The 141914-nt window shown below is 42.1% G+C and overlaps 6 protein-coding genes, 1 long non-coding RNA gene and 1 other non-coding gene across 12 annotated transcripts; 2 read left to right on the forward strand and 6 right to left on the reverse strand.

The window, feature by feature from the left end:
• Positions 1 to 505: 505 nt before the first annotated feature.
• Positions 506 to 9989, reverse strand: hp1bp3 (heterochromatin protein 1, binding protein 3). 2 transcript variants are annotated; one of them, XM_061069114.1, is made up of 13 exons: positions 9909 to 9989; positions 9395 to 9479; positions 7707 to 7917; positions 6923 to 6985; positions 6653 to 6809; positions 6422 to 6565; positions 6246 to 6305; positions 5065 to 5204; positions 4539 to 4629; positions 3730 to 3889; positions 3115 to 3226; positions 2633 to 2806; positions 506 to 1891 (listed from the first exon to the last, which is right to left on the reverse strand). In XM_061069114.1, the coding sequence occupies exons 2-13, from the start codon at positions 9459 to 9461 to the stop codon at positions 1363 to 1365; spliced, it is 1908 nt and encodes a 635-aa protein (XP_060925097.1). In that variant the 5' UTR covers positions 9462 to 9479; positions 9909 to 9989; the 3' UTR covers positions 506 to 1362. The 2 variants fall into 2 exon arrangements, with proteins under 2 accessions (XP_060925097.1, XP_060925098.1); XM_061069115.1 differs by lacking the exon at positions 6923 to 6985.
• Positions 9990 to 12483: 2494 nt separating this feature from the next.
• eif4g3a (eukaryotic translation initiation factor 4 gamma, 3a) lies at positions 12484 to 58775 on the reverse strand. The gene is given in 34 exon segments (XM_061069426.1): positions 12484 to 13501; positions 14005 to 14148; positions 14242 to 14323; positions 15274 to 15420; positions 15556 to 15654; positions 15987 to 16068; positions 16185 to 16313; positions 16858 to 17030; positions 17149 to 17261; positions 17375 to 17598; positions 17921 to 18038; positions 18432 to 18522; positions 19982 to 20103; positions 20443 to 20581; positions 21179 to 21283; positions 22345 to 22578; positions 22666 to 22812; positions 23530 to 23727; positions 24116 to 24274; positions 24859 to 24978; positions 26897 to 27021; positions 27141 to 27423; positions 29375 to 29463; positions 30302 to 31072; positions 31848 to 31970; positions 32187 to 32271; positions 34164 to 34322; positions 34848 to 35008; positions 35180 to 35294; positions 36525 to 36701; positions 42222 to 42269; positions 42986 to 43078; positions 44791 to 44958; positions 58147 to 58775. Coding segments are annotated over 34 exon segments (5424 nt in total). The 5' UTR covers positions 58366 to 58775; the 3' UTR covers positions 12484 to 13319.
• A 1394-nt stretch (positions 58776 to 60169) lies between these two features.
• On the reverse strand, positions 60170 to 84548 carry ece1 (endothelin converting enzyme 1). 4 transcript variants are annotated; one of them, XM_061069425.1, is made up of 19 exons: positions 84413 to 84548; positions 76282 to 76368; positions 74058 to 74196; positions 71556 to 71768; positions 71289 to 71413; positions 71027 to 71173; positions 70832 to 70897; positions 70338 to 70526; positions 69695 to 69837; positions 69365 to 69479; positions 66110 to 66220; positions 65925 to 66023; positions 64602 to 64679; positions 64412 to 64515; positions 64008 to 64118; positions 62902 to 62969; positions 62621 to 62811; positions 61935 to 62030; positions 60170 to 61094 (listed from the first exon to the last, which is right to left on the reverse strand). In XM_061069425.1, the coding sequence occupies exons 2-19, from the start codon at positions 76366 to 76368 to the stop codon at positions 60918 to 60920; spliced, it is 2259 nt and encodes a 752-aa protein (XP_060925408.1). In that variant the 5' UTR covers positions 84413 to 84548; the 3' UTR covers positions 60170 to 60917. The 4 variants fall into 4 exon arrangements, with proteins under 4 accessions (XP_060925408.1, XP_060925406.1, XP_060925407.1 ...); XM_061069423.1 differs by lacking the exon at positions 84413 to 84548 and adding an exon at positions 81067 to 81105; XM_061069424.1 differs by lacking the exon at positions 84413 to 84548 and having other exon boundaries at positions 71556 to 71744; positions 76282 to 76425.
• Positions 76492 to 84510, forward strand: LOC132999686 (uncharacterized). The gene is made up of 3 exons (XR_009678159.1): positions 76492 to 76637; positions 82542 to 82697; positions 84299 to 84510. It is a non-coding gene; the product is annotated as an uncharacterized LOC132999686 (long non-coding RNA).
• Positions 84549 to 86298: 1750 nt separating the features above from the next.
• Positions 86299 to 104286, forward strand: alpl (alkaline phosphatase, biomineralization associated). Its single transcript, XM_061069430.1, has 12 exons — positions 86299 to 86422; positions 90092 to 90259; positions 92918 to 93037; positions 94129 to 94244; positions 96593 to 96767; positions 98764 to 98939; positions 99961 to 100101; positions 100248 to 100317; positions 100454 to 100588; positions 102708 to 102899; positions 103022 to 103141; positions 103804 to 104286. Exons 2-12 carry the CDS (start codon positions 90139 to 90141, stop codon positions 104070 to 104072), a joined length of 1635 nt encoding a protein of 544 aa, XP_060925413.1. The 5' UTR covers positions 86299 to 86422; positions 90092 to 90138; the 3' UTR covers positions 104073 to 104286.
• An 18859-nt stretch (positions 104287 to 123145) lies between these two features.
• On the reverse strand, positions 123146 to 123217 carry trnap-agg (transfer RNA proline (anticodon AGG)). The gene has a single exon. It is a non-coding gene; the product is annotated as a tRNA-Pro (tRNA).
• Positions 123218 to 125208: 1991 nt separating this feature from the next.
• Positions 125209 to 127337, reverse strand: LOC133000696 (guanylin-like). Its single transcript, XM_061070652.1, has 3 exons — positions 127260 to 127337; positions 126954 to 127140; positions 125209 to 125279 (listed from the first exon to the last, which is right to left on the reverse strand). The coding sequence occupies exons 1-3, from the start codon at positions 127335 to 127337 to the stop codon at positions 125209 to 125211; spliced, it is 336 nt and encodes a 111-aa protein (XP_060926635.1).
• A 3806-nt stretch (positions 127338 to 131143) lies between these two features.
• Positions 131144 to 131808, reverse strand: LOC133000707 (guanylate cyclase activator 2B-like). Its single transcript, XM_061070664.1, has 3 exons — positions 131725 to 131808; positions 131344 to 131536; positions 131144 to 131202 (listed from the first exon to the last, which is right to left on the reverse strand). Exons 1-3 carry the CDS (start codon positions 131806 to 131808, stop codon positions 131144 to 131146), a joined length of 336 nt encoding a protein of 111 aa, XP_060926647.1.
• Positions 131809 to 141914: the final 10106 nt, after the last annotated feature.

Raw genomic sequence — 141914 nt, forward strand, 5'->3', positions numbered from 1 at the left:
AGGTCACACATACCACCTCCCCTGTGTTAATGGATGGGACAGGAACCAAACTGAAAGGTCAAAGTCTGCGATAAATACAGCTTTTGGAAAGTTTCTAATCATGTTCAGATTAGCTTTGATTTTAATTAGTTATTTGATGCTATAAAAATAATGTGAAACAAAATGATTCACAGTGGAGACTCATGATTGGTGCAATTCAACATTTCTGCACAACTCCAGTTCAATCCCCCCCGCTCATAGGGACAAAGCATATTTCGCTAACTTAAGTCCAACATATAAATTTGAAGTTTTTAACTAAAAATGATCTGAACATTATCAGACATTGATTGGTTGATCCTTCAGGAAGTAAAATGCTTTAAATCTTTCAGTTTAATTTTAAAATCCCTCTAACACCTGCTTGTCCCAGCATCACAGATGGTTAGCACAGTTTGGAGCAGAAAAATATACTAATTAAAAGAGTGAATATATTTCCCCCAGTCGATGAAATGACGATATTCACAGCAAGTTTACAAATATAGCCATTTTATTAATGACTTGGAAAAAAAAGCTTATCAACACAAGGAATACATGCATGCAGGGTATGTACTGTATGAGCTATTATCCTCCTTATTCACAACACACATTTCTTACAATTTGTACTGAATTACAGCTGTGAAGCAATGGAATCACATTGTGTATATGCTCGATTACACACACACACACACAGATATATAAAAAGACTTATTACCCGGTGTGACTTGTTTTGAAATTAACACTTATCATGTGTCTTATTCTTTTGTCAAATCATCAGCCTGGCACCAGCAGGCCTCATCTTTTTTTTTTTTAAACAAATAATTATACAAAGGACAAGTATGGAGAACAGTTCAGATTCTGGTGCAGTGGCCAAAGAAAAGTGTGTTCAGGACACAGGCTTAAAATCCGAGATTTATAAAATATTAAGATTTTAACCCACATGGTTGACTTAAAAAGGAAAATTATTTTCAACGCTCCGAAATACCCAAGTCATTTGATATTAGGAATGTGTGCTGCCAACACCTACAGAGTGGATGAGAGGGAGATATAAAAACAGAAGTCACTACGTGGCTCTAGTTTACAGAACGTGGGATCCTGCTGGCAGCCGGACACATATCTGCAATGCTAGTTGAGCTTCTACACGTGAGGATTACAAAAAGGAACTTGGGAAACCCTCCATGAACAGTTAACTTAACGTTAGGGGGACGTAACATTCTTATTCTACAATAGAAATAAAAATAAAAATAAACTACTGCCTCGTTAAAAAGAGGAGAAAACAAGGATAACAAGAGAGCGAGCGCTGAAACAGAACTGCAAACTGAGACCAGTTCGTGGAAGTGGCTCCTGGGCTCAGTTCCTCCCTCTCTTTGACTTACGAGTCGTCTTCTTCACGACCTTCGCCCCTTTCTTCGCTGCGGGCGCCTTGGGGGAGGGCTCTTCTGGCTCAGGGCGCTTCGATCCACCTTTGGTCGCTGCCTTTTTAGCCGCGGGCTTCACAGGGGTGGGCTTCGCGGGGGTGGGCTTCACAGGGGTGGACTCTTCGGCCTTAGATCGCCTGGACACCCTCGTGGTCTCCTTTGGGACGACAGCTTCCTCGGGGGACGACTCTCTGGACACCGGCAGCTTGGTCGCTCGTTTGCTCAGCTTTTTGACGACTGGCGTTTTGGGCTTTCTCGCAGGAGCGCCTCTCTTGACGGGCGTGGCGGCTTTAGACGGCGTCGTGGTTTCTTTCTTTGCCAACGTCTTCACCACTTTCTTGGCCGGAGACTTCTTAGCGAGGGATCGTCCTCTGCCTTTAGCTTTTGACTGACTGGAGCTCTGTGATTTTTTGGCCGGTGGAGGACGGCGGACCTTGGGGGGGGGCCTCTTCTGAGACTTCCTAAGAGTGACGAGAACAGACAAAAGTCACACAACAAGTCGCAACTATACAAACATCACATGTTGGTGTCAGGCTCCTGAAAGACAACACTGATGAACCCATTTAGACTTTATGCAACATATGCATGTACCTTTAAGACTTATGCACGCTTCTCGCATAGAACCACATGAGATGTGTGCATTTCATCCTCAATGTCATCTTTCAAAAGACGCGTGACTGATGCATCGTGATTTGCTAAAATACTCCTGGGAAAGGCGACACACGTTATGGTAAATGTGGATTGTTTATTAGCGCTCTTAGTCGGCTAAAAGTTTTTTCAAAGTAGCGTTTCAGACAATGGCTGACTATCTTAATGAGCGATATTAAAAAGGGGAGTACAGGAGTGTTTCATTGGCAAGAGAAACAGTGAAGAAGACTCAGACCCAGACGATGCGGAACAAGACTCATTCTGTAAGAGATGCGTTTGAGGAAGTTTGGATCGTTTTTCTTTTCAATGTTCATGAAGTTTAGGGAGAAGTTTGATCTATTGAATGTTTTGTTTAATTTCTTTATCTGCTTCAGAAGTATTTCATTAACGATGGGAATTCTGTCAGCTCATCAGAAAACCTTGTGATTGTTTTCAAACGGCTCTCAGGTTTTAGAGTGAGTTTTTATTCTGTGCATTAGGTCTTAATGAGGAATGATTACAAGCCTGCTCACATTTACGATCAATGTTTGTTAATTAAAAAAGTTAACACCTACCTTTTACGGGGAGGAGGTTCATCATCCTCATCGTCGTCTTCCTCCTCCTCTTCTTCTTCTGACGACTCCTCTTCCTCATCAGAAGAATCAGCCGTGCGCCGCCGCTTTGTTGGAGTAGCAGCGATTTTCTTCTCAGGTTCTTGGAGGAACTTGTCTGGATACAGGATGGTGGGACTGAGGAGAGAAATCTCAGTTAGAAACATGACAAAATATCTCAAAATAAAAGGGAACGTTAATTTATTATTTAAAATGTTTAACTATGGATGAGACAAACTGTCTTAGAATCTCAGAATAATAAGTTTCCTATATCAGGAGAAGATGATTTAATAATGTCTCATAAATAGAAGATCATCTGTGCATTGATAATTGCCGCAGGTAAGCAAAATCAGATTCATGTACATAGAGTCGAAGCGTGATAAAGAAAAACTAAATGTATTGTGAACATGAACTGATCTCCTTTACTTCCACTGCAGTGTATTTACCTTGGGTAGAACGGGAACGAGAGCTGGTAGGTTCCCATCAAGCCTTGACCAGTGATCTGCTCCATCCAGCCCAGGACTTTACACTTTGTCAGGGTCCTCCTCAGAGTGGACACTGAAGAGAAGAAGATGCGCCTTTACTTCAATTCGATTCGGACGCACAAACTTTGCTCTCTAAAATCGAATTAACAGAGAATGTCTAAACTGTGCAGGATTCAAACCTAAAAAAACATTTGTGTAAACAAACAGTTTCATCTTCTGCAGAGAACAAAAGCTGTGTGTGTTACAGCAGATCTCTCCAATAACAGAAGCAACAAAACATGAATTATCTTGCACCATAATGCACTTCTGTTTACGATTGACTCCTGATGTCTTCCTGCTTGTTCACTGATTATCTAATGTTTCATTTAAAGAGGAAACAACTGTGTAACTGCTTCACAACGTCAGGGACACAATCAACAGGACTAATGAACCAGGTGCTGAATGATCTGCTGAGACAACTGGTGTTTACATAAATCCAATGTCACCAACATGGAGAACAGAACTTTAACCACGAGCGATGGTTTTCCAGCTGTGAACCTTTGATTCAAGCTGTGTATGCAAGCGAGTGCTTCTCACCGAGTACGTGCTCTTTCTTGTCCTTGTAGGTGTCTACTAGGAATTTGCGTAGAGTGAAGGTGCTGCAGGTTTTAGGTTCGTTCATGGCTGTGATGGCGGCTGTGATGGCGTCTTCCAAGGTGCTGCCCTTCAGCAGGACCTGGTTCCCGGTGCGCTTCAACTGGGACGGGCAGATATGAACACGTTTAGGATGGAAGGTCGGTTCAAACCACAGCTCAGAGAACTGGTCCGCTCATCAATTACAGACAAAATATTTGGAAAACAAAATGGGTTTCTGTTGCTCAAATGTGAATTGGTCTGGTTTCATTAGTCTTGATAAACAAGATTTTTCTTGGATTTGGGGAACATGAGATTTGACAGTATTTACAATTATTCTTCTGACATCGTATTTACCAAGAGATTAACAACAAGAACACTTGTTTGTATCCTTAATTCAAACATGCAAATCGACAGCCTGTCATCTCAATCTCACTGAGTCTAACTTTTAGCAGCAGCATCATTTTTTTTTTTTTTTTTTTTACAGCTGGCAGTATAAAAAAAGAGAGAAGTTGAACTTGAAAACACTTGCTTCCTCAGGAAATATCTAATATCACAGAAACTGTATAATAAAACCGTGAAGCTCGAGTGGGCAGAGGGAAGCAAACAGGTCCTTTAGTGGTGAAAACCAAACGTATCTTATAAGATAAAAACTTAGGAGCAGAATCTGTGATAGCAACTAGTGATGCACATTGTCCGTCAAATAGGATTTCATTTCATCAGTCATTGTTTAGAACATCTATCACTGAAGTAAAAAATAATTGGAGTTTCACCTGGAAAGTTCCACTGGCTCCTTTCCCAGTGATCTGCTCCAGTTGTCCTTTCTCCACCGCCTTTAGTAAAGCCGTCTTTAGGACGTCTGGCCTGAGGACGAATCAAATCATTCATATTATCAATAATCACAGCGAATGAAACTTTAATATGCACATCATTTGTAAAACTTAGAGACCCATTGAAATCCAGGCCACTGGTAAAACTACAGAGCCGTCGGTTTAAACTAAATTCACATTTTTATTTTGGTAGATTACGTCTTTCTAAATTCTGTTCCCCTGTTTTTAATTCATGTCTGAAGCTCAACTATGTTCAGAAGACAAAATTTGAGTCTGTGATAAAGTTAGTTTGAATTCGAACTCTGATTCATTTCACTTCAAATCAAGGAAAAATTTACGTTAGCAGGTTACACCATTTTGAATTCTACGACATTTCATATCCTTAAATCTTTGGAGAATTTTCTTTCACTTTCATAAAAGCAGGTCAGACTGTACTTGTCCTGTTCGTGACGCATGTGTGAGACTGTACCTCTTCTCAATGTTGAAGTTGGGGAAGTGCCGCTCCAGGTATTTCCTGATCAGAATGTAGGAGGCTTCTTTGGGCTCACAGAGCCGAGTGATGATGAGAGGAAGAGCATCTCCCAGAGACTCCAGCTTCTGAACCGATTTCTAAAAACAATCAAACATTGTACTAAGATCTCTTGCTGAAGGTTTAAAATCCATTTTCTTTACAATAACAAAACGTTTTTTAGACCTGCACCTAAAACCCAAATCTACAGGAGATTAAAAAAAAACCTTGAAGACAGTTTGTTAAAACTAGGGATGGGCATAATTAATCGACGATTGTTTAATTGATCATTAAGAATTTCGTCAATGACATTATTTTGTCATCGACAAAATTCTTTTGCGTTCACTGCCAAGCTATACGTCTCCATGAGCGCATGAGGAGTTCACTGCTCTTCTTCAAGTAGGAGGTCGGAATATTAGAGTTGCCTGAACGCAGCACAGTGAGGATGTTAGCAGCTGTAGGAAGCAGCCTGGAGTTATACTCTACAAGCCCCGCTGAAAGACCAGCAGCTAGCCGCTGAGAGTTAGATGGATTTGACGGTTCTCGACCTCTCAGTCCGGTTGTTTTCACGTCATCAACCCCGGAACCCCTCACCCAGACCCGGGTCTGTACGGGTTCCCTTCCCCGTAGACTGAGGGTCCGTGTGCGGACATGAAGCCGAGCTCCGCAGCTAGCCTCCAGAGCTAGCGGAGGCTAGCTCCAAAGCTAGCCCCTTCGGACCCGGACAAAGCCGGGTCTGGGTGAGGCGTTCCAGGATTGAGGACGCGACAACCACCGGACTGAGAGGTCGAGAACCGTCAGATCGAGCTAGCTCTCAGCTCTCTCAGCGGGGCTGAAGAGTACAGCAGCGCTTATTTACAAGTGTAACCATTGAACGGATCCCGTCTAACTGCCACAAGAGTTGTTCATCTTGTAATAAAGACCTCAATGAGGAAACACGCTGTGTTTTTTCTATTTTCACTGCATTTTAACAGCCTATAAATAGTGAATTTTAATATAAAAATATTAACGATTAATCGAAAATGTGTCATTAACTCTCCCGACGATTGATTAAGACAATTTAATCGAATGCCCATCCCTAGTTAAAACTAATATATAATTGAAACATCACTACTCCCCCCCCCCCCCCTGCTGTAACGTACCTTAGACGAGGCCGTCTGCTTCCCCATAGCGAAGGTTCCTGAAAGGCCATTACCTTTCAGCTGCGTTGGAGAAAGAAACAAAGGTGTCTTTGTTATAAATGTTGTTTCCTCCAGATTCGAGACAACTCTTCTATTTAACCCCACATAGTGAAAACATAAAGACTTTCATTCCCTACCTGCTTGATTGTTCCCTTCTCCAGATGCTTCTTCATTGCCTTCTTGATAAGAAACTTCTTCCTGTCGAGCTCCATGTCTGGGTATTTTTTCCCGATGAATTTCATGACGGACTGATACGAAACCCCGGTCTTGTCGTTACAAGACTGAAAAGAAAGGAAAGTAGAAATCATTCAAGAGAGGAAAGAATGGAACTTGTCCGACTGTGCTTGTTTGACAGACTTCGTACACACCGCGATCGCTTCAATGAGGATATTATCCACTTTGTTCTGAGTTCCTGCAAAGTTGGTAACCGGAAGTTTCTTGCTGGAGGCGACACTCGCCCACGCAGGAATCTTCCGTTTCACCTTCTTGACTTTGGCTTTCTCGTACTTGTAGCCGTCCTTTAACCTGTCGCCACAAAAAAAAAGGGAGCAAGACACAAGTTGAGTGAAGCGGCCCGATTCTTTGGAAGCGATATTTCACTGTGATCGTTTTCACCCTTATCTTTATCCCATCCTCACCTTGGTAGGAGAACATAGCAGTGTGTAGCGCACTGTCCAGCCGCGCAGTCCTTGCATTTCTCACTTTGTCCATTTGTCACCGTCGGGAAAGACACAATTAAGTTTGAGAACATCTGGCTTGATGACCACCATGATAGTTTGACCCTGACTGGACTTTTCTAATCTACTGAGCTGTGTGAAGAAAAGTGAATCTTTTCTTTGTCCAGCTCTGGGAAAAGAGAGGGAGGAGAAGTAACCAAGACTGAGCTGATAAGTTTGAAGGGAAAGTTTAAGTCCCCGATGGTACAACTGAAGCTAAGTGGAAACATTAACAGTTTCCTTACATATTTTCTGGGTTTGTATAAAGATCTTTGGGATTTAAAATGCCCCAAAATTTAATCTACTACAGGTAAACAAATTTTTCTGGAATTCAGACGATTTTTATACGGAAGCCAAAATATAATCTGAGCCTTATTCTGAAATGTGCAGAACAAAGCCTCACAGCCAATGCTGCTCTTTGGGTTTTCCGATGGGGACTGAACTGAACAGTTTGTTGATGCCATCGTGGTCTCCTCCTCCTGGTCTCCTGCAAGAGACTGGCACATCTGTCTGACAGCTACGTAAAGAGGGGGATGAGTGAGGCGGTGACAGGTCACATCTCGTGGAAATGCAACACTGCGACCATGAGGAGCAGGCTGCGGTTATCCAGCAGAGGTAAGGATCATATAAACAGATAAAAGTGATATCAAAGTGAAATATCGCAGTGTTCAGAGTTTGACAAACTCGTTCTCTGGTTGGGACTCACTCTTTCTTCTCTGGGCTCTTTCCTTCCTTCTCCTCCTCCGCGGCTGCGTCATCGGACTTCTGCTCTCCGTTCTCTGTGGGCTCGGCTTCGCCCGCCGCTGTCGTCTCCGCCGCCGCCTCCTCGCTCTCGCCCTCCTTAGTCTCGGCCGCTGCGGCTGAAGATGCCGCCGGCTCCTCCTCAGGAGAGGGCGACTCCTCCGAGGCTTCGGGCTCTGAGGGGGGGGGGGGGGGGGGGACAAGGATCAGCATTCAAAAAAGTGCCCTGGCTTTTACATTACATTTCATTTAGCTGTTATCCAAAGCGACTTACAATAAGTGCATTCAACCCCGAGGGTACAAACCAAGAACAACAAGAATCAAGAAAGTACCATTCCTTCAAAAATAAAGCAAAACTTCAAAGTACTATAAGTAAGTGCCATTTAAGTGCTACTAAATTGTTAGTTTCAAAAATTTTCGTATTTTTTTTATTCAAGGTATTTTAAAAACAGAGATACCCACTTTTTAAAACTTTCAACCGTCTGTTCATTATGCAAATTACCAAAGAACAACTGGAAAGGTAGAGACGAGGTGGAAAGAGGCAGGAGAAGAACCGGTTAGATTAAGCTGCAGATCTGGATCGGGGCCAGAATTATCTTTTAAATTGAACAACAACAATGGAAAGAACAGAGTTATGATAATTTTCTGTATCTTTAAAGTTGTTTTCTAGTCTTGATGACCTCTCAAAGTGCTTCAGTACAATTCATACATCATCATGAAGCACTTTCAAGATGACAAGGTGCAAATTTGGGGATTTAGCACTTTGCCCAAGGACACTTAGGCAGGCAAATTAGAGAGACTGGGATTGTACGGGGAACCTTCTGGTCAGAGGACGACCGCTCTAACCTGAGATATTCGTTTTTTTGACATTCTTAATGTTTTCTCAGGGGATAATTCCTGGAAGTTGATGAAAGGACAGAGTGTGTACAACTTAATGGACTCGATTGTGACACATTTATCAGGTTTATTTAAACTTCTAAGTAAGTTCTATGCATATGTGCAGTGCTCAAAGTGCTACACACACATTAAAGGTATTATTATGGTTATGAAATTAGAAAAGTGACGAGCACACCTCCACCTCCAGACTCATGGAGGTGGAGGTGTGTGTGAGGGACTGGGACCTGGAGGGACCTGGAGGTAGGTGTGTGTGTGTGAGGGACTGGGACCTGGAGGGACCTGGAGGTAGGTGTGTGTGTGAGGGACTGGGACCTGGAGGGACCTGGAGGTAGGTGTGCGTGTGAGGGACTGGTGCCGGACTGGGACCTGGAGGGACCTGGAGGTAGGTGTGTGTGTGAGGGACTGGGACCTGGAGGGAGGTGTGTGTGTGAGGGACTGGGACCTGGAGGTAGGTGTGCGTGTGTGAGGGACTGGGACCTGGAGGTAGGTGTGTGTGTGTGTGAGGGACTGGTGCCGGACTGGGACCTGGAGGGACCTGAAGGGACCTGGAGGTAGGTGTGCGTGTGTGAGGGACTGGGACCTGGAGGTAGAGGTGTGTGAGGGACTGGTGCCGGACTGGGACCTGGAGGTAGAGGTGTGTGTGAGGGACTGGGACCTGGAGGTAGAGGTGCGTGTGAGGGACTGGTGCCGGACTGGGACCTGAAGGGACCTGGAGGTTCCTGGAGCTCAGGTACTGCTCGACCCCGGGGGCCTCACCTTTCTCTGCGGCCGCGGCGGGGGCCTTCTCCTGGGTCGGGGTCGCTGCTGCTCGGCGGATCGGCATCACGCTCTCGGGATGGATCTGCATGGAGGAGGAGAACAGACCAGCCGGTGAAAGGAGGCGGAAACCCGGACCCGCTGCTGCCCGGACCCGGGTTCCATTCATTGAGGCCCGGTGCAGCGAAAACACGACAATAACACGAATAAAGAGGTGCGTTTGATTCCGGTGGAACCCGGAGCGGCCGGGCGGTGCTCGGACTCCCGGGTTAACTCGAACCAAGCGGCCGCGGTCACTCGGAACTGCAGAGGAGATTTTTTTTTTTTTAGCTATTTCGCCATTTTGTCCGCTGCTGTGTTCGCGCAGTGATGGCGTCGCACACGGCGGATTGAATTTATTTCACTTCGCCCGGGGAGAGCAGCGGAGCCCGGCGGCCCCTGCTGGTTCTCCGGGGCCGGCTCCGTGCACCTGAGCCCCCGGGGAACCACGAACCACACCGCGGGAAGAACTCACCTCGAAAGCCGGAGCAAAAGTGAAGAGTTTGTAGTTTGAATCCTGCACGATCCTTTATTTAGATTCCTGCTCTGCGGCCACGCCCCATTACGACCGTTGGTGACGTCGCTGCGTCGCACGTCACGTCGCAGGATTTCCGACCTGTCGTGGCACCGGCCGGCCGCGGGGAGGCGCTGTTTCCCCCTCCAGAGTTTCAAATATATTCAAAAACACACGTTGTGAGTGTGAGGAGCCATTTTCAATATTATACTGATATTAATGCGTTTTTTACTCAACTCAAAGTGTGTGTGTCATTTAACAGAAGCGTATTTACACCACTTGATTAAATATATATATATATATATGGGGAATTTTATTTTGCGTACAAATTTGTGTCGATTAACTGATTCGACAAATGTCATCTTGGTTTTAAGTTATTCCTCATTTCTGGAACAAATGTGTCTAAACAATAATCTGATGATCTTGGATTTGTGGGCTGCTATGATTGTATTTATGTTTGTTTATATTTTAATTCATTTATAGATATTGACACTTTAAAGGATTAAAAAAATGAGAATCTAATGATAATAAAATTGAATCTAATAAAAAAATAGAACCATCTAATTAAAAGAAATATATGCATATATTTTGAAAGAGAAAAAACAATCTAAAAATGTGACATTTTATAAAAATATATACATTTAATTAAAACCTATATACTTAAAAATAATTCAATCAAATCTAATGAAAAATAGCCATATAATTACAAAATATGTATAAATATGAAAAAAAATAATTATTAATTTCTTGATGTAGATATTTGCTGATGCTACCATTTGTTTATCATATTATTTCTATACATCTTTACATGTATATGTAGATATCTTGGAGAGAAGCCTCCTTCGGTTCATTGTAATCCAATATGAAGATAATGAAGATCTTTGAATCCTGAAACTATCTACCGGTGATACATTTTGATAGGATGTCTGTCTGCTATGACTCATGGGAGCTGCAGTTCTTCACCAGAAACTATACAAACTAATTTAACCTTGGTGAAATCTCAGAGGCCTCATCTGTTACAATAGAAGAATCATTAACTTCCTCAGACACACAGAAACCAACCAGCTTCCTGATTAAATGATTAATCAATTCATAGACATTGATCAGTGATCAAAGGCCTTTGTTAAAAGAAAAGAATCTGTTGTTTCTTCAATCTGATTATTTGCTGGTTTCTCAGTTTTCTTGGAGTTTAAACACGTTTGTTTACTTGACAGCTGGTTGACAAGTTTAAATTATTTAACTATCTAACTATAACTAACTCAAACTGAAACTGGTTGGTTACTAATACCACTGTGCCTGAGGTTCGGTGAGTGTTTAGCTTCTTGTCACAGAGAAACAATCGAAGAAATTTGATCAAATTAAATCAACACAAACATTAACTGAAACAATATTAGTCTTAAAACTAGTTTAAAAATACTTCACCATTAAATGTTTTATGGAAGATCCAACAGAGATGATATTCCACTTCACTGGTGCAAACTGGGAAGAAACCTTCAACGAATTAAATGATGTAGTGATGACATGGAGGGAAACCTCTGGCTTTTGGGATCCTAGTGGCAGTTGCCCACTTTGCTCAGTTGGTAGTCTAGCCATGGGTGGACCAGCATATTCAACTTAATAAACTGTGAATATAGACAAACAACTCCAGTAAAAAACGATAAAAGAAAAACCTTCATGGGAAATAAAGTGGAACAAACATCTGATTACCTCTGTCTAATGATGACACAACAAAACAACTTATTCTGATCAGCAGTGGTAGACAACCGTTTTGTATCTGTAAACATAAGTCACTTGTTTCAAGAGTAAAAAAAACAAAACCCCTTAAGAACACACACACACACTGAACAGAGAACTCATATCCTGAAACATGAGCATTTAACCTTCACTGAGAAGCAACAGTGATAATAAAAAAACATTTGTACAATATTTGCATATTTCAGCCTTTTGCCTGTTTTCTGTCGTATTTAATTGTAGAGTGAATATTTCAGGGTTTTGGGTCTAATCTTCAGTTCTGGAAAATACCTGTCAAACAAATATATACAGTCATATTTAACAGTGCAAGATTATTGCTTGGATATAACCTTAATAATTGCCAATAAATTGAATCATCAGCTAACCAATACGTCTCCGGTATCCATGTTCACAGTGGGTGTGTTCTGGTAGTCACGTGACCACGTTATGGCGTACAACACTCAAACATGTCATAGCTTCATAAACACACAATCTAGATACACACATACAAAAGATGGTACAAATAAGAAATATGTGGGGCGACAAGCTTCTGTTTGATGGTTTGGGTTTCGACGACTAAACAGACCAAACGAGTGGAACCTGTGTCGTTGATCCTGAGGCGACGGCAGCTCAACCTCTCAGCTGCTCCTCCTGGTCTGATCACACAGGTCTTCTGACGATGCTAAGGCAACTTCCAACACAGCGCAACTGTCCCAGTTCATCACACACAGACAGCCACACACACACTGAGTCGTTTCCCCTATAAGCACCAAACCATGGAAAGAACAAATCATGAGAACGAGCATTTTTAAATACCTTTTTTTGTCTTTAATGTTTATACAAGCGTTGAACCTGCTCTGTAGGTCTGGAGTATTACAAGCATGTCTTGTTTCTTGCTCAGCGAACCTGGCCATTTGTTTTTTGAAGTTGCATTTTTTCGTTTGAATGTATCTGGTTTGATCGTCTGCGTTTGTTTTTCGACAGTTCTGTGGACTGACCTGCATCGCTTCATGAATGCATACCTCGACCTCTGGTGAGGTGTATGTACATATCAACGCAGAATAGGCCGAGGCTCTGTGGTTATCAGGAGGATGACCTTTGACCCCCGGCCGTCACACACGGACAACGGTGACAGTTTCTGTGCATCCATTTGATTTTTATTTCTGCTTCCCCTTCATCCCAAATAACTTTGCTTTACCCTGTTTTAAACCAAACAGTGTGGAGTCCGGGGAGGCCATTTCATTTCATTATTATTTTTGTTATTATAATTAATTATATTGTTATTTCTGTTCTGTTGTCGTGAGCATCTGCAAATGTTAAATAACTTTCATATTTGCAGTCCTTAAAAAAATAATAAATTAAAGAGTCCGGAACCTATGTATCTTTTAAGTCTCTTCTTATAAAGTAACAAAAGAAAAGTAAGTTAAAATTTAAAACAAAAATATTTTCTATGTATAATACAGGTATTTAGTGCTTCCGCCGTTGGAATCCAAACTCAAAATGGCGGCATGTTTCAGAACCGTACCGCAGAAAAAAATTCCAGCCGTAAACATGTCGTCCTGCTCACGCACCCATTTTGAACGTTTGTTCTGCTGTAAGGATGTAGTTCTACTACGTCATGTCCCCGGGGGTCTCCCCTCGTCAATTATCTTCCGACTCCTCCTCCGCCTCCCGCAGCCAGGTGAAGAAGGCCGTGACGGACTTTAGGGCCACGCCCTTACCCAGCTGCTCGGCCGGGTCTTTGCTCGTCTCCCACTTGTAGAACGCGTCCTCGGAGATGACGTCCTCGTCGTACAGACAGTCGAAGAACATCCGGAGGAGGTCTGGAGAACAAAAACATGTCAGTCGTCGTTTCAGCTGTGACGAAACGGAAATAAATCACGTTTTTCTGTGAAGTGAGATCAATTCCTAATGTTATCAATTCAATAAATGTGATCTAGATAAGAAACAAATTGATGGATTATAAATTACTGAAGACGGCATGTGTTTTGCTAAAGTGATTTGGAGTCGGAGTGATGTTCCTCAAATGAAAGAATCAAGTGAATGTCCGTTGAGAACAAATTTGAGATTCAAAGTTTGAATCCAAATTGTTCCAAATGTCCTTAAGGTGCTTAAAGAAATAAACGGAAATATGAAAATCTACAATTCCATATAACAAGGCGAAGTTCCTCTACTGATGAGAATCATGTGACAAGAAGCACAGCTCCAGAAAAGCTACTAAATGGACCTTGTTGTGAGATTGAACTGCTACACTGGTTGATAAAAACTGAGAACTTAAGGATCATGTGTGAGTTTGATTTGGAGTGAACTCTGATGCAGAACTTACTTGGAGGCTGATCGAGGGTGACGATCAGCGCCTGAAGTGCATAAAGTGCTTGCAGCTGTCGCTCAGTGTCTGAGTTAAGGTACTTGAGTAATACAGGCAATCTCTTCTGAATGAGGGCCGTGTCCACTCGACAGTTGGTGTTATCTGCAACGTGAAGCAGGAGGCAGAGTAAATTCATTCGCTCGGCAGAGAGTAAATATTGTAATCAGTCTCTGCTCCGGCTGGCGGAGAACTTACCTTTCACTGCTGCCTTACACACAGCCGTCATCAGCGCCCTCAGGAAGGGGGACGAGCTCATCTGAGATTCATCCAGGTTCTCCTGAGAACAGAGGAGGGGGAGGAGGAGGAGTAAAAACACAGGGTCTATCAAATACACAAGAATCAGCTCAGAAGTGATGACACTGAAGAGCAGTAGACACGAAGCCCTTTTCAGACCGGACCTGAACGTGAATGGCCTTTCCCACATGCACAACCCTGCCAGAGGTTCTCTGCATTATTCAGGCGAGAGGTGGAGCAGCCGGGTGCAGAGGCAGGAAGTGACGAATTAACTCCGCTGCAGAAATCACATGATCGTGTACCGACACTGTCATTGGCTCTCATCACCACAAACTCTAGATATCTCCGTTTGCGTCTTCTACATGTGTGACGCCGCTTTTTCAGAGAGAGAGATATTCGTTGGTAAAACATATATTGTGAAAAACTGAAAATGTATTGAAATTTGAAGGGTTACGGCCCAATGAAGAACCCGTGGAGAGAATTTGATAAAGAAATAACCAAACATATTAAGAGTACTGATTTGAGTGTAATTGGGTGGAGCTCTATTGAATTTAGGGAGACTGTTGGGCCTCGGAGAAGGTACTTGCTCTAATGGGTGCTTCTGGTTTTATTTATTATTTATACTTGCCTGATATTGGTGCAAGTTCAAAGTATGTAGATGTGTAATAAATGTATTTCTGGTCTTAAACTGGAGCTTATATCTTCATTTGTTTAGTTAGTTTGTCAACAGTATTCATCAAAAACTACTGAAGTGATTTCCATCAACGTCTGTGGACCCAGGGAGGAAACCGTTAACATTTTCTGAGCACAGGTGGATCCAGGAATTGTATTAATGAGATCTTTCAAACAGTCGTGGACCAACAGTAGCTTCAAGGTTCGAAATATAAGTATATTCTGTTACTTTACAACGAGGTGTAACTCAGTCCCACTCCATCTGCCCTTCAGGATTTGTACCACTAACTCGCAGAGACTGGTTGATGTCACTTGTCGTACCTCCACCCAGTCGAAGATCTGCTCGTCACTGGCCATGTCCTCCAGCAGGAGTCTCTCCAGCTGTTCTCTCAGCTCCTCGGGAGACCAGATTCTTTCGGACAGAGTCGCGTCAGAGCTGGAGGCGTCCGACTGAAGAAACTGGAGTTTCTGTTCGAGTGGAGACAACATAGAAAGTTCTTATTTATCTCAAAAAGTCTTCAAACAGCTGATAGATGGTAACAGAAGGTTTCCCCTCCATTGATATTTCTTGGGCCTTGATGAGCGTTGACCTTCACCACTGACCTGTTGTGAGATGAAAGCCTGGACGTCCTCTTCCTCCGGCAGAAGGTCAGTCCAGTTGAGGCCTGCTTCCCCCCACAAAGAAGCCACAGTACGATGGCTCTGTGGAGAAGACACCGGACAACGTCACAAACCTGTGCTCTGAAATGTCTTTTCTATTACAAGAAATATTTCAGTCATAAACTTACCCAATGAATGAGAAAATACTTGCTTCAAATCAAAACAGCAAATCAGCCTAGTTGATTTCGTTGAGATTTTTCATTTTACTGGTTTATAATAATTATAATAATAACACTGAATGAATAATACAAACCAAGTCTACAGTGAACTCCAGTGCAGTGCAACAGTAAAAAGTCATAATGTAATGAGGTAAGTTAACAGATAAATAAGGTAACAGGAAAAAAGAGTGAAGAACAGACTGAAGTGTTTCTTACCATTTGTTTGCATAGTATGAGCAGTATTTCAGAGATTAAGATCCCAGCTCTTCCCACAGGAAGCAAGGGTTTGCTTAATTCACTGGGAACAAACAGAACATGACAGAAATTAAAATAAAATCTGAGCAGATCTTTACTTCATACACAGCTTAGTTTAGAGCAGAGTTCATCACAGTCAACATGTTTGTGGTCTGGTACCTAAAGAGCTCTCTCATAGAGAAGCCCCCCCCCTCCTTCAGCACAGGGCTGAGCAGCTCGGCCAGGTACAGCCAGATGTGGGGAACGTCGATGGCCATGTCGTCCGCTTGCTCCAGCATATCTGCAAACCTGGGAAAAGAAACAAGGACGTTGTGGTTAGGAACAAGAGCCGCTCCGAAACACGGACCAGCATCGAATTATTGCGCACAAACAAAATGAGTTCTTATACTCAATTTAAATACAGTAAGTTTAGAACAAGAAAATGTTCCCGATGACAATTTACTTCTTAATAATACCTGATGTTATTTAAAGTTTGAGAGTTGTTGATTAATTTGTAAGAACATAATAAGGAAAAAACAAAAATACACTGGAAATTGGCCACAGTAAAGAAAACGTTTTGGGTCTTTTAAAGTTAATAAAAAATTAGATGAAAGCAGTCCTTTCTAGAAAAGTATTCCAATCCAAAGAGATATTTCTCCATTTCGAACAACAACATGGTCTTTTAGAAAACCAAGTCATTCTTTCTTTCCTCGTATCAACATATTTATAGGTTTTGAAAATAACGAACATGAAGATAAATGGCTGGACAACATCAACTAAATCTATTAGCTATTATCTTCTCCACACAGGGTTTCAAAGGTTCTCTCAAGTAGAACTGAGCAGGGGAACTGACCCTTTGTAGAACTGGGGTTTGGGCAGGATTCCCTTCTGCGCCAGCTGGAAGAGGAGCTGGCCCAAGTGGTCCCGTGTGATCTGACTGCGCTCCAGAGTCGACTCCACCCCCACGCGTATGAAGATGTGCAACTGGGAGCCCAGATCAAGTTCCACCACACACTGGACGGCCTCCTGCAAGAAAACAAAGACGCATGTTCAAGACTAACACTTTGATTCTTCTCTTTAAGAAGGTTTATTCTATGAAATTGAAATGAAAAAAATCAGGTATCAGTTGACTGGATCTCAGCACCTTGAAATCTTTAATGTGCAGGAACTCGTCGATGATGGACTTGGACTTCCTCTCGATCTCCTCCTCAGACCGAGCAGGTTTCTCTATCGTCTGGACAACAGGCTCAGGTTTCACTGTCGATGCAAATAAACAACCACAGTCACAACAGTGTGATTAACGGCAGAGAGTGAATGTGTCAGTATGATGGTCCTGTCGGTCCGGTGCTGGGCAGCGGCATGCGTCTCACCCGGCTCTGGGACTCTGCTGCGCTCGGGCTCAGGTTTGTCCTCGGTGACACTCGGTCTCCGGGGCTCGGCTCCCTCTCGCTCCCTGTCTCTTCGCGGCTCCTCCTGGGTTGGACTCTCCAGCAGCTCCTTTGAACTGCTTCCCCTGGTGAACGAGCCCGGCCGAGACGATGGCGGCGCAGAGATCAGCGGCTTGTCGCTGCGCTCTCTGCCTGTACTGCTACGACTGGTGGAGGACGAATAAACAAAGAGTGAGGAAGGATGTCAGTGTAAATGAGTAACTCTGAGTATCAAGCTTTTCAACCAATTTGGAAACTAAAGTAAACGTATTACTACAAATTATTATCACTGACTTAAACAGAAGCAAAACAAAACCATAATAACAAAACTAATTTCTTTCAAATTCAATGAAAACTAGTAAATCAGAGTTATAAATATAATAAACCAGGAGAGATGAATATCAGAATCACAGAGACAATCTCCTCATGTTTCAGAGAAACCTAACACCAACAGGATCCTTCATATCAGACAGCGTTGTCATCTCATACCTTCCCAGAGTTCTCCTGGCGTCGAAGTCTGGGTTCTGTGGAGGAGTGGTGGAGGGTTGAGGTGGGGGGGTGGACTGCAGCGCTGAGAAGCGGTTGACGCCCGCTGTGCGTGATAGTTCTGTTACAGAGATGAAACATTACCAGAGAGATAAGTGAAAAATAACCAGTGTGGATGATCAGAGTCAAGGTCCAGTCATTTAGAGGACGACCTGTATACGGGATATTCTGTAAGTTACTGTTTTATATCAGGGTTTCACCAAGTTAAGATTAAAACCTTTCTTAGAACATAATGAAGGAAATTTTCACAAAATGTAATAGATATGAAAGACTATCAGACTTCCAGATTTCTGCAGCTAAACAGAGCAGAACAGTCGAAACATTGTGAAGTGTGTGACCCCCTGTCATCGCAAACTCTAAACAGCTACAACACTCCCGATCACAAGACAGCAGGTCATGTAGTGTGAGCTGCACAGTGATCCGACAGCTTTAAAGTCATGTGGTGTGACCTCACCTGAGTCACTGGCCTTGGCTCCTCCACTGCTGCCCTTCACCCATGTGACTTGAGCCCGGGGGCCCAGCTGGATCTTCTCGTCCATTTGAGGCTGCGGAAAGAGAAGCGATTATGATGACTCGTCACATTTCCAGCAAGGAAAACTACAGATGACAATTGTAGAAATCTGAAAGGAAAAGTCGAAAGGTTTAGACTGAAATCTACAGGTAAAGATTTCCACTCTTCCCTGTTCTCAAAATGTCCAGCAGAGGGAGAACTAAGCTTCTTTCCAAGGCACTGTCTGAATTCTGCAATGCCCAATGTTAATCAAGGACAAGTCCCAGCCACATCACTGCATCCAAACCATACGTTGTATTTTGTAAACACGAGGTGAACCAACGGCTGAGTGAACAAGTGTGCTCCTCCCTGTTCTACACTGAAACATGTCAGAGTGCATCCAGCAGGTGGAGATCCCACAAAGTCTGTTTTCCTTCTACTCTGCAGTACCTCATGGATCCTTTGTGCCATCTTTGCACTGCCTGACATGTAAACTACAGTAATGCAGATCAGATGGGAGCAGGGAGAGTTTGTACAAACATCCCGGTTGTGACGATTCCAAGGATTAATCATAAACAGTTATGGGACCTGAGTTATCTAACCCTTCGTACGGTTTCCCAGCCAGAGAACAGAAACCAAGGACGAGGAAGTCTATGACTAAAATGGAAAAAGATTTAATGAACACGAGACGAACTTGTCACAACAAGTAGAACCAACTCACAACTTCATCTTAATTACAAAGCTGGCGATGTTCGACTGAGACAGAGTTTTCAAAACAGCCTCCAGATTCAACACAGACCATCAGGCACAAACACAACCTATCACGTTATCTGTGATCAGTTTCTACTCAGGTCGCTGCTGATGTCACAAAATCTACTATATTCAACTTCTCTTGTTTTGCTATTTTTTTTTACTATATTAAACGCATTATAAATATCATTATGTATATCGTTAAATTGATTTACTCTGAGTTAAGGGCGTGAAATCGTGGGCGTGAGGAGGAAGCATGAAGACATCTAGTGCAGTTCTGAGGAAATTTAAGTATCGACACAAATGCCCCTGTTATGAGTCTTTTATCAGTAAAAACAATATCTTTATAAATCATAAAATATTACACGTTTCTGATTGTACAGCAGCATCTTAACAAGTCCTGACTCTACTTTAGGTTCCAACTTTAATTCAAATTAACATTTCAAATCTCTCAGATTAAACTATCATTAATCAAAATTGAAATGTTTGAAGTCTGTAGCCAATTCTCCAGATTGTATCCGGAGGTCAAGTCTGACAACGGCTTAAGTTTCCATGGAACACGACCAGTTACCAATAGGTTGTTGTTTGTCATGGTCTTTGTGTTTCCAATGTAGAAATATGAGCAAATCAACAATGAGGGACATATAGTAAATAGCAGCTTCATCTCTCCTGTATGCAGTGCATTTGTACAATCCTCACAGTAGAAGATAAGAAAAATGTAGAATGGTAAGATCTGCGTCGAAGCCTTGGAAAGCTCGTCTCACCTTGGAGATCTTTGGGATCTTGTTGGGGTCGATGGTCCTGCTGTTCTTCGTCATGGGCACAGTGTTCCAGGTCTCCTCTCTCTGTACGCGCTGATCTCTCTGCTCTCTCTGCTCCCTCGGATCTGTCGAGACACACCAACACAAAAAACAAAAAAACAAACACACAGGGAAATACAGGTTTAAGATTAGTTCACAGGAAATACAGTAGAGTCAAACGGCTGTGAAAGTGAAAGACAGAGGGACATTTCTGACTGTTTCTGTGGCATGCTGCGTTACAAGATGAAATATTATAGGTCAGCTAGCAGATGGGAGGGAGTGAGGGGGCTTCCTGTCTGCTGTTGGGCACAATAGCATCTCTGCAGGCTATAGGGACAGGAAGTCTACAGCCTGGCTTCCTGAGTCACTATAGCTGTGCCGATGTGATTCTAAGCCTTAAAGAGGATTTAGAATGCAGGCCTGACCTGGCCGTCTCTTGGTGTCCTTGTTGAGCAGTGCCTGCTGCACTTTTCTCTGCTCCTCCTGCTCTTCAATCTTTGCCTCCTTGTGGATCTGCTCGATGGTTTTCGGACCCTGGTCGGCTCTTCTGGACACCCAGTTGTGCTGAAGAAAAAAAAATGTACAGAACCACAATGACTTCAAACCTGAATCAGACAGATTCTGTAGTGTTAAACAGATTTCTTTGCTCTTTATCTTTGACAGTTCAGAGAATTTAGGAACATGTGTGGGTTTTATCACACAGTACATCTGAGCATAAACAGAGGAATCAGTCAATCACAGAGGAATATTCTAATGACTGGGGACACACTGATGAATTCGTTAAAGTTCAATAGTTATCACGTCTTCCTCAGGTTTCTTGCATTTTTCCCTTTTCAATGTTTCTATGGAATTTTTCCCTTTCCATACTGAGGGCCTAAAGATAGAGGCTGTCGTGTGATGTACAGACATTGTGCTTCCAGGCAAATTTTGGGCAATAGAAATTAAAGTTAAAAGCCGCCTAATTTTGCAGTAGTTATGTTCAGTACATCGATGTGAGGAAAAGACTGCACATTCATCCGAGTTTGCTGTGTTTGATATTGTATCAAGAGGAAAATCCATCAGAAAGGATCATATCAAGCTTGCAAGTACTTAATTGTGATTTTTCTTCCTTTGCGAGGAAGAAAAAGTAAAAGTGAGATGGCAAAAAAAAGACCCACTTACCAATCTCAGGTCTATAATATCCTGTAACATGAACCGTATCCGAGACGACGTCTTCCTCTCTTTGACGATTTTTTCCATCTGGTTAAAATACTGATCCATCCGAGGCTGGTGAGGCACAGAGGGAGAGAGACGGTTAATTTGAGACGTGAAGGTCATGTTCAGCATGTCTCCTTTCAAAGTACCAGACAGAAGGCTGCAGATATTATTATTCTACAGACTTGACCAATTGTCCAGTTTATCACTTGGAACAGTCCTGACCGCCCGAGATGAAACCGGAACATTTCATCAACAGCAGCATGAAAACCATAATAGCCAGAAACGAACGGATGCAATTCACTGTAACCGTCCAACATTAAAGCTTCCGTGCTCAGGAAACGACCACATTAAACAGGATGAAACTCCTCTGAAGGACAAGTTGGATGATTCATTAGCACATTCTGTCAGATTTAATTCACAGAAGAATATAGGAAATGTGAAAATGGAACAGAAATATATTTCAGTAGGAAGCCAAATAGGGAAAACGCAGCAGAAAGAAGTTATGGAGTTTATTTTCTGTTTGCAGGGTGACTGGTATAAGATGAGGATCAAATCACAGATCACAGTGCAGCAGAGAGAGAGAGAGAGAGAGAGAGAGAGAGAGAGAGAGAGAGCAGAAAGGCCAGCGGATCATTCATGTCTCTCCAAGTATCTGAGGACTCCGGCTGAGTCCAGCTGGGAGTCACCGAGTGAGGCAGAGCCGAGTGGGGACACTGAGGGGATATTCCCGTTTCCTCATAACCTACTTGTAAGGAGCTGCTGTGGGATTGAATCACACTGGAACTTTTTTTCTTTTAGGTCTTGGAAACTGTGTCCTTGTAAATCAGAATCACCTCCTAAATCACTTATTTGACACATGCAGACTAATATATCTTGGCGGGATGTAAGCAGAGACATGAACTGATCTTCGGCTGCACTAATGTCAAAAACACTTCTGACACATCTTTATCCCTGCAAACACATTTCTCTTAATATTTTATTTTGAAAGGGAAATCAGCTGCACATTACCCTGTAGATTATATCCAAAGCTTTCAATCTACTGCCTTTTCAATCTGTAGCCCTTCAGACCTTTATAAGACCATAATAAAATAAATTTGAGATTCATGTAAAATTTACTACCACCAGCTCACCTTGGCCTTCTCAAAGTCAAGGTCCTTGCCGATGGTGGTGAGCAGCCTGCACAGACACTCTAGAGACTCCTGGTCGTGGTTCTTCAGCAGCTTGACCACGCAGTCATGCATGATGGCCTCCGTTAACATCTTGAGCTTGAAGAGTTCGCCGATGAACTTGATGTTGCCGATGGAACGCCGCCGGGCAATGTCCTTGGCCTCCTGCAGCTCTACCTGAAGTCGGTCACGCTCCGTCTAATGGGACCAAGGAAACAAACGTCTTGAACAGAGTTGGAACAGAAACTAAAAGTCGTTTCGGTAAAGATCCGGCGTCACACTTACCGATGCAGCAGAGTCCAGCTCCTTCTGCTTCCTCTCAAACACCACATCGTCCACCTTGTCTTTCTCAAACTCCTTCTGACAGCGGTTTAGCAGCAGCTTGCGAAAGTTCACTGTGTTGTTGGGTTTGTCCGTGGTGGGAACTTTGAGCTGCACATGAACAGTAAGTGGAATGAATTCAGTAGAGAACATAAGCATTAAGACAAAATAAATAATGAACTGGCCCTGAAAAAACTGGAGTTTTCTGCAGGTTTGACTTTTGTTTTTATATATCAACAAATTAACATTTTCTTACCGGGATTATTTTTTTATCTTAATGACTAATATATGTAAGGTTATGGTTATCAAATGACGAAAGACAGAAAATGCAATAGTTTCTCTAGAACTCTTGTAAATAGAGTCTATAATTAAGGATATGCACGTTTAATAAATTGTGTTTTAAAGGATTATTTGTGACTGATTTTCAAACCCCGTAATAAATAATGTGTGTCGTCTGGTGTAGACTCTAGAGACACATCAAAACAATAGAACTACATCATATCACTGTACTGTATTGTGTTGCTTCTCACAGCATTATTCTGCATCAAGACAGAGCTGAATATGAACCAATTGATCCATTTGCTGCATAAACATTAAGCAAGTTGTTGACTGCATATTGACACACTGTGTGCACACCCCTCCAATAGATGGTTAAAAGATCACTTTATTCCTCCATTGTATTTTTTGCATCTGATTAATGCGCCAGTTTACGAAAAACCTATATTTATGTACTTCTCCAAGTCCAATCTAAAAAATGACATTACCAACACAAGACTCTCTCGTTCCCAAGTCGACACACGTCTCAGCTCAACTGAGCGACCTGCTTACCGTGGCCAGGCAGCGGCACATGTTCCCGTAGGCCACCGAGAAGCTGGGCTCGTCGATGGCCTTTTCAAACACCAGGTCAATGACTCCTTTGAGCCGCTCCTCCGTGTCGATGGTCAAGTCCGTCACCTGCTTCATCAGCTGGTTGAACTTCTGAGGCGTCAGCTTGTTCAGGATACTGCGGACCTTCTTGAACAGGTCCTGAGGGGAATAGGTCATAACGGACACTTAAACTCTGAGGTCCTTGATCACAAAGAACAATCTCTTACTCCACATGAATAACTATCCTGTTGTAAAGCTACTATTGATGATAAAGGCACGTTTTCTCAACCCATGGGAGAGGAAATTATGTTATGTCATTTTAGTCTGTGCAACATTAAATAATTTATCAAGTAATATCGAAACTAAATACTCACAATGACTTTCCTATATTTACAGATTTAAACAATATCTTTACTGGAATTTCCAATACTTTGAAAATCTTCAATCACGTAGACTTACATTAATTATCAAAATTAGTCCGTATATGTAATTTCTATATATATGCCCACTGCTTTGTGGAATTCAGTTTGTGTATATTTGGTCGTACCTGTGTTAAGTTGGACTCTGGTTCCGCTTGGAGGCTTTCCCTCTTCATGCCTGGTTTCCAGGCATTCTCGGATTTCTTTAGCTGAACATCTTCGTGCACAGACATGGTCATCATGATGATCTTCCTGGGTGGTGGTCGCCGCGCCCCAAGGTTTATAAGCTTTACACAGGAAGAAAGGGACAAACATTATTATTACTATGACTCAATATCCTTTAAATTAGCCAAAATAATGGATTTTCAATTCCAGTGTTTAAGTTTGTGTGAGTTTTGGAAGTAAGGCAACAGAAATATCATTTAGGTGATCCTCTCTTACACTGCCCTGCTGAAGGTTAGGAGCAGCTGGTCTAAGAAGTCAGCCTGGCTCTCACTAAGTTCAAAAGTTTGCCCTTCAAGTAACTGCTTCCATTCTTTGAACCCAGCAAAGCTCTTGCCTTGTATTTTACAAAAATATGCTGTATAAGTCTAATAAATCTTCTCGCCTGACTCCTGTGAAGATAATCAATAAGCCTATTTTCCCCAAAATATTGTTTCTGATCAACCTGATTTTGACCCATGCAAAAGCAAAACCCTACTTCAATATCTCAAGAGTTTTTCTGCGTTGAATTAACCATCAGAAGAAACTCAAATCCTCCACTGGTGTCAGATCACCGACCTTTAACAGAATTTTCTAAATGTTATCAAGTGTTGACAGAAACAGAAGCTAGAAAGTGGTGGAGTGTGTTTTTTGTTTGTTTGTTACTTACTGGAGCGCCTCGTCCTCCCATCATCTGTCTGCCAAAATCTGCAAAGGCAGGTGTGAAATCAGGTCCTCTGGAAATCACCCGAGACTCCGGAACTCGAGATGGCGCCTTGTTTTGGTTCATCTTCAAAACACACACACACACACACACACACAATGAACTGAACAGCAGGGGGAGCAATGAACCCCCCAATAGTAGTGGGCAAAAAGAGTCTGGTCTGAGAATGTGTGTCTGTGTGTGTGCGCACGTTCTAACTCAGTGGACCCTTAAAGGTGACCCTTGCTGAATGACAGTCATATAGCACATTACCAGCTCTTGCTTTATGTATTTTTACTCTACTGGCAATAAATTAAACTGGTTTGGTTCAGCGAGCCGCTCAGGGAGAGAAGTCAGAACCAGATGTTTAAGAGAGGGAGGGAGGGAAGGAAGAAAGGAACGCCGGGGAGAGTGAGATAGTTGTGGGGGAGGAGGGAGAAGAACAAATCCAGCTCTTTGTCCTTCAGCCGTCTTTGACTTCCTCTAAACTCCTTCCCAGTGAGATTTCACCATCTCCCACAGAGAATATGAGATGGTGGCATTGTACCAATCAAGTGTTCGCCAGACTGGTTGTTCTTTTAAGAGAGGTGGGGGAAGGGCCCGTACTCTCAACACTGCCAAGTGTGACATAATGGCAATGTGATTTTAATCAAAACAGCATTTACTGGGCTATATGCTCCACCCATACATATGTGGGAATCAGAGCAATGGACCCAACTCTCTGTGGTGCATCTTTGATTCAGTGCATGTAAAGAGAGGAGAGTCCAACACAGCCTACTGCTGCGAGCCACTAACGAAGAACAATGCGTAACACTCTACATTAGAGGTGCAAATAACCATTACTTTCATTATTTATTCATTTTATTTATCATTAAAAAGCCCAAGTACTCAGCCTTACTTCCGCAGAAATTACCACTACAGTTTTCCAGAGCTTAATGTGAGGTTTTCAAATTGTCCAACTATAAAGTTCAAAACCAAGTGAAACAAAAGATCAGATTATAAATCATCACATTTTAGCGGCTGGAGACACGGAATCTTTGACTTTGTTTACTTCATGACTGATCTACTCCTTATTACAGCTCCAAATAATAATCATTTCTGTTTACAGAAGCAAATAATGACCCTGTGGGCAAAATGGACGACAGCAGAGCTGATACAACTCCTCTGATCAATAGGATCGTGTTTAGAAACCATTTTAATGAATGAATTAATTCATCTTTGTATTTTTAAGTGCGAAAATGCCAAACAACTACTACTTCGGACTCAAATATGAGTAAGGGATCACAAATTGAATATCTTTAGCATTTGAACTGACAGTCAGAGATAAAAACAAGAATTAAAAACATCTTGCTCAGGGAAACCGAAGAGTTTTGCATTCATACAAAACGTCCCATCTTTATTCTAGAGCGTGGCGTTTCACTTTGAGAGCACTCAATGATTTCATATTCAGACTTTGTGATGCTTTCCCTCAAAACCCTGCATCTCTCTCCATTAGCCCATGTTTGGATTAGATTTCCTGCACTCCAGCTTTTGGCTCCTCTCCTCACGCTCACACTGCTTCTGAGCATGCGAGAAATGTCTCTTCTCGGATTTCACCCCTAGTTCTTGGAGTTTTTTTCTTCTTCTGCACTTGGATTTGTTTAGGCAACAAGTCATTCCCCCGACCAATAGAGTGCAGGGTGCTGACAAATGAAACTGTCAATGTCAAACGAATGTCCTGCTCTCAAACCGAAAGACTAAACTCTTGAATAAAGAGTTTAGACTTTATTCAAGAGTTTATGAATAAAGAGTTTAGTGTTTTAAAAAAAAAAATATATATATAAATGTATATTTACAAGGTCACCAGACAATTCACTCGCCACATTCCAGTTGTATAGTCACATTCAGACAGTTTGCCATCGGGTTATTTCCATTCATTGATTTATTAACCCTCGGCTGTAATAGGTTCAATCACAGTGTAATACCTTTGTCTAACAGTCTATGAATCTATGAGTCTGTAACATACCTTGTCTAGCACCACGTCACTGATTGGTGGGAGTCCCTCAGGCTTCTGTACGCAGGCAGGCTTGAACTGGAAGCCCAACAGGAAGTCCCTGTTGTACTGACGCTTCCCACTGGGATCGGCCAGGTCTGGACAACCAAGAGAGAGTGAATGTTATAGTAGCTTTACACACTGGCAACTCCAAAAGGCAAAAATAAATTCAAGTGCTGCATTTGGTAACTGTCCAGAGAATAAGGTTCGTCTTTACCTTCTATATCCTGTGGAGCTCCTGTGGAATTCTCCTTGTCCCCAGGGGTGGCGCCGCTGTCGCTGCTCTCCGTCTCTGAGGTGTGGCCCGCTCCGTTCCTCATGGGCTCCATCTCAGCCTCACCGTTCTCCTCCGGGGCGGCGAGCTTCCCGTCAGCCTCTGGGCTGCTGGCGGGAGCAGGGGTGGATGTGAAGACCGTTGCTAGGGGCACAGGGCTGTTGCTCAATGGAGCTGCCTGCAGGGCCTGGTCTCCAGCAGGTTGATCCACTGACATTGGCTTGTCCTGTTAAGGAGGCAAGATTTCAGTTTTCAGATCCCTCATTATTTGTCAGTAGACATTTTCCTTTTAAATCAATGTGCAAGATAATAAATTCCCAACAGCTCAATGGCTGCTGTCCTGTAGAACAGGGTCTTGAGGGGGAAAGACACTTATTTTAAGTGTGATCCCTGTCAGGTGTCCAAAGGTAAGTCTGTTTTCGTGTGTAAACCTAAATGTGTTTCTCTCTACAATGTGAAGGACTACTTTTGTCATACTATATTGTTTGAACTATATTTTATCATATGCAATATCCTTAAAACGTTAAGAGTGGAAACGTGTATTTTTGCATAAGTCGGTAGAAGTTTAGTGTAGCATTAAACAAATATTTTGTTAATTATTTTCTTAGTAACTGTTTGTCTGGTCTTGTCTGTTATTACAAATGAAAAAACTCAAATGATTAATCAATTGAGAAAATACTTCTGATTGATGTTCTTTCAATTGGCAAACTGACCTATTTAAACGATTTATAACTATTTAAAGCATTTGTATCTACACCAAATTGCACACACTCATTAATATCAGTCACCTTAACATGCTCGATTTAGCTTGTCATGGGATCTATGAATTATTCTCAAAGAAAATCAAAGAAAAAGTTGAAAAACGCAATCACACAATATTAAAGAAAATGGAAGATCTCATAATTTTGGTGCAGATCACAGGACAGATCCAGGATTTAGTTTTTCATGGTTCATTCCCCATATCTCTAAAATATATTTTTGCAATCAATTGTGTAGTTTTAGTGTAATCCTGCAGACTAACGAACAAGCAAACAGACAAAAACCTAAGCATCTTGGCAGCTCAGCTGTAGGTACGCTAACTTTATCGTGTTTGTTCTGTGTAGACAAGAAGCCGTGTAACAGCCTGTAAAACCTCCCATTTGTCAGTATGAAAATTCTCCCACAGCTACGAGGCCAGAACCAAACGATAGAGGAAAGGAAATGAGCACCGGACAGAGCTTGATTCAACAGACAGTGGGCCGGCCGAGGTTGAACATGATGGATAACTCCTTCGATGTCGTTCTCAGAAGATAACACCCCAAAGTCGTTATCGTCTGCCTCCCCAACCACACATGTGGAAACATTTTTCACTTGAACTATTGCCTACATTGTGCCTTTCCTCTTCTCTCTCAACCTCTGTTTCACTCCTTTGATTCTTAGTCTTTTGACTTGTAGCAAAATGAGATTTCAACCATTTGGGATAATAACATGGTGACGGGTGAATATCTCATTAAATTATTTAATTATTATCGTTGTAGTCCCTGTCTATTATCTCTATCTCCACTCAACCTCTCACCATAGCTGTATTTGTATTTTTATTTTTCTTATTTATTTTTTACTCAGATCACTACTATGCACAATAATATTCAACACTTTACATCTATATTTATATCATGGTCACTTATAATGGTTACATTGCAATATTTATATTTCCATTATGCTATCTTGTAGTATTATTTATATTATGGTCACTTACTTTTTAATTATTTTTCTGTATCATGGTCACTACTGTTGCAATATTACTTATAATATTTTTGTTTTCATTACAATAACACTTACATCATTCCACTTTCGCCCCAGTACCTGCTTTTGCACAGTGTCTGTTTTGCAGGTTGTTTTTGTTTGTGTTTCTGTACTCTAATTATGTGTAGTTTAGTAAGTGTATTTATTTTGATCTTTTTTATTGTGCTTCGGCACTTTTATTTAAATTCTGTTTTTCTCTTATTTTGCGGTAACAAGTGAATTTCCCCGTTGTGTGGATAAATAAAGAAATCTAATCTAATCTAATCTAAAACACAATTTCTTGTCTGTGTGTCGACAGACTTCTGACAAGAGAACACGTACAACTGATGATATAAACTTTGAAGCTCGTGTTTTCTTTCCCCCTTTTCATCCAGTCTTTTTAAACATTTTTTTACCTCATCCTCCTTTTGAGGTGCGTCTCCAGCAGAGATCCCTTCATTTGGTTTCCTCCAGGTCTTTGGTATCGCAGAAGCCGTCTGATTTACTGCAGAACACAGAAGCAGGAACGAACGGTTTGTCAGTAAACAGCAGAACCACAGTGGATTCAGAAGTGAAGTTTGTGTCCCAAAGGCAGCGAGAAAAATCGGTCTGTATAATGAAACATTACAACCGGCTGTACACATAAAACACATATAAAATGCTTTATGGTTACGTTGTTAGGTCTTCATTGCCTTGATGATTTAAAAAACTCATTCATCTCAGAACAATGTTAAACAAACAGCTACAAGCACAAAGTGTTTAACAAGGCAGAAAAAGAGGGATAAATAGAAAAGGGTAAGTTTCCCCATTGAGTTATTATTGTTATGGTTTCCAGGAGGACATACAGCTGTTATTACCGACACAAATGACACTCACTTAAAAGCCATTTGTATCTTACAATAAATAAGCTCTTCAAATTCCTTACTTATGGGCCTATAAGAATCTGCTTGTTAGAATTTATAACAGAAACATGATGAAATAATAAAGCCGGAAAATAATTACATTTTAAACGGCGTGTGATGCTTCTGCAGGGACGTCAATCAACTGATGCTGAAAACTTTCAGTTCTACCCATCACTTATTTCTCTGCAGCAGAATCTGTGCTACCCAACTTCCTACTGTGACCCCAAGTACTTTCAATCACTCACAACTTCGTGGAGCATTTTTACGATAAGCAATCAAACCATTTGTTCTGAACATAGTGTCTGGCAAAGAAAAATATGAAAGTAGCAGACTCATAAAATGATGTCTCAAAACAAATTCCCAAAGAGCAGAAAACATTCATTGGTAACTGAGAGTTATGTGTGAATTTTACAGTTCCTGAAATGCAACAAATTAAAGTACCTGTTGTGGGGCTATTCCTGATGAGTGCTTGATGCTGGGACTCTGTCTTGCTGTCAGTAATGCCAACTTGTGCCTCCGTCTCTGCTCTGGGTACAAGGTCTTTAGTGTCTATGGATTTGCTCGGCTCGTCAGCCTCTGTTGTGGCCTGCACTAGAGGCGGAAGGCCAGGGGGAAGCATGACGGGCAAAGCTGGGGCCGGGCTGGAGCTCAGGGTCACTGGCACCACAGCCACAGGAGCCATAGGGGCCAGCGCAGCAGCAATGGGAACCTGTGGCCTCATGTCAGAAGGCAATGTTTCAGAGGAGGCTTCTTTGGAAGCAGGACTAGAGGCCTGGGGCGGGAGTGCAGCAGGGGGCATGAGAGAAGGCTCATGGGCCGCTGTCTCCAGCTCAGTCCCGGACTCGGCAAGGCCGTTCAAAGCCTTGGGGGCTGCTACAGACAAGGCAGCCAGAGTTCTTGGGGTGTCTAAGAGAGGCTTGTCTGTGTTGGGAGGCTGAGGTGGCGCCAAAGAGGGTTTCTGCTCCTCGACTGAGGGCAAGTGAGAAGAGGCTGACTCCCTGGCTGAGGGACGTTCACTCGAGTTGGCCGCTGTAAGTGGGAGATTGACGGGAGTGCTGAGCGAGCCGGGGAGGGGAAGCTCCGGTTCACTTGCAGGAGGAGTGGGCTCAGCTTCAGGTGTGTTGGCCTCCGGTCTCTCCACGGGGGCTTCAGGCTGCACAAGCCCAGGTGAGGAAGACTTCTGGACAACTGGCTGCAGTTTTGGCGCATCATCTGGAAGAAGGAAAAGTACAGATGAATACATGTCTTCAGAATTCAATCAGCAAAAGGTAATATTTGAATCACAAACTACACGTAACAGTTCTTCACATACAAGTAATGTAATAAAAAAATATATATCTGTTTAAAAGCTGTGACATTTTGTGTCTGTGACAGCTTCAAGTTCAACAAGCCAGACAGGGACTTTTTTTTTTTACATTTTTGTGGAGGTTGCGAGTGTGAAACCGCAGCAGGAAGACAGATTACATAACGTACTAGAAAAGGTTCAACCTAAGTTCAAGGAGCCCTGCTGACATCACACTTTGTATGTGAACCGAAAGTGAAAATGTTCAGTGTGCAGCGAGTTCTGGGAAAAACTTTGCTGCTCGAAAGACGACATGGTCTGGCCTTGGAGGCAATGACACAGCAGTAAAATAAGATTCAACTTATTCTAGAGGGTCTAATGCCAAATCATCATACTTTTGGGCCAAACAGTTACAGATCTTAATTAAATGTAATTTGCTGATTTGGTCACACGAGACACACATGGAACTGAAATTTGACATGTCAACGATCCTAATGAATGGAGATATGGGCTATCCAGGTTTATTATATAGGGGTACTCTGACTTTGACTGATCAAATCTCCTTTGACATGAGAAATGTTTTCTCATATTATGTTAAAAGGTCTGGAGTTAAAACTGCCTTGGTTAGATTGATAAGAGAGGCACTCCTTCCTGTTAGGATCTGTGGAAATAGTTTAAAAGAATGGTGAGAGTGTTGGGTCAGACCTGGCCCTGGTTTGGTGTCGGAGGATCCTTTTGTCAACGGCTGCTGCTGCTGTGGCTGTTGCTGTTGCTGTGGCTGCGGCTGTGGCTGTTGCTGTGGCTGCGGCTGTGGCTGTTGGAGCTGTGGGGGCTGCAGTGGCTGTTGCTGTGGCTGTTGGAGCTGCTGTGGCTGTTGGGGCTGTCGTAGCTGTGGCTGCTGTGGCTGTTGTGGAGGCTGTGGATGCTGGGGTTGCTGTTGCTGTTGGGGATGCTGGGGTTGCTGTTGCTGTTGCTGGGGTTGCTGTTGCTGTTGGGGCTGCTGCTGTGGCTGCTGTGGCTGCAGACACTCCAAGCTGTAGCCTCCAGGGTGGGCCTGGTGTGGTTGAGGAGGCTGAGGCTGCGTCTGCGTCTGAGGCTGTGGCTCTGGAGTCTGGCTGCTGCTCAGCTGCTGCGATTTGAGGTAGAAAATGTGAGGATAATGAGGGTGCGGCCATAAAAACTAGCAACACAGAAAACCAGAAAGACGGACACAGAGATGAAGGCAGTGCGCGTACAAACAGATAAACAAACAAGCAAGCCCAAATGCCGGATTAAGCAGACGGTCCAATGGGGGTGTGGTTAAGAAAAAGACAGGGGGGAGCCAGAGAGAATGAAGACCAATGTAGGAAGAATGACAAGAGGAGGGGGATTGGCTCAGATCAATGCAGAGAAAAGGGGGTTGATACAAAGATAAAAAAGGGCACAAAAAGACAGAAAAAGAGAGGAAGGACACTGTTAACATCTACAGAAGGACAAAGGGAGACAGAAGTCACAACGCGCCTCTTCAGAATCCAGGAAGGTTGTCTTGCAGGGTCATTTTATGTATGAATGCAGTTGGTGTTTGTGTAGTGGTTTTCAGCACAAACACCTGAGCCCTGCTGGCTTCCTGGGACTGTCAAACCCGTATTCTAACCCTAACCCTACCTATTTATTAGAAGGCCAAAAGTTGAATTATTTGATATAAAGCTGAAATATGGAACTTTTTATAGATAAATGGATGTTTGTTAGGTTCAAACTGTGGAATTTATCCATTCTGAATAAATCTCTGTATTTTATTGTTTACCAGAGTTTTAAATATGGTGTCGAGATGCGTTTTACATCAACCGGTAATGATTGATTCGTTGGAAAAACCCTAGTTACAGAAATGGAGTAGAAAACAGCAACTAGGAGTTTGGACGAGCTGATGGCAAAGAGCCTAGAGAGGTTTTTGTTCTTCCAGATAAAAACATAAAGAAAAATAAAGAAACTTGGCTGTAGTCTAAGTAAGAAATAAATCAATTGGTGGCAAGGAGACGTACAAAGCATATGTCGTCAGCACATGTTGCCAGTGTTTGTGTAATTACTCTCACTGCCAGGGGGAGACAAAAGAGCCACACTGCAGGTTTAAAGGAGAGAAGTGATTGGGATGGCAGACCTGAGTGGATTCTGTAGAAGGAGCATACACACAGTACATAGGAAATCTACTGTAAGAGACAGCGAGTGATAAGAAACAGTGGTGAGAAGGAAGAAAGTATAAAATGAAACACAGTGCATTGAATTTACTTTACAGCTACAAGGAAATAAAGTGAGTGCTTTTTCACAAGTCATGGCCTCAACCTACAAGTCTGAAAATAAATAGTGTATAATGATGGTAACAATGACTCTCTTAGGTTATTTTTAGGGCTGGGCAAGTTAACTCGTTTCAATCGAGTTAACTCGCGAGTTAACTCAAGTGATGAGTTAACTCGATTAATTATTTTATCTCGCATTCACTCAGGTTTGATTATTTATTGTTTTATTGTGAAAGTCAGGCTTTTATTTTGTGAAAGTCTGTTGCTGACTGCTGCAGAACAGGAAAAAAGAAAATAATGCTGCAGAACAGGAAAAAAGAAAATAATTGGCGGATAAACAATCGAGTTAACTCATCACTTGAGTTAACTCGATTAAAACGAGTTAACTTGCCCAGCCCTAGTTATTTTCCCATATTTGTTATCAGTAAGTCTTTAATTAGATAATGTCCTGAGCGACAGCCAACAGACATGTAACAGTTTGCACTTAGAGTCATGGTGATCTTCTTATGAGAAAGTGAGACGTGTAAATGACACAGGCGCTGTGCCCTGTCTGTCACACACATGGTGGAGAGCAGAAAGGATTAGAGCGGAGCGCTCACGCTGCTACCAGGCAACACGAGACATCTCTCCACCCCTCAGCTAAAGATCCAGGCTGATGAGCTGCCGCTTACTCTACACTACCTCTAACTACTGCGGGTGAGAGATTGGGCAAGCGAGAGCGTGTGAGAGAGAGAGAGAGAGAGCGCCTCACCTGTGGTGGGGTGGGGGTAGAGGAGGGGTGACCTACAGGAGGCGTTGAATTCCTGCTCCCTGTACCCCCTGCCATGATCTCCTCTGTGATGTCCCTGCCACCCTGATTGGGGTCCCGGATACGGATCTGGGAGGACAATGACACAAAAAACAAACCTCACTAAAGCACCCCCGTCTTTGAAAGACCCGTAGTCTGCCAAATGTGTGTGAGTCGTCAGCTGTGTTGGACACTGCTAAGAACTTATACATGATGTATCAAATCAGTTAACTGTGGACACAACCTATAAATTGAAAGAAAACATAAATACACGAAAATATATAGAACTTGTATGATCTTTTTTTACATTTTTCATTCCTTAAAACAAAACCAATACTGATACCTCTATGAAAGTCTCTTATCAGCTGACAGCATAAGCAAAACAATAAATTATTCTACAGCTTTTTGTAATAAAATGTTGTTTGTGCGTTATATTCATAACAGATTGCAACTAAATCTATTCAACTTAACATCTGAACTCAACTGAAATGAACCATTGAGCTCAGCTGAACCATTAAACTCAACCGACCTAAATTCTAATCTATTCATCTCGACTGAACTGAACTCGACTCAACGACTGAACTGAATTGAACTGAAATCAGGGATGTAGTTCCTGGAGCGGCCAACAGGAACTCCTAAGATACTCACTGTTTTCTTCTCACGCTTGGCTGGTGGAGGTTGCTGTGGTGTAGGCACTATGATGGGGGGTGATGGGGGGTACACAGGCTGTCCTGGGTAGTAAGGTGGGCCAGCTGTGGGAACGGGAGCAGGGACAGAGGGCGAGACAGGTGGGTGGTACCTGAGGGGATCTGAACGAGTTTCAGAGAAAAGACAAGATATTTTAGTAAAACACAGACTGCTCTGGTGGCACATATGGCTGATAGGTAGTGTGTATTTTTGCTACTGTGTGGTGAACCATTTTATAAAATGTGATGTGGGAATAGTGCAGGATGTGTATCTGTGTTGGATTAACGACTCACGATATGGGGCAGGGTACTCCCCTGGCCCAGGACCAGTATAGAAGGTGCCAGACCCTGGGGGCTGAACAGCATACTGCTGATGAGGAGGTCCCACATAGGGTTGACTGTGGCGATACTGCAAGTAAAGAGGACAAGGAGAAACCTATTATCAAAAAAAAAAAATATCAGCGAGGGAAAAACAAACATTATACAAAAATGGTGCACTTTTTCAATCTGTGGTATGATTTTATCTTTTAACATTCCAATAAAATGTTATGCATTTAATTTTAGCACATTTCTCACACATTCAACTATTAACGAGGATATATACATAAACATGATGATTAATGAATTGCAGAGCTCCCAAACATTTTCAGTTTCAAAATTGCATCCACACCCAATTTTACCAGATGACTGATTAATTCCTCCACAAAGGAAGTTAAGTTCTCACTGTTTTACTGTTAAGGTTTCACTTTCACTTTTAAAGGATCTTAATAGAAAAAGTATGCATGTCTTGAGTGGTAATATCTATAAACAGGTGAAATCTAGTGTGGATCCAGATTTTGTGAATCAAAATAAGTACTTTCAGAGGTGTCATCATTCAGTTATATCAGAGTATGGGTGCCTTTCTAGTTAACCATATAAATTGTTTTAAATCCTACAGTTAACGTGTATGTTACATCCTGACTATGTGTTCCATTACACTGTATTCACAACCTTTCACATTTTGTTGTGTTGCAGCTAAAATCCTCATCAGTACACACTCAATACCTAATAATGCAACATGAAACAGAAAACACTCTCATTCAGAAGGAGAATAGGGGAGTGCCTTGTTGCCACTGCAGGGCATTGGGCAAATACTGCAAATTCCTACCCTGCAAGAGGAAGAGTCTGCTATGACATCTGAATATGTTGTGTGGTGTAAAAAACTCCTTCGGGAGAATATTTGTTAAGAGCTCCAAAATAAGTCAAACAACCTCCCTCCGCTCAAGCTCGATAAATGATATGTTCAGCCTGAGGATTTTCTTGTTCTGAGGAGACATACACTGAAGTGTGTGTTTCCGTTTGAGCCAGCCTACTAATGTGAGCTGCTCTTCTCTACTGCAAAGACTCAGTTCCTCTCAACAAACTCACACGAACCTGGAAAACTAGCTGCAGGTAGCGTCGCCATCACTATCACCTGACATCAGAGCAGGCAGTGCCAGCCATTACATTAGAAAGGCGAGTGTGATATGTGATCAATAATTTAGCATGGCTCTTGAAGGATGTTATAAATATTGAAATGGCCCTTGATAGGAAAAAAGGTTCCCCTACCCCTGAATGAGAGCAAACATCAACTGTAAACAGGTCAGTGTGTTTCTTTCACCTGTGGGATGTAGTACTGTGCAGCCTGCGGGGAAGGGAAAGGCATGGGTGCCATGGTCATCATGATTGGCTGATTAGTGGGGTAGACGGCTGTAGGAGTCTGTGAGCCAGGCCGTATGGAGGGCGTGTTTGTCGGGATGGTCGGCCTAGCAGTCTGCATCTGAGTCCTCTGGAAAAACTGTAGGTAAGATGGGAGAGAAAAACGGAAGACATTGAGTACGATCTCAGAGACAGCCGACTGATTTCTGCAGGCTGCCATGCTTTCAACTAAAGTACAAACAAGTCCAGTTTTTCAGACGACTTCACCATTTGGCCAACACATCTCTCACAGTGAGGCTCCCCTGCTGTTTCATCAGCAGCGAAAAATAACTAAACAAGAAGGAACCAGCACCACAGATTTCTCTGAGCTCTCATCATTGCTGCAGACCATTCAGACCATCACATTTCAACCACTCGGAGGGATAAACTGCTGAATGATTTTCAGGCAGATATGCAGCCCTTTAAACTTCCTTTTATTCTTCAATAAACAACTCATAATTACCCTGAATTACTTCACTAAACTTTAAAGAAATGTGGATGTAATATTTGAATTAAAAAAACATGAATCAGATAAATCTACAAAGTAGGGGGCACAACCCGGCGCAGATACTTTGGTGCTTTGGTTTTTATGGCCATCAATGATTCAGCGTTTAATTCAGAGAAACTCAAATGATTTTCTGATAAGCTCAACAAATGCTGCACCAGACTCCACAGCTGTTAAAAAATAAAAGCTGCTGAATGGCTGCAAAAACCTCTTTTTGTGCCCGAGCTGCTCAGCCAACCTTTCAGTTGTACTAAAAGTGTGACACGTGACACGGCTGTGTTCATCAAGCAGCAATGTGGCCTTTTCTCGTGGATCACAGAGCACTCACGATGTAGAAAATAAAACTGTAGCTGCCATCTTTAAATCAGTTGAGACTCTAATGTTTAATTAGGTTTAATGACGAGCTCTGTGTTTGTTGGGCAGCGCATAAAATTTAATGCAGGAATCTCTCGAGTTCCAGTCAGAAAGAAGAGCACAACGATCGTCGGGGTTCCAAACAACTAAGGCCCAGGTTGGGGACACCCGCCTGCAGTGAGCGTGCTCCGGTGAGGGAGAGCAGAGTAGACAATGCTGTAAAACCGTCTAAAAATACCCAGGAGGGAAATCACCTTCAACATAATAAATCAGGTCCAATGGCTTACTTTACTGTAAATAGCCCTGTGGAAGTCTGGGAAATGAACAGGAAACTGTTCGTTATCAGCTACCCTGAGACGGCCTCGGTTAAGTCAATGGTGCGACAAGAAGTGTGAGTCAACAGTAAGGAGGAAGTTTTCAGCGCTGACAACTTAAAGTGTTTGGTAAGTCAGGCTTGAAACAATCATTGAAACATTTAGTGTAGCCCAATGACACCATATGCAAGTCTAGCTGCTTTCAGACATGTACGTGAGAACTGAAATGTCTGTGTCAGTCGCTACGGACACTGTCTGGAACTTTTCCAACCGATTCCTGAGGAAAATGTGCAGACATGTTGATGACGTTTCTAACATGCAATGGACGCAAAAGTGAGAAAATATATATACATGTCAGGATGCAAAAGAGATGTAATAGTCGTGGAAGACACCAACAAAGAGGTCAAGGGCCAAAGCCTGTGCTGATGTGTTAATAACAAAAAACATGCGTTTTCTGGAGCAGAATCTTTACACAATGTCGCGTCTCCAGCAGGCTCTACTCAGACTGCCAGACTGCTTAAGAGATTTTCCTGTTGTGAATGTGTCAGACCCGAACAACCTCCTGCTGTATTCTTCATATGTTTAAGGCAAAGTTCTGATGGGCATCTATTAAATAACATTATATGTATTTCCAACAAGTAGCAGACACTTAAAACATAACAAGGAACTAAAAACACATATTTCAAGGAGTAATATTCTGCAAAATACTCTCATCCCTCATGCTGCTCATTAAATTGTGCAAGCTCGTAAAAGATGAATCATGAAATGGAGCAAAGAATATGAACTGAGAAGTTTAGTAATGATCTACTACAGGATTAAGGACGGGACATATAGATACAACGATGATAACAGAGGAAGGACCTCTCATCTGAGCATTCACTGCAGTGAGAATGAAGGGAAACGTACAGGGTTAGAAGTTAGGAGGGGTGGGATCATTTAAGGACAATCCTCATCATGCCATGCAGGTCTCAAGAGACTTTTAAACAGTTAAATGTTACCTGGATGGGCCTGAATCCTCCCTTGAGTATTGAAAGCAGGAAAGAGAGAAAAGCCAATGGGAGACTGCACTGGTGAGACCGAAGCCTCAGTACAAACAACAAGCATCATTCACCCGCACACATGAAGGCAGGAAAATAGCATGTCATTTTTCAGCCACTTGAAACAGTGAGTGGTCCGGAGCAATTGTCACATTGTGCAGCCTGAGCCTACGTCCCAGTCGGCCTCTGGTTTTGTCAATTTGCAGTTTCCAGGTCCCGACGGGACTTGGCTGTCACCTGCAGAGCTGACTTAGCAACAGATATGATGTTGAGTGCCGCGAGCCAAGTGGGATTTGATCCACAGGCATCTTTCAATATAAGGAAGCTGATAGGTGTTCGCCTCATTACCCTGGTAGTCCGGTACAGTATTTATGACAAAGGCAATAGAGTTCAAACCTTTTGTTCCCGTTTGTTTTTGCTGCAAAGCACAGGAGAAACACACTGTGAACTCATGATTGAATTATTCCTGTCATTTGAAAATATAGCAGTTTAGGTCATAAAGCCTTGCCTCCTCCATGTCAATGGATGGGATGAAATATATCCTTTTTCCATTATATAAAGTCATAAAGTCATAATTTGTTATTAAAGGTTATAAAAATGGCCTGAGTCATCATGATTGACAGCTGAGATTGACTTACAATTGCTCGAGCAATCTTTTTACAGCCGCTCCACAGTCACAAATTTGCAGACTGTCTCCAAACGGCATCAAAGTGCAAGATGGTATCACTGGTACCTGGTATATATATTAGTTTAGTTTTTGTACAACGGGAGGAACTGGAGACGTGTTGTCCATCTTAATTCTCAGTCTGGTGTTGACATCGTGTGACATTTCCACTATTGAAGGCAAACAAATACCACAAATTTGCGGATCAAATTGAGATTAATAGAGTAATTTACACTGTGAAGCGCTTTTGTTTTTATGTTTTATCTCCTCTGACTTTGACCTTTTGGTTCACAAACACAAAAACACAGTCACACTCAAGAGCTGTGTCTGAAATCTAAATAGGTCGGTTACACCCATAAGTGGGGGATGAAAGGAAATAAAGATGATGCTTGTTTGAAGACAGACTTACATTTTGGCCAAATTAATTAATTTTCTGATCCCTCTGCACCCTTTCACTGTGCATCAAGTGTGTTTCAGGGGGACAATGGCTGTTTTCTCCATTGGTATAAAAGGCTACTGTTCAGCTACATCTGCTTCCAACTCCACTTCCGTGGTGGCACAAGAGACCCCAGCGCCAGTTTGTGACAGCCAGGGCATGCACTTTGTGTGTGTGTGTGTGTGTGTTACACCAATGGCAGTAAACACATCCGACACACTTTGACACCATACTATTAATAGTCTGTTAAGATTTACACACACAGAAGCATCAAGAAGGTGAGGATGTTAGAAAACAACTTAGTCAGGGCACATCTTTCTGAACAGGGGAGTGAACAACACATCAGTCTTTGGAGTGGGCAATCGTGTTAATCACTACAACATGAATCAACAAACACAACAAGAACAGGAAGTCACATGGACTGAATGTCAGCACCTCCAAATGTCCGACACTCTTAGCGTCCGTGAGATAATTCGCGGCCCTCATAATCTAATGACCTTGGTTCACAGAGTGTCAACTGTCCAACAGGATGCATCATAGTGTCATTTACACAAATGTCAGTCATGAACACAAACACTGGGTCCACACAGCTGTTCCAGCCCTTTTCCTTGTCGACAGCGAACCTGATGACCATCGGCCATCCCTCACATCTTTGTCTTCTGACACTGGGAAAAGATACGGTTACACGGACAAAGGGCCGGATCAAGGGAAGGGTTTTTTGTCACTTTCTTTTGACATTGTGAGATAGGATATTTTTTTAAGTTTCACTAATAACCAGGGAATAATTCGTGGATCAGAATGTTAAGGGCGGTGTGTGAAATTTGGTACAAACAATAAGGTTCCACTAAATAAGCAGATTGATTGCAGTGCCTTAATGTAATAACTGGAAACCATGAACCAATGGTGTCATGATGGGGTTGTCACTGCAATAAATTGGAAAGTTTTAGCAATGCATGCGCAGGAATAACAAATGGCCCCTTTTCTATTTTCAGGCGTTAAACGATTCAGCAAAAATACCCTGGAAGACTGGTGCTGACGGGAGATAACGTCTCTTCTACGTTTTTAATGAAACTAAAAAATAAAAGGGGGAAAACAAACTTTGGTTGGCGACGGGCGCAAGAACTGATATTTAGCCCCAATCTTCGGCTGCACATAAGGGCCCTACATTGTGTAAAGCACAACTGGCGGTAGTGAGGCTTTATTCAATGGCCTAATCAGCTAATAGTGTGTTGAATGGTGTCGAGATGCGACAGCAAGTCAGCTCCCAGACTAAAAAAATGAAATACAATGGGCTCACAAGGCTGCTGCTTTCAGACACACTCTCTTTTTGATTACAAACCATGCAGGAAAATAAATTCAAATTGTTTGGGGTTTGCAAATGCAGACTAATGAGGTTCCTTTACTCAAGCAGAGAATATACAACTTTAATCAGCTTGTGTCTGGCTGCAGACTGTCTGTGTGTGTGTGTGTGTGTGTGAAACTGTGTTAATCCAATCAAGGACAAGGTTCTATCATGTGAAACTGACTTATAAACACATATAAAAATATATCATCTGTAAGAAAGCTGAGAGACTCTGTTGTTATTTGTTCCACTTGGCGCCCAGGACACACACAAGCCTCATTACAATAAAACCTATAAAGACTATGTAATACCAATTATCATTTATTTGGAATGAACCAATTTCAGTCTCATCATAGTCTCTCACAGCCAGGCCCATCTCCACAGTGCGGTGTCAGCACTGGAGAAAGGTCTGGCTGCACTTATCATTCGGCTACGAGGGAAAAGAACAATTGTTTGCAAAAATAATGTTATTAAAATGGTTGATTACCCACAAAAACACAGCAAAATAAATGTCAACTGTGCAATATTACGATGCCAATCTCCATCAAAACTCATTTTCAGCGTACAGGTTGCTAGCTCTGAGGTAGGAGAGGGGTTTTTAAACAGTAACAAGCCTGAAGCAGACGGTTAACAGTATTCTGTGTGAGATGCTCTGCCAATGTCAAGCTGATACCCACAGTCTGAATCTGGTGAGTCAGACAAATGTCGCCATAAAAATAAACCTGTAAAAGAGCAAAATCACCCCCATAAAGAAACTGCTCTGTGCACCCGCCTGGCTCTCATGATTAAGTAGCAGCACACTCAGGAAAAAACAACATGACAATTGAAACATGTTAATCTGTGTTCATGATATTTGTAGGTTTTCAAATCAGAGACTTTAGGCCCCTTGTTGAGGTTTATTTGCATGCAGGTACCAGCAAACTGATATTATGATGATGGTGCAAGAAGATAAGCAGGAGGGGACGTACAGTGGGGTAAATTACCTGATGATGGGTCGGTCGAGGGCCCGTAGCAAACTGCTGTGGGAGTGAGGAGAGGTCCAGCAAGGAGAGAGAAGCAGGGATGGCAAAGCATGGCGAGGGGGGAAAAAAGAGCATAAGAGAGACACAGAGATAAATGAGTGATGGAGGCAGATGCTTGAAAATACAGACACAAAATCACAGAACAACAAAGCTTTAAAAGGCAAAGATCAAAGCAAAAGTTTGCAAATAGTAGCTTGTACATTTTAACTTGTTGTAAGCAGCAGTGAAACTAGATTTACAGGGAGCTAGGCAATAAAACGATATCAATAATTATCGTAATATAATTCTCATCAATAGCCAAATAACTAAAGTCCAATTTATATTGATGTAATGCTTATTATTGTGCAAGGACAGAGAGGAGGTATAATAACTCATCTACCTCAGCTCTATAAATTGTTTGTTCAAAACCCCATCCATCACTCAGGACAATGTTTAGAATTCCAAATTGTATATAAGTGACAAACATAACAGTTTTAAAAACAAGACTTCCTGCATGAGTGAATACACACTGACTCAGGTCTGGTTAGTCTTGCTCTCTTGATGAGAAGGAACCAATCAATATTAAGTGTAATTATACATAGAATGTTGGAAAATATCATATTTTGGATACTTCTTACTAGGCTTGTTGCTTTGGGAGATCATAACAATCACAACAGTTTGGTTGCTCTGAGGTGGGTGAGCTGTAAATGAAACACCGGAGGGACACTCACCGGGCGACTCTGTGGCTGTGCATTTATTTGCTGTGTCTGGGGAGAGTACACTAGAGAGGGGGAGCCAGCATTTTGTCCAGGGTTGTATGGAGACTGTGAAGAGAAGAGATGGACAGAGGGAGACGGCTTGTTAAACACAAACCAGGAGCTGTGCTGCAATCTGTCACTTGTCATTTATTCTACACAAGTCACACTTTACAAGGAGACATTATGGACATATTCAAGTTCATAATGTTCAACTGTAAACCGTGGTGCGTTGAACACATTGCATCTATGGAAGCTCAAGACTTCTTATGGAAGAAATGACCCATGACAAGGGTTTAAATATGTTTACATACGTCTGGTGTTGGGGTTTAAAAGGACTCACTCTAACATAGCCTAACAAAACGCCTGACTACTTTAGATGTTGCTAGGAAAAAATGTGGGATTTATGCACCAGGAGTAAATAATTGGTAGCCTGAAGGACTGCAAATCCCGTGTCCCTTTATCCTTTATCTTGTGAGCTGTGGTGCCCGGCTGAGGTGGGTTTAAACAGATATTCTGACTCTTCCTCGAGCTGCTGCTGCTACGGTTGTGATCATTTCAGTGCGTGCTGGCTGACAGGGCTATTTATAGACGGCTGGTGAGAGACTAGAGCTGCTTCAGCGGGAGGCGGTGGGCCATTAGGCTGTAACAGTAAAGAGGAACTTCTAGATTCCTTGCGAGCGTAGTCGCATACTTCCAGAGATGCTGAGTCATGGAGTCAAGATGCCTATTGATGAGAGCACGGTTGCCAGTTTCACAGCAGCAACAATCTTTATGATTAATAGTTAAACTGAGAGGTCCGTGTCCATTGGTTTAGGGATTTTTCCCAACGAAATGAAGAATGTAAAACTCTCCCATAATGGCTAGCCTCGATTTACCAGCTGGTCCTCTGTATTTTATTATTTCCGCATCCAGCCTGCATCACATATGGATGCCATTGTGGTTACAAGCAGAGAAGACAGTTGCCTTTCAACTAACCAAACCTCTACCATCTCAAATCCGTATAAATCTAAATGATTTATATGGATTTGAGTTCTTGTTTAAATTCAACCAAGAGCTTCTGCTTGTAACCCTGATGGGATCCAGGATTTCCCACCCACATCTTCTTTATTTACAACTTTCTATTTTTAAAGAGCTTCCACACTAAGAGTTTAGGTCTAACCATAACCAGGTTTCAAACTTCTTTTCCTTAAAAGCCTTACAGTGTGTTTAACAGACCAATGTGATCTGATTTGAGGTTGAGCTACATCACGACCTCCTGGTGAAGTAGCTGTCGTACAGAATAGAATAGAATATACAGAAGATGTATGTTGATGCAGCAGTATTCAGTGTTCTAGAATTTGACCCAATTTTTAAGAATGTAATCTGAATTTAATAAAACAACAGTCTTATACACAGTTTATTGCCGTGTAGAAATATTAAGAGAGAGAATGACAAACAGCAAAATAAAACACTGATGTAATAAAAGACAGATAATACAGGCTAGGGGTAGGCGATGTTTCAAATCATTATTCAAAATTCAAGCAAAAACACGATAATTTTGAATTTAAAAAAGGGTCAAAATTCTTACATTGTCAAGTTTTGGTTAAATACAAGTTCTCATTCGTTCACACGTTTAAACAAGTGAAACAATATATGATTTGAGGCTATTAGGAAACAATAAGATATAGTAATGACATGTCGCCCAGACCTAACACAGGTCAAACAGACAAAGGAGACAAACTGACAGATAGAGGATGAACATGCAGAGAGGATGACGGCAAACACAGTGATGAACTCACCCCTCCGCCTGTCTCCCAGCCCTTAGGGTAGCGATACGGGGAAGCTGTGGGTATTGATACCTGAGAGAGCGCCGGGGAGTGGGCATGACCAGGCGGGGTGCCCGCCAAATTAGGGTGTCCCTTTGTGATGTCGTGAGCAGTGTATTGGGGACCAGCATGCCTGGGTACCTGCATGACAAACACAGTAAAATTATACACATGACAAATGTGACTTCAGTCAGATTGATGAAAAAACACTGATGAAAAGGAAGAACAGCGATGGCAGGATTCCGCAGGTCATTTTTGCGGCCTCCTGCAGAGGAATGTAAAATAAGCACTCGAGCTCCAGGATTAGCCCTGTGTGAGTGCCGAGGTAAGGACCTGGATCTGTGGGTGTTGAAGCCGGCTGCAGTTGGCCAACGACGGGGATCTGGCCTCTCCTGCAGCCCACTGTGCCAGAACATGTTGTGCAAGGATGTCTGGGCCTCATATGGCAAAACTGGGTCAAGTAAATTATATTACATTCCCACTCATTTGTGATATTTGTGACACCTGGTACAACTGAGTCGTGTTAAACAAGCCTTGTCGATGAGCCAAAGGAGGGTGGAGCCTTCCCAGAGAGCGCTGTGAAAATATAGGATTTGACTCCGCTCTTGTGTTACATTGACAATAAAAAGCCGTTTTAAAAGTAAAACCATCCATGTCGTGACGAACGCAGCTGTGTCAGACAAACTATCACTCCTGAAACAAACGTATTACATTACCACTCATGTGTACTGGTCGTGTAAGCAGGTGTAAGGAAGAAGCCGATTGTCTTCTCTGCATCTGGTTGCGGAAAATACTACTAACATGGAACAGAAGTGGCGAAAAGTAAGATTGAAGATTTAGATTTTCTTGGATCGCAGACAAGGTGGAAATATTGCTGAAAGTAACGTTTGCCAAAGCTTTGCTACCTTTCAACTACGTTTTTGACTCCTTACTCAAATTTGATATTTTTTACGTCATAGAAATCAGTCTGGTTATGGAAGTACAAAAAAATCTATTTTCTGAACAGAGATTTTCAGGCATGCTATTATAATAGCCATTAGGGATGGGCATAATTGATCGACGATCGATTAATTGATCATAAAGAATTTCGTCGAGGACATTATTTTGTCTTCGACGAAATTCTGTTGCGTTCACTGCCAATACTGCGAAGCTATACGTCTCCATGAGCACATGAGTAGGAGGGCAGAATATCCGAGTTGCCTGAACGCAGCACAGTGACAATATTAGCAGCTGTAGGAAGCAGCCCGGAGCTACACTCTACACGCGCCGCTGGGAGCTAGATGGATCTGACGGTTCTCGACCTCTCAGTCCGGTTGTTGTCATGTCATCAATCCCGGAACCTCACCCAGACCCGGGTCTGTACGGGTTCCCTTCCCGTTGACTGAGGGTCCGTGTGCGGACATTCAGCCGAGCTCCGCAGCTAGCAGAGGCTAGCTCGAAAGCTAGCCTCTTCGCACCCGGACAGGGCCGGGTCTGGTGGAGGGGCTCCGGGAGTGAGGACGCGACAACCACCAGAGTAGGAGGTCGAGGGCCGCGGAGTCCAGCTAGCTCTCAGCGGCTAGCTGCTCTCTCAGCGGGGCTGAAGAGTACAGCAGCGCATATTTTCAAGTGTAACCATTGAACGGATCCCGTTTAACTGCCACAAGAGTTGTTCATCTTGTAATAAAGATCTCAATGAGGAAACACGCTGTGTTTTATCTATTTTCACTGCATTTTAACAGCCCATAAATAGTGAATTTTAATATAAAAATATTAATGATTAATCGAAAATTCGTCATTAACTCTCCCGACGATCGATGAAGACAATTTAATCGAATGCCCATCCCTAATAGCCATTACATTTTTACAGAAAAATAACTCTAATTTGCAACGTCAATGAGAAGTGCTACGACTCAGCCTGGAACGAGGCTTGAAACTCTTTATAGAGATTTTCTGAAATGTCAGGAAAATTAATGTGAAATCTATTTCCGCAGCCAGAGCCATTCTAAAAGTGGGCGGTCTCTGTAGCACTATATTGCTGGTTTTGCCCGTCCAGACTAAAACACAACCCCAGAGTTTTTCAAACTATAGCAGAGCCAGCAATGCTTCCTTAACTTCCACGTTTTAAAAGGGATCACAGGCTCTGGAGTAGCGTGGATGACAGACGTGAACGTAGCAGAAGTGATGCATTTAGAAACTAGAAGGCATCAGTGTGGATGTTGGCTTTGCCCGCAGTGTGTCAAGATGGACTTTGGCTGCTGCAGCTGTGGGCTGGCACCACTGCAGGTGTAGCTTGCTGTTGCAGCATGCCTGACACCACAGGGAAAGAGAGAGGATACTGCAGGAAGAAAAGGTAGGAGGCACTGAGACGCTATGGAAAGCTTGGAAACCCTCTTCTCCTCCCTCAGCCCTTTTCCCCTCTTACAGAACCTGGCCATTAGAGCTTTAAAGCCCCTTAAAAAACAACACTGGCATTTTAAAAAAACTGCATTCCAAACGTAGAGCATTCACATCTACCTGGTACTGAAGGGAACATTCTGTACAGCCTCTATAGTACCAAGCCGCTCTGCATTTCTCCATCTTCTCTGTGTGGCCCACTTCCCTCAGATGACCTGGGATAAAGCAACTAATCTAGCTGCTGTTGCCATGGGAGGAGCCTGCTCTGCTTCAGGCGAGTGACTGATTCTGAGGACATACAGAGTGATGGGATGGGGGAGGGGAGGCAGGCTGGCTGTATAGAGGCTATGCATGAGGGGCAGAGAGGGGGGGGGGGGGGGGAGAGCAAAGTGCTAAACCCAACATCCACTGCACAGAAAATCAGTTTCATGCCACAGGCTCAGTTTATTTTCCAGCAGTGGCATCATTGTTGTAGCCTTAACCCCCACAAATGAGATGAGAAAAAAATGTTTGCACTATTGTTGTGTTACAGTAGATAAATAAGCTCAAAGCTGAATAGAAAGTGACTTTATTTGTGCAAAGTTCACATCGTGCAGCCGCCTGATGTTGACAGACAAAGGATTGTTATCACTTATTTGTGGTGTCAAATAATTAAGTTGATACAACCATAGGGGTAGCAAAAACATATAAGCCGATATTTCCCCACAAATGACAACTATAATGTCTAGATTGAATACATTTTTTTCCAGTTCCAGTTTTTTGATGCAACAGAAATCAATACCATGTGGAGTGAGAGTGGAAATCAATATTCTTTTCTTGCTTTTTTCCAAAGTAAATATACATTTACAAGATGCGCAACAATGAACATAGAGGAATCTGTGCCTTTAACGTCCGGACTGTCACAATCAGTCAATCACATTACTGCCCCCCAGGTGAATATATATCCTGTACTGCTCAACGGGAAAACCCAGAGCAAAGTTCAGACAAGGACATTATAAATCTGTCCGCCTGAAGCCTTTAACTCACATGTTGATGCCCCGAGCAGGTTCAAATACTATATATAAGAACTATTGGAATTTGATAATTATCTGATACAGGAAATGTTAATTAACTCCTGAAGGAGTCAGTGAATGGCAGCGGTCCCCTGAAGTGTCGAGTTTGCATGACAGGCCTGCAGCGTTCAGATACACAACATCATGTCTTCTCCTGTAATGTTTACGGTGCCTGTGAAAGCTACTCAATCAAAATGAAGAATCGCTCTATCAAAAATCTTAATTACAAATACTGTGACAAACAATACATTTTAAGGGAGAGTACAGATTTTTCTTGGACGCTCCCAAACTCTTCCATATAAATGCGTTTACATTTTAAAACACTTACATTTACACCTGCCATCCACGCTCCTACCGAATTTTCAGAGAAATTCGGAAACGCCGCCGGCTCTGCTATTGTTTGAATCTGAGGTGCTGGGTTTTAGTCTTGATGGGCAGAAACAGAGGAGTTTGGATACGATGACTCGTTCGAACCCTGGATGGGTCTCACCAGGACCTCAACTACCATCGGTAAGGGCAGAGTGTTGCCAACACTTACTGTCAGTAACAGTTCCACCTTGTCGTTGGTCTATGAAAAGAAATCGCTCCTCCTAATTCTAACCGTTGTTGTTTCTCATCTATAGTATTTTTTGCAACTAAGCAACCATTTGCTGCATCTAGTTTATGTATATGACCATTGTGCATTAATAGTCATTTGAAGGATGAAAACAGCTTTTAAAAGTTGTATGCATAGTGTAGCTATGAGTCACATGCGTCTAATGCGGTATCCTTACAGGTGGATATGTACAGTATTTGATCGGGTTTGGCTGCATGCAGTGACTCGCACTGTGTGGGGAAGATTCGATCGTCCAATGACAGCTGAACCCATGGGATTCTGAAAAGGTTACATTAAGGAAAACTCTCAAAGTAACAAGAAACCAAAAAACAAGTTACATTCTACAGATTAGTCTGAATGCTTGACAGGTACGATTCTACACAGTCATGTCAGAGGCTCTGATTAATCTACGTGTTGCTGACTAAACCCTGGTGAGAAGAGTTCACCTGGTATGTTTGAGAGTTTTCCGTTCAGCAAACGCTGATGTAACTCTGCTGATTATACATTTGTGTTTTTGAGCAATGCGTTCCTAGAGACCCCAATAGCACAGCTAGATGGGTTTCAAGGATCCCCCCCGGCCAACCCCCACCCCACCCCCCCGCCCAAAATGCCCCATCTCTGAGAGTACACTATGTACCTTCACCATTTTGCAAGAGTTAAAGGGAAAAGCAGAAATGGATTCCTGGACCGCTTCAGGCAGGGGGACACAGAGAGCAGATTAGACAACTGCTCACGCCTTTAATGGGAAGAACAAACTGTCCATACTTATTCCCTTTATTTTGTAAACATTTATTGGGCAAATATAAGTTAACTCTCCTGTCACGACACTGAATAAACCTGTAACACTTCAGGTTCCATTAAGTCTTCAAACCAAAGACACTTATCTTTGAGTCTTCGGAAGCATAAAATAATGAGTATCACATAAATCAGATGCTGTCCAAAGACGGAATGTGACATAGATAAGGAGGCCCTGTGGTTAATAACCTGCCTGAGCAGTTGTCTGTGACCGACAGACAGACTCGCACACTGCTGGTCATATGGTTTAAGGGAAACCGAACGTCTGGCTCTCTTCCTTTCATCCAAATCTGGCCTCCCTTTCCCCTAAGTCCTCTTCTTTTACTCTGCTCTCGCCTGCGGGGGCCGTCATCTCCCTTGGCCCCCTGCCAACCCCACTACTTGTAACCGACAACACAAGGGGGAGAGGGGGGGGGGAATAAAGAGTGAAAAGAATCATTTAAAAAGAGGGCCGTGATTCAAAAAAAAAAAAAAAGCAGAAGCACAGCAGGAAACATTATCTGTTTCATCGCCAGGGAATTTGGAAAAACAACACGCCTCTCCCCACACACAGTAAATGTTGCACGCTGGAATTAGGAGTAATTAGAGACTCAGACTCTCACATGGAAGTCGAAGGGAGAAGGGGCACAATAACAGTGAGCTATGCGGAACATAGTGTTTACAATTTTCACTTTCATTTTGTCATGTTATGAGAAACTAAGAGAGGAGATTTGCACACATAATGTGACTCGTCAGAAAGGCGGCGTTTCCCCATGATTCACAGATTACCTGTAATCGTCTGAAAGCCACAATGCTGCTTATCCAAGCCACAAAGCACAAATGAAAAGAAAAAAGTTCACAGTAATAGTTGTTTGCAAATATTTCACAACCCAGCCACATCTGGTGGGTGACAGACAGACAGACAGACAGACAGACAGACAGACAGACAGACAGACAGACAGACAGACAGACAGACAGACAGACAGACAGACAGACAGACAGACAGACAGACAGACAGACAGACAGACAGACAGACAGACAGACAGACAGACAGACAGACAGACAGACAGACAGACAGACAGACAGACAGACAGACAGACAGACAGACAGACAGACAGACAGACAGACAGACAGACAGACAGACAGACAGACAGACAGACAGACAGACAGACAGACAGACAGACAGACAGACAGACAGACAGACAGACAGACAGAGACATACCCTTGTTACGACTGCAGCCAAATGGTAAAAACCTGACATTAATTAAAAAGGCTAAAAAGCAGTATTTAGAATCCTGTTTTAAAACTCAATCAATGAGATGGAGAAGAAAATCTTTTTTTTTTTACTCCATATTGACATAAACAAGGCACAGCAAGAGACGTATCTAACTGATTGAGTCAAGGCTAAATCTTACATGAAAAGGTGTTGCTTAAAAACAAAAATGTCCCTTTGATATTAAAAGCTTTTAAAATGTTTGGCTACATAAATCCTCTGAGGGTTCATATTAGTTAGCTAGCATAAATACACCTCAAAGACAAAAAAAGGTGACTGATGCGATGCGTCATAAATATCGATGATTATTTTTGGCAGTGCAGGATTGACGGCTGACGGCAGCGGTGGCAGTAAAGATGTTGGTGTTGTCTGATAACAGCTCCACCGCAGCGTTACATCCAGGTGATCGCGCTGACTCAACACAATCTACGTGCTGGCGGCCAGGTGACCAGATGGTTGCTGACACTGCAGTCAAACTTCTTGCATCAGGCGCAACCATGAAAGTGGCTGATCGCACTAATTATAAATTAGTCATTAGTTTGATATCCGTTCATTTTCTGCTTGAGGAGAGAAGGTAGGCACAATGTCAACTCAAAGATTTACGACAGGGACACTTGCTGTCAGCGCGGCCGCATCGGCAACATCCAACTGGACACAACTACACGAGTGGTTGAAGCTCTGAGAGGAAATGCAATGTTTAGATAATGGGAAATTAATGGGTGTATAACTCTAATCCAACCAGAATGGTACATACTACCAATAAGGCCCAACAGTCCAATTATGAAACCCCATTAAAATCCACTAGATCTGCAACAAATTGAACACTCATCAGTCTGATATATATCTTGATAAAGATCCATGAATTATTCTCTGAGAAATCAAGGAAAACAGAACAAATGTGTTGACAGAAGCTGTCTTTTATTTTACTGTTAACAATGTAACGTCTAATGAAACGAGCCCGGCTCTGACCCTGCTTCCCCGAGGAGATCATAAAGAAGCTTCGGCCACTCCTCCCTGTCCCCCGTCCCGTCCCCTTCCTGACCTGTAAGCCACATTTAGGAGGAGGAAGCTGCTGCGGCTCCTGCTTCATCATTAGCTTACTGTAAAGCCACTTAAGTTTCGAGGGGGAGAGAGAGAAAGGGGAAGACTGGAGAGGAGCTGCAGCCTTACAAGGAGCAGGGTGGGTTCAGGAGGATGATACAGCTCAATAAACTAACTAAATACTGAAAAATTTAATGGATCACAGCTGTGTGGTTAATACCTCTTCCCTGGGAGCTGAGGTGAGCTGAATTAGCTCTGTAGACAAATGTCACCCACATTAAACACAGGTTATTTCATAACAGCATCAAAAAAATTATAATAACAATAAAAGAACGCGCTGTGTCTCATTTAAACGAAGCCGTCTACCTGGAAGTGTCAGTGCCGAGGGTTCAGAGGTGAGGCACAGGAAGTGAGTGGAGACGACCCAGATGGCGCAGACACAATCCCTCCTTCCTCCTGCTGGCCTGACTCCCTGCCTGACTCCCTGCCTGACTCCCTCACTGACTCCCTCACTGACTCCCTCACTGACTCCCTTACTGACTCCCTCACTGACTCCCTTACTGACTCCCTCACTGACTCCCTTACTGACTCCCTCACTGACTCCCTCACTGACTCCCTCACTGACTCCCTCACTGACTCCCTCACTGACTCCCTCACTGACTCCCTCACTGACTCCCTGCCCGCCTGCTGCTGCAGGGACTGCTCTTTCAACATAGTGATCACCATTAGTTGGTAGGTTGATGGTTTCAATTCTTCCAAAACAGATCTTAGGCAACAATAGTTCTGGATCTTTGTAGCTTCGACTGCATTTGCTTTTGCTGTTAAATTAAAAAAGGGACAGAAATCTTGCACGTCTGAGGATATAAATGCAACAAAGTAAATAAATACCAAAATAATATCGTTACCACTATGAACACGTCTCCACTTCCTGAGTGATGAATAATTGATTGAGGTGCAATATCGAGAACCCGCCGATACACACGCTTTACCAAATGAGATTCTTAGAAGTAAATCATGATGTTACACCCAGTAAACAAAGCCTCAAAAAATAACGCTTAAACATACATCAATGTGATAACTACCTAAAAGGACAGTCACATTTGTTTGACGTGGACATTGACTTTTTTGGTTTGGTCAATGTCCCATCTGCTCTGGGGGGGGGGGGGGGGGGGGGGTTTATGACCTTTACTATAGCCAACCACCAGGAGGCAATCAAGATGATTAAGCTCCACTACTTGTCATCTTTCCATCAATGAGAATGACAAGGTAAAATCCTCATTAAATGTATCACTTAATAGAGTTCAGGGACTAAAATCACGATGAAGAGATGATGACATGGAGAAAATAACTTTTCTTAAATACTTAAAAGAATTGAATGTGGCCACACAGAAGGGGCTTCACCTGTCAAACACAAGTTTATAATGTGATAAAGTCTCCGGGTGACTCTCCTCCAACTGATCTCAGAGAGACCATAACACTACTGTCTTTTACGATAGACGTTCAACAGCATGTGTTCACATGTGTTACATTAACAATCATTTCGCAAGATGCATGAAAAAAAATTTAAACTACAATCTTTGCTTCCTATAATTTAGTAACCAACCTAGGTGGAATTTAGTTTTTTTTTTTTCAGGGGCAGTTATCTTCTGGGAAAGTCTGTCGAAAATAACTGCTGGTGGAACTCTGAAGTGGTTGGGTTGTGCTGTTTGTGGGGGTTAGACACAGGTGATCATTTTATTAGGAGCCAAAATTACACTGCCAGATAAATTAAACAGAAATAATCACTAGGTCACTGGGTCATGTTCAAAGCAGCAGCGGCAATGAACTCAGCAAACGGCACCACAAGGCAGAGCAATAAAAAACATGACCCAGCTGACCAAAAACACTTAACAACATTGCCTATAAAAAGGTATTCAATTACTAACAAATACCAGGTTTCACCATGAAATGCCCATTATAGTACCTAATGTATGATGGTAGCATTGGGACCAAAACAAATAACCAACTACAATGGGACTCAGTAGAGCGCACACCTCCACCAAGGCCCAACAGTCCACTTCAATTCAAGGAAAACAAACCAATGGACAGGGGTGAAAACAGGACCTCTTGGAGGAGGTAACAAGGACCTGCACATGGTCGACTGACAGACGAATGCCTAAAATGACTTGCATAGCTAGCTGTCAACAGTTGTGACTTGGCAGATCTAGTAATATATCCACAGTCGTGTGTATTTAACATCACTTCAGATAAAACCACTCACTGACAGTGTGCCGGAGGTCTTCTTCAACAAGCCACTCCCTCTCTGTAGAGAACAGTCCTGCATGCTGGCTCACAACAACTCAGCAGTTTATTTATAACATCCCACAGAGAGTATACTCATGAGAATATCTCCTCATGCAGGCTGCACACACCTGTCCTGGAATACACAACTACTGCGCAGTGTGACCTCCCAGCTGGGTCCACACATGACGTTGCAACACCTCAGAAGGAGCTCGGGCTGACGCGGCGTTCCTGGCCAACATTGGATTTCTCTTCTCTCTTTACAGGCCCATGCTGTCGTTTGTTTGGTCTGAGCAGAAACACAAATCATGGGGGGAAAAAGGAAGGGGGAAACATTTGCAAGGTTGTGGGACAGAAAAAGAAGTGAGTCCATTCACAGAGTGGTGAAAGTACTGTATCATGAAAGCTGATGGGTTGGAGGAGGGGGGGGAGGCACACAGAGAGGAGAAGGGGAAAGTGGGGGAGAAAGCCTCAGTTTTCTCAGCTGGGCCAGCAGTGGGATGAGGTGAGCTATGGGGGGATGGAAGGAAATGAGGGAGGGCCAAAGCCGGCTGAGTGACCTGGGCCTTTGTTGGCAGATGGTGGGAAGCGCCACCTTGGCCTCTCACTCTGAATGTTAAGCAGTGCTGCCATTGTCTGGCAAGTGCAGCAGCAGACGCATGCGCTGGGCGTTTCTCTGGCAACCAGGAACAGAAACAAACTGCGTCCCCCCCCTCTGGTGCACTGCACACACACACACACATGCACGCCTCCCTCACAACCCCTGTGCATCTCAAGTCGACATCCTCCAATGGGAATCCCCATACACCCGAAGCCGCAGCCAGACAGAGTCAGATTCTCCCACACTCCCGACCTCTGAGGTCTGGGCAGAGTGAGAGGTCAGACAAGTGGTGACACTCAGACGGCCTGTTTTCATACAGAAATGAAAATCAAATATTGTCTAGTCAACTGTTGAGGTAAATATAACCGAGTGCATCAGGGTGATTCCCAGGACAAAACAGACTAGTTTAAAATGTTCATACATATTCAATCATTTGATGCAAGGATAATTTATTCTCCTGTTAACTCCCCACCTACTGAACAGATGATATAATGCGCGTATAAATCACACTTAATTATACTGAAAGACATTCCACATACAATATAATCCACTGAAATATCTCTGCAAAGCAGAAACACCAGATATGCCACATAACTCAAACTACCCTTCAACACATAACGCCAAAATCAACACCAATAATGATTAATTTCATAGAATGAGGATTAATTGCAGGGTCACTTTGCTGGATTGAATTAAAAAGGTACATTCGACAGGTGTAACCGTTATTGCGTGGTTTGTCGGCTCCACCCGGTGCGTGCGGCAGGAGATATTATATGAACCCAACAGAGAATCAGGTATTCGGGATTGAATTTAACAGACTTCATAATATCATCCAGATTCTGTCAAACTACGATAGAAAAGTCAGGCGAAATCCTGTCTATTAATGGCATTTAAAAGCTATAGTGACTAAAATGGCATTCAAAGAGCATTTAACTCCGATAAAGCCCAACAGCCCCCAACATATAAATTTACCTGATCAGGATTTTGATCAATCCCATTTGTATGCTGGACTTTTTTCCCATCAAGATCACCAATGTTAAAGAGAATGAAAATAAAATTCCTGGATATGCACCAATACATAAAAGGGACTCTTACCTTTGTTGCATTTTTACACTTTTTGTGGATAAGGTTAAATTGGTATTAATAAGGTAATGACACTCTAAAATGCAAGACAGACCCACCAGGAGTTAAAACAAACAATTATTTCACTCTCGTAATATTTAGTGAAAACTTCAACCAATAATAATTCTTCGGACCGAAGGACCTTATTGGCCGACAGACCTGTCTGTTTGCTGCATGGACATGCAGGTTTTCCGTCTGCTTCTTGTGGCGCATTCGGGCCCGTCATCATATGTGAATGTAAATGTATATAACTTACCGGTGCCTCTGAATCCGAATCCATTGCTTTGGTAAACAAAAACTCAAGTGCGTGCGCGGAGGCAGTAGGTTGTAAATAAAGTTTCTTCAAAAAAACACCGCGGATGGGAACGAGGGGGTAGGGCATTGGAGGAAGGCGGGATGATTTGAATGTGCTGTAATTCTCAAATGCAACAAAGGTAAGAGTCCCTTTAATGGGTTATTCCTTGGTTCAAGCCCCACCCCCTCCACAAAATGTCATGTATATTGGTTGAGTAGTTTCTGCATATTCCTGCTAACTAACAAACAAATGGAGAAAATGGCAGAGGTAGAGATATCCTTAGAAATGAACTTACTACTGTGCACTATAGATGTGATGGCTGTGCGCTACAGGTGCAACATGGTCGGACCGATCACTTAAGTTAATTGTTTTAATTAAGCAAGATTGTTCACAGCACATTTCTCCTCCTTACAAACAGAAATATGAATTTACCATCAGCATTAGCATCAATGCCTTTAGCGAGACATTCGTCTGGTAAATGCAGAGGAGGCTGTCATGCTCTCAACTGGTAGGAACTTTCTTTAGATCACAGATTAAGCAAATTCAAAAACAGGCTGAAGGAGTCAGCCGAGGAGAAGGCACAACAAATACAGAGAGCATTATCTCCCGTGTTGTTTGATTTGGCTTTCATACGCCCCCGTGGTCCACACCTGCAGCTCGCCCGCCTGCACACACGTCTTCGGGACTGTGATCATGTGTGACAGGAAATCAGGTTGAGACATCACACACACACACACACACACACACACACACACACCCAAATAAGCTAAGCCAGCGTGGAAGCTGTCAGACACACATCTCTGTGCCACTGACAGACAGGAGACGTGGATCTAATCCTCTCCTTCACGCTGCTGCCACCATGCTGTAAATAAAACAGGAGCTGAGGTGACATAACCAGTGACTTCATTCCACCCAAAGTGGGCTAGAGAGAGAGAGAGAGAGAGAGAGAGAGAGAGAGAGAGAGAGAGAGAGAGAGAGAGAGAGAGAGAGAGAGAGAGAGTCCATCTCTGAGTCAACTGGAAAGGTGAATGGAGATTCCAGTGGAGGCAGTGGCAGCACGAAGCTCTGGGAATAAACGCTGATGTAGTCATTCACTGCATGTATGTGTGTGTTTGATGTGTGTGTTTGCTGTGTGTGTGTAAGTGTGTGTGTGTAGGGGGGGGATAAAACACAGTTATGATGCATCAGAAGGCATTTTTAACACGTTTATGAACAGATGATGGTTTCCTGCACGTTTCATACTAAAGCAAACGTAGCTGCAGCTCATTAACCCAGCCTGGTGCTTTCTATCGGCTCCTCTACGTGAAGCTATGCGGGCCAGAGGGACTGACAGGCCCGTCAAGGTGCACCGGGAACACCCCCCTATCCCTCCATCGAGCTAGTGCTGTGTGAAATGGGCGATTCCCACTACAAACTGGGCCTTGTACTGGCGACCATTAGCCCCCATTAGCAAGGGCCAGGTCGTACCCATGCTAGGGACTGGGAGCAGCGGTGGGGACACTTGCTAGCCGCACGGATGCTAGCACCGGAGAGGCTAATGCACCTAGCTAGCCCCCAGCGGTAAGTGAACAAAGCCGGCAGCCGGTGTGGAGCCACCTAGCTTCCCGGGGATGGAGCCACCACCCTGGGTAAATGCTGTTTTCATGCCGGTGCTCCAGGGGCCACTCGCGGTTAATCACAGATAATACCACCGGGGGGGGCGGAGAAGTGCAGCGACAGCTACCGACAGCCGGGCTGACATTTCCCGTTAGCTTTGACAACCCGGCTCGGTAAGCTAATGCTAGCACAGTTAGCTAGCTAATTGTCCCCTCCCCTCCCCTTCCTTCCTTCCCAGCTGCCCCCCGACCGAAACCAGCATCATCCCCCGCATCCAGCTCCGATCCCCCCCGCTAATAAAAAACAAAAGTGGTGGATACTCACATGGGGGGAAATGTTTGAAAGCACCAGCCACGGCCGGGTGAAGGGGTACTGAGGCGGCGGCAGGGCGCCGGGCTGCGGGGCTCCTCCCGGGGCTCCCGGCGGCAGGGCCACGGAGGTCAGGGTGGTCCGCAGCTGGCTCGCCGGAGAGGGGCCACCTCCTCCGGGTCCGCTCCCTGCGACAGCGGCTTGTTTCGGGACCACTTTCGGTGGCAAACTCATTGCAAAAAAAAAAAGATGAAACAAATAAAAACAATAGCTGAATAAATACGGTGAGGAGGAGCGGCGGCGGCGGCTAGCCTGCAGGCATGGGGCAAGCTGCGTGGAAGAGGCCGCGGATCCCTTCACCGGAGCGGGGCAGCGAAGCTCGGGTAGCGGCGCTCACAGGTCGGCTTGCTCATGGGCACTCGCTGCTCGGGTCAGCGGTGCTGCTCATGGGGACGCGGGGAGGGTTCGCCTCCCGTCGTCCGTCCGGAACCTCCGCGGATCCGGCTCGGTTCGTGTCTCTCTCGGCTCGGGGCTGGGGGGGGAGATCTACCTTCTCTTCTCCTCGGGTCTGTTCTCCATCGTTTTCCTTCTCGCACAGATGAGAGACTTCGCCAACATGGCGTTGCGTTGCGGCCGCTTCCAGCAGTCCGGGCAGGACAGGACGACTCGGGAATCCTCGGCCAGCTCCGGAGACGTTCGGCTAATCAGCCAACAGCGAGGCTCGGCGGGCTCGATCCAATCGGATCCACCGCGGAGATTCAAAAACCGGGTTCAGGCGCAAAATCCATTTAAAAAATACATGTTTGTCTTTTTTGTGTGCATTTTAGTCCACAACGTATTTAAAATAATAAATGTGCAGGAGGAATGTTTTAAAATCCATAAATAATACACAATAACTTTATTACATTATTACATATCATTTATCTGACGCTTTTATCAAAAGCGACTTAAAATAAGTGCATTCAACCCCGATGATACAAACCAAGAACAACAAGAATCAAGAAAGTACATTTTCTACAAAAATAAAGCAAAACTACAAAGTGCTATAAGTAAGTGCCATTTCAGTGCTACTAAATTGTTAGTTTCAATTAATATAATATGTATTTATAAATATTGATATGTGATTAGTGTTCAGGGGCTTTTTCATGTTTTATTCAGTTATTTCCGAGAGGTTTGGTTAATGTCTGATTCTCTGCAGCAAACTATTGCATGGACCTGTGTGTAAATACTGCGCCACCTACTGTCCGTTTGGTTGCTTTGCAGTTGCAAGTTTGCAGGAGGACCCCTGATTTGGTTAATTGATCCTTTGAGACTTGCAATTATCAGAATCTAGTCAAGACGCTTCTCCATATGAGATAAGATATGACAAGATAAAGATATCCAAATACTAATCCCACTATGGGGAAATTTGCAATATTACAGCTGCAAGAGTCAAAAATAGGCATCAGTTCGTAATAAGTAACATGCATTACTTAAGTGTAAGGAAATAGATATATTAATGGAATAAAAACGTATATACACAGTATAAAAACAAGAGAAGTATGTGCAGTGTGAGAATATGTACATTGCACATGAACCATTTAATTAATAACAATTAATATTGCACAGTTAAGAGTTTAACCATAGTCCATAATGGGTGGATGTAGTTTTACTGGGAGCAGGGCTGAGTGTACAGTCTAACCACGGCTGCAGGAAGGAGGCTTTGAAATGTAAAAATCTCATGAAAAGGTTTTGCAACTTTTTAAAAACCATTCTGCAAGGCTTGAAGCCTTGCAGAATGGTTTTTAAAAAGTTGTCCTTTAAAAGTACATCACATTTTATCACAACTTTTACAATGTTTCTCCAGCACAAAACCGATGGTCTGAATAAAAATCAAGATCAGGGGGGCAGAGGCATTTGCTCCTGACCTATTGTTTGCTCTCCGGTGAAGAACAGTCAGTTTTATTTGTTTTTCACAGACGTCATATGAACCAAAGATATGTTTGTGTGTCAGAAAGAGATTTCAAACAATTGAACAAACTGTAGACACAAGGCAAAGATGTTTTAAAACTGGTTTTATTATACAAAATAATATTTGACTCATAAAAACATGGCTATGGCTTAGTCTACATGACCAAGTTCTGAATTAATCTCTATAAAATTTGACCAGATTGTGCAACATGAAATATTACAAAGATTCAAAGACAAACTGTTGATGCGCTGTTAAAATGTATTTAAAAAACATTACTTAATGAACGCCTTTAAATCTTTAAAAACCGGGTGTGAACCAGATTTTCATCTTCCACCAGATATAAAAATCTTGCAGCTTCCTGGTTCACTGTCACGTAAAGAATATCGCCATAACTAAAATACAATAACAATAAAACCGTAGCAGATCCGAGCGTAGTGACAAGTAACAAGTGAAAGAAACGTCACCTTGCTCATTCGTCACTATGTGACAAACAAGCTGTTTGACAGTGGTTCCCCTGCTTTCTGCGACTATCTATTGGGTTTCCAGTGTTCTAAAAGCACATTTATATCCAGATCAGATTTCAGAAGTCATGGAGAGCGGTTTGCTATACAAGCAGTGCTTGAGGAGAAGCATCGAAGATTGAAATCCTCCGTACAGAGCAGGCACAGTGTGTGCAGATAAGGAGCCTCATAGTGGCAACAACAGCAGGAGTTTCAGTGGTTCTCGTGCTCCTTGTCCAGAGAGACTTTGTCAGTATCAAGCTATTCAAATAGCTGTTCTCCCCCACAAACGTCTGTTCACTCCTCGGTGATAAACAGCAGCAAGCGGTGACGTATCACCAGAGCTCACACTTGTGTTGAGGGTTCATGGGAGCATTGGATTTGCAGCCAAAGTGCTTTGAGAACTCGTGTGAGTTGGAGACGGTGCCGATGACTCGGAATCTTGACGGACTGTGCGGATCGGTGATCAAGCCCTCGTGTGAGCTCTCCGGTGTCCTGACGGCGCACCAGACCTGCAGCGTGACAACCAATAAACACATGAGAACATTATCTTCTGTTGATTTCTACTGAGAATTATAGAGAGAGTTGAGACACTGGCCTGGAATCTGACATTTTAATTAGAAAACTTCCTGGAAGATACAGTCATTTCGGCTTATTTTCTATTCTGTTACTTTACTGTGACGCTTGAGCCTCAATGTGCAGAGTGATTTATGCGCAACGTTTTGACACTAGAACGCCGCTTTCACACTCCCTTGTTGACCTTAAATCCACAGTTTAATATGTGTGCACAGGAGCATGAGGATTTTGCAAACAACAGTTAGTTTAGAGTCATTCACAGTCCCGTGTGCTTCTTGCACAAGGATTCAGCACAACGACACAGAGAATGGACTTTATAATTAGATTAGATTAGATTACTTTATTTTATCCACACAACGGGGAAATTCACTTGTTACAGCAAATAAGAGAAAACAGAATTTAAGTAACAGTGCCGAAGCACAATAAAAAAGATCACAATATGTACACTACTAAACTACACAGCTGTTTGACAATGGTTCCCCTGCTTTCTGCGACTATCTATTGGGTTTCCAGTGTTCTAAAAGCACATTTATATCCAGATCAGATAATGAAGTAGAAGACACTTTCTGTTCAGAAAATCTTAAAATCTTTTTGGAGGTGAGCGAAGCTGAGGGGGCGTAATTCAAATTCTGAATTTTTGTTGCACTTCAGATAGTATAGCAAAAATAGTCATGTTTCACAACATGTCTAGAGGAGCCTTGGTGATATTGTAAGTACAGTTGTAGTATGAGCATGTCTACAGTAGAATTGTAGAAAATACCTTGATTGGTACAAACCTGTGCAAATCCTACGAAAAACAGCTGATGGTTGGTCATCCCCAGGGCGGGCAGCGTGGCCTCCTCTCCGTTCTTTTCGACCCAGTTCACATAAGCCTTCCAAGAAGCAAATTCTCATGTTACACACATGCCATCAATCTTTTGCTCAGCACATGGAAAACTATACAGTCACATAAACCAAAGAATACATTCAAAATCACTTTAGGTCCTCGACAGATTTACATGCACCATTTAATGTGCGACGCTTTTACTTGCATATGATTCGCTCATCTGCTTTCTAGCTCATGACCTTTCAATAGATGGAAAGAATGTGTCTATGTGAAGAAGTAACCAGAGGCTGACAAGGCCACTCGTAACCACCTGTTGCATTTCCAGGCTTCACTGTAAACCAGACAACCTGCTTTTTCCAATACAGATTCATGTAGGCGACACACAACAGCCTTGACAAATAAACCGGAGCGGGGGGGTTAATCCGAGAGGTCACGATAGTTTCATGACCTCGTAAAAAGTGGGACAAAGTTGCCTTAGGTGACAAAGAGGTAATGCTATAAAATGTCCATTTATATCAAAATGCTATCGTGCACTAGCATTTAGTTGTTTTTACACATCAGTGACAAAAAGCCGTATTTTTTCTGTATGTAACACAGACAACATTCAAGGTGAATTCTACTTCCTGGACTTCAGACCTTGTAGGCAGCTTTGAGTCCACCGTTGTCAGCGATGTTCTCTCCCAGGGTTTGTTTTCCATTCAGAGGCTCCTTGTTGATGGTGTAGTTTCCGTACTGCTCCACCATGCACTGGGTCTGCTTCTTGAACGCCTCCACAGAGGAGTTCTTCCACCAGGGACGCAGGTTCCCATCCTTGTCGTATTCCCTCCCTGTTTGAAGGGCACAGTGGCATGTAACTCTGATCTCTGCCAATTTTATGTCATTACATTTATTTTAGAATAATATTAGAAAGTACCAACCTTGGTCATCAAAAGCATGCGTCAGCTCATGTCCCATGACGACACCTATTCCACCAAAGTTAAGAGCCCTGGATAACAAAGGAGACATCTGTGATATCTGGTCTTAAGACTGCAAGTTTGTAAAAGCAGATGAGTGAGATAAGATAACTGATACAGACTGAGACTCAATATGAAGCTGCAGCAGGTTACTTTAGCTTAGCATAGAAACTGGAAGCAACCAGCACATCTGAATGTCACATAAGCTGCTTTCAGACATGCACCAATAGTCCAGGCAAAGTAGCGTTTTACGACCGACTAATTGTAAAAGAATTTTTTTCAGCATAGATAATTTCTATGAGGTGTCCAGAACAACATACTAAAAGTCCTAAGAAATCCTAGTTGAGGAAATATGTTTAATTCTCATCAATGTGTGCCAATAAGGCCCGGCAACAATACACCCCAAAAAGACTATTTTTTTCCTTTACTCCTATCAAAATAAAACTTTACACAATGAAAGTAACCATGAAACGTAACATTTTTTGTATTACAAGTTTCTTTTCAAAATGAATTTGACAAGCACATGAGCTCCACACTTATTGAATATGTCCTAATTTGCATAGGCAAACACCATTCATATGTATTACAAATACATACATAAATTCATTTTCAAAGAAACTTGTAATACAAAAAATGTTACCTTTCATGGTTACTTTCATTGTGTAAAGTTTCATTTTGATAGGAGTAAAGGAAAAAAATAGTCTTTTTGGGGTGTATAGTTGCCAGGCCTTATTGGCACACATTGATGAGAATTAAACATATTTCCTCAACTAGGATTTCTTAGGACTTTTAGTATGTTGTTCTGGACACCTCATAGAAATAATCTATGCTTTTACAAAATTCTTTTACAATTACTTCTATTTTTGGCTCCAAAATGGGCTACTTTGCCTGGACTACAAACTGTCTGAGATTTTCTTGAGGGACCGAGTGTGAGAACGCAAATCAAGTTTTCCTGCCAGCCTCTTATTAAAATGTCTGAATGAACAAATGTGAAAATACAGCAGGAAAATGTCCATAAAATCCACAGCGAGCGAGTGGGCGTGTCGATGATGTTTCATATCAAGACCTACTTGGGCCAGGACGGGCTGTAGAACGGAGCCCGGAGAATTCCTGCAGGCAGAACCATCTCGTTCTTGGTCGGGTTGTAATATGCGTTCACAGTCGGCGGGGTCATGCTCCACCTGCAGACAGGGACAGAGCCACAACATGAGGCGCACAACAAGGTCACTACAAATTAAGAATATTGATTGTGCCTGGTCTAGTGTGCCAGACTGACAACAGATCAGTTTGGAGGGCATCGGGGCCCACTCCCTCCCCCACAGCCTCATTAGAGACCAGGACCAGTTCAGCGGACAGAAGTCGGTTGCCTGGGAACATTTGTGGATGGAAGCGGCGCTCTGCTGAGTCAGTATAATGAGAATGTGTCTCCCGGGCCGAGCGTGCGACCTCCTTCCTGGCAGGACGGGCCACTCACTGGTTTCTGTTGGGGGTTTTCCTCAGCTGGTCGGCCGTTACTCGGGCTGAGAAGTTGTAGTACTGCATGACATTTTGGAAGTACAGATCTGACACCACCTCAAACTGAAAGGGAGAGGATAGAAATAGTCAGGGTTTTTATTAGGAGAGCAAATAAAAGTGACACACCACACGGTTCCACGTTTACCTACATCATTGAACACTTGGTCCAGCTTCGTGGCGTTCATGATGAAGTCTGGATATCCCACCATGTTGTAGATTGCGTCTGCCTGTGAAGGAGAACATTTGAAAAACTGTAAAAGACACATTTTCACACCAGGTGGCAGTGCTGTATTGTACTTGTATTCTTTACTGGCTGTGTGAATTCTGCATGCAGGTCTTGGTTGAGTCTATTCTCTTTCTAAGAAGGTTTTGTCTTTCCTTGTCTCTATGATCTGTCACAGCCATTCAAAATGTCAGGAATTGATCATTTAAATGGCACAACTCAGGCATGGAATAATTTTAGGATAACCCAATGTGCTGCCTTTCAGCATTTTGATTAGTCTTCTATCAGGCCCATGTTTTCTTTGCTTAAAAACTAATACAAATAATAACGAAGAGGAATGCTAAATAATAAAAAAAAAACGTCCACGCTATTTTGGAGCTTTTGAGTGCCTGAAACATACAAATTTGGAAATGCTGGCGGCCCTGTTGTTGTTAGAAAACTGTGTTTGGTGTAGTTGGGACAAAAACCGAAACGCTTTCTCTCTCTTCCTGATTGGTTCTTATCACTCATGACTCGGCTACAGCGCAGTCTTCTGGGTTTGTGTCTTGGTGCAGGTTGTCGGTGCCTGTGTGGACAATTATGATCTGGAGACGGTCAATAAAGTCTCATTGCAGCAGTTCTAACAAATGTCCAGAGCTTGAACACGTCTCTGCAAACTTCCATCAGTAACACCACCTTTCCACCGGCTCTGCTGGCAGAGTGGGTGGAGTTGTGGAGGTGGGGTCATTCTGGCCAGCAGGGAGGAGGTCTCTGCATGAGAAGAGCCAACAAACTTTCCCACAGTCACTTTCCCAACCAGAGGCTGAGGGGTAAGAGGCCGGGGTGTGGTTGAGGGATCCGTCTGTGGGATGTGGGCTGAGAACAGTGGAGAGGACCGCAGGGGGAATTAGGAGGTCTCAGGAACTGTACCTCCCACCTGAGGCTCCTCCCTCTGCTCTCTGTGTCGTCCTGGACCCACAGACTGGTGATCCTCCGTCACACTTGTCCCAGTTATTAAGAGGGGTCTATTAAAACAGTTCCATGCTGTCAGCTAGCTTTGGTCTGTAGCTTTCTTTCTAACGATTAGAAATATTCAGCTTTAGAGACGTCCCTTAAACAGTATTTTCTACAATTAAGTGTTTTTTTCTTCAGTCCCTTCATCAAAAGTCATTTCTGGTGTTGCTGCTCTCAGAGTGCGTCCCTGTCTCTCTTACGCTCAGGTCTTAGGTGTGACTTACACAGGAGACACACCGCAGGATCTTTCACCCACCTTTTCTTTGGCTGCTTTCTTTGTTTCCGGGTCCATCCATCCCACATCCTTCAGGCTGTCCTCAAACGCCCATTTAATGTCTGCGACCATGTCCTCAGCCTGGAGCACAGAGGACAAAGAGGAAAGTCAGAAAGAAAAGCTCATCATCTCACGCAGCAGGCGGCCGATGAGAGAGAGGGACTTACAATGGCTTTACTCTCTTCAGCAAAGGTGTCTTTGACGAACATGGCTCCGAGAGCAAAGCCCAGGGCGATGTCGGTGTCGCTGACGCACAGCTTCCAGCGAGGAGTGCAGCTCTGCAACATCAGAACGAAAGACATGAATACATCCTCAAGATATCGTCAATCTGATTAAAATGTGTGGGCTTTTTCAGTGTGTCACACTTTGTTCAACCCCTGTTGTCTGCGGCAATAAGTCACATCCTAGATTTCCCACAAAGACCATGACATGAAGTCCGATGAACTGGACAGGACTTGTGGAGAGAACAGCAGCGACACAGGCCTTGTTCAGACCTGGATTCCACGTGTGTCCTGAGCAGTCACATCACAGGTGCACAGCTCTGAGTTTGTCTGTTCACATCGGTCATTAAAACACCGCCTGAATGTGTCTCCTGTGACCACATGCGATCTGATCTCACTTCCTGCTCTATATTCAAATACAAACCTACGACATTTGTGTTTGACAAGAACAAACTATGTCCATTCTTTGAAACGTCTGCTCTATTTCAAAGTATTTATTAGTTTGTGTTTACTGGTCTTTTTTGTCAGATTTTGGCTTTTGTGATTTATACAATACATGAAACTGCCTCTGTTAAAGAATGATATTTTAATAGGCCTAAATCCAATGAAGACTGAGAAATCCCAGTGATCCTTTGTTCAGAGGATTCACGTGACAAAGAAAACAGTTGCGATCTTGTGAAATTCATGACCTCTGTGAAGCAACAGTGAGCGGTTATCCCTCAGCAGCCTGAGAGACACAGTGTTCCTGCCGAAAGGAACAAGTGCTGTTTTTTTTTTTGGTAGATAAAAAAGCAACAACAGGAACAAGCCACAGACCAACTCCTGGTCAATTTACACTCAACTGAAGCCAGGCAAGCGAGACGACCACCAGGACAGAAGACAAGAGGTGACGAACGACGCAGGAGTGATTTCAGTGGGAAAAAGAGATAAAATCCTAATTTGTGAAGAGCTGTAACTTATTATCGGGCTGTTCTGTGACACAGCCTTGAGCCTCAAAGACCAAACAAGACTAGCAAAGTACTTGATTTGATTATAAATGTGGGGAAATGTTTTGTTATTCAGCAAAAGTCAAAATCAACGATTTTTGGGATCGAATAAATCATTCTGGACGTAAAGTTGTATCTGTTTTCATGAGCCTTTTCTTGTAATCTCAAACGCAGAAAAGATGTAAACATACAGTTAACACGTACACAAACATGACTCCATCTTATAACAACGATTTCACATCTTGAACTAATCCAAATCTCACGTACAACCCACTCTGTCACTTTCCGTGGGTACGTAAAAGTCCATATATGGCAAAGTCATTATCAGGTGAAGGGAAGGACAAGGACAAAAAGAGCTAAATGTAAACGCAGACAAAGAGGAACAAGGTTGGAGTGAGGAAACGAGGAGTATTCTGAGCATTCAAAGTTGTAAAGTGTGCTCGGACACATAGGCACAGATGGAAAAAGAGACAGTTTCGCACTCTCGCGTTTAAAAGATACACAAAAGAGACACACAGCAAGTTAAGGACTTGTTATTACAGCTTGAACCCAGTGGAAAACAAGGCAGAGGAAACAGGATCTTGCTCAGATAAGAGCTGCAGTGACTGGAGCCTCCACAGTCAAAGAAATAAATCAGTTTTTCTTGCTGCAGTCGACACATTTCTCCCTTCTCACAGGTTTTAGTGGATAAACAACTTCGTTTGCTAATTAAAGGGTCAATTCAGAAAATGTACAAACTCCGCTACACAACCTGCGATGTGGTGGCGTCCTGCAGCACACACTGTTTGGATTGACTGTGGATTTGAGACATCTGCCTCCAATACAGCACAGCTGAGCTAGGTTTTGTTAGTGTTGCTCACTGCATTGAAAATAAAAAATTCAACGGTAACATCTCCGTCCAAAACACACTGGTCTACGAGGAGTCGTTCCAATTAGAGCTGTTCACAGAGGAGGTCGGTGAGTTATCTAAAGAAGACAGGTCACCGTTCCTGGAAAGACGCTCCTACGTTTTCCTTAATATCTTGAATGCCAGAAAATGTAATTCTATTGCAAGCTATTTGTTGGAGTATTTGTCAAAACCACTAAACCTGAGTATGTAAATTACTCACTAACATACATGACAAACGATTTATTGATGTTTTATAGTTTAACCTTAAACGTTATTATAAATAATAAAAACAAACCAATTATATAAAACTAAGAAAGACTTGTTTTAATCATCTTAACATGAAATATAAATCTTTTCGGCATTGTTAATTGTGTAAAAGACGGTTCTCTTCAAATATGCTGATACCGATATGTCGGTGACAATTTATACCGGCTAGTATCACTATTACAAAATTAAAAATGTATCATTCATTCACTAATATTATAAACTGTTGGTGATACATATAGTGTGATACAGTAATAATTTATAGTTTCAGGCACTGATATTTTAAATTTTAAGTTGGACCATTTTTTAAATCACAGTGCAAGGACAGGATCTGTACAAATTCTTTTGAATTTATTAAATTACTCGTCAGTTTGTAATGTTTCCCTCCATTCCTTTATATAGCTGCTCTCACTGGATTAATTAATATCAATACACCAATAAATTAAGTTTCTCTGGCTGAATCAAATTCTCTTTGAAGCCTCCGGATCAAATTCAGATTGTTGACACGAAGTTGAATGAGTCAAGTTCCGCAGAGAACCGACATAAAACGCTGGCCGATGATTTACAGTTCTTGTGAAATCTCGTCAGAATGGAGGGGAAAAGGCTCCGCTTCTCTTTTTGTGCCAGTTTCCCTTTATCTGCTCGCACCCGAAATGAATCCTCTGCCGAGTATCACACAAAAGAACAAGAGTTCAGGAGAAAAGCTGTGCAACCCCAGCTGTCGGGCTCTGGGCCACTTCCTCCGACAGACCTGGACCTCTGAAATCCCACTTGTACCTGGGCTAAAAGGACTTTTTAGAGTTATTCAACTCATTTTCTAATAAACATTAACCATCTATGGTAAAACAAACAACAAAGCAGCGACTGAGATACTCGCAAGCAGTTTGCAAACGGAAACTAAAAATACATTATCAGGATGAGAATCTGCCTGCAGGTCAAACATGAACAGAGGATTACTTCTCTCACTGCTTAATCCCATCCCTGTGTTTTAATCCATTTGAGTCATGTTGGATCACAATGTTTAAAAAAAAAAAAAAGAGGGCCTGAATCTTCATCTTTTACCTTTTTGGTTCCGTACATGACCTCGAGGAAGCGCTGCTCAGCATCCTGGAACCTTTGGTCCAAAATGGAAACCATCTTCCTCACCACCTTCATGATCATGTAATTGTTGAGGAGGCTGCAAAGAAAATATCACATTGATTTGTTTTCCGTTGGTTACTTCAATACTGCCTGAATGCTTGTTCTTGTACATACACAGTTTACAGTGTAAAGTGTAGCTCCTTCATTCCGGTTTTACTACGTCATTATAAATCAGAGTAAACACACATTTGGTAGCTTCGCTGTTTTTCACACGTCAATGGAAAAACTCGGAGGCATGGCTGATCGTCTGACCTTTTATTTGTTGTCTCTATGAGCTTAGAGACTTTCTGGAGGTACTCCTTAGCGTAAACAACCACGGGCTCCGAGTCGTTGAGCGGCACTGGAGAAAACACTTCTCTGAGGTACGGCATCCAGTTCACTGCAGGAGCCAGAGTCTACAGACATAGACAAAACACACACACACGATGGAAAAGGTCTCAACACAAACATGTACAGCTTCCTAATACGACTTCCCACAACCCCTGTAGCGGCACTAAGCTGCTGTCAGACATGCAGAGGGGCTCTATGTGAGAATGCAGATGTCTGAGTCAGTTGATCCCGTCATGACCGGCTGAGCTCATGTGAGAATACTGCAGGAAAATGTACGGAAAATACACAGCCAGCAAGTGGGCGTGTGGATGACAGGATGAAAAACATGTTGAAGATGCCGACAAATATATCGACTTTGAAAGAAAACGGCAATCGAGAGCTTTTGACGAAAAGAGCAGACGTCACTGTCGATGTAGATTCACCCAAAGGACGTTTTTCTGTTCTTTTGTCGATACATCAGCAAACTCCGATAAAATACCCAGAGTTCATGTCTGAAAACGGCTTAAGAGTCATGATTTGTAGAAAAGCTGTGTAGCCATTTCTGTGGATTCATTAAGAAACTCACCGACAGATCCTTGGCCTCCATCTTGTGGTAGATGAGCTCTTCATCACGCCTCTCCTCCTGAGGGACTGTGATGTTGGCCAGAGTTGTTTCAAAGTCCACAATCTCCGTCATCACTGCCTGAGACGTTTCCCTGGTGCCTCCCAGAAGAACCCCCAACTCCACCAGGAAGTTGAGGTATGCCGACAGATACTGCAAAGGAAGTGAGGCGGATATGGGCGAGTTAGGGAAGACGAGGGTCGTTTCAGTGGTTTATAAAAAATGTAATTCAGTAATCCTAAACTATGCAAATACAAGCGAAACTATGCAGAGTTATTTGTTCTCTTTTTCCGCCTGAAGCTGAAATATTTAACTTTTAATATTTACAGACTTTCTCTAAATGAGGAATGAGCCACTGGATATGATTTTCATTACAGAGAACATCTGGATTAGCTCTCCAACTCAGTCTAATGTCAGTCTAACTTCTAGTGTAACACTGTTAACAATGTGCACAGTACCTTTTCATTTGCTGTTTTGTTGAGGTAGTAATCCCGTGAAGGAAGTCCCAGGCTGGACTGATCCACCTGGAGTCAAGAGAAACATCCAATGACTTTTAGCTCACAAACAGCCTCTTGCCTCATCCCTGTGTTTCCAGGCCTGCAGGTTACAGGGTCTCAACAAAGATAGAGCATGCCCCTGGTTGACCCGCTCACCTGGATGATGTTACTGTTGGAGTTTTTCGAGTCGGTGCTGACAAACACAGTAAAGAAAGGGGACGTCCGGTAATTGCCTGACACCATTTGCAAAACTTCATCGAAGTTGTCCTTGTCCCAGGGTTCTGTCAGGGCCCATCCCCCAATCTAAGACAGACAGGGATTAATCAGACACTCAGAGTCAGCCGCATGCAGGGAAATTCATTATTTAAAGGGGATTGAAATTATGACTTTTCTTTACAGCTTTGGGAAGTAAGCATACCTGGCTGATTAGCCCCTGTAGTGGTTTAGCTCCCAATTCCTCGATCTTGGCCTCATTCATGCAGGCCTGATAGTATCGCTGGGCCTTTCCCTCAGCCTGACTCACACTTTTCCTTGTCTTGTTTTCTGATTAAATAAAGATAGAAAATACATTGGGTGTGAATGAAAAACAAGGCGTTTCCCCAGCACTGGAAACATAATCTTGCTACTTTTGCCTGGGGTGAAAGCAGCAGAGCACACGGTGCAGGATTCAGACAATGGCCTTTACCTAATAATTGCTTCATTACAACCATGTTGTGCTCCCAGAGGTTGCTGAAAGGTCCCCAGCGGGACTTGCCCTCGGGGAGGGGGTTGTTCTTCATCCAGCCCCCACAGGCAAAGTCGTAGAAGTCATGGCAGGGGTCCACGGACCGATCCAGGGCTCCCATCACTGTACTGGCCACAGTAACGCACGGCTCTGTTAGGCACAAGCCAGGGTGAGCTGTGCAAAAGTAGATTTAAACAAAATTTACCACTAACCACCACCGAGCAACCCGATGAAAAAGTCATTAACATGTCAGTCAACACAGAATGGTGCACCTGCAGAGAGAAATGAAATTATTACAGGGACAATAAGAGACTTTTTCGGGAAGTTGCCAAAGTTTTTCCAGAAAGCTACAAGGTGCTTTTCTGAAAAGGACACATTTAGTTGGAATTTAACTTCATCAGTCAGTGAGTGAAGTTCGTGGTTCTAAGGCCCTGCAGCTTTGCTCCAGCCCAAACACAACTGTGTATAATCAGAGAATATTTCATTTTGGACGTCCAAGTAGTCATGCAGGTTTCCAGACCATCCACAAATTATTACCTCAAACACGGTAAAAGCCAAGATATACAACCTGCAGGGAATATTTCTCCGTGTAGAAAATTGACTGTTGCCGACTGATAAATAAATAGAGAACATATGAACAGATGAGGGTGAAGGAGCCTGGAAGACTTCAGGTTAATCACTTTCATCTGACCTGGCGCGCAGATAAACGTCATTGCTCCTCTTCCTGTGTCTGCGCCTGCATGTGGCTTCCAAAAACACATATTTGCGAGAATAGATAATTAGTTTGCTCTCTAGAATCATCTTCAGGAGGCGACGACCGGAGGCTTTCTGGCTGGTCTGTTATATTTTGAAGTCTAAACACAAAAGCTGAAGAACAAGAACAGCTTTAGAAAAATGTCAGTGTTTAGAGAAGTGCAAGTACCGGTCGTCACGTAGCAGACGCTGCGATCCCAGGCCAACGGCTCACGATTAATATTTGACTCACTATAAAGACTTTCACCTCCTGCCCATATAAGGCGATGAGACAAAGACGGAGACACAGAAACAAGCAGTGATGAGATTCGAACCCGGAGGAGACATCATCCTTGTTCCTTCTATTATTTCAAAGAGTGATCCTGACATGCGGCTCTGAATGGGAGGAAGTGGCATTAGGTTTCCCATGGTGCATCTGAGGAAGCCCGACCGTTGATGGTAAATCCACAAGCACTTTTTCCATAATGAACAAGCTCAGGGGAGTGATTGAGAGTTGTTTTTCGCAGGCTTAGCCAAAGGTGTGGCTTTAAAATAAATAATACAGTGCATATACTGTATTAATTGTCTCAGTCCTGTTTGAACTTAAAAGCCTCTCAGCGCTTCCAGATCTTTTTTAAAACTTGTCTTTTGTCTTTCAGCTCAAACTACACTTGTTTTGATGGAATCACCTTCATTACTTGTTGATATTTTGACCCGATTTATAACATATCCATATATAAAACAATTACAAACAATAACACACAGAAACTTGGTTGTTTTCAGACACTCGTGGGACATTTTATCCCTTTTATCACTACAAAACCAGTTCCAATGATGGAAACAGTACTAAAAATGTAAAGTCTCAGTTGACATTGTAGGAAAAATCCTCATTCGTTTTCTCGCAGGCGGTTTAGATGAGTCGATCAACATCACTCTTCATATTTGCAAGGCAAATATGAAGCTGGAGCCACCACCAGCTTATCTTGGCACAAAGAGTCTGGCTGTTTAAAGATAATAAGATCCACACCGCTAATGCTCACTGATTAACATAGGACGTTCTGTTTGTTTCAGCTGCACAAAGTGTACAAAGAGTAGTTCACTGGCAATTAAGTAGTCCAGCACACACCTCTTGTTAAACAGTGGGGAAAACCCGAGGCAAATTTTCTGCCCCTGCTTCTACTGTTTCTGCTAAGCTAAGCTAACCCTCTCCTGGCTGCAGCTTCACATATGGGACTGGTATAATTTTTCTCATCCGACTCTGAGCAAGAAAAAAACTAAAGCTCATATTTCTGGAACTGCTGAACTTCTTTCTTTAAGCCCTCCGTTTAGTGTGTGGGAGTTTTTTTAATTGTCAATTATTCTTGTTTCTTGGAAGCTGGTTGACAACATATTCAATAAATAAAAAGAAATCAGAATAAATAGCAAAAAAGCAGTTTGATCTACAGCTCGACCGATACTGACTTTGGCGGTTGCCGATTCTGATATTTCGGCTGAGCTGCTCATTTTTCCGGATTAGAATTTTCACATGTTATCGGGCCAAGGAAGCAATTTGGAACCGTGATACATTCAATATTAATACTACTTAAATAATCAGGTAATTGTGTATTTGGTTGAGCTTGTAATTGGTCGAACTGGAGCTCAATCAGGAGTCACCTGGTCAGCCTACTTCACAGAAAAGTTTCCCAGTGTATTCCACAGCATCACAAAGTTTGAATAGAACCTCAGACTCACTCTGTTTGTAGAAGACCCCAGTTGTGATGAGAGATATGAAAAGGCCCAGGGTCACGACGCACACTAGAAACAGGACACGCTTCTCGCTCTTGGTCCGGTGCGGACAACACATGGGGCCGCGGCCGTTCCGCAGATTCACCTGCACAAACAAATAGAGAATATAAAAAAAAACTTGAAGCGCTTCATCTAAAAAGTCAAATATAACAATTTTAAAGAGATTAACAGACATAAAATGAGTTAGAAATCTACTTTAAGATACACAAATATAGACACTTAATAATGTCACCGTGTTGGACTAATGCAGTGTGGAAAATACTGTGTGGAGTTCAAACAGCTTCTTTCAGGATCTGATGACAGGTTTGGTTTCAAAGCTCAGCGACCTTTTCAACCCTCCTACACTGAGAGGCATTTTCCTATTGTTCCCTCTCCTCTGGTTCAGCACAGAGTCATAGAGAAGTTTCCCACTGCCCCAGATTGAGAAATCGACACAATAATCCTGCTGAACCGTGTCTGATGATTTTGTGGCTGACCTATAAAGTGAGGAGGAAGTCGAGCGAGAGTCAAACGAGGACAACAAACCAAACCAGTCGACTCCAGAGAAAAAGGGTTTTAAGAAACATTCCCAAAAGAAGAATTTAGAAGTTGGAGGAACTTCCTGTCTTTGTGAATGGTAAATGGTAAATGAATGGTCTTTTTTTTCTGTTGTTGATGGAATGATTGGTGCAGCCGACCTCACAACAGCAAACGCCGCTCCTCCATGTTTTCTGGTGAAGGTTTCTCTTTCGGCGAAAGCCTCCAAGGTAATTTATTTCCTAAAGGAATTAGTCCAGCGTGCCGCTCACAAATCCTTCACAGGCACCACTTACCACATAAAGTGTAAATAAAGGCCAGATCGAACCTCACATATATCTTGTGGGGGTCTATTAACCCTAGAGGAGTGAATGCATAGGGATCAGATTTACTGCTGTGAGCCCCAGTGGCTTCTTAATCTGTTGAGCTTGGTGTGTTCGGTCGGTTTGGAGCGAAACGTCTTGAATTTAGTGAAACCTCCCCGGCCAAGTTTTCACCCCTGTCCATTAGTTTTCTTGTTCTTCAGCAGGATTACCAAAAAAGTGCAGGACGGATTTCCACGAAACTCCGAAGGATGCAACATAGGCCAAGAAAGAACCCACTTAATTGTTGATTATTTTGATCATTTACTGTAACATTGGCAGAAATGTTTTTTTACTGATTTTCATGGATCAAACACATTTAGGGGATTTGGTAAAATGTCCAAGTTGGGAAGTAGATTTTCTTTCAGCTGCTATATGGTTTCAAATAGAGCTTGAAACCTGCAACTACCACCAAAGCATGGTTAAGATATGATGAAGGCAGAATCGAGGCAGTGTCTTGAATTCAAGCTCTTTATCTGAGCTCTGATCCAATAAATCATCGGAGGAATTAATCTGACTGCAGTTAAACATCTCCTTCCTTCAACCTCCTAAAACTTTAAGGCACCTTAGAGTCTATAAAAGACCATTCAATCCTTTAAAAGAGATTTTAAAGGGTGGCCAGAGAACACTGCTTAGTCATCTTTAAACCCAGAAGTAAGAAACAGAAAACCCAGGAGTGACTCAATACTTACGATACGATATGCTTTGTGTTCACAGGCCTGTGTGAACATTGCGCCGCTTGACAAAAGGGATTCCGTTTCAAAATCCTCATGATCCATTTTAGCAAATAATCTACAATCTCAGGATTAAAATTTGATTAAATCCTCATTAAATCGTAACCGACACAAGGGTTTAAGATTAACAGGATTTAATCAGTGTCTGTCTGCGTAAAGGCAGCTCGGTGTGACTGATCTATCTCGTTATGCTGACGTGGATATTTACCTGGTTGTCAGGCCCGTCCTTTATCAGAGATCTAAATTTCAGTAAGTCATTTACATCTCATATCCCATAGCGTACACTGTGTCAATACAGATTATACAGCATCCTCAGTGCAACCTGAGGCATTAGCTTAGCACATGAACTTCAGTTTGAAATTCCTCCAGACACAGGAGAGAGAGGGACGAGTGCGTAACCCGGTTAAAAAGGATCATCTGCTGCAGTAAAACCATCTTTCTAAGTTGATTTTTACATTGGAACACGTACAGTGAGAAAGCGTCCTCAATTCTTTCCTAAGTAATGTGGAATTACAAGTTCTGTGCATTTGGAGCCCAAGGTGTTTTGTGCATGTTTACCTGCATGGGAGAGGAGGGGTAGATGTCGTCGGCTGTGGAGTCCACCAGGTCTTCCTCGTCCAACGTGGCTCTTTTGTACGTTGACATCTGAAAAGTCACATGGAGAAAAGTCTCTCTCAGTGCTTCCATCCTTCCTTCAACCCCTCTCCTCTCCTCACTCTCCCCCCCCACCTGGTGTGTGGTGTTTGTTTTGGAGAGCGAGAGAGAGAGAGAGAGAGTGTTTGCAGTTTGACGGCTACTCGTGGACAGGCTCCGAGGCTCCTGGGCAGGGCTTCCCTCCGATATCCATGGGGAGGAATCTGGTTTGTCTGGTTGGAGCTCTTCCCCTCACGCACGTCGCTCCTCTCCTTTCAAAGGTATGTTTCTCCCTGCTCGCCTCAACACCATCTCTGAAATCCCTCATGGCCGATGGCAGATAGCCCTTTGGGGTGGGGGGGACGGGCAAGTGTCACAGCACGGACAACAACCTCATCCTGGACGTCCTCCTCTGAAAAAACGCTGAGTGGCTCCTCTCTCTGCCCGAGCCGTGGCTCTAACAGGCAAACTTTTCTCCAGGACTTCCTCCTCAGCCCGGTCTGTGCACACACGGCTCGGGAGAAGACGGAACTAGTGAAAAACAGGAAGTAGCACTGACTGCAGCGACTTGCACGACCGAGACTGAGCGTGTGGGAGTGATTGTGTTTTTTTTGTGTTCGCGAGTGTGTGTGTGTGTGAGAGTGTGTACATTCCCCATTGTGGTTTCAGTTATGTTATGGGAGGGAACCTAACAGTTGTATAGATTTACACCCAGTGTGGTTTCTATAGGTCATAAGTCGAGCCGGGGGGAGGAGCGTGGAGAAATACACCTCCTCCCACTAAATGCTTGGGGTGGCTGCCCCTGGTAACGGTTACCTGATAGGCACGACAGTCCCTCCTTGTGCCGTTTAACCCCTCAACCCCCCCCCCAGGGCCACTCGCACGTCACCCATACCCTGCGTTTACTCCTCATTACAGGCAGGAAGAGTCCGTCAGCTCCACTCTCCTGATTTAAAAGATTTAAAAGAAAGTGTGTGCGCGCCACAGGAACTTACAACTTAACGGCTAAAATATAGTGAACAAGTTCAGCTGAATTGATATGTACCTTACTTATAATGCACTTTATTCCTGTAGCCCTTTGACAAAAGGGACAGTGCTTCACTAGAAGAAAAATAACAAATAATCACAACAAGTGGAAGATAATCAGCTAATAAAACAGACAGGACTCAAATTAAGTTACATATGTGAAGCATTCATCAATGTTTTATGATAACAATTTTTTTTATAAGATTTAAAATGCAGTTAAGGATGTTGCCTGTCTGATCTCAGCAGGTTAATTCCTCCACAGTCACGCTTTGTCACCAACTGTGATCTGTAAATAACCAGCAGAGCTCCTTTCACAGGTTGAAGTGAATGTGAATGAAACCACAGCAGGTGAACAAGTCTGTGATGTAGTGTGAAAGACTGGCTTTAAAAGCGATGAGCAGAATTTTTTAAATGTATAATTCATTAAGAATATGTAGGGCAGACTACAGGCATACTGCATTCCTGATGTTGTTCATGACTGCACGATTGAAAGCAAATTATCCGCCCTCAAAAACAACATGTTTGCTGATTTTAATTTCTCAAATGTGAGACTATGCTGCTTTTTTTCACCATTTATTGCAGTTTATATAGTTTAACAACACACAATCCCATTTGTTCTCTTAATGGTCAGCCTTTATATAACACTTCTCTGGTCTTTATGACCACTCAGAGTGATTTACAGTGCTTCTACGTGCATCCCTTTCTCTATCACATGTGATAGAGAAAGTTTACATGAACAAGTTTACATGAAATTTTACATTTGACATGTAAAATCACAGTCTCTTTTTGTAAATTTAATGGTATTTTAAAAATACAGAAAAAATCTGTAAAATAAAAAGTAAAGTTCTGTTATATTACGGTTTTTTTTTACAGTGCACATCACTGCCACAGCCGTCCAGGGCAGTTTAGAGCTAAGGCTCTTGTCTAAGGACACTCTGGCACACTGACTGGGGGGGGGGCACCAACCTTTTGGTTAGCAGACATCCCACTCTGTATTCTGAGCCACTGTCGCCAACATACCACAACTCATAGCCTTAACAAATTAGAGCTAAACTGAGAAACTAATTGGTAGATTCGTCGCTAAGGAAAAGTAGAATGGACAGACTGTACATCTACCAAGGCCCAGCAGTCTCCTTATGAAACCACCTTTTAATTCACCAGATCCAGATGTCTATTTGGATCTGCACCAAATTGCATTCACTCTCCTAAACGCGTGTGCATTTTGAATGATTTACTCTCTGAGAAATAAGTGCAAAATGCTGAAATCACAACGAAAGAGGAAGTGGAAAAAATCCTGGATCAGCAGCAACATTTCTTGGGTTGTTCCCTGACCCACACAACATCTTTCATATCAGGTTCACGGTGAGAAATGCAGCAGTTTCTGTGTAATCCTGTCAATTAACAGACAAACACAGATGAAACCGAACCTCTTTGGCGCGGCAACAATCCTTTGAGACACACACAGAGCATTTTATTGTCTGAACACTAAACAGACTGCTCCACCTTAAACCAAAGGTCCAGCAGCTTTAGATCTGATTCTCACACTACGCCACCAACGCTGAGAGGAGGGCAATAATTAACATCAGCTGCCTGTCAGCCAGACAGAAATATACCTCACCCCAGGGTGGTTGCTCAATACACTGCAGAACAAGAGAGGCATCTGAAAAATACAGATTCTATTCAGTAAGAGTTTGACAAATACATCACATGAGTAGCCAGATTCTCAAAGAGCACACGAGGACTGTCTCTGTGTTATCTGCACAATCTCAGGCTCTGTTCTTCTTCTTCTTCTTCTTCTTCTCCGGCCTCCATCTTATCATCCATCACAACACAAGACAAACCAGGGCCGGAACAGAGATGTTGACTTAATGGAGACGGATGAGAGTTTCTCATAAACACAACCGGGAGCCCAGTCCAGTCGCATGATCCGCACTTTATTTTGTTTCCCACTTGTTTCACATAAACATCCCTCGGAGGAGGAGAAAATCATGTTCCCCAACACAAACATTCCAGAGAACTCCGGGCAAAGCAGGAGACTGATTCCTGTTAAATCTTGTTTTTCTATCAGGACAAGATGCCACAAATCAGGGCCCAGGAGGGAACTCGACACCACAACAACCAATAAACATTACACAAGCACCCGAACCCTGTCTGCGCTGGTGTGTTGTTATCAGCTTATGGACGAGTGAAGTGATGAAAGATGCAGAGAGACACAGAGACGGAGCGGGGGGGAGGGGGAGACGTGAGAGGACACTGATTGTTTTAAGGACATGTTCAGGAACTCAAATGGTTTTAAATGATCTGAAGGCTGAAGGCAAAAGGCCTGATATTGATGTTTGACTTGTTCTCGTTACACAAACACACACACACACAAAATGCACCTTGCTGCTGTTCCGTTTAGCAAAACATGACGTATTCAAACTGAATTAACATCACAAAGGTGTCAAACTTCTCATAATTATCCCTGAGCTATTTTTTCTTCAACATGACCCTCACCAATTGTTGAATAAATAAAACTGTGAAATGTGATGAAACCACACAAATTAAAGTCTCGACCATTTTTAAAGCCAGAGAGGACAAATGAGTTTGAATTGAGTTTTAAAAGTGACCGAAGCTGGTGAGGTCCTGATGTTTAACTGTTCCACAGTTATAGTCCAGGCAAAGTAGCGTTTTACGACCGACTAATTGTAAAATAATTTTTTTCAGCATAGATCATTTCTATGAGCTGTCCAGAACAACATGCTAAAAGTCCTAAGAAATCCTAGTTGAGGAAATATGTTTAATTCTCATCAATGTGTGCCAATAAGGCCCGGCAACAATACACCCCAAAAGGGCTATTTTTTTCCTTTACTCTTATCAAAATAAAACTTTACACGATGAAAGTAACCATGAAACGCAACATTTTTTGTATTACAAGTTTCTTTTGAAATGAATTTGACAAGCACATGAGCTCCGCACTTATTGAATATGTCCTAATTTGCATAGGCAGAAACACCATTCATATGTATGACAAATACATACATAAATTAATTTTCAAAGAAACTTGTAATACAAAAAATTTTACGTTTCATGGTTACTTTCATTGTGTAAAGTTTTATTTTGATAGGAGTAAAGGGAAAAAATTGTCTTTTTGGGGTGTATTGTTGCCGGGCCTTATGGGCACACATTGATGAGAATTAAACATATTTCCTCAACTAGGATTTCTTAGGACTTTTAGTATGTTGTTCTGGACACCTCATAGAAATAATCTATGCTGAAAAAAATTCTTTTACAATTACTTCTATTTTTGGCTCCAAAATGGGCTACTTTGCCTGGACTATTAGGGGGAAACTGCAAAAGCCGGATCTCCTGTATTCTTCAATCTGGACCTTGGAACCCAGAGATCAGACCTCAAGTGATCACGTGAGTGCAAAGTTAAACAATCAGAGGCACTAAACCGCTCAATAAAATCCTCAAATGAACCAGGAGCCGGTGGTTTGGAGCCAGAACAGATAAAACGAGGTCTCACTTGCTTGTGCCCGTTAAAAAACAGAGCTGCAGGGTTTTGTACTCGTTGCAGCTGAGACAACAAAGACTGGCTGACACAACCGAGTCGAGAGTGTTGCAGTCACAAAGCAGAGCAGCAGATCTCAGTATCTGACAGTACAGAACATGTTGTTATCCTCGTCACACACACACACTCACTGTTTCCAAACACTTCCTTGGCATTGACGAGCAGATGTGATTGCACAGACCAACGCTGCCTTCCCTTTCCTGTTGGCGATACTCAATGACCCGTTTTCTTGGAAAAAATCCGGCCCCATGGACTTTTATGTCTGACGCAATGAGTCACGGTCTCCGTTTTTCGTAAATGACGCAAGCCTGAAACTTTGGAGTCACACATGAACACACACATCCACGCCACAACCCACTGCAACAGAAGCGGCGCGATTGATTCATCAAGTAACATCTGCAAAAACTGAGACTGATACCGAGGAGTTCCTGTTGATGCCCTCCCAGTTGCTGGAAGGCGCCGGTAGTGGCACCTGGGAGCCATTTAAAAAAACACAGCACGCCGCAGTTCTCACACTTAAGAGGCTGTGGTCAAGGTCGGTGCTGGAACCTCCTATTGTGTCTTACAGGGCGTGAGGGTGTCTTCCCACAGAAGAGCCCCTGGTATGAGGGGGGGGTCAGCATGCCGCGGTTCCTGGAAGCGACGTGTGGCCTGCGACCTTTGAGTGAGGCCGTAAACCACAAACATGCGTCACCGATCCGGCAAACCAGACGATTATATGTAGCACGGGGAGCGGGGGGGGGGCATTCCTCCAGGAATAACTGGAGTATGTTTGTGTTTGGGATTGGCTGAAGCGTGTATACGTGAAGTGTACAGGTCATTTCTGAGGACAAGAATCTATAGAAGGGCCCGTCGAGGAGGAGGAGGAGGAGGAAAGGAGGAGGAGGAGGAAGGAGGAGGAAGGAGACTCCTCCTGCAGATGATTTACGGTTGTGTGTTTGACGCAAGCTGGCAGTAAACACATTTCGCCTCCAGAGAAAGGCTGCTCATTACACCACTGTGGTAATCCGGGCAGATGCCGATTCTATAGATGTGGCTTCAGACCACAGAGGATCAGTAATTAAAGGCTGCACGCGTAAAACAATCCCAGCCTCACATCCAGCGTGAGAAGTGACTTGACCTCTGTGGCTGAAGGCACATCTCCCGCTCAGATACTCTGATACACTCAGATACACAGTGACCCAAGACACCTTCATCTGCAGGTGTAACAACCACACACGGGTGTTTTTATTTTTTCTGTAAATCCCAGAGGAAGAGTGAGGCTGGGAAAACATTCCAGAAATACCACCGGGTCATATGTAAACATAACCACATTGAGCTCCAACGACAACAAGACTTGACAGGAACGGTTCAAAGAGCTTTTGCATGATTCAGCGCTTTGGTAGGCTGAAGGTAAAGTGCTGCGACCGCACAGCGCCGCAGGTTCAATCCCCCGGTACGAGGCTGTTTACCAAACAGACGCACGCTGGCCACCCACGCCAGGTCAGGGCCGCGGACGGTTTGTGCTTTCGTCTGCACGTTCGAAGCAAAACAAACATTCAGACGGTGGCTCAAAACGCAGCACTTTCATGAATACATCAAGTCACTGCAGCTCTTTATCTTTCAGGTCCAGTCGAGTCACCCCCCGTGTTTCTCCCTGAAGGCCACAGATAAAGACCGAGTTGTCCCAGGCTTCAGCTCCTGACCTCTGACGTCAAGACACCACTGGAATTTTTCGCGGCTTCAGGGATGTTTCCTTCGGGGAAAACACCCTGATAATAAGGTCAAGTATTAACAAACCACAAAAAAAACAAAGCTACTTTCCCAGGGAATCAGCTTTGAGTGGGATTGTGCGACTAAGCTGAGGGAGTTTAACCAGAATCATAACAAGTTTGGTATATTTTTAGTGGTGAGCGCTTTATTTTAAAGCGTTTTCCCCCCTCACATGGTTATTAATATGCCGGCTGCAGCTCTGGAATTCTTCGGATTCTTGGATCGATAGAACAACCCGAGTCATTTTCCCATGGGCACGTTTCAGGTGCTCAGACGTTTATGAGCAATAAACAAATCTCCACCCAACCAGGTCTTCTATCTCTCAGGTCTAATCTAAAATATAGTTGATTAAATCTGATATTGTTTTATCTCCTGAATGTAATTTGAAGAGCTCGGACTTTCTTCCAGCGTGAGGTGAGCATTAATATGAGCGGCACACGGAAGCTTGTTTACAATGAGTGGTTCCGGCCCCAGGTACAGATAACAGGAGATTACCTGATCCCACTGTTGTCATGGCGCCCTGCAGCGCACTCGCCATCACACCGAGGTAATGAATAACTGCAGAGCAAACCAATCTCCTTCGAAGAGCAACCAACCCAGAGCCCTGTAATGTTATTGAAACCAATCAATCAGCCGCTCGGGGGAACATCATCAGCTTCTGTGATCGCTGATCTGTGTGTTCCAGGCCTGGTGCAGTAAAAAAAAAGAAAAAGTAAAAGACTGAAGCAAGCTGTTTAACAGGATTCTGCCAACCTGTTTTGAATTAGCAGCACTGGGATTGTTTAAAGCTTTAATTGCTGCATGAACAACAATTTAATTGCTTTGGAACAACACATGAAGGAGAACTGGTCTTTGGATAAAAAAGGAAACGCAACGGGTCACACAGGAAGCCGACATGAAATGAAAGCAACGTAATTCGGTTTCTGGGAAAAAGCCTTTCACCAATATCAAGAATCAGTTCACTTAAATTTCCATTTAAATTGCTTTAGTTTCTATGTAACTTCTGTTTGTAAGAACTATATAAATAAAGTTAGCTGGCATGTTGTTCCCCCACTCTCTCCTTACACGATTAATAAACTGGACCCTTGTTTGTGTGTGATTTTTGACCAAGCATTGAGAGTTGAGTTCAGAGAAACAACTCAAAAACAAAACCTACTGCTCACTCTATCTCCCCTCAGAAACCTCGTAGGAAATATTAATCAATTTTTAATGTTTCTGCAGCCATTAAATACAAATTTTAATGGCTATTAATGGGAAATACTGCATATGATATTTTATAAAAGGAGAATTTAATTTCCTAATAGAGAAGAGGTGAAAACACACACTTTCACACACGACTGTTTAACAATGCACTGTTAAATAATAAACACACGTTTTCTGTGTGATACAAGTCAGTGGAAGAAAAACAAATCGAAAAATGCAAATGTGTGTATATCTATATCTGCCTGAGGGAGGGGGAGGGAGGGAGGGGGGGAAATACTGCATATGATATTTAAAAAAAGGAGAATTTAATTTCCTAATAGAGAAGAGGTGAAAACACACACTTTCACACACGGCTGTTAAACAATGGACTGTTAAATAATAAACACACGTTTTCTCTGTGATTTCCAGGGGAAGCAACACGTTGTCGTTACTGTAAACAACACGCCACATGTGATGAGTCCCCCCCCCCATGAGTCTGCCCATGTGTGTGCGGGGTCCGGGTGCGAGGAGCCCGGGTCTTACCCTGCCTCTGCTGCCGGGGGAGCTCCGGTGCTGCTGCCGTGACTCCGGGGATCTTCTGCCCGGGAACCGTGCTCGATCCGCGGGTTCAAGCGACCAAAGAGGCTGCGGCTGCTCAGTCAAGATGGTTCACCGAAGACACGCCCTCTCCGCCCACAACCCGGAAGTCCTGTCTCCCTGGGTGGGAGGGGACAGCGTGCGTCACAGATCTGTTTGATCAATGGTTAAATAAAGATAATAAATAACCTGCTCCAGTGTAAATGTTTGTTTTCAGCACATCATGGGAGCACTGGTCCATTTAATATGAGGTGGAGCACGTATGTTGGTCCTTTTAAATTAAAGGTTCACTGTGTAGACTTTGGTGATATCTAGTGACATCTAGTGGTGAAGTGTCATATTGCAGCTGAATACCCCTCAGCTCACCCTCCCCTTCCAAACATGAACATTTAGTTTAGTTTGTCCTGTTTGAGCTACTGTAAAAAACATGGTGGCCTCCGTAGAGAGGATCCACTCCAGATATATTTATACATATAAAGTATTTAAATACAAAGGGCACATTCTAGGGTAAAGAAAACAACAATTTGTACAATTTAGATGAAACACACTAGTCAAAACATCACTAGTATTATTTCTATTCAATTTGTGGCAATACATCTAGTAAACCTAAATCATACACATTGAACCTTTAACAGCGATCTAGTTTTCAGCTTTGTTTTAGACTCACTTTCATTTCTATTGTTATTTCTAAACTTGCACTAGAAATTTCTTCAGGGTTAATAAAGTCTATCTTATTATATCGTATCTATATCTTATCTTATCTTATATTGTCTTATCTTAGATACATCAATATACAGATACAAATTAAGTAGAAAACTAAATACAGCACATACATATAGTATACAATCATCACAACTCACATGTATACGGGTAAACAGACTTTGGTTCCAGATATTTCTTGAAAAACAAGATAAGTACCTCTCTCTAGGTACTCTCCCTGAAGTTTTTTTTGCGTTTTTTCCTCGTATTAATAATACATTTTCTTAAGCCCTATACGAGGCAAATTGGGTTATGCAAAGGTGGGTTATATAAATAAACTGATTGATCTGTATTTCATATTTTTTGTATACTTTGAATCTGTCTATTTCAGAGGGAAAAATGGGTACTTTTGACTTCTCTGTTTTTCCCTAATCATACTTTGTGTACATAAAATAAAAGTCTGAATATTACATTACATTACATTACATGTCATTTGGCTGAAGTCCAAAGCGACTTACAATTAGTACACTCAACATTTATAATATAAATTATTATGGAGGTTCTTTGTTTTTTAAAGTTGCAGTTTGTATACATTTACCTGTATGAATTTGAGGTGCTGTTTTGCCTGTTTTTTGTTGTTTGTTTTATGTTTTTATGTATTTTTTATGTTTTTATCTTTTTGAATTTCGCATTTTGTGCTGTTTTGAATGCATTTGCTCGATTAACTTTCTGTTATGTGCTATTTTCTAGGTAATTATTGTGCTGTTTAGTATTTTGAAGGCCAGTTTAGGAGTGAGTACTTCAAACTAGATCACTCGTATATATCACTAACACAGAAATAGCTCCTGCTTGAGGACTTTAGATTTAATATTAATATTTCTGACAATACCTCTGTACTGTTACCAAACTTTTGCTCACAATGGAGTATTTGTACATGGTGAAGTGAATTCTTCCACCACTGACAGTCCTGTGTGGGTGCTCTGTCCTGGAAGCAACTCTTGGGTCGCCCGACAGGCGGCGCTCTCCGTCCATCTTCTCCCTCAGCGGCCGCAGCAGCAGCTCCGTTATCTCTAAGTTTTTTTTTTCTTTTTTGTCTTTTCCCCCTCGTTGGATACAGACCGCTATTCTCAGACCTCCAGAGGAGCAGTGTGGAACAGTCGTGGCCTTATAAAAGGGACGTGGAAGCAGCGGTGCACATTTAATCCAGAGGAGAGGGAATGAGCTGCATGTAGATTTCCTCCTGGACAAGCAGTTGCAGTAAGTAAAGCTAAGTTTTCTTTTCTATTTTTTAGATTGAAACAGGTTGCGTTTGGGAGATAGAGACATAAATATGCTCACAGTTTGCTTTTCCTCAGATTTATCTCTTTGCATCTTTGCATCTTCCTCCTTGATTCACTCTTTCCTGTGAGTTTGCTCTGCAGAGTCGAATCATTCAATCTGGATTTATTCTATTATTATTCTATAAGAGGTTCTTGTTGCCTGTTGCACAGACACTTGCTGGTTTTTTCTCTCCTTGTTAATTTAGTTTTGTACTCATTTAAGTGATAACAGATTGGACCACATCATTTTGCTGACATCCTAAAAGTGATTTAGACGATTAGAGATTGTAAAAGTGCATGTGGTGGGCTTCCCTGCACCCCCGTCTGTTCCCCAACCCCCCAACCCCTTTCATATAAGAGGCTCCATGCAGCTCAAAGCCCAGTTGAGGGTTCTTTTTTTTTGTTGAAAAGGCAGATTTCTATATGTGGTGTAGACTTCTGCAGACATAATTGAGCGGTTTGAGGGTATGGCAAAGTTTGGATTGCTCTAGACTCCTACAACTCATTTAATTCCTTACACCGTTTCAGCTTTATTATACAAATCTGTTTTATTATCTTTCTCTTTTTAAAGCTGATACATGTTCATACATGGTGAGAGATGAAATATTTAGCCGAATAAGAAAGCAGGAATAAGTAAGATTAGGGTTGCAAAATTCCGGGAATATTCAAAGTTGGAAACTTTCCATGGGAATTAACGGGAATTAATGGGAATATACGGGATTTTACGGGAATAAACTGGAAATGTTGTGGGTAATTTATACTAACTGTATTTACCTTGTCATATACAGATATAAATATAAACATTTTGTTTTGTCATAGGCTGATTTGAGCCCTGAGGAAACTTTGGGCACTTGACTATATGCTTCTGCATCGTTGTGTCATTCTTAACATAGGTCTTTGCACAGTATTTGCAGATGTACACAGCCTTTCCTTCTACATTGGATGAGGTGAAATGTCTCCACACATGAGATAGTACATGTGGCATTGTTCTGTAGAATAAGATGAGAAAAAAGTTTGTAAAAAAACACTAATGCAATGCCAGAGATATAAATAGTTAGCCAAACAATTGGAATCGTCTGTAAACATATTTTACAATTGATGGATAAATGAATGGAAATAGGCTAGATGAACAGATGAACAATCCTCAATCAGCATGCTAATATGTTTTCTCCAGTAATATCATTGAAACTTACCTGACTAGTCCTGCACACTACAGCAGGCCTCAGTAGCCCTGCTGTAGAGTGAAGGATGCTGGGAGTTATCTGTGCATGTGATGGAAGAATGCCTCATTCAATACATCTTTAAAATAGAGTTTTGAATGATGTTTTTATTGCTCAGCGTTTAATTTGCGTATTTTTTTTTCTTTTTCAAAATTTCCCAAATTCCCGAGCTAAACTTCCCATGGAAAGTTTCTGGAAAGTTTCCGGAAATTTACCGAAAACTTTCCGCCCCTTTGCAACCCTAAGTAAGATGTTCCCTCAGAGAGAGCTCCTCTTAGTTATTCTGTGTGCACACAGGACTCTGGGTGATGCAGACTTTGGTGTGAGGAGCAAACCAAGTTGCTTATTTAAAAAACTGGCAACTTTGATAAGAGTCCTCGCCAGTGAGAGCGAGCAGAGACAGGGGGGGGGGGCGGTAATGTGTCTTCGAGGCACACAAAGCACTCATCGGCTTTGCTTGTCTTTAAGGGAAGCAGTGATAAATGGTGTGATAGATTGTTTATGGAGGTCAGCTCCACGCTCGTGAGCAGTAATAAAAGCCTAAGCCATGCTGTGAAGCTGCTACCTGCTGGGGCAGTAACGGGCTCCTTCCTCTTCAGCAGCAGCTCAGCATGGAGCTGAGGGGAGGGAGAGGCACCGAGGGACAAGTCTCACCAGACCTGACACAGGCTGTGGGCTGTGGACACCTCGGAGCAGCAGGACACTCGGGGACACGATGATCGAAGTGGGAGTTCACGTGATTCTGACCACTGTCCTGTGTGGCCTCCTGCTGGGAGCTGTGGTGGCTCTGCTGTGCTTCTTCACCTGCAGGCTGGCCGGGGCGCTGCCTCTGGGCGGACCTGGCACCGTCTGAGGTCACTCTGGTCTGCTGCATGTGAGGAATGGTAAACAGGACCTCAACGCTGCCAAGGGGGTGAAGTTGTGGCCTCGGTCCACTTGGTTGTTCGTTGGCTTGGATTACACATAAACTACTATAAGGATTGCAACGAAACTTGGTGGAAGGATGGGACGAGGGATGATTTGCACAAATCAAGACAAAGGGGTCGATCCAGGAATTTGTTATATTCACTGATTTCCCAGGGTGTTATTCATGGATCTTGAATGTAAAAATTAAACATATTTAGGGGAGTTGACATCTATGAGTGTGTGTAACTTGGTGTGGTTCCGGCAGAAGGACGAGCTCTACTGAATATCATCTGTATGTGGTTATTAAATCCACTGACTTGTGTCTGCTCGGTGCAGGACTTCTGTTTAACAGGTCCTGGTTCAGATTCGATCCTGGTACAGAGGTGGCACAAACATCTTAGAGTCAGCATGAAAGATCGGGTGGGGATTCGTATATAAGATCTTTGTGTGTACTCAACAAAAAAAGAACCAGAAACCTTGGGCCACCACTGCACAGGTAATTTTGAGGTACAAGTATAACTGTGCTGAGTTTCTCTCTCAGGGCCGGATGTGTCCAGTCAATCATCTGGTGTTAATCGGCTTTGTTATGGCCCCGTAAACCTCTCGGTGCTATGGAGCTCAATCCCATTAAAATGACCTTGACTATAAGCATGGGGAAGAAAGGAGGAGGGTGTGGATAATTATAAATGGAAGCATTACTGGCCAGGACCCACAAGGGCCCCTGTTGTGACTACTTGCATTCACAGCAAGGCCCAAAGCTTCACTTGACCAGTGCTGGGCTGCGAACTGTGCATTCTAACAAGCTAGGCCACGAATGCATGAGAAAATATGAAGAAATTAGATATTGCTTCGATGACATGAAACAATCTGCTGCTCGTGTCCTTGTGCTTTTTGCCTTCACAGCTTTTTTCTTGTTTTATTTTGAAAGCCTTTGTGAGGCTGCAAGGGGATGAGTAATACCTCCACGTCTCTCCACTATTTCTTTTAAGGATCACCCTGAGCAAAGAACTAATGCTCAGTTGTTGCGTGGTCCTGATCGGCCCCTCTTTAAGGACTCTTAGGACTTGTATTGCCTCTTTTCGCTTGTGTGTCTGTGTGTACTTTGTGTGTTTTACCTGTCTGGATCATCCCTACCTCCTGTTCCTCCTCCTGTTGACGTCTCCTTGCCTATTTGCTCAGCTCATGTGTCTGCGAGTGCAGACATGAGTGTAAACCTTTAAATGACCTTCACTTTACCTGACTGCCAATGTCATGTCCACATGTTGTGTGCTTAAAATCCCTGAAGTCAACACACTCTGCAACATGAGCCTGTGGTAGAACTCCACCTGCAACAATGTGAGTTACAAGTGATGCTATCGGTAGGTGTGTTTAGTCCAAAACCGCGCAGGCTAAAATAAATATTAAACCGGGGCGTAAGAGTCGTGGTGTGACAAGATGACACAAACTTAACCACTACTGTGTGTGTCCCTTCTCTCCCACAGCTGTGAGGCGGTGCAGCAGACGGGCTCCCTCAGCTTCTCCAAGTGGCATGTTATGGCCGTCTAGAGAAACACGTCAGCCGCGCGGAGACGAAAACATGAAGGTGACAGCCGTGCTCATCATCTGCTCCTGTCTGATCTTGGGGAGTCTGGGGAAGCCGCAGTTCCCTGGTAAGTTGTGTTGTTAGTCAGCAGACGCCACACAAACAACAACTGAGTAACGTGTGTAACTGGAGAAGAGATGTTCAGGACACACACGGTTGTTTGAGTTTGCAGGACAGTGTTTCCCCTAGGTTTACAGCTTAAAGGAATCATAATGTTAACGTGTTTCTTTTAATGATTTTGAACTGTACATTGGATTTCTGACCGGCGCTATTCTGTGATGCTCAGACGTCATGTGTTTGTCCAGTTCGTCCCTTCTGTAGGACTGGCAGGGAGACTCTATAAATGGCCGAGTCTGGTTTCCTCTCACAACTGCCTGTTTCTGCTGTCTACGTATTCGACAGAACATTCTTAAAACCAGTGGTGTATAAAGTACTTGAAAGCCATACTTGAGTAAAAGTACAGATATCTTACTTGAAAGTGACTCCGGTTAAAGTAAAAGTCACCCGTCAGAAAATGACTTGAGTAAAAGTCTTAGAGTTGCTCATATTAAATGTACTTAAGTATCAAAAGTATCTGGTGTTGAAATGTACTTAAGTATCAAAAGTAAAAGCACAAGTACCAAAATTAAAAATGCTAAGTGCTTTTTATAGTAGGCCGTTACAGACAAAAAACAACCCCAAATTGTTGAGTTCAGGATTTATTTCAACTGACCGAAAAATGTATAATTTTACAAATTTTGGGTTAGGGTATAACCCTAACCCTGTTTACGTGGATGTTTAGACTAAGTAGACACGGCCAACCAATGATAGTCTATTTGCCAACAGTTTTTGTTTAAACCAACTACGTCCAATATTTTCTTTAAGAAAAGTTAACCACTTGCTGCTTCGAGCTATGTATTTATGTGCAGATGTTAACACAAAGCAGGAAAGGGAAAACAAATGTGAATCGAAAAAGGAATACCTTCAAAAAATTATGTAAATTCACCTAATAAAAGCCCTCATAAAGAAAATTAATTTGCCTGAATAATAATCCTTACAATTTCAATAGGGCCACATGTCTGTCAGTGCCTGGGCCCTAATAATAAAGACTGAACCGAGCTCCTGCAGGAGCGAGAGAGCGAGAGAGAGAGAGAGAGGTGCGCCGTGTGTAAAGCTGCATGTTCCGCCAACCTCCGCCGCTCAAGTAACGAGCCAGTTTTGAGAATGTAAGAAGTAGAAAGTACAGATATTTGTGCTCAAATGTAGCGAGTAAAAGTTAAAAGTCGTCAGGAAAATAAATACTCAAGTAAAGTACAGATATGTGAAAAATCTACTTAAGTACAGTAACAAAGTATTTCTACTTTGTTACTTCCCACCACTGCCTAAAACCAAAGAGAAAACTGAAATAATCCCCTATTCATTCTCTATGATCTGTAATTTATCTATCTATCTATCTGGCTATCTATTTATTTATGCATGCATGTATATATGTATGTATGTAATGTATGTATTTACTGACTTCCATAAGTAACCTGGATTGCCGGAATCCGGAAATTTTTTTGGATCCGGTACTTATGTTTATCGCGTTTACACGAAGCCCAGTCACGAAAACACGGAAACGCTGCAGCGGAGTGGTTGAAATCACTGTAAAGACGTAATGGAGCATGCGCTTAAAGTGAAAGAAGACTAAAGTCGAGATCCTACTAGCAATCTCTGCATAACGACTTCTCTACCACCTGAAATCACTGTTACCACAGCAATCAAACAGGACTAGTTAGAATAGAGCACTTCGTCATAACCCTCGTTTGTGTTAAGTTACCATTTTGAAACTTCCGTCTATAATAAAAATATTTTCACGTCAGATTTGCCGGTTTTGAACAATGGTCCGATGAAAATAGATTAAACAGTGATAGAAGGAAGTGACGCAGCGGGGTTAATAATGGTTCAGGCTGAGGTTGCGAGGCGAGGTGCGTTCACGGTTAAATACAACAAGCGGAGAAAGCAGAATCGCGAGCTGACCGGCGCTGAGAAAGCAGCGCCCCCCTAATAGAATGGTAGGGGAAACACTGCAGGAGGATGTTAGAAAGACTTAAAGGAAGTTTTTCTGTCTAGAGGATTTCTTGTTGTCCTAGAGGACTTTTGTGCCGCTACAGAAAATAACAGGAATTTATTGATTCTTGTTTCTTGTAAATTGTTTATAAAAGCTTATCCACTGTTACAAACAATGTCTAATGTCAAATGTAACCCTTTTCGACAATTTGACTCTACCCTGATTATAGTTAGAGAAGAGACTGACACTTATCTTAAATATAAAGTAATCTGCTGACCAAGTTATTGATGAACAGTATTTCAAATATCACAAAACCGTGAAATATATTCATATTGTCCCCAGAACCTAAGGTGACATCTATAGATTACTGATTAAATAATTCAAAATATAAATATTCTGTTATAATTTCTTGTCTTCCTTAAAATCAACTTAAACTGTCAAATTAATATCTAATACTTTTATTTTCAAATTCAATTAATTGAATAACCAAATTGATTTTAATCTCAGTTGTTGTACATTTGGTAATAAGTCATAGTTTTTTTAACAGTTTGTGACTATTGCCTTAAATATATTTCCCCTTGTTTTATGTATAACACATTTCTATATTCTGACTAATCTGATCCACATTTACTGGAATAAAAATGTATATGTTGAATCCAGCCAACCAGACTTATTATTGTTTATTGTGATGCACAGATCAGGAAAAGGAGCCTAAGTTTTGGAATGCTTGGGCCCAGCGGACCCTGAAAAACGCCCTGAATCTGCAACAACTCAATACAAACAAAGCCAAAAACCTCATCCTCTTCCTCGGAGATGGTAAGTCATCATTCCTTTTCTTTACTGATTCACTCACACACACCCCAAACCCTGTGTAAAACCACTTAAAGGAGGAAATGTTTTCCGTAATCTCATCAGTAAACACCCTAAATGTCAGATTCTCTTCGGTCTTGACCACATTTCCCCCTCTCATTTTTTTTTTTTTTTTATAGATGTGATTAATTATAAAACTCCCAGTCAAGGTAATAGTTTTATGTAAATTGAAAGTGACCCAGTGGAAAATAAAGGAGATTTGTTTTCTAATGGTTAACAGTAAACTAGATTGCACTGCCACCACATCACTGGGCTTCTGTTTGTGCCGGGACGCTCATTGGTTGCATAATAACTTTTATCCTCCATCGGGCCTCTGCTCCCTCTGTTTGGACATGAGCACAGAGAGACATTCTTGTGCACTGCAGCATATGTGCTCGTGTTAGTATAGTTACAGAATAACACGCAGCATCTTCTGGAGTTGAGTGAAAAGGTGGCAGTACGCAACGGGAGATGATTGTCAAACTGGAAACTGATTCTCAGACATTTCCCAAGAAAATCACTGGCTGGGGTGAAAGTAATGAGTCTCAGCTGCACGTTGACCCATTGTGGCTCTGAGCCTTAGATTTAATTGTGCAGGACAGACTTTCACATACGTGTGAGTTTTATCACAGTTTGTTTATATTCCTGAACGCAATACAAGGCCGTGGAGAACTTTTGAATTCACCCGGCTCTGCCAGGTCAAATTTCCAAAGATATCCTCACTTCTTGTGACCTAAAATGGTATAAGACACACCATGAGTTTGTCGGTGGGACTTTCAGTTTCATTCTAGACAAACGAACAACACAAAAATCATATCATACAAGCTCTTTTCTTCCTGTCCCATCAAAAGTATCTGTTTTAACAAGTGGTTTCTTTCTAAGTAAATGTTATGTCTCACAGCAGCAGTCTTATCTAACTCAAGTGGCCAAAAAAACCAACAGTCAGTTACATATTGCAAAATGAGCACAGCAGTGTTTTTTCCCCCCAATGTTTGTCTTTATCTCCCACCCTGAGGAAAGAAGATAATACCATCTAACCGTCTACTTTTGGTGTTTAGGGATGGGCGTTCCCACGGTAACGGCTGCTCGAATCCTGAAGGGTCAGCTGAGCGGACAGAGCGGAGAGGAGACGCAGCTGGAGATGGACAAGTTCCCTTTTGTGTCTCTGGCTAAGGTCTGATTTGTTCATTATATATATCACACTGTATAGGGTAATGTATCGATCTTGCTTTGGCCATTGATGGTTCCCTGACAAAGGTCTCTGACCGTTAACAAGGTCATCTCGTGGGTTATGTCATCCGGGCTGTGTGTTATGACACAGATTTCATATTAGTCACACAGACATTGTAGAGTAGTTTCATTATTTACACCTTTATATCTATGTATTAGTTTAATGTAAGAACAATTTTGGCAATATCCTTTTGTTTTTATCTTTATCACTGTCAACAACGCTCCTGAAAAAGACCAGGGGCCTGTACTACGAAGATGTCTTTTCCTAATCTAGCTTCACTAAACCTAATCTGGCTACAGGCAAGTTAGAGGTGCCATGTACAGTTCAATCCATGCTTCTGTGTTGAAGCTACACTGTAGCCTAAACAGTGATACCAGATCATTTGTAAATGGACCAGAAACCAGAACACACTCACCACCAGCATAGAAACTCTACCGCCAATAGCGTTTCGACGTTGTAATTGCAGTGCGACTCACACACACATAAGTACAGCTATGAATGCTCAGCCCTGTGCATATAGGCTACATGCTACATCCTAGCTTTGACTCAGAAGCATGAATCAGCCTTAGGTTACCACTGTGATTAACCCCAGTAGGATGTCAACCCACTTTGTGCCAGAAAACCCAGGGTTCAACCTGAAGTTACCTGGTTAACCACAAATCTTGTTTTGTAAAATTTACTTTATCTTGCTAATGAGTAATATCTGTGTGACCAAAGCCTGATATAGCTTCTCGTTGCTATGGAGCTTAATTGTTGTCCAAACCTTATTGAAAACACATAACTGAGCTGCACATTACACTGGGTGACATGTTCCTTCATTGCACGAGCATTCAGTGGCAGCTGTAGTGCATCGGTGGCATCCCAGACAAGAGCTGAAACTAAAATTGAATTAGCTTGCATTCATTTGGTCTCAATAGAGTAAACTTAGCAGTGCACAACATAGCCTTGGCTGTAAATACTGTGAGAGAAAGAGTCTGACTACTTATTCAAACCTTTTGATAAAACAACTCTATTTGGATTTTGAGGAAACCGAGTTTCAACAAAAAATTTAAACATTATGTCACTGTATAAACAGGAAAACTATATTGTACAACTTGTGAAAAATGTTTTAGTGGAAAGTCCTGACATTTTATTGGGTTGTTTAACCCGTACATCTCAGAAAATTGCTGCCTGAACATGGTGGACGGATTTGTGTGTCTCAGAGATCCTGAGAGCAGGATTGTCCTTAGTCCTTGGTAGGGTCTCCCAAGGCAAGTGTTGTCCCACAGGAGGGGCCAGACCGAGAGTGGTTCACATTAACAGGGACTTTGAGACTGCATCATCGTGCCTGGATTAGGAAAACTGGGCAACCCGAGAGGACCGGGGTAACCTTTGTGTAGGAGGAGTTCAAGGATAAAGACTTTCAGCTGGCCTCAAGAAAGCTCAGGCAATCTCAGGAAGGGGAAACAGGGCTTAGCCCAAACTGTTTTCAGCTGGGGAGGATTGCTGAAGGTGGGATGGGGCGGGGGGCTCTGGTGCACTGACGAACCTCAGAATCCTTTGAAACAATGTGGATGAAACAGTAGAGCAACACAGTGGACCGACCCTTGCAGGGTTGCTTGAGTTTGTCCATCCAGTCTACAGATGTTTTATGAATTTAGAGAATACCTATGACTGGTCTCTTCGATGATCATGTGGGGAATATTGCGGGAATATGAGGTTCCGCTGTTATGAGTCATCCTGTACTTGTGTAAAATTGTTTCTATTCCTTGGAAGTAACACACGTACCCTAAGTGCAAAGGTCTCTGCCAAGTTATTCCCTTACCACCTGTATTTTCATTGACAGGATTTCCAGGCGTGCGGTCCGGGAGGGTTGGGTTGTATAATTTGGATGAATTTCCTGTGGTTTTGTTATTTTTATCTGGAGATTCTGTATCTTGGTCTTGTTTACGACGGAAGGTAGAATAGAGCAGGAGATTGAAGGGCAGATTTGGGTAGTGGCAGATATGAGGCCGGCTCTGTACCAGACTGTTGTGTTAAAGAAAGAAGTGAGATGGTAGACAACATTTTCCATTTACCAGTTAATGTTAAACCAAAGGAGATATGATGTTTAGATATTCAAGTTTCAATGATTGAACATTGAAGAGAAGCAATTTAACAATCAGTAATAGATCAGTTTATTGACTAATCATCGTGTTTTAGTCAGTGCCTGTAATTTAAAGGATTAGCCCCTGTCATGTTTACACAAATTACATCAGAATGACCGTAAACAATCCGATCTGATCCCATGTCCATGCCCTGTGTCCCTGCAGACATACAACACAAATGCACAGGTGCCAGACAGCGCTGGCACAGCCACAGCCTACCTCTGTGGGGTGAAGGCCAACGAGGGAACAGTGGGCGTCAGTGCAGCTGCTGTCCGATCCCAGTGTAAGACGGCAAAGGGGAACGAGGTCACCTCCATCCTCAAATGGGCCAAAGATGCAGGTAATGTGATTTAAAACAGGCCTTTTTCACTTTCCTCGAAGAATTCTACCTTAAGTCAATGCTGCTTATTCAAGTTCTCAGCTGTTCATCCTTCTAACCCAATCCATACTAGAGCTGTTTGGGACATTTATCCGACCAAAAAGTGGATTTTCGACTAGTCTACCAATCATTTCTATTAAGTTTCACAAGGTTTTCACACGTGGGTTTTAGGGACTCTAGTTTTAATAAGAAGTTAAATGCTGCATCCATAGTGCCAGACAAAAACATAAATTGTTTCAGACATTTGATTTTGTCTGAGTACGAGCATTTACCTTTCAAGGATGCATCAGTGTTATGTCATCTGTTGAACGCTTTTAATACTAGAGCTGTTTGGGACATTTATCCGACCAAAAAGTGGATTTTCGACTAGTCTACCAATCATTTCTATTAAGTTACACAAGGTTTTCACGCATGGGTTTGACGGACTCTAGTTTCAATAAGAAGTTAAATGCTGCATCCATAGTGCCAGACAAAAACATAAATTGTTTCAGACATTTGATTTTGTCTGAGTACGAGCATTTACCTTTCAAGGATGCATCAGTGTTATGTCATCTGTTGAACGCTTTAAAGACCAAAGGAGAAAGGCAGAAGAGGAAACAAGATGTGAAAGGAATTTGAACCTTGGATTTTTTAGAGAGCAGCGGTAGTGATTGGGGTTGGGGGAGGGTCCTGGTGTGTGTGTGTGTGTGTGTGAAAGAGTGATAGGGAAAGAGTGTGTGTGTGGGATCAGAGGTCACCGATAATAAGAAATCCAATCATTCCTCAGGGGACATGGCAGGCAGCAGCTGACCTCCTGCACAAAGCAAAGAGAAATGTGTTTTTCATCAGGTCATTTTACAAGACCCGTCCCGTTCTTGCTTTACCAGTCATTTGTTTTTTAACCTTTTACACCCAGAAGAGTAACTAGAGTCCGGCATAAATCATTGTTATGCCAGCTATACATACCTCCAACCATTGATCATTGGTGGACATTAGGGCCTGGTGATGTGTCTTCAAATCAATATCACTATTATTTCAAAAGACACCTCGATTATGGTTAATTAATGTTTTTTTTTATGCGATATTCAATAATTTTCAGTTAATTTCAGAGCCCTACACAGCAAAAACGGGAGTGTTAATTCAACTCACAGAGTGTTAAATTTAACACTTTTTCTGAGTTTATATAATCCTCACGGATTCTGAGTTAAAATTACACTTTGAAAAGTGTTAATATTTTAACTCTTTAACAGTGATAAATATTTGACACTAAAATCATGTTATTTCATTTCACTATGAGAGTTAATTTTTAACATACATAGTGTTATTTTATGACTCATTAAAGTGTATTTTTAACACTAAAACGAGACCGAGGGTCAGTCTCACACCTGTCTTGATAAAGAGAGCCGAGGGATTTTGTTATGGTTCATTGGGTGCAGAGATTTGTGGTGAAGCTCCTCCCATAATTTATGATCAACTCCACCTGAAGTGAATCTAACTCAGTCACAGGTGTTAACATTTAACTCGCTTGATTGACAACACTCGCAGAGCTTTTTTAACACTAGTGGTGTTAAAACAACTCCAAAATCAACACCCACCAACTCAAAAATATTAACACTGAAAAAACAACACTACAGATTTTGCTGTGTAGTCAACATAACATTTTCTTTATGGCCAGGGTTGATTGATATCAGCAATACTTGGGGGACCTATTGAAAAACAATTTGTAATGTAATGGTTTTTTTTAATAGTAGTTGAGTTGAGCTCTCTAAGATATTTTTCCTGTTTTACGACGACCTCTACATGATTAAAGGATAAGTGCCGCCTCTGTCTCGATGATAATTGATTCCTATATCTGCCTGTGAAGTGATTCCCAGAAAAGGAATTTTGTGTCTAGAATTGTCAATAAAATGATTGTGAATTTCCAGAACCTCTGCTTTTGTCAGAAAATGACGGCCGCATGTGATTGTGTCAAATGCAGGCAAGTCAGTGGGAATTGTGACCACGACGCGGGTCAACCACGCAACTCCCAGTGCAGCTTACGCCCACAGTGTGGACAGAGACTGGTACTCGGACAACGAGATGCCAGAGGAGGCGCTGCAGTCCGGCTGCAAGGACATCGCCAGGCAGCTCTTCGAAAACATTCCCAACATTGATGTGAGTGACAAGCATTGATTCTGACCAGAGCTGAAACAATTAGTGGATGAATACATTTGTCAAAAATCTACTTTTTGATGAATTATCAGTAACTTTTGTCAATTTTCAAGCAAAATAAAATAAAAACATTGTTCTTTGGATGTTTTTTGCCATGCTGGTGTCATGGCTTTCAGCTTTATGGCTATTCTGGTCTATCACTCAGATTAAGATAAGTATTGGATGGATTGCAATGGATTGAAATGTTCCCAGGCATTCATCCAAACATCCAAGAAATTAAACCCAAAAATGACTCTAGTGATCCCCTGATTTGTCCTCTAGCACCACCAGCATTAGCAACTAACATTCATGCAAGTAGATTTATTGCGAAATATCTGAAAGAAAAAACAATTCCATGGATAGAGATTAAATCATGGTGCCCTCAGAATAAACTGTAATCACTTCCTCCAGAGCCTCCATCAGGTCATAATGTTAATTGTATAACTTTGTTTTTGATTTATTTCTTGCAAAATGGATGACATGCTCTTTGGTCTCAGCTGGACATTGTGTTTATCATCTGTTTACATACTAGCATTCCTACATAGGGTGGAGAATGTGCGTTTTGCTGGAAGTACTTCTGTGTCTAAATAGCCCCGAAAAATCCTGATCATGGTGTAAGTTGTTCGGCTAAAGCTTTTTAAGTGTTGGTCTTACAAAATAAGAAAGTTGATCTTACACAACTGTGAGGCTTTTTCTATATTGTTTTGGCAATTTATGGACAAAGCAATTAATATAATAATCAAGAAAGTAATTGTCAAGTGAACTGAATAGCTCTCTGAATTTTAGGTGGCATTAGGATTATGTGGGTTCCATTTGGGCTAAAACAAACTTGAACATTTAATTGTCAGATGCTTTTGTACTGAAACAAACCAAATGGTGATCCTGGCACTTTTACAACAGCAAATGTTCTCTGTGCATGTGGTCATTTGATCCTAAATGGCTGCGATTGAGATTTTAATTGTGTCTTCTCTTCTGATCCTTTCAGGTCATTATGGGTGGAGGCAGGAAGTACATGTTCCCCAAAAACCAGTCCGATGTGGAGTACCCCAGCATGGGGAAGCACAGCGGCACGCGCAAAGACGGCAGAAACCTGGTCCAGGAGTGGATCGACAAAACGAAGGATAAAGTAAAATTCTCCTCCTCTTCCCTCTGTTTGCTCCTCTCTTCTCTCTGCTCCCTCTTTTATCTTCCAAATTACATTTGCATATTTTGAAGTTCAAAGTGACTGTGCTCACACTGTGCTGTACGTTTGTCTTTTTTTTATATATGCAGAAAGGCCATTATGTATGGAACAAGACTCAGCTCTTATCACTGAACCCTACCAACGTGGACTACTTATTGGGTGAGTTTTCAGCCTTAGTGTCATTATGAAGCTCTCATTGAAGTGTAAATGAAGAGCCATGCTGTACGTGCATGAATTTGCTGGGGGCTTATTTTCTGCTTGTAATATCCTACTTCTCCTTGAACTGGTATTCCAGGTCTCTTTGAACCTGGAGATCTGCCCTTTGACCTGGAGAGGAACACAGAGACTGATCCTTCACTGACAGAGATGGTGGAGGTGGCCATCAAGATCCTGAAGAAGAACCCCAGTGGATTTTACCTGCTTGTAGAAGGTGAATTATTTTACCTTTGTTGTACTGAAAATAATTTTTTGTGTACTGTTTCAAAGTTTGTCTATCCTGGGTAGAACTGCCTGTTAAGATCAAAAGGCATCCGTGGTTCTGGATTCGGTTGTACACACAAAAAGCATTGGAGGTAATTTTGTGAAAAATGACACAAAGAGAGCTTGAAGACTATTGTTTACTTCCACACCTTTAAAGTCGCAGCAAAATGTTCAAAGCTCATTAGATTGTCCGAAAATAGAAGCTGTTTCTCAATTCAGGGGCCACATCCTTAGGAGGCCGAAGAGCGATGGCGCCTTCCTCCCAATGCGGCTCAGAAATATAAAATACAAAAGATAATGGCCAAAAAGAGGATCCGGTTGATCCTCCTCGGGTCAACCTATCACAGGTTTGATTACTTGATGGTGAGTGCAGCAGCTCAACTTGGCAAACGAGCAGGTGGCACAAACAGGAAATCCTTGGCACATAGTTTCCTTTCAGTTGGCCTTGCAACCGCAGTCTATGAGCCACCTTCAGTGACCACATTGACCAAGTCACCCAAATGAGGTGGCTCCTAATTGTGGACACAGCTGTTGTCAGAAGCAGACTGCTCTGAATCCAGCTGCAGAGGTTGATAAACTCTCTGAATTTACACTGTTAGAAAGGTGCTCAAGTTGGCACTTAGCTTATATGTGGAGCCTCTCTATTTGACAGAACATATCTGCACATTGGCTCGTCTCACCTATTCCTTGTTGTATGTTTTCAAAATATCTCAGCAAAAAAACGTCAGAGTGCATTCTTGCAGAGATACATTTGTAACTCCCTTTACTTGCTACGTGTTTGGCTTCCTATCTCAACCTTGAGTCCCACGGATATTGCCAAGGCAAAAGGAAACTCAGGTCAAGGGAAAACTATGCAAATAAAGGGAAATGGAATAAAACAAAATAAGACAAACAGAACCCTAATCCTTCCTGGGCCACATATGAAGGACCTCCTACTCAGCTGATGTCCTCTGAGCCGCTGCAGTTTAGAAGATAGAAGAAGATACACTTTTATTAATCCCACACACATGCACAAACATGCAAAGACACACTCATGCATTGGGGAAATTAGTCCTCTGCATTTCACCCATCTGGTGCAGGACACACTGCAGAGCAGAGCAGTGGGCTGCCAGGTACGGCGTCCGGGGAGCAGATGTTGGGGGAGTAAGGTGCCTTGCTCAGGGGCACTAGACAGGGTAGGGAGAAGAGTCCTTTTGAACTTTGGACAGGTCCAGGTTCGTTACACCATCCAGGCAAGTTTCCGCTGAAACTCCGAGGAGACGAACCGTGGAGTCGAACCAGCATCGAACCAGAGACCCCTTCTCTGCCAGTAGTCCAAGTTTTCTGCCACTAGTCCACCGCCTCTCCTGAGTCCTTAGTTTCACTAAGAATCAAACAGATTTTCTCTCCTCTCATTGATTTGTTTGTGACCCCCGCCCCGATATCAACACTGATCACCACAGAATGAGCGATACTTTCCTTACATTGATCAAATCTTCCCTCAAACAGAGACACACACATCAGACACACTTGTGTACTCAGACTGGGTAAAAACAACATAACTTAATCTTTGTGAACAGAAATGATGAACGTGTTTATTTTGCATAATCACAAGATGCATGTGGGGCCAAGGGAAAGCTGCAGGACGGGAGAGGAAAATCAACTATCAACTATGCAAACAAGTAAATGTGATAGTTTGTGGTATAAATATAGTTTAAGTAAGTGTAATTTTGCTGTTGATAAGCCTCTGTACTTGGCAAACACCTGCAAGTATGACAGCAAGTGTTAGGCTACTGGCTTAAGACGTCAGTTTGTTTTTAATATGGACAAACTGTGGCTTTGTAAAACCATCAGTCTAATATTGATGCATACTTACCCAGTGATTAGCAAGTATCGTGGGGAAGAGAACATAACACGGCCTCTTTGAGTGTCCATTACTTTTCATTCTTCACACAACCACTTTGGCCGTCTCACACTTCCAGACCCATTGGACGGTTTGTTGCACTGAGCCTCTCTCAGTCAAACAGCTCAAGACAGCTAAAGTTAATTTAAAAGCACACAATGACTTCAGGTGTTTCCTCCTCTTGCAGGCGGCCGTATTGACCATGGACACCATGAGGGAAAGGCCAAGCACGCTCTGCATGAAGCTGTGGAAATGGACCGGGCCATCGGCCAGGCAGGCCTCATGACAAGCATCCACAACACAATGACCATAGTTACCGCCGACCATTCGCACATGTTCAACTTCGGAGGCTACACATCCAGAGGAAACACAATATTTGGTATGTAATCACAATTCAGTGCTATTTATTTCTATTTATTCTACATTGTTGTACCATATGACTCATAGTGATGCAAAATTACGGCCTAGTGAAAATGCTTAATGCCCCTTCTCTGTCCGCAGGTCTGGCCCCCATGATGAGTGATGTGGACCAGAAGCCCTTCACCGCCATTTTATATGGGAACGGACCAGGTTACAAAATGGTCAGTGGTTCGAGGGAGAACGTTTCCACTATTGATTACGGTAAGTGAAATCATGTAGCCGCCAGACTGGTGTAAAACTTTTTAGGAAAGATAATATATTTAAAGACACCACAGCAGGGTTGTGATTGTGTCTCAGGGGTTAGAGCGGTTGTCCTATAACCAGAAGGTCAGCGGCCCGATCCCAGTCTTCATATCGATCCCCATACACATGAACCGATTGTGAGGTGAACCGAGGTGTGAGCTGTCACTTGAGATCGGATTCCTCAGGATAGATGTTTGTTTATTTTATTCTATTGTATTGTGTTTTATTGTATTCAAATATACCGGCTGCTATGACGACTTAATTTCCCTTCGGGGATGAATAAAGTAATCTATCTATCTATCTATATTGACGCTAACGCAGCAAAGTAGAAATAAAATACTACAGAATGATTAATTACAGGAGTTGTCATGGTCACAAGTGATTTCAGTACGTTTCTTGCTTCATAAAACATTTGAAAAAAGCCAATTTTATTTGAGTATTTTGAAACCATCATTTGTTTTTGTCCATGTTTGCTCATTAGTCATCTTTTCATCTTTTCATCATGGTTGATCCTCTTGAAGTTACTAGAGGCCCAAACCTCCACAGGTGCTTTTATCCCCCCATCATGTATCCATCAAAAATAAATATTAACATTTATCTCCGTGTTGTGTTCCTTACAGAGGAAAACAACTACCAGGCCCAGGCAGCTGTACCTCTCAGCATGGAGACTCACGGAGGAGAGGATGTTGCTGTGTTTGCCAAAGGTCCCCTCGCTCACCTGCTCCATGGGGTCCACGAGCAGAACTACATCCCCCACGTGATGGCTTACGCCGCCTGCATCGGCCAGAACAGGGATCACTGTATGCCCTCCAGCGGGACGGCCCCCCCTCTGCACCCGGCCCTGTGGAGCATCGCAGCCCTTCTCACAGCTGCCCGACTTCTCTGCTGACTTACCTCCGACAACGACACATTTTGAAGGACAAATTTGACACTGAATCCAGAAGCAACTGAATGTATAGTTAGCGAAACAGTAAAAAATAAATAAAAATAAGGATGTGTCCAACCCTGTGCATAGAGAAAGCACTGAAAACCTCACATACCGTTGTGTCCAGTAATGGAAGTTGTAAACTCTCTTGACCAATAAAAATTTGTTTTTTTGATAATTGTGTCAGTTTTATTGCAACATTACATTACATTACATTTAGCTTAAGCTTTTATCCAAAGCGACTTACAATAAGTGCATTCAACCTCGAGGGTACAAACCCGGAACAACAAGAATCAGGGAAAGTACAATTTCTTCAAAAATAAAGCAAAACTACAGAGTGCTATAAGTAAGGGCTATTTAAGTGCCACATTAAAGGGACTCTTACCTTTGTTGCATTTGAGAATTACAGCACATTCAAATCATCCCGCCTTCCTCCAATGCCCCACCCCCTCGTTCCCATCCGCTGTGTTTTAAACTTTTGTTTTTCCCCTTGGGAGCGGCTGTTTCAGTACGCCGTGGACCACTTTGGTCTGCCATCGTCAGTCGCTACGGTCGCTACGGTCGCTACTCGCTACTGTCTGCCGTGGAATCAAAACAAACCCTATAGTTGAGGACGCGCCTTGATGACGGGGGCCCGAATGCTGTTTCCATGCAGCAAACAGACAGGTCTGTCGGCCAATAAGGTCCTTCGGTCCGAAGAATTTTATTGGTTGAAGTTTTCACTAAATATTACGAGAGTGAAATAATTGTTTGTTTTAACTCCTGGTGGGTCTGTCTTGCATTTTAGAGTGTCGTTACCTTATTAATACCAATTTAACCTTATCCACAAAAAGTGTAAAAATGCAACAAAGGTAAGAGTCCCTTTAATGCTTGAAATTTTTCATTTTCTCATTTCCTAAATACGCTTTCTCCTAAATTGTCATAATTAGATGGAAATGTTATTGCATTTAAAATAGTTGAGTCAAATTGGTCGACATTTAACAGTTTTTATAAAGCAAAGACTTGAAATAACTGTGAATAGAAAAAGGGAAATCACTCTGCAGACAACACAAGGTCAAAATCCTACTTGTGTGTTCTTTCTTTTTTGCTGTAAATGTCACAAATTCACTGTTCAACACACGTCTGCAGCAAAATAACCTGATGTAACAGTGAGTATCTTCTTTTGTTTTATGTCCCACATGTTGTATGTTGTACTCTTCCATCCAGTTCGTGGCCTGTGTGGAATGTGAATGGACTGGAGCCTCTCATTCTGTGGCATCACGTGCTCACTGGGAAAACAGAGGACTCCTGTTGGCTGAAGCATGAAAAGGGGGAGGTTTAGTGCTCAATGTGTATGAAATGAACTTCTCATGCAGTCTCCACTATTCCCTCGGTGTCACCACACATAATGGCTGCTTGGAATCCACCGAAAGCCTCAGGGGCCACTTTGTAAACTTGCTTTCCCAATTTTTCTTATGCTTCCTGGCAGCTATACAAATCCTTACCCTGTAATCCGGTGTTATCTTTTGTATTCTATATTTAGAGATATGCGATGATGGGTATCAGGTTTTACATAATGAATATTCAAGTGGGTTTTCAACTCCCAACTTCATCTTCCTCCTCAGATGTATTTCTACATGACTCACGGTCATGAAAATCTCAGAATAATGAAAACCTTTTGTTTTTTTAAAATGATGAAAGATTTGATGAAACTAGAGAAAGACTTTGTTTGTTGTTTAAATTCATCAATGACGAGGGAAAGTAATTAAAGGCAACAAACATTCACCGTGAGGAAGAAACAATCAACCAATCAGAGCTGAATAGGTGGTGGTAGTTTCTCTATAGACAAATTGCATATGGAAGTGTTGAAATAAGGCCAGTTTTCCAACTTACTGATACATAAGAGTGGGAAATATTCTTCTTTAAATCCATGAAGTTGCATTTTGCCAAACAGATTTTTTTGTGATCTAGAAATATTATATAGAATAACATAATATTTTAATATACGTAGAACAGTATTATCTCTGTCCATGCCAAACTTCAAGATACATAATTTGCTCGACATATGTATCAGTTGCTCATCTGTGACAGAGCGATCACTGAAAAATGCTTTTGCCGAAAATTCTGATCTTGATTGACTCGATTGATTGAAATTTCTGACTGTCATCAAATCATCCCTCAAGTCTCTCATCAAACCTCAATCTCTCTGACCAGCAGCTCAGTCATTTCCATTTCACTCTCTCTCTCTCTCTCCCTCCCTTCAATTTGGTGCCTTTAACACTGATTAGTGATTCTATATCAATCAATCTATCCACCTTTATATTAAGGACCCTCTCTCGAATCTGTGTCGTGATCTGCAGCCCTTTGAGGCGCTGTGGGCCCGGCTGAATAATTGAAAAAGAAAAGGAGTGTGCTGAGATTGCAGGGCCTGAGACAGATCAAACTAAGAAAGCAACGTAGGCCTGACAGCTGTGATTCTGCTGTATAAAAGGAGCACTGAGGCTGCAAGAAGATGCTAATTCTCCCCTTTTCAAAGCAGAGATCCTTCCCTGGGCAGAAAGTCATTGACCCCCTTCGCTTGGGTGATCAGCATTCACACGTTTAACCTCGATACCATGACTGTACGGCGGTTTTAATGAAACAAGATATTTCATGTGCGAGCTGGAACAAGGTTTCCAAAGGTTCATGGTGTCCATACATACATTTCTAACGCTGCAGAGAGCAAAACATCAATTATAAATTGCATTCTGATACACTGACATGTAGGCGACCTCATACAGTTTGCTCTTCTTCGCGTTCAGGACAGAAAACAAACAGAGGTTTGTGTGTTTAATCAGAACCAAGCAAGGAACTTTAACCACTGATCCACAACACGAGTCACTATGTTTACTTAGGTTTCTTATTTAGTATTTAAAGTTAAATAACCTCATATCTCAATGTCATTTGGATTAAATGTTTTATATTCAAAATAATTTACCTCCAGCTATTACACTTTCTATTTCTTTGGATTCAATGTTGAGTTATCTTGTCATTCCCCTTGCATATTTCTGAACCTGTTCATAATCTCAATAATCTCTTATTGTCTCCAACTGGGAAGATTTAAACATGTCCTAATCGCCTTGCTCTACACCCCCCAGCCCCCATCACCCCTCTGGGGGCAGCTAGCATGAGGGTTAATCCCTCTGCAGACAGGTAGGGCAGAGAGAATCAAGACATGGCCCTGACTTCAGCACATATTTCCATTTGGCTTCTCAAATTCTTGTCCGTGCAGCCTTAAAAATCATGAATATAATAACTGAAAGTGCCCAGAGGAAATGTGCAGGGGCTTAAGTCTATAGGAGCCGAATGAATCTGAGAATGAGACCAGCTATTAGCTGTTTTCAGACATGACCTGCGGGTAGAATCCGGAGAATAAGTTTGCCTTTTAAACATGCACAACACAGCGGGGGGGTTCACAACAGCATCAAATCCACGTTCTTCAGGCGAGAGGCGGAGCAGCCGGGCGCAGCAGACAGAGACAGGAAGTGATGCATTAACTCTGTTGCGTTGATGAAGTGATCACGTCCACACCAGTCGGTTTGTCAGCTCTCACCACAAAACTCTCCTGACATCATCGTCAGTGTCTCCAACGTGTGGGTCGAAGATTGTTCACCCGTAGTAAGTTGTTCATTCGCTCGTTTTTAATCCATCGAATTGTCCTGGATTTCTACGGACTTTATATTGAACAGGTCAGACGGAGAAAGTCTGGGGTTCTGTGAATATCTGAAAGCAGCTATAGTGTCCAATTATTAGAGGAAATAAATCAAACTTTTATTTAACTTAACACAAGATCCCACATCATTCACCATCACTGCAACACACAACAACAAGTAATTCCTGTCAGTAGAAATAAAATAACAAAAAAGCATATTTGGTTAAATATACAGTGAGAGACCAACACAGGCGTCTCTCCAGTTGGTGGGTCGTTACTCCGTCGATGCTTTTGGTGAAACAAAGCCTTGATTCTTCAGCTTGTTGGGAAGCAAATAATCAAGGCAGCTGCTGGGTGAGTGATAATGGGGCAGATTTCCACCCACTAATTGTTAAGAGTGACTTCTGCCTGAGTCTCCTCCTTTGTGTTGTCTGCCTGTCTACCAAACTAATTTCGCCGGCTGCATTCGCCAACTGTTGGCCATTGATAAGCTAATCTCTTATCGCGCTGTCGCACAGGATGCGTAAAGTCAGCCTCCCGTTTGCTTCAGAGAGAGCTGATCGCTGGCGTCACTGATTGAGAACAGCTTTCGACTCGGGAACACGCTGGTGCATATTGAGAACACAGGCACGAGCGAATGAAAAGGAAAAGTGTGTTTTTTTGCACAGTCACCTTGACCCACAATTACACCTCTAGATTCAAGGTGTGTTTAGTGACTGTGTAGTCGTCTCTTTCAGATAGTCTACCAGAAGGCGTTTATTGCTAAGGACTGGTATTGTATTGGGGTCAATTTGTAAAACAGTTAGTAGAGTAAATGTGCAGGTCTTCATTTTATAATTGCAGTTTGGAAACTTTCAGGGTCCTCTCTTGGAAAGGGTTCAAATCAGCTCTTGTGAGGCCAGGGCTGTGTCTTATCACAAGGGCCTGCTGTAAATCTAAAGCAGCCTTAGACAAGTTGTTTGGTTAGCTGTGAAGTTATCAACGACAGTGAGATGAGATACAGCTTTTGACTGAGTGGAGCACTAAACTTTGCCTGGAATGCGGAACCTGACGTTCGACAACAAAGCGGAAACTTAATGCCTTGACTCAAATGATGGGTTTTGGTGTTTTTAGTTTTTCTATAAGATTGTTGTAAGCATTGGCACAGGAAATATGCAGCAGAAAAACAGTAGTACTTAGATCCAGTGATACTTTGGATGTAGACCCACGAAAACAGGTAAAAGATGTTCAACCTGCTTCTTAGCTGCTGTACAAAGGTACAAAGGACATTCCGGTTAACTGACCGGTAAATTGCAAGTTCTGCAGTACATTTAAACATCCCTTTTTAGATGTGGCCCCTAGAAATGGTGGAGGACTGTGTAATAGATTTTCTTCACATCGAGATTACCTGCAACTCGTGCAACTGTGCAATGCATTAAATTAACGGCCTCTAAAGTTTTAGGCCACAACAACCTGAGCAATGCTTTGTTCTTAAGTCCCACATAAAAGGTTCTGTCACTACTGGAGCCCCCTGCAAGTTGTACTTCCACTAAAAACTTGGCAGATACAGCTCCACCCTGAACAATTCCCCTTTACTCAGCCTCTTTTTGTTTCTTGTCAGTCTTTGAGTAGTGTTGCTGCCAAATATGTTGCCAAATAACGTAAAGCCCAAAGTATCACCTATGCTAAGAATCCATGTTTAAACTTGTCGCAAAGATTCTGCAAAGAAAGTTAAATATATTAAGCACATCCAAAAGAACAGGAAAGGCCATTTGAGCCACATACCACACAACCACAGGGGAGTTTAAAGAGAACTCTTTTTAACGGCCAAGTCCAAATTGATTAACTTCACCATTGGCAAATTTGATGTATTGGGTCACTTATATTGATAGACCATGGTGGTGTTAACCTTAATTACCTGAACTATGAACCAAGGTCTCAATGAAACACAATCCAAACCTAACCCAGCTGGGAGCCTTCCAGGAGGAGGAGAGGAAGCCATCTTGAAACCCCCCGGCTCACACAGGCTTCAATACCATGAGGCCAATCCTAGAGGCCCAAACAATCCCAACCTTCAACTCCACGTGGTCTGCCGTTGAATGACGGGTCGACTGCCCCTTCTCCTTTCCCTGGTAATCCTTTAATTGCACTAACCCTTAGCATGTGCTAGACCCTCGCTTGCATTTATCATGTATCTATATATAAGTATTCCACGGATGTGTGGAAATACCAGATTTATGTTCAGCACATACACAGAATCTAGGAGACCTTGAGAAGTAAGTTGCTGAAGTTGACAAAAAGTTTATTGAATTATGATCACCTACTCCACCGTTAAAAGCTACTTCTGCACAGCTTACTGGACAAACACCCAACTTCTGAGGAATGTAAAGTCCAGCAACGTTTGTTCGATACCATTTCCCAGGGAGACTGTGTCCTCATGCAGCCGAGACACCACTGTGTCAGCGCTCAGACAGCCACGGCCTCCCAGTGTTACAGAGATGGGGAGAAGAGGGTGCACAGTGAGGGTGAGGCTGGGTGGGGTGAGAGAAATACAGATAGAGAGAGAGAGTAAGTGACTTTGTGTGTGACAATCGTATCGGCAGCAAAGCTTCAGTGATTCAGGTCTAATGAGAAATAACAATGAAACGTGTCCTGGAGACAAAGGTACAAACATATGGAAACTACAAAGAAACGGACCAAAGAGATTAATTCTGGATGTGGGAGAAAACCAGAGCTGTCACAAGACTACCACAGTTTTAATGAAGTGGGGTCAACAGTTGTCTTAGTAGAAAAATACAGCAGTTTTGGCAGGTCATAGGGCAGGAAATTAATAAGATTCTGTCTATTAACAGTAATAATAACCCTTTATACCTGCTACTTGGTATATCTGACATGTCCATCACTGACAAATTTAAAAGAAGACTTTATCAGACACTTGCTTTTTGTGCTAGAAAGTGTATTCTTTAGTATTGGATCACAGATAAAGCTCCATCTAAGGCTCAGTGGCAAAGGGTTTGTTTTTGAATATGTTGTGTTGGACCATTTGACATTAAACCGTAAACAGACAGTAAACTTCACAGCAATGATGATGCCTTTCGTAAAACATGGGAACCCTTTCTGTCATATGTTGGTCTGAATGTTTCCACCATTCTCACAAGAGGGTTTGTATCATAGCTCAGAATGCTCTGCCTCAAAAGAGGCACTCTGTTTTACCATTTAATCGATTTACTTTTATTTCTGTATACTTTTATTTTACTTATCTGTTTTTAATAGTTTCTTACTTGTATTGGACGTGACCCCTGAATCTTCTGCCTGTATGGATATGAATATGTGTGTGAGCCAAATGTTTGTCTTGTTTTTGTTTTGTTTTGTGTTGTATTACCTGTTGGAAAACTAATAAACTTATATGAGAAAAAAAAAAAACAGTTGTCTTAAGCCGCTGAAATACCTGTAAAGATGCCAGAGAAGTTTGAGTCTTAAGTGGTGACACAAGTTCATGTGTCACCTCAGAAAATTCAGTATTCGATCAAAACATCATCTGAATCAAGATTTATACGATTCAAACGAGACGAGGATCCTTTCGAAAACAAACATTAAATAAACTGGTCCACTTGAAGTCTATGGTTGTTGGAATGAGACAGTTTTGATGTCATGTGGTCGAATGCTTCACGTCCGCACCAGCTTTCTCTACTCGTACGTTTCGTGAGAGCAGAGCTTTGAAATGAGGAGCCCGATCTCTTTTGTACTCTCCTGGCTCCCACACAACCCCCTGCCCTCTCCTTTTAGTCCTTCCTCACCTCCCCCACCCAGCGTCTTGACTGTATTCCACTGCTGCATACATAAGCGGATCCACATAGTGAACATAGTACTATCACCCTCTTGTTTCCCTGGAAAACCCAGTGGGAGAGAGGACGCCGAGTCAACCTTTAATGAGCTTTTTAAGCCAGGAAGCAGTGTTGGCAGTAGATTAAACGGGACACAGAGAGCTGATGAGGCTTGTTGGACTTCCCGGCATCGTAGGTCTGATGTCAGGTAAAATTGAAGTTAAATAAAAACCAATAAATTCAAGGAATTCACCAAGATTATTACTATTCTGTGTACGGTGCTTTGCGTTCTTCCACAAAACACAGATACAGGTCGGACATTTGCATGAAGGCAACACAAGAAAACATTGAGGACAGTGAATTTGAGACAGAGCGATGTAATCAGTTAAATGGTTACTAGAAGCGTTTTGCCCGTGACATACCATACGACAAAGAATCACAAAGATGGAGGGAGACATAGTTACCGTCAAGACATGTCCCCATTTTACACACATATATCTGAAATTACCACAATTGGGATACAAGAGTTTGGTCACGTCCATTGAAAACCATGCAAAATACAAAATGCAAAGCTTCATTACTTTTCTAATCTTTAAAGTTTAAACTACCAAATAGAAAGGTTAAATTAAAATGTAAAACAGTGTCTATACCAAGCTGAAATGCTCTGTGGTCAATACGGGAAACACTTCTTCAGCCCATGTTTGACAAAACATTGATTGTATGAACAGACCATAGGTTGTGGCTTAGTGGATTTATCTGTGACCTTTGGCATCTTCCAGCTTTGCTTTAACAATCCTTTGGAGAGGAGGATCAACTCAACATCTTTTTTAATCTTTTCCATGACATTTTGTGTGGCGACTGGGAGATGGGACCATCAGATCTGACAGTAGCTGGAGAGCCAAACATCGGGAAGGTGGTTTCACCCATGATGAAGTCACAGAACGACCAGTTTTTCATCACGACTCCCCATAAATCTGTTCTATGAAGGGATAAAACACAATTCCCACTAGGAGGACTAGAAAACCAATCATCCAGAACTCCCATCTGTGTTTTCCTCTTGAATTATCACACGTCACAACCTGGATCGATCGCTTTGAGATGTTTGTGCTGAAGAGCCGGTGTCAGCTGAGCGCCACACTTTGACTGAGGTCCCACAACTGCTGTATTCATCTGAGGATCATGGCAGAGAGTAACTTGCCAAGTTCAGTTAATATCCAATTAACCCGACTGCTGAACCCAAATCCCTTCATCCACAGGCTGCTCCTGTTGATAATGCCTTCAATTTAAACACCACATTCGGGGCCTTTGCCTCGTTACATGGTAATTCATATTAGCTCCTGTTACTAGTTTGAATGCTCTATGGTTCTATTCGCTCATTCAAGATGTCAGTATGTGAAAGGCTGCTGGAAATTCTGCAGAAACAAGGGCCTCTTTGATGGGGTAACGTGGTAATGAGTGACTTTTGGGTCAATGCATTACCAAACAAACATAGGGGGCTAACCATTGTATACATATACACATTCTTCATTCCCTTCAACTGATTGGGGCCATATAGTTTAAAGCTCTGGTAGACATCTGCTTGTATTCTACCCTGTAGCTCACTGTGGACACTGCAACATCCTGGTTGTACACTCTTCATCAAGTCTTTGTTTCTGTCATCGTCCCCATTTGCGAAAAAAAGTTTCTTTTATCTAATTTAACTCCAGTATACGCATGAGTGTACTGGAAAGTGAAAGAGCATTATAAGATATGAGTTCCAAACCATGCTGATAAGTAGAGAGTAATCAGAAGGTAATCCCATGCTTCTGAAACCCAGACCATATCTGTCCATCTGGCCATAAATTGGGATTAACCACTGATTACTGTTGAGAAATGGAGGGGGAGGGAAACAGGATCAAACACAGTGAGATACATATATATATATACAGAGAGAGAGAGAGAGAGAGAGAGAGAGAGAGAGAGAGAGAGAGAGAGAGAGAGAGAGAGAGAGAGAGAGAGAGAGAGAGAGAGAGAGAGAGAGAACAAAGAAAGATGTTTCTGTTTCTATTATCAATGATAAGAACCATTTTTAAGTTCTGGTAACAATTTGCATCTGTCCCAGCACAAACAAGCTAACAGCTTGCTGGTTGCACATTTTGATTATTGTTTCCACCTCGGAGGGTTATGTTTTCATCCCTGTCCGTTTGTGTGCTTGTTGATAGTTTTGTTTGTTTGTTAGCAAGTTTATGCAAAACAGATTTGCACGAAACATGTTGGTCCGAGAAAGAACTCTTTACATTTAGGAGCAGATCCAGATTACATTTTTTATCACTTCATTTAACACCATTATACATTTTTTCTCAGATTTCTTAGGAGTTATTCATGGGTGTTGATAAAACAAATCTGACATATTTGGGATGGATTTCTATAAGTATGTGGAAATTGGTGCAGAACCAAATAGAAATCTGGATCTAGCGGATTTATATCTGGTTTCATAAGGGGACTGATTCGGCGGAGCTACGTACTATAGTGCCGTTTTTTGGTTATGGTAGGAAACTTATATAACACAGCATGGTCCAGCAGAGAATATGACGTGCAGTTACAGAATTTTCTCAGACTTTGAAATGCTCACGAGACTTTTAGGTTTGTGTTCGGGTTAAAGATCTTTTCTTCTTCACAACATCTGGAAAACAGGAGAAGGATGTTTGTTGCACAGGCATAATTTCCAGAGAACATCACACAGATGATTGTGATTATGTGGTGGAACATTTTGTCCAGCCAAACCAAATAAAGATCAAATGGTCGCTCATGACAAAAATTCACAGGCTAATGTTTGTTTGTATGAATGATGACTCATTTACTATCTTAATTTAGTGTCTCCAAAACATGTTTGTAGTCTGTTTACGTAATGTCATACAAACGTGGGAATAAAATCACCAAACACTACAAGATATTAAACAAAATATTAACTTTTAGTTTTTTATTTCTCGTCTCTACTGAAGGAAATAAGACACCATTCAGGAAATGAAAAAGATGGTCTAACAATTATTATCATAGTTAATTCAAAAGAATAGTTCTCCAATACAAGAGGTTTTAAAAACGCATTCTTCAGTGTTTCCCCTACCATTCTATTAGGGGGGCGCTGCGCCCCCCCAACGGCACCTCCCGCCCCCCCTGGAAGGTCAAGGTAATTATTTAATTTATTTTTTATTTTTTAATATGGCGCCAGATTTCTACATAAATCATTTTAAGGTTACATTACCTATAAGACAGGTCTATAGCTTGCATTTCTGTCTCGACATGGTCGCGCGGTTAGATCTCCTGCTCCGGGTTCGAGTTCAGAGAAGCGCTCACATGTTGCACGTCCTGCCCCAGACAAGAATCTGCTCAGTCACCACCGGATGACTGGTTCTGACCCAGCTTGGCCTTTCAGAGGGGAAATACTCCCCCTGGTTGTACAAGACTGATCTTGATAACTTAAGTATTACAGCGGACGCCGAAGCGCAATTCTCCAGCGCGCAGGCGCCTGGCTGTTGTCACGGGACGCGCATTTCTCAGCGCCGGCCGCGACTCTGCTTTCTCCGCTTGTTGTATTTAACTGTGAATGCACCTCGCCTCGCAACCTCAGCCTGAACCATTATTAACCCTGCTGCGTCACTTCCTTCTATCACTGTTTAATCTATTTTCATCGGACCATTGTTCAAAACCGGCAAATCTAACGTGAAAGATTTTTATTATAGACGGAAGTTTCAAAACGGTAACTTAACACAAACTAGGGTTATCGCGAAGTGCTCTATTCTAACTAGTCCTGTTTGATTGCTGTGGTAACAGTGATTTCAGGTGGTAGAGAAGTCGTTATGCAGAGATTGCTAGTAGGATCTCGACTTTAGTCTCCTTTCACTTTAAGCGCATGCTCCATGACGTCTTTACAGTGATTTCAACCACTCCACTGCAGCGTTTTCCGTGTTTTCGTGACAGGGCTTCGTGTAGACGAGATAAACATAAGTACCGGATCCAAAAATGTTTCCGGATTCCGGCAATCCAGGTTACTTATGGAAGTCAGTAAATACATACATTACATACATACATATATACATGCATGCATAAATTAATAGATAGATAGATAGATACGTTACAGTTCATAGAGAATGAATAGGGGATTATTTCAGTTTTCTTTTTGGTTTTAGGCAGTGGTGGGAAGTAACAAAGTAGAAATACTTTGTTACAAAGTAGAAATACTTTGTTACTGTACTTAAGTAGATTTTTCACATATCTGTACTTTACTTGAGTATTTATTTTCCTGACGACTTTTAACTTTTACTCGCTACATTTGAGCACAAATATCTGTACTTTCTACTTCTTACATTCTCAAAACTGGCTTGTTACTTGAGCAGCGGAGGTTGGCGGAACGTGCAGCTTTACACACCTTTCTCTCGCTCTCTCGCTCCTGCAGGAGCTCGGTTCAGTCTTTATAATTAGGGCCCAGGTACTGACAGACATGTGGCCCTATTGAAATTGTAAGGATTATTATTCAGGCAAATGAATTGGCTTTTTGAGGGCTTTTATTAGGTGACTTTACATAATTTTTTGAAGGTATTCCTTTTATGATTCACATTCGTTTTCCCTTTCCTGCTTCGTGTCAACATCTGCACATAAATACATAGCTCGAAGCAGCAAGTGGTTAACTTTTCTTAAAGAAAATATTGGAAGTAGTTGGTTTAAACAAAAAACTGTTGGCAAATAGACTATCGTTGGTTGGCCGTGTCTACTTAGTCTTACACGTCCACAAAACAAACAGATATAAAACAAGTCGAGATGGAAAAACATACAACACAACCAACTATATAAGCAAACGCAAAAACACCTTTCAGCCAACACAACCAAAAACAAACACTGTGTCATGGACTACTGCATATTCATGCACACAATACATCTTTTTAATGGACCTCCCAAATGGAACCCTGGGTAATCAGGCCCAGTTTTCCACTCACTATAATGCCAATATAATTTTTGCAAAGATATTATATATCTATATATTGCCAATTCCAATCCTTAGTCGCCCTTTGTGCTGACTCAACACAAATTAGAAGCTGTTGAGTCTTATATATGTATTGTACAAACTGGCTAATGTGTACAAATTCAGGCAGGGTTGTGTCTTCACTTTGTCGTCCCTACAGGCAAGATACCCTACAGGTGTATTGTCACCCTGCTGCAAACAAATGCAAACACAACCCCAGGCCCATTCAGTGAAGATAGTCTAATGATAAATAAACAGGCTTACATGTAGATGCGTGGACAAGCTGGTGGGCAGGTATACAGGCAGGTAAACATTCAGGCAGTTAAAATGCAAAATACAGCTAATTGACACAAAAGGTTAATTTGGTCTATCAGTGTTCTTAGGTAGAATCAAGAGGCACTTGTTTATTCTGTTGTGTTGATTCTTTGTTGTCTCTAGAAGTTCAGATGCACTTGTCCAATACTATTTTAACCTCAGCATCTCGGGTTCAAAATTTGTAAAATTATACATTATATATATAGTGTTGTTATCATTTTTTAGTCAGTTGAAATAAAATTTGGTACTTGTACTTTTACTTTTGATACTTAAGTACATTTCAAAACCAGATACTTTTGATACTTAAGTACATTTAATATGAGCAACTGTAAGACTTTAACTCAAGTCCTTTTCTGACGGGTGACTTTTACTTTAACCGGAGTCACTTTCAAGTAAGATATCTGTACTTTTACTCAAGTATGGCTTTCAAGTACTTTATACACCACTGTTTTTAAGAATGTTATGTCGCATACGTAGACAGCATAAACAAGCAGTTGTGAGAGGAAACCAAACCCGGCCATTTATAGAGTCTCCCTGCCAGTCCTACAGAAGGGACAAACTGGACAAACACATGACGTCTGAGCATCACAGAATAGCCTGTCAGCGCCGAAATCCAATGTAGAGTTCAAAATCATTAAAAGAAACACATTAACATCATGATTCCTTTAAGTTTTTGTGTCCGTGTTTGTCCCCCCCCCCCCCCCAAGCTGTAAACCGTTGACTTTTTCAAAACAGTTAAAAATGGATCAAATAGCAGCACACGTCGCAAATGTTATTTGTGTAGCGCCAAATCATAATATACATTGTCTAAAGCCCCTTTAAGTCAAAACCTTATGTGTGAGTAAAACTATGGATTTTACCTGTTCACAAGTGTTGTGGTATGTCTAAGGATTGCTCTCAGGAGGTAAAGCATATTATTTTCAACCCTGCATTATAAGGGTGTATTATACGCAAGCATGAGTTGGTCATCTTACAGAAACTGGAAGGTTCAGTTTTTTCAATTAACGTTTCTACAGTTTGTTGCTTGGGATGTCAGGATATTAAACAAATACGCAGGATTACTATTTTTACAGATGTCCTACAGACAAAGCAATTAACAAACGAATCTGTTCATTCATCACTATTGAAATAACCCTTAGTTAAAGCCCTGCCAACATCAACCTGGAAGCTGAGGCTAGGAACCATCGTTTCACATTGATTTAGAGGCTGCGAACACAAGGTCAATGCAACTTGCTGATAAAATAATGGAAACTCTTCATCACTCATTCACTGGGGGATTTTTACCGTCCCCCTCAAGTTATGCAGGAAAGCACTGTAGCCAGAAATTAGAAAAAAACTGGAAGGACAACGTGAAGTTTGAATCAATGACGTTAGCTGTGGAACACTAGGTATCAGGCCAGGTTCAGTCCTAAAAGATCTGATGGCAAGAAAATCAGGAGAAATGTTAAATTATAGCCTCCAAATTATCCCAATAAGCAAAAATCAACTCAGACAATGTTTCAACAAGGGGAAAATTAAGCATTCTAATTATTTTAAGATTGGAAAATACATTAAAGGGTGTTTAAAATAACAACCAGAGAACCCCAGAGGACCAGAGAACCCCTGTATACTGAAGTGGTTTTGTTTGCTTGATGTGACATTACAACCGAGTATCAGCAGTAATAACAGCTGCACTCCAGACGCTCTGTAAACCATTGACTTATTGCAGACTGTCATGTCGGGGAAAATGTCATATAGTTTGAGGTGTGTAATTTGTGCTTGAGTCAGACTTGTGATGCTGAGGGAAGAATTCAAGCCGGGACTTTATCCTCACAGCTGCAGAGGCAACATGTTCTGTGTGCTCAGGGTTTGGGTCAAAGATTTGAGTCCGGAAAACATTCAGTGACTTGAATGAAGCTCGGTCAGACACATGCTGTACAAAAGAAGGAACAATGTGTTGAGCATTGAGATGATTATGAGTGTCAATGCCACTTAAAGCCCATAAACCCACGCTGCCAACTTTTAGGACTAGTTGTTGAAAGTGTGAATAAGAAATTTAAGCGAAGCATATAATTCAAACCTCAAAGTGAATCCAAAAGTGGCTCGATATGACATATCCAGACTAAACTGTTTGTGATTTAAGAACCGTTTAAAATGTAGATGTAGTTGATTTAAATGTGGTTTTAAAAAGGAGAAATTCAGCGGAGGTATGGGCTCTACTGCCATTCTAGTTTTGATTTACAACTGAAGGAGATAACTGTTGAGCATCAATTGCACATCCTACAGATAATCAAGCCAGTCAGGATAATACAATCAGGACCACAATGAGATGGAAGTAGATTCGCCGAGACAAGAGAGAGTGTTGACGAATGAGGCAGAGAGACGGACAAACTGAAGTGTTGATTCGCTCACGTGTGTCGCTCCAAGGTGAAGGGCAGTGTGCACCAGCTGTGTCTGGAATACAGAACGACTCTGGTGAAATGTAGGATTTTTTCACACGAAGAATGAAAGAGGACGGAACACATTCACAGGTATGTGCAGCTTGTCCTTCACCAAAGCAGGAGACAGATGTGGCAGGCAGGGACCAGCGTATTGACCATATTGACATTTACTAAATCTTCCCCCAAACAGCCAGTGTCATTCACAGATTAGCTACGCTGAGCGAGTTGATACCTGACATTAATATGCATCTTGTGTGATCACAAGTGGACAGCTCTAAGTACGTCGGTTCACAACATTTATGATCAGATCTCACTTCCACTGCTCTAGAATGTGTTGTTTGTTTTGTCCCTTCTGAATTCTGTCCTCAATATATTTGTGTGTGAGGCTGTGTGACTCCACGGTGCCAAGCATTGATGTCATGAAATTGTTTCTGGCGGCCGTAAGTGGAGATTGATTAGCATTTTGACCTCAGCAAATCTGGGTTTTCCTTGCTATTTGTTTATCTGACTGCAGGATCAGTGAAAAACCATTTAAACGGACATGACCCAAGGAAGAATCCAATCCATCCTGGAGAAGATTCAGATATAACAATCTCTAACATGGTGAGATAGCGTGCTAGTCTTTCTGAGCTCCAGTCTTAAGTGCAACTCTTCACTGGCTTTTCTTACATTATGGCAATAGTCAATCTCTGTTTTCTCCAGTGTCACGTAACAAGGGGCCACATTCTTGCTGAATACGGGAATACTGTATTTACCAACCCATGTCTGACACCAACAGTTTAAATGATACACAATAACTTCAGGTGGCAGCATGATTATTGCAAACCGCAGAGCAATGAAAAGTATAGCAACCGTAACTGCAGGAGGCAGAGTTTGGCAAACAAGCAACTGAGAAATCTATGAGTACTTCCAGTAACAAGATGAAATTGATAAAGTTTGGCTTTTTATGCCACGAAAAGGGGAAGTGCAGGAGGTTTGATCATGTGATGCAAGCGCAACATGCTGAAATAAAGATTCAAAGATTTGTAAAGCTGTGGAAATCGTTATATCTTCGGTTCAGGCCAAATACCTGGAATATGACTCAAACAGAAAAACAAAACTCTTTCAACGCTGCTGAGGCGTTGAAAGAACCCTTTTCACATGGTTTCCCATATATCGCCTTACAACAACAAGTCCTTGGGTTTAAATGTGATCTGCTGGCCGGGGCTTTTCCATGTTGACACTGCTTGTTCTCTCACAGTCTAAAGACAAACATTAAACCGAACAGAAAACCCTCAATCTTCCGTGTGAATTCGATTGTTCGTGTGTCCACATGCAGTGTTGGGAAGGATACTTTCAAAACGTATTCCGTTACAGAATACAGAATACATGCCCAAAAATGTAATCTGTAACGTATTCCATTACATTAACTAATCTGAGTAACGTATTCTGAATACTTGGAATACTTCCGGTTTGTATTGCATTTTTTAAGTGCATGATTGCGGCGTTGTTATAGTCAGTGGAGCAGCAGCAGTTTAAACTCTCTCTCCGCCGATGCGGCGGGGCAGCTGGATGTCCGGCTCCCATCCACTCCCACCTCTGTGCCGGCCCCACCGGACGCTGAAGGACCCCCCCCCCTGAGCCAAGGCTGCCTTGCAGTGCAGCGATCGTTTCGGCGTCGAGTCTATTTTTTTTGCGCTCTACCAATTTTACCGATCACATTATTAAATGCCCCCTTCTGCCCATCCACTACAGACACACAAGCAGTCATAAAGATAAAAAGAGAGGGGGGGGGGGGCGGAGAATACGTAATTTACCCTCGACACCCGACATTGAACGGAGCAAACAGCGGAGAAGTTCTTGAAGATGGATGACATTAAATTGGGACGCTGTTGCAGTTAATGTTGGAGCAACAAGTGACTTTATGCTTTTATACTACTGGGTCAACGGGTGATATTATTCAGCGTCCGGCGCTTCAGCGTCCGGTGTGAACCCGGCGTGCCTCGCTGGTCTCCTGCAGAGCCATGACAGCGGAGCTCTGGAAGCGCAGGTCGGGCAGCTTGCGGATCAGCAGCTCCGTAGATTTCTGGTAGCGACGGAACTCTCTCAGAGCCTCGGTCCCGAGCCGGTCGCGGTGAGGCTTCTTCACGCCGCCGGGGTCCGGGCTCTCTTACGGCAGCCCTGCTCTCCAGCTGCTTCCTGGGGGCTTTGCCGCCGGTGGATTTACGAGAGAGTGAATAAACTCGAGAAGTACCGTCATGTAATCCACTGATTTCAACAATGTAACTGTATTCTGAATACCATCTATTTATTTTGTAACTGTAACGGAATACAGTTACTCATAATTTGTATTCTAAATACGTAACGCCGTTACATGTATTCCGTTACTCCCCAACACTGTCCACATGTGTGTTTTGACCTTGACACAAATGTCAAAAAGGACCAATTCTGCACTGTGACCGGCTCCAGCAGCTCAACCCTGAACAGGATGAGGAGAAAAGCCACAGCAGGAACTGATGCACAGTTCCCGTTAATCATATGAATCAAGCGATGAAAACTAAAAAAACCCCGATTTCAGAGAAGTTACATAACGTTCCATGTGGGCCAGCGAATCTTTCCAGGAAACAGGGCCGAACTTAACACACATGTAGCGCCAGGAACCTATTAAAAGGAGCCAGGTGATCGTATAGCAAACATATGGGAGGCGAATGAGGTGTGGACACATTAATATGTATTTGTTAAATCAAATGTATTCTTTACTTTCTATTCTATTCTTATTATCACTACAGTATGGTGAAAGGTAAAATACAGTCAAGTGTGTTCCTGTGCCGCTGTCGACTAATTAAAAACTTTATTTTATATAGTTAAATCATCTATTCTCATGGCAGCATGCAAATCACCAGTTGTTTCCCCTTTTTAAGGTTAAGTTACAGGAATGATTGGAAGCAGAAGGTATCAGCAAATGTCACCAACATAGAAATCTGCAGTGTGTAGAATAATAGTTTAGTGAATTGTGCCCTCTGCTGGATATCGAGAGGAATCAGCACACAGCACACTGACGACAGCAAATAGAGACATTAACACATATTATGTTTTTAATATATAAAGCTGTTTATTTATTTCATTATTTAGATAATTCTCTCCCAGGATCTGCGCCCTGCACTGCCTCTTCGTACTGTACCCCAACATGTGTCCAGATCCTTCGGTTGGGACGGTTTTTATCAGACAAAATAGTCAATGATTGTTGACTGAATCTGGGTCCATGATGAGTAAAGCTTCTAAAAAAGTATATTTAAAAGACGTCCAACACTTATTTGAGCTCAAAACAACGTGTCAAACCACTTAAATTCATTTTTTAACAGTATTTTTTTATTTTAGCAAACAAAATACACCTCTTAATCATCAAGTATCCCTCAGAGTGTGAACACTGCCCAACCCATGATTATGTTGTGGTCTTGTTTTTTATTTACAGCAAATGCTCTGTATTTATACAACGCTAATGAAGTGTATTATGGTAATTAAGGTTTGTTTGCATTCTATTGAACAAATGCTCTTCAGCCTCAGAATTTACATTTGAAGCTGGAAAAAAAATACAAAAAATAAAAGAATATCTACACAGTATATTAATCAACCTTCTGTTCTGTTTTAACATTATTCATTGGTTTGAATTATCATTTCACCTGGATGCAAGTTTCTAAATCGTCACAATGCAGATGAGAGCAGGAACACAAGTGTGAGTGACGCATGTGTAGAGACATGAATCCAGTTGAATTAATGAAATGTAAATAGACTAAATGATTAGTATATGCAGGATTAAAGAAAAAGGAATTTTCTGTTTCGGTTAAAAAAGCGGAGGGCTCGTCCGGGATTTGAACCCGGGACCTCTCGCACCCTAAGCGAGAATCATACCCCTAGACCAACGAGCCACGTGACGACGAACAACGCATAATATGGAAGAATACCTAAATGCATAAAGGACTAAATGGAAAATATGATCGGGGATAAAATGTCTCTTTCAATGTAACTTTAATTTCAGGTCATTTTAAGACGCAGCTCGACGTTGAATTAACACCAGAGATCACGTTGGTCCTTTGTTTTACAGTCACATGACGATGCCATCTAACGGTGAGAAGCATCCAAACAGGAAGAACTCACTTCCGGCTTCATCTAAGATACAATCAGATAAGATAAGAGCAAATAAGAAAACACACAGACACGTGTTCTTTATAATCTTAATTGTTTGTTCTTGTGTCTTCTTCTATATTAAATTTATCTAATTTTTGTTCAAATAATCAATCCTGTGATTAATTATATATCATCACCAGTGTTTGACCTGATGTCGTCTATCAAGTTTATTAACATACTTCATATAACATCCCAAAAACTGATCAAATAAATAAAGCTTTATTATGCACATTACATTTGTTTTATTTAAATTGCCCTCTGTAGTTTTTCTTTATTGTCAATATTTAAAAAAAAGGTGCCTCAGTTTATGCAGTTAGTAAACAACTCTATCAAAATTAATCTATCAATACCCAGGACAGTGTTCGATGGGCCAAAAACAATCAAAAAAATATTCTGTTTTGCTTCCTTGTCAGAATCAGAATCAGAATTATTTGTATTACCATGTATATTTGCATATATTGGAAATTGCCATGGTGTGGTTGGTGCACTGTACATAAAAACAAAAGAACAATATATACAATAAGACAATATATACAGTAAGAAACAATAAGTTATGGAAACAATAAGTTATGGACACAATAAGTTTGAATTTTGGGGAATCCTGGTTATCTTTGGCACATGTGAACATTTTATCCTCTTTTGAGAAACCTGGACGACTCCTCATCCATGTGTTCCAGATATGACTGAAGCAGGATAAGAAACAAACCCATACCATGTGAATTAATTTATCAAATCTGTGGATATCTGCTTTGTTTCTAATTAACTGAATGCACAGGACAGAGGGAAACACGTCAGCTGTCAAGGATCAACCACAGCAGTTGTTGAGGTTGATCACCTTCATTAGACCAGTTCATCATCCTATCGATTAAACTCACATTATTAGTGTTTATTGATCAGCTGATGCAAATTGAACACGATGCATTCAACAGTGCAGCTTTGAATAATGAGTGTGGTGAGGATTCCCTGTATCTGATGTGTTGTGACACAGGATCATCATGAGCGTCTGTGGCTGAAAAAGCAGGTCGATGATTCCATTGACGCTTGACGTCAGCAAAGCATTTTTTTCCTGATCGACTTTACATGAATTAGCTGCTCTAGTTGTCAAAATCAGTCACATAGCAACACAAAGTGGAGCTGGTCAGTGGGAGAGTGATGAGTGGTTTTGCAGCCCAGTATGTGAACCACTTAGTGACTCATAGACAAACTTCAATTTAATAACAGGAACCAGCAAAAGTTCTCGTTCTCATTTTTCCGTCAGATGTTTTCATCAGACTTAACGTGAAGTCCTTCATTGTTTCCCCATTAAATATAAAGCAGCTCACACCCTTTGTGTGTGTTTGTGTGTGTATGTGTGTGTTTATTTTACAGACAACAAGAAATACTTTCAATTGTGCAAAGAATAGATATATTTTTTTATTATGAAGAGGCTGCAACAGACTCAATAAATTAAAAATTCAATATGAAAGCAATTTGAAAACTCCAGAGTAAGAGAACAGCTGTTTGACACTTTACAGGAAACCAAATCTACCAAAACATTTAAAAAAACGAAACTTTTAAAATCCAGTAAGTTGAACACTGATCCATAAGATCCATTGGGTTTGGTTGCCGGGTGATATTTGCTCATTGGGAAGTGCTATTCCATGAAACATTTAGAACCCGTGGAAGGTGTTGACGCCCTCAGGGGCTCTCGGTCGATGCGTTGGCGTGTTTTCGAGATGGCGGCCTCAGTTCCTCAGTTCAGACACCCGTAGCAGGAGGGGTTGGCACATATCTCACAGGGATCCGACGGTGTGATGATATACACTGGAGAGAAACAACACATCACCTGTTACACACAAGCTTTCAGGATCCATATCCGTGTCAGAGCAGCGACAAAGACGCCGTCTATGAGCTGTTTATGGTTCCCAAGGACTATTTACATTGCTTTTCATTGGCCTCTGATCTGACATTATCATTCCAGAGCTGCTTTACGATGCATTAGTTACAGGATGTGGGTAATGTGTAAACACTGAACTCAAGGAATTAATTAAAGGTGAATTGACTGAAGCTTGGGCCTGTTGTTCGTGTCCTTAAGCTCAAGTCTGAGGGACAACATGTGTTGAGGGGGTTTTGAACATTCCTCACACATTACTGTACATGTCACTATATATTATGTATATATCTGTCCACCGATGGGAGGGTGGGGCCTGTTTAGATGTTTAATGCAAGAGTAAGTGCATTTAAGTAAACACAGCTAGAGAAAGTTGTATTCACTGTTCATTTTATCGATCATTTGAATACATTGTTTTTTGTTTGGTTTTTCTCTATGTCTTGTAAGGTGACTCTTCAGTGCTGTGAAAGGCACCAATAAATAAATGTTTTATTATTATTATTTATTAGATCTCCAAGCAAGGTCAGGTAATAGATAAAGGGCCGAACAAACTGTACATTGTAGTGTCTGCGCTCAGGGACATTCATATCTCACCCAGACGCCGCAGACAGAGAGGCGCCGACTTTAACTCTTTCACCGGTGACAAGACGTAAGGACACAATGTGACTTAGGAGGCGAACACCTACATGTAACACACAGAGTGACGGCAGTTCTAGGCTTTAATGGACGATGTGCTGTCAGAATTGGTGACGCAAGTAGAGGAAGACATAAGTGGATGCTGGGGGAGGAGGGCAGTTGCTCATGTAACTCTGTCAGTGTTTCATTATTGTTCTAAACACTGGTTCCCTTGATGCATCAAGTCTATGTTAAAATCTTTTGCATAAGACATCAGCTGCTGCCTGAGTTCTCCTTTCACCAGCTTCCAGAAAACCTCCAGAACAACATGTGACAAGGAGCATCTGACAAATGTCACTGATGCTCCTTTAATAAGTATAAAGCAGCTGGAGCGCGGGGTTTCAAACCAGTTAAGGTTTTAACGACTGCTGTGTTAATTTGCTTCCCTGCTGGGAAGGAACTGGCAGGATAAAGTGGATAGAGCTGTCTAATTCATTTATTAGCAAATGTAAGCCCTGCAATAAAAGGCAAACCAGCTGCAATGGGCTGTTCAAAAAAAAGTTAATATAATTTGATTCCACCAAAAGAGCAAAACCAACATTTAATTGAATCAAGTATCGTCAGTGTAGCTGAAACCCTGACACAACTTATTCTCCTCGGTTCCTCACAGCTCCATTGTTGTCATCGTTTTATTATTTACAAAACAGCTAAACTCTATGTTTGTCACTCATTTTTTTATGATTTTACAATGAAAGGATTCACGTCTGAATGTCATAGTTAATGGGGGAAGTAGCAAATTTGTGAGAAATGGAAATATCAATCCTCTCTATGATTAAATAACGACTTCTCCACTCTCAGTAATGTACTGTTGAAACCCATTAGAAGGAGGAACACAGTGTTCTTTTACTTTTGTGCCCAAATAAACCCATTCATATAATATAATGTTGATATTTGACATTTCTTCATTTACCCTGGGCCCAGTCCGGTCTTACCTAGTCTGGAGAAGACGGTGCCTGTGCCCCTCCCCTGGCAAACCGGCTGAAACACCTGAGGCAGCAGAGGGTTCTCACAAGCGGCCGCGACACTTGTCTCGGCGAGGCGAGGGTCGAGGTCTTCATTTAAATCCATCAGCTCCTTCAGCTGCTTCACCGCCTCCAGGGGGAAGCTCCTGTCTCCCACCTGGGGAGGATCAGGAACAAGGGGCAGGAGAAGGTTCAGATTCGGTTCAGAGGGGTAAAGATGGTCACTTTAAAGCTTGAAAAACACTATGAGTACTTCCAAGAGCAGTGGATACTCACCTTGACCTGCACACCCAGAGCTCCAGTGCCCACACACAGCAACACAACCACAACCACAACCACACTGAGGGACCTCATGTTCAGATGATACAAGTTGCCTGGTAGGTGCAGAGGAGGGTTTCTTCTGTTCTCTCTCTCTCTCTGTGGATCTGCGCTGACTCTTATAAGGTGTCTGGGCAGATTAGTGAGTGATTTATTAACGAGGGCAGCTGGCGGGTGGAGGGGTGTAAAGGTAGGGGGGGGGGGGTCAAAGATAACCTCACTGTACTCCGAGGGCTGTGGATCCTGTTTTTAAGTTTATAACCACTATTCTCTAGATTTATTTATAACCTTTATCGCTGTTGATTCCTCCGTCAGTGCGATATCTCAGTTGTTTACTTTGGGTTTCATACAAACTCACTCATTCCCACAGTGACATCTAATAAATCTCATCTTTCAAGTCGTCACGGAGCGGCCTGATAAGCGAGGGGCTGTATACCTGCAGAGCTGAGCCATGTAGGTCACTTGTTTGTATAGTTGTGATATTTGCAAATGATGATGTTTCCCTGACCCAAATTGTAAATCCTTCAGTTTGCTCACACGGACAAACATGCACCTTAAAATTTAAGCTCCTATGTTAGTTTAAAATACAGGAAAAACCCCTAACTTTAAAATAAACTTTACTCCCTTATTTCAAACTATAACGCTATTTCATCTAGTGCGACTTTGGTCTGAGGGGGGCCGATCCCTCCCATAGCTTATGATGTCACATCTGTGATGTCACAATGAGTCAGTCGGCAGCAGCTTGTGGTCGGAGCGTGTGAAACTCCTACTGAGTTTGGGTTGGTTTCAATTTCCACACTTTCAGAATAGAAATTGAATTTTCACACTGTGATATCTCACTCACACACACACACACACACACACACACACACACACACACACACACACACACACACACACACACACACACACACACACACACACACACACACACACACACTCACACAGCTGTTCATTGACTTCCAAAGGTTTTCATTGAATGTACATTATATAACTCAGAATGTACAGTGCATCTGGTCCTGGTGGAGATTTAAACACAATATTCTCGGTAATGTAATTTGAGAGGTGACATGCAATCTCCTTTGGACAGATTCAAATAAGAAAAAAATGTTCTTTTATTCTTATTCTTCATTCTTCTTGCCGAAACATTTTTTGTTCTTAATGCTTCAAAAAGCATTTAATTTTATGAAAGGTGTTAACAAAGTTAATAATAATTACAGAAAACAACTCAAACTAATTTAATTGTTCAGCATATATAGTAAGTGAAGGCCTTTGTTGTCAAAATCCAGCTGCTATATCTGGGAGATATTTAAAGTTGACAGAACTTACAGAACATTGAGTCTCATTTTGTCTTTGGGATTTTTCTCTTTGATTGATTTCGCAAGGAGGAAAATGTTGAGTCCTGTTGAAAAGTCAACGAGTGCAAACCAAAGGGGGTTCAGTTTTCTGTGGTCACGACAATCAAGTTTGATTCGAAATAAAATCAGCAGGACAACACCCACACGCCATCACATCTCCTCCTCCTCCTCCTCCTCCTCCTCCTCCTCCTCCTCCTCCTCCTCCTCCTCCTCCTCCTCCTCCTCCTCCTCCTCCTCCTCCTCCTCCTCCTCCTCCTTGTGTCGCTGTGGGAACCAGGAACACAAACACCATTTATTTATATATTTGTTTATTTGACAGGGACGATGCAGAGGAACATTGTAACAGGCGTCAGGAACTTGATACACGTGTACTACAAGTAGTACATAGTAGTACATAGTAGAAGTACTAAACTTTTCTAATGTCATACTCTATTCTTTCACTTTCTCTGCGTCTCAGACACAGACATCTTAAGCTCATCAAGATTCTTCCACAGTGATTCTTCTCCTCCGAAGTGGCGTCCTTGCAGCAGCTCCTTCAGGACGACCTGATTTAAGCAGTTCTCTTTGTGCTGTTGCTGTTGAGATGTGTCTGCTGCTTGAACTCTGCTGTTAATTTAAACAAACTCTTAGAGACGGAACCTCTTGGTCCCCCTTGAGAGCAAGTCTCATTATGACTGCACTCGGAGAAACATTCAGTTTTCTTAAGAATGATGAGATGAACTTTACATCTGAAATAATGTTTTTCTATTATTTATACAACGCTTTTCAAAACACAGCATTTTACAAGTTTTAAACAGGATGAAGCATTTCAGGACTGGAGCAAATACGATGAGAGAATAGAAACATACTGAATAAATAGAGCTTTAAAACAATACGAGTAATAAAACTGGCAAGTTGGTAATAAAATGGTGAACAGGGATTCATAAAATACTTTTGGAAGAAACGTTAGTTGATCTTAAACTACACATCAGGGAAGCTGCTTCTGTTTCACAACGCAAATATGTTTTTGGAACAGTCACAACATAAAGGTTTAGATTTCTTCCCTTAAATCATATCAATTAGTTTACCTGTTTAGATATAATCCGTATTAATCTCATTTCCCTAAGTGCTGTTTCAAATATTTCCACACACAGATGCTGAGATACATTTCCAGATACTTTTTAAAAAGATATTTTAACAATCAGCTGGAATCAGCCAAGTGGGGATTTGTTTGATCGAATCCCACAGTTTCCAGATAATCCAGAGGACATGGTTTCAGTTAGTTAAGTCTTATATATCAGTGTTGTATTTCTGTGTGTGTCTTAAAACCAATAATAAAGGGGAAAGGGAAACTGCAATAATGTTTTTTCCTTAGAAAGCAAGAAGAAAATGCTGCATAGCTTGTTTTTATGATTGCATATGTAAGCGTAAATATCCTTACATTAGTTATGTGCCTTTGCATTGCAGGTTTATTCAGAGAACTGAGGGTATATCTGCAGAATGAGCCGTGTCAGATACGATGCATAAGATCCATTATTCATAGTTTTAGACAAAGACGTGTTTGAGGCAGAAACGAAGGCAGTGCAGGGTCGAGCAGATGCTGTAAGTTGTGTTAATAATAATGGGGCAATAGCTTGTTTAGTAGCTTGGAAATAAAAATTTCAGAAAGGCACAGAACTCTGGGTCATCTCCTGACATTGGAGACGTCCAGGTGACAGTCTGCTGAGTCTCAAACGAAAAGCTATGATTTTCACATCAGAATTTATTTGGTAGACTGAGACAATTAGGTCTGGATATTATCTGGAGTTCATGTTTTAAAAAGGACGTCGGTAATCGTTACCTAAAATCTCTGTTTCTGCTTTTCCAGACCACAACAGAACCCAGGATTTTCTAAATAAAACCAGATCATCAGCATTTTAGAGGCTTGGAAAGTACAGAGTAGAGTAGGGTTGACTCTGGGTTTTAAAACTAAAATGTATTTAGTGTGGATGTCGACTTCTTGGTGGTGTTGAGTTCTTATCTGTCACTTTGTTTTGAGTCTTTTCTGCCCCCTAATGGCTAAAGATCAGTGCATGCAGCTTGAAGTTGACACAAAGTACACACAAACTTTCAATGAAGGCTTTTTATTCAAAACTATGACAATAAAAAAGGAGAAGAATTCAACAAGAACCTCCTTTAAATACATATATAAAGCTTGGTTGGATGTAACAAACAGTGTTATTGCAAAGATAATAAAAATTCATGAGAGAGAGAACTTCCAGCAGGAAAATAAAATAGTAACTATGCTACGAAGTAACAGTTTGCAAAACATATCAAATAAAACACAACTTTTAAATTTATAAAGTTACGATGTGGGCCATGGTCGCAACCTCAGTTTTGAGGATAAAGAACGTTTTATCATTGGGGGCAAGGCAAATTAGAAATTCCCTGAAATAGGTTTAAAGGAGAATGAAAAAAATCACAAGTCTGAAGCTCGGCAAGATGTCGGTGGTTTGCTGCCGTTGTTTAGCAGCCGGTGCAGGCGGCAAAAGCACAGATCTCACACACGTCCAGGGGAACCATGCCTGGAATAAAAGGAGAGATGACAGGTGAGCCACAGATATCAGGCACCGCTGAATCACCAGCCCTCTAATAATCATGATCGGACAAGTTTACATGAAATTCCATCACAAACACGGGAGCTGTTCGATTTACAAAGGTCTCACCGAGTCTGGCGAGAGAAGCTGACGCTCCTCTCTGCTTGCAGAGCGGCAGGAACTCCTGTGGCAGCATGGGGTCGGCGCACAGGGTCACGCTGCTCGCCCTGAAACGTGGGTTCAGCTGGCCCGGTGCTGCCCGGCTCACCGTCAGCTCCTGGAGCCTCTTCACGGCCTCAAGCGAGAACGACAAGCCGTTCTCCTGGAAGAAAGAGACAGGTGTTTGTATCAGACAACTGAAACCAAACTCAAAGGTGCACACTGTTATTGCAGCGATGAGATAATAGATCTTGGTTTGCACATTTAACAGGTTTCTCGGTCGTCTGTCCAGTCCAAGACAAACTCATCACGAAGACACCAGTCGTCTGAAACGCTAAATGATGCACTCACCTCGATCTGCACGGCCTCAGAAGTCCAGCCGAGAGCCAGGACCAGGAGGGCGGCGGTGGCGAGTGTGGCGAGTGTGGCCTTCATCTTGACAGCAGTTTGTGTTGTTGGTCTGTTGCTGTGTATTCACTCAAGAGGTGCTCAGCTCGGTGTCTGCGTTCCCTCCGTCCACACGCTTCCCTTTTAAACACGTCTGCCCGGAGTCATGTGACCAGAGCTGTCGTTCTCACGGGTTAATGAGTAGCGACGGGGGGTTGTAAAGAGGAATTCATAAATCTACTTTGACCTCAGCACCTGCCTGATTGTTTTAGAGGATCCCCGGCACACATGTCCTGCTCTGTTCCGCAGGATTCATCCCACCGCTGGACGGTTAAAGAGTTACCATGAGCTCCACTGATGTACCCGCACCAGCCCATTGTTAGAAAGCATGGTTTCATACCTCTGCACATTATTTATACTTTGTTTTAAATGTTTGAAAAGATCTGCCAGACCTGCTTCAAAATCATATTTAGAAGAAGTGAGGGCCCAAAGAAGAGTAGCGTTGAATTTGGTGTGATTTGGACACGGTGCCAAAGCTTCAGGTTCCTGCAGCCGCTCTTAACTCACAGCGACTCAGTTACTTCATGTCACTTTTACAGTTTCAGAAAGAAAAGCTGCAACTAGCATCACCACAATTAAATGTAAAATACTCTCCTGTCATATCTTTGCTTTTCTTATCATCTAATGGAAGTGGACGCACCCGTTTGTACCTAATAAGGACTTCCATCCACTCATTATCTACAGAGCTTATCCTGGGTTTCGGGAGGAGCTGCAGGCAATCCCACTTGATATTAGGTGAGAGGGGGGGGTTCACTGTGGGGGAAGCCAGAGAAAACCCAGGCACAGGTGGGGAGAACATGGAAACTCCATGCAGAAAGCTGGGATTTGAACCGGGAACCTTCTTGCTGTGAGGCGACAGTGCTATATTTCTGTTGGAAATATAATCGTTTCCTGCCTCAGTGTTCTCATTAGCCCAAAAAGTGACATATTCAGTATTTATTTTTCTGCTGCTGCAAGACTCTCTGCATCTGCTGCATAAAACATTAAGTTGAATTTATTTCCGAGCAGATCTGAATGAATTTTTGGAAACATATGTAGGATGTGTTACTTTCCAGGAGGTTCTTAGGCCAACGAGACGCTGCGCATGTAAAACAACATTAACGAAAGGTTATGGGAGACGTGCTGTCAGCTGAATAACAAGATTTAGAAACTCCATCAGTACATCCGGTCGCATTTCCTCAGGAGCTAAAGATTCATCATTTCTCTGGACAGAGGTGCGGCGAAAAAGGTCGACAGCATTTCCAGCTGAGACGGACTCGTCGGCATGATGCAGGAATCAAACCTGTGACCTTCCGGCAGCGGCACAAGCGGCTAATCGCTACGCCTCAAAGAAAAAAGACAAATCAATCGATTCGAGTGGCACCGAGCGTTCATGCACATACACAGCAGTGTGGGCCCCGTGACGAGCAGGCGACACGTGGGGGAGGTTTGTGATGAGCTCATTAAACTCAATTCTTTACGCAGAGCATGAGGGATGTGAGCGTCTACCTCACAGACACAGGATGCACACCGGAGCCTGTGTGGCCACAGTCTAATCACATCCATACAGGGTGTGCTCCATGTGTCATGTCTGCATCAGAGAGCTGTTGACCTCTCACCCACGTGTGTGACGGGGTTGGCTGCTGCCCCCCGGTGACCCCACACAGGAAGAGCAGCTTCTCATGATGGATTGATAAAAGCTGCAGTGTTGGAGCTCAAGTTAGTCACCAGTAATTACACTGTATGCATCACACAGTGCATGCAGACATGGGGGAGGAGGGTGTGAGGCCGAGATAGCTGTTGTTAATCAATAATCAGTATTTCAGACAGGTAGGGCTCTATCCAATCAGGTGTGGCCGGCGAGCTGCCATGAGAGCAGGGTGGAACTGTGTGGGTGATGGAGTGTGACGCACAGCAGCCAGGAAATCATGTTAATATTTCACTGTTGTTGAAATATTCAAAACTCAGCATTTGCAGACCCTGATGTGAGGTGAATAAATGTTGGGCCTGAAGGTGAAAGCGTGTTCCGATGCTTCACTGCACTTTAGTTACCTCCTGATAAACCTCAACTGAAATAACGTGTCCTCGAAGAAACTTATGATCAAAAACATGAAGCTAATTGACTTAATGTTGGTGTCAAGTCAGTTTCTTGATTTTCTGAGAATATAAGAAGCATCAGTACTTTGATCGTTTTAAGGATTCTGAAGAATTGATCACACAGACTTAATTTGATCATATTATGACTTTTTTGGGTTTAAATTCCGACTCCATTCTTGTAATATGTTGACTTATTTTTCTTGGCTCAATTGATTAATATTATTCATGCAAATTACCATTTTTTTCCCATAGTACTTTGACTTCGTTCTCGTGTATTTATGACTTTTTCTCGTAATATCACTTCCTTACTCTCTAAATCTCTGATATTTTCTTCCCTTGAGGTGGATCTTATCTACGTTGTGGCTTGTGAGAGGTAAGAGGAGCAATGTAAACCTGGGATAAAAGTTATTTATAAGGGAGGTTAGATAAATAATTAACAAAATAATTAATGTAACGAGTGGATGCTGTTTACATCGAAAAACATAAGTAGATCCAAAACAGGACTCTTCAAAACTAAAATGCAAACAAAACGAATCCTTAAAAACTTCAAACAGCAAACAGCGCCCTGCTCCTAGTGTCTGTAGTGTTTCTAGTCCACAGGTATGATGGGAAAGTCATGGGAAAGGGCAGTGATTCAGACAGGTAAGACTAATGACGACCACTCAGGCCAGCGGGAGGTAAATCATCAGCCTGGGAGTGAATAGAAAACGAGTATTTATCTGACCTCCTCTCGCCACAGACTTTTTACAGTCAAGTGGGTGAGCAAGCAGGGTTTATTTCTCTTCAGAGACGTTCCATCAAGCTCTTCTAACGTCTGAGCGTGAACCTGTGACCCGAGGAAAAGATGATTGAAATTCTTTAAACCTACGATCATTAATTCAGATCAGGCAGCAAAATAAAGATTAATCACCGCGTATTAACATCCATTAAAGATGTTCTCTAACACTCGACACGTTCAGCAGATACAGAGGATTCACGACTAGCCATGTTGTTCTGGTCTAATATTTACTCTCTTGCTCTGTTTTGGTCTCCACCCACTCCTGAGGGAATGTTTGGCCCTGAAGCTGCTGAATGCGTCGATATGTTGAACTCGTTGTTAACTTTGTGAGTCTGCATCATATTAAAATAGAAACAATTAATCGTTATCAGCTACTGGGAGAAAAACACTTTCGTTTTTACACTTGATGTGTGGTGACGTGGAGCCGTGAGTCATCCAGATGTGTGCGACCTGGATAAATCATTGAACCCATGCTCAAGAGATAGTTGGAGCTACGTTTTCCAGAATTGGGGGGGAAAAGAGGCAATAACCTGACAGCATGTTGGTGAGAAAGGGATTGAAAAGCCTGATGATTAATTTTTTTTCATCTTAAGCCATAGATCATTGTTGACAAGGTGCCACCAAAAGCCACCACACGGCTAGTTGTATGTATGGAGCACATTTCATACACAGATGCAAGAAATTGTTTTTTTTTAAAGTGAAGAGCAAAGACAATTACAAAGTAAATAAACATGCCAGTAAAAGATTTTAGCCTGTATTTTAAAAGTATCCTCATTCGCAGCACATCTGAAATCCTCTGGGGGTTGAGTCCAGCTGTGAGGAGCAAGATAAGTGAAACGCAGCTTCACACTGTTCTGTTTTAATTATCCATCTGAGCAGGTTGGTCTCTGATAACCGAGAAGAAGTTGAGGGGGTTCGTTATGTGTCACATTTGAAATTGGAAAAATGAAATGCCTTCACACCTGATAAACTCACATAGAATGCAGGCTTGTTTTGTTCGTTTTTTTTCCTTGAGGCAAATCGTGATACTTGAATAAGGGCCATGAAAAAAACAACTTGATTGTTGATTGTTCGAGTATTTTATCAGTGATAATAAAATCTGTTGGTGGCCATCATTTGATCCACGCTGCTACGATACAGGGAGACAAAACATAACTGAATCCGACTTCTCTTGTGACTTCCTGGGAGGATAAAAGTTATTCATCAGTGAGAGTGAATGAAGCAGAGAAATAACTGACCTCAAATATAACGAACCTCGGTTCTTAAAATACATTTTTCTCTTGCTTCCATTAAGAAGAGAAATTAACTCTTGAGAGGTTCTTAATGTTTTCCACACTGTGCACATGCTGTTACACACAAAGGCCAAGTATGTGCCCTCACTGAGAAGATTGAAATTGGTAGAAGTGACTGTAAACTTCTTCAGAAGTTCCAGTTTCCTTGGTGCTGACCTTGGAAACCTGACAATAATAATAACTTACAACTTCAAAACAACTATACAAAGAAACTTGAAAGCTTCAGGAGTGTTGAGTTACCTCGAGACGGAGGAGAAACTGTTTCTTCTGGTTTCCAGTCATTATGCTAAGCTATGCTAACCAGCTGTTTGTGGTACATGAGAGTCATCGATACTTATGACATAAATCAAACAATATCAAACAAAAAAGCACTTTAAAAATATTTTAACTGGAAAACTGACATTTAAGAGAAGCAGAATTTCCCTGAGGACTTATTACCCGATTGGATGAATCAACCCAGTGAGTGGCAGACACATAAACCACAGGTACGTACATCAGATTCAGGTGTCACAGTTATGCTGGGTGTGACCTCTTCTTATCTAACGCTGGGTCGTATCCGAAGGTGTAAACTGGAGAAATCCTCCCTGTCGATGTCATGTTACGTCACAGCACAAACAATAAAGAGGTAATGATTCTCAAACATCTTCCCACTGACATGGCAGAAACCTTAAAAGGGCGTTTTTATCCTTTGGCTTCATTACAGAAAAGGGAGGTAAAATGTCAAGTAAATAGACACAAAATCAATCTGTGATTATGAGAAAATACTAATTTCATCAGTGCATCAGTGATCTTTGGGTAAAAGCCAATAAATGTCTAGTATTTTTATGTAATCGTCTTTTTGTTAATGAATGTGACATTTTCCCGTGTTGATTACAGTCTTTAATTGTAGGAGCAATATAAGCTAGATCAGAAAATGAAGAGTTGCTGAATCAAACAGAATATACATGACAACACACGGCCAAGACATGTGATGATGTCACCAGGCCCTTGCATGATGTCGCCACTCTAGAAGCCTCCCATAGACACCAATGAAATCCCAGAATTGTATTAAAAGCTAAATATTTAAAAAAGTATGTAGGAAATGATGAAAGACAAACCAGGTCCTCGAATGCTTGAAATCAGTGGAAGTGAGCAGGAGTTGTTGGGAGACTGGAAAACATACAGAAGAAGAAACAGGAAAACTAAAGTTTGACTGCTGTGTCAGCATTCAATTCTTATTATGTAAACCAGAAATATTCCGACAAGTAAAACTACGGTGGCCGAAAGAGCTCAAATTAAGAGAACACATGCAAATAGGAAGAAAACACTTGAAATTTAAGAAAACAACTTTATCATGTTTTCTCAGTTTCCTTGATTTGTGATACAATACCAGGAATATCACTTTGTGGCTTCCTGCATGAGTGTCAACAAAACGTACTCTATCGATACGTTACTTTAAAGTCTTGTTGTGTTACGGACGATCTCGTCGCTGATCATAGGTCTCATGCTCTTCACACTCACGCTTTGGTTTTCCCACCATTTATGGGACTTGGGAGCAACAGCGGCTGCTTTACTGCGAGGTCATAAAGTGGAGATTTACAGAGGGTGTTGGATTTACTGATTTAATTCTCACCAATAAATCAGCGTAGGTTTATTTGCATTGCAGACTAGATTGTGTTTGTGTTGTGTCTGTTCCCATCACTTTGATGCAGCCTTGTATCGCCATAGAAACACATGTGAGTAGAGACGACATCAGTAGAGATCTGATTGTACCTTCTTCTTAAAAACACTGTGAAATATGATCTATGAAATATATAATAAATTATTATATATTTCTAGGGCTGGGCAAGTTTTCTAGGGCTGGGCAAGTTAACTTGTTTCAATGGAGTTAACTCGAGATTAATTATTTTATCTCGCATTCACTCAGGTTTGATTATTTATTGTTTTATTGTGAAAGTCAGGCTTTTATTTTGTGAAAGTCTGTTGCTGACTGCTGCAGAACAGGAAAAAAGAAAATAATGCTGCAGAACAGGAAAAAAGAAAATAATTGGCGGATAAACAATCGAGTTAACTCATCACTTGAGTTAACTCGATTAAAACGAGTTAACTTGCCCAGCCCTAATAATAAATAAGATGTGAAGTTACTTTAAGACTGTTTGCATAGATAAATGTACAAATTCAATGTTGCATGTTGAGTGATCTCCCAACAGACAAATCTGAAGAGTAAGAGATGAGGAACATGATATACGGATATACGGATCATTCATTTTATCAGACTTGCATTAAAAGGGGTTTAAAGGTTTTTCTATTTGCCAAATATCTGGGACTGGGAAGCAGTGCTCCATCACTTCTAAATGCATAGAAAATATAATATCCAATATCCAAACTGGTCAGGAAAACTGTACTTGTTTCCAATATGTTTCACATAAACACACAAGTGAAAAATTGGACAAGTTGCAGATCTGTTTTCCGTTTTCAGTGGCCATCGATGTTATCTGTCAGGGAATGAATGCAGAGCAGTGCCAGTGTTTGCCTTGCACAAAACAATCAGACAGTTCTTTATCTGAGGGAAGTCACTTATTATCTCTTTGCATAGATTAGACAAGCTGCTCAGAGGAAGCTCCACAGTCGAGCGATTCACAGACTGCATCGGTTTTTCTTACCTTTATGTGCAGGAACAGTTTTTGGTCTAATACAAGATAATAGAATAATCAGTGCCAGGGCTAGAGTTTCTGTGGCCTTGGCCTCTGCATCTTACACCCGACCCTCTGCTGAATTCTACAGTGTCTTCATCAAATCGCAGTTTTATCCAATAAATCCATTCATCACATGTTCATCTGTTGAGGAGCCAGAGGAGGAAAAACACTCACCAGACGGAGCAGCAGGAGGATTGGACGTAAAATATTACAGCTTTGCAGTTACACGTTGATTATTATTATTCCTTTATTGTCTCCAATTATCAGTTCAATCTAATCGGCCCAGCGCTGATTAAAGTGAGCAACCAAAACAAGTTGTAAAACACGTTTAATAATCAGTGAAGACACAACTGAAACAAGAGCAAAGGGTAAATATCAGACTTCATTTATCAGGACGTTTCAGAAGCTGTTGTGGGAGAAGCATTTCCTGAGAATCTGACTTTTGAACGAACTGGGTCGGGTCTGGATTGAGTCAAAGTCACACACTGTATTAAAGGAACATGTCGAGCAACATATCTTTTAAATGTAAGAACAGAGGACATTTGTTGTAGCTATAGGCGGATGTCTCCTAACCCCTGTGGCCAGCTGTCTCTCCTCAGACGTCACAAGGTCTTTCCCCTTGCTGTCACATAACCTGGTTGTAGCAGGAACTGGATGCATGCAGCTACAATCACATTCCCCAGCACGTGGTCGGCCCATCTTTTACAAACGCTACACAAAAGATCAATACTGCGGCCGAGGGACTTGATGATTTCTGAATGAATAAAGACATTTACATTATGTCAATCATTTCATATTTATTGTGGATTTACAGGCAATTCATTGTTATTCTGATTTGTTACCTTGTCTTTTCTCTGTCTGAAGGTGCATATGCTCTAAGTCTAGGTTAAGTTAAGTCAGGTGAATGGAGTGAGTGGAATTGTTTATGTGGTTAATGTGTCAGCTCATAAAAGAAAGGCCCCTGGTGTGCCACCCGTCGGTGAAGCAATATTTCCTTTATTGCCGTGGTTACTGACCACACACACACAATAAAAGGACAGTTACACGGACAATCGTTTCTGAGATTGTTGAGCCTTAAAAATAAAGAAATGACACAAGCTCTGATATCGAGGTCAAGGTGAAATACGATCCGACGCCGCGGCTGCAGGAAACTGTGCAGCGCTCTCCTCTCATAATCAGCCCAGTTTTAATGAGGGAACAAAACGCTTTATGCTATTTACATCTGTGCAGGCATCTTATTTTTATTTTCAGGCAGACAATACCGACTGTTCCTCTGTAAATCATTAACTCAAAGCAAAGAGCGCAGTCATTTTGATTGATGTCCGTTTATTTCCGTCTTTTCAAGGGAACAAATATTTTCACATGATACAGACAAGAGGAAGTGCTGCAGAGGAACCAGCGACAGATACTTTATGGAAGATAAATAACCCTGATGTATCTTTGGTGCATTATTGTAAATCAGGTCTTTTACAGTTATTACTCTTTTGCTGAAGTAAGATGTTTATTCTGGACGTTTCAGTGCATTTTTCATGTTGCACCACTAACTTTGCCTGTGACTAGTGGAGTGCAATAGGAGTAGACTTGACGTTGGCTAATTATTAATAATCATGAAATATGATTATTAAAATAATAAAAGATTATTTATTAAAAATAATTAAAAAAAATGATAAGGCCATAACTTATCGTAGAGGGGCACCACCCTGGTTACAGGGACCAACGAGTCAAACTATAATTATCAGTCTCATAATGATAAATGTCAAATTAATAATCTCAATATTTTAATATTAATGATTATTTAATAAACAATGAAGGCTTTGAAGTTAGAGCACAGGCAATCATAATCCAGCTGTATTCACACACTTATGCACAAATAATCACAGACTACAAATACTTTAATTACAAAAGCATTTATTAAAAAGGGGAAATACCGTTAATGTTATTTAATGATTCATCATTTTAACAGACTCCAATATTTCAAAGATAACCACAGCAGCAGCACTTATCACAATTCAGAAAATACATGTACAACCTGCTGTCTTCCTATGTATGTCTGTCTCTGTGTGTGTGTGTCTGTGTCAAAGTGTCTCTGTGTGTGTGTGTGTGTGTCTATGTGTGTGTATGTGAAATAAAGTTAGTGTTATTTAATGATTCATCATCTTAACAGACTCCAATATTTCAAAGATCACAACAGCAGCAGCACTTATCACAAATTAGAACACACATGTAACCTCTGGTCCATCTATGTGTCTCTGTGTGTGTGTGTGTCTGTCTGTGTCTATCAATGTGTGTGTGTGTGGGTGTGTGTGTGTGTGTGTGTGTGTGTGTGAGAGAGCGAGAGAGAGAGAAAAAGAAGGGGGCGTGGCGATGACGCAGTCACGTCACATCTAAGATGGCGGCCGATCATGATTCGTGGAATCAAGGCCTAAAAAATCTCAAAATGGTTGTGACTACAAAACAAGATGGCGGAGCCGTTATGAATTTAGAGCCAGAATGGAGGGAGGGTCTAGAGATGAATAATCTCCAATGGCCGCCGGACCACGTGTGAGACACAAGGAGGAGGCAGAACAAAAGGGTTCTTTGTTCTAGCTTAGTTTTGGCTTCAAAATGGCGGCCAGATGCGTTCAGGCCCTTTAAATATAGATTTAACTATGTTACATGAACTGTATTCTAAATACAGATCGGAACGGGTGTATAGGTCGGTTTAGAAGGAGAGAGAGAGAGAGAGAGAGAGAAACATGCAAGGAGAGAACGAACTCTTAAAAATATGCCGGAGATCAGTTAACAGTGGTTTCAACCCTCAGCCCTCAAGCAAACGTTGTGGGCTGAGGTTCTGATCGGTAAAATCACTGCAGACTCACACAGACGTTAACAGCGTGGCCGGAGGCTTTTCTCGCGGCGCTTATTCACTGTAACACAAAACATTGCCGTCAAACCGGAAACCGGAAGTAGCGGCTCGGAGTAGCTGGCTCGTCACGGCTAAAACAATGAAGAAACACGGAGGTTCCGCAGGCAAATACCCTCAAACAATACGCTACGTATTAAAGGGACTCTTACCTTTGTTGCATTTTTACACTTTTTTTGGATAAGGTTAAATTGGTATTAATAAGGTAATGACACTCTAAAATGCAAGACAGACCCACCAGGAGTAAAAACAAACAATTATTTCACTCTCATAATATTTAGTGAAAACTTCAACCAATAAAATTCTTCGGACCGAAGGACCTTATTGGCCGACAGACCTGTCTGTTTGCTGCATGGACATGCAGGTTTTCC

This window comes from Limanda limanda, chromosome 4, assembly GCF_963576545.1.
Source record: "Limanda limanda chromosome 4, fLimLim1.1, whole genome shotgun sequence".
NCBI lineage: Eukaryota > Metazoa > Chordata > Actinopteri > Pleuronectiformes > Pleuronectidae > Limanda > Limanda limanda.

Excerpts from the sequence above, each read along its gene's own strand:
- LOC133000707 (XM_061070664.1), bottom strand. The coding sequence starts at position 131,808 with ATGAAGGCCACACTCGCCACACTCGCCACCGCCGCCCTCCTGGTCCTG. Across the intron at positions 131,537-131,724 it reads CTGAGGCCGTGCAGATCGAG|GAGAACGGCTTGTCGTTCTC; the intron begins GTGAGTGCATCA and ends TCTTTCTTCCAG. Across the intron at positions 131,203-131,343 it reads AGCTTCTCTCGCCAGACTCG|GCATGGTTCCCCTGGACGTG; the intron begins GTGAGACCTTTG and ends CTTTTATTCCAG.
- LOC133000696 (XM_061070652.1), bottom strand. The coding sequence starts at position 127,337 with ATGAGGTCCCTCAGTGTGGTTGTGGTTGTGGTTGTGTTGCTGTGTGTG. Across the intron at positions 127,141-127,259 it reads CTCTGGGTGTGCAGGTCAAG|GTGGGAGACAGGAGCTTCCC; the intron begins GTGAGTATCCAC and ends GATCCTCCCCAG. Across the intron at positions 125,280-126,953 it reads CACCGTCTTCTCCAGACTAG|TGTATATCATCACACCGTCG; the intron begins GTAAGACCGGAC and ends GTTTCTCTCCAG.
- ece1 (XM_061069422.1), bottom strand. The coding sequence starts at position 76,410 with ATGGAAGCACTGAGAGAGACTTTTCTCCATGTGACTTTTCAGATGTCA. Across the intron at positions 70,527-70,831 it reads ACAAAACAGCAAATGAAAAG|TATCTGTCGGCATACCTCAA; the intron begins GTACTGTGCACA and ends CTTCCTTTGCAG. Across the intron at positions 64,516-64,601 it reads TGGACCAAGTGTTCAATGAT|TTTGAGGTGGTGTCAGATCT; the intron begins GTAGGTAAACGT and ends TCTCCCTTTCAG.
- hp1bp3 (XM_061069114.1), bottom strand. The coding sequence starts at position 9,461 with ATGCCGATCCGCCGAGCAGCAGCGACCCCGACCCAGGAGAAGGCCCCC. Across the intron at positions 6,566-6,652 it reads TCCTCATTGAAGCGATCGCG|TCTTGTAACGACAAGACCGG; the intron begins GTGTGTACGAAG and ends CTTTCTTTTCAG. Across the intron at positions 3,890-4,538 it reads GAGCCAGTGGAACTTTCCAG|TTGAAGCGCACCGGGAACCA; the intron begins GTGAAACTCCAA and ends TGCCCGTCCCAG.
- alpl (XM_061069430.1), top strand. The coding sequence starts at position 90,139 with ATGTTATGGCCGTCTAGAGAAACACGTCAGCCGCGCGGAGACGAAAAC. Across the intron at positions 96,768-98,763 it reads CAAATGGGCCAAAGATGCAG|GCAAGTCAGTGGGAATTGTG; the intron begins GTAATGTGATTT and ends TGTCAAATGCAG. Across the intron at positions 103,142-103,803 it reads CGTTTCCACTATTGATTACG|AGGAAAACAACTACCAGGCC; the intron begins GTAAGTGAAATC and ends TGTTCCTTACAG.